This window comes from Coturnix japonica, chromosome Z (genome assembly GCF_001577835.2).
Source record: "Coturnix japonica isolate 7356 chromosome Z, Coturnix japonica 2.1, whole genome shotgun sequence".
Classification (NCBI taxonomy): Eukaryota; Metazoa; Chordata; class Aves; order Galliformes; family Phasianidae; genus Coturnix; species Coturnix japonica.
In genome coordinates, this window is record NC_029547.1 from 59,480,676 (window position 1) to 59,621,500 (window position 140,825).

Here is a 140,825-nt window from a genome sequence, read left to right on the forward strand (position 1 = left end):
CAATGCTCATATCCACAAATGTAAACACACTGCTTAACAGGGATCTTTACTAAAGAAGCAATACAGATAAAGTTACTCAATTCACAAAACTAAGCACTACGAACCTCACTGACATCCCAATCTTAACAACCTTTGTCGAAATAAAAAATAATCTGGCCTCACAACAACGCAGAGAAAAGAAAAATGTAATTACCACTTTTTTCTGCTTGGCAAGACAGAGTAAAACCGGATGGTTCTGTTGAATTAGAGAATGACAGGAGAGAACAGCCTACAAGATGAGACTTGTAACAACCTGAAATATCCCCCTTCTATCTACCAACTCAGTTGTTGTACATACATATATATATTTTAAAGAACAGCTCAGTAACATAAGTGTTCTCATTTACTTCCATAAGGAAAGGAAGAACACAACAGCCTCAAGTACATCCAGGGAAATGTCTTAGACTCAGACCTGCACTATAATAGACAGTGCAGTTTATTATGCATTTTATCTCTCACTGTTTTTTCTCAAGCACTCACACCTCCCTCAGACAGAAATGCATTTTTTTATTCAATTGCAAAACAAAAACAAAAACACAGCAAATGTTTTCCTTTTTTTAACCATTTTTTCACATTTGACTGGTATTTGGGATAATAATTCTGCTGTATTAAATGTCCTTCAAGGACGAGACCAGATGTCTTCATGTTTACAACACATTAGTTTGGCATAGCTTGTCAAAACAAAGTCAGTCTTGGAAAATGTGAATGTGAGTGCTTTCATGCAAGCGGCCTCCAGTGCCTCTGCTGGTCCAGGCATTTTGCAACCATGTGGTTTTAAATCAAGTACCGAGTGTCCAATCTGATCACAACATCCCAATGCACTCTTTACCTTGGAAGCTAACTTCTCTCATGCCCTTGACAGTCTCCTGTCTCACTGCCTGTTAGACCAATCATCTATAAAGCCTTCATGCCCATTTATGATGGCTCAGGTTCATTTTTCCTCCTTACTTCCTCCAAACAGGCTTTGCAGTGAGTCTGTGAGTACATAGAAGAGACAGGTAAAGAAAATTTCTTTAGCTTAGGAGGCAAAGAAACACTGAACAGTCTTTCTCAGTCATGTTTCAGTTTCTCCCTACATCCAAAATCTAAAAGTATAATCTGTTTCCTGGGCCTGAGAAAGTAGATTTTAACAGGAGGTTTTCAGTGTCTTGAGAGGTTGTAGTTGTAAATGTAGGGTTTTATTTCTTAGATTCAAATATTCAGATAGAGATTTGTCTTTCATACTAGTCATAAGGCTTGGGAACAGGTTTTTATTTTTGCTGATGTTGCTAGAAAGATACAGGTCACGAGGACTCAAAAAACCTTTGGTGTTTTCAAGGGACCATGTTTTACTTTGGGTGGAAGAAGCAATTGTTGACATCTACAATGCTAATATCTGAGATAAATTTGCAAGGATCAGTGGAATGGAGAGCTGTCACACAACTGAAATTAACAGACAACCTGTAATTTCACTGGTGCACTTCTATATACAGCAAGTGATTAAATGGATGTCACGAGCTCTGAAGTCTCTCCTACTTACACCACAGGCAGCAATCCCTGCTCCTAATGTGTTTTAAGTTATTTCTAAGATATCTCTTAAACTTTAATACATACTTCCAGATAGGGTTACAGAAACTACCAATACAGAAAGAATGAGTCCTGCTCTTGTGGCAGAACATTCTGTGCTGTTCAGGTCCAATAATTGTGCCTTGATTCACTGAAAGGCAAACAGTTGTTCAAGAGACCAAAACAGGATTTTGTTCTGCGTTAGACTTAGCTAATCTCGAAGTAAATTCTTAGTAAAGAGCTTTTTTGTTGGTTTGCTTTTCCCCTGAAGTTTTTAATTTTAAGCAAGAAAATCAAGATCTCTTGAGACAGTATTGTAGAGATGTCATCTGGTTGTCCGGGATGGTGAGCTCTTTAAAGCAGATTTTTAGAAATTGCTGATTTTGTGATGTAAGGTTTGCTCCTGTTACTCATTTGATCATCAATGTGGGTCTTGCTTGTTCACTGTTTCAGTTTTTACTGTATTAATGACTCTTGTAAGGCCACAGTTTAGAAGGCTGTGGTTCAGAAAACCACAGAAGATTCAGGAGCTCCACGTTAAGTGAATGCTACATGTGCTATCACAGCAAACGTTGCAGCAGACAAAGTGAGCTGGAGAAGCAAGTGTTACATGTTGAAAAAACAAATGCATAAAAGAAAGCCTGGTTCCAGAGAAAATGTAAAGAGAGCAGGGAACTGGAGAAAGGGGCTTGACAGAGTTGATTTTATGTGAGGACTCTGAGCAGCAGCAGCTTTACCTCAACACATCAGTCATCCTACTTTACCAGGTAGGGTCAGAAACTTAAGAGCACTTAAGAGTTTGTCCTCTCTGGGATAGTGAAAGCCCATCAGGAGGTACAGATGGAAGGCTCATGGGAACAATAAGTAGACTAACAGAAAGCTTGCATTCATTCCAGTACACCTCCTGGCCTTTCTCATCTCCATAGCTGTGTTTTTTCACTCTGACTTCACCTTAAAGTCCAGATAGTTTGCATCCCATGTTTCCTGCAAGCCATGGTCCAGCAAGAGGAAAACAAATCTATCCCCAGAGTCACTCCTCTGCTCTCTCTACAACCCAAAAGGAAGGGCAGCATTCCAGTAATTTGGCTGCCATGTCAGTTACCTCAGCCAAACACTGTGCCATGAATATGAATTAAACAAACTGATGTGGCTCTGTCAAACATATTACCACACTGAAATAAAAAACCTCTTTAAATTTTACTGTTCAAAATCAGAGAATTTTCAAGGCAGCCATATCCTGGAGAAAAACAATTCAGATGATATGCAAGACACACAAATGCACTACTTAAGTAACTTAGTGACTGTGCTGGTTTTACAATATTTACAGGTGTGCAAAGGACATCCCTGAGCCGTCTTTTAAAATGAAACAAGAATCTTTAGAATGGTTTCAGAATGACTTACTGGTGGCTGCTATGCAGCGGAAAGTTCACAAGAACAGAGTGCATGAGTTTATCCTGAAGTACTCTACTTAGTAGCCAAGAGACTACCCAGAACCTTTGTTCTATCATTTGTTCATGTCTGCTACTTCAGACATTCTTAAATGATTCACAGCACTTTCCAAATGCCTATCAGCTCAGTGATTTTATTCTCTCCTGCCATGGTGGGTAAAGGGTGAGACAAAGGAAGAAGAAACAATGGACTAACTGCAGAAGAACAATGTTGCGTGTTTGTATGCACACATACAAGACACATGACCATGTATGTCCCCCTTTGTTACGCAAACTAGTTCTGCCTGTAGAATCTTAGGATCAAGCCCAACTCACTGTTAAGCAAGAAGAAATTGTCAGAATGCTCACACCCAAGACAGTCAATATATTGAGCTGAGCAAGTTTGATAAATATTTTTTTAACTACATTTGGATATATAGATCAAACAATTCTTCGAATGTATATCTGCATGGAATGTATCTTTCATGTACAAAGAAATGAAATCATTTCCTAGAAATAACTAACAGGGCAACTGGAAATGAAACCTTAACTTTTTTTAAAAGGTGTTTTTTGTTTTATGGTTTTTTTTTTTTTTTTTGGTTTTTTTTTTTTTGAGAAGATTAAAAGTTTAAATAGAACTACTTTGCCCTGTAATTTCAAAAGTGACAAGCTGATTTCAATTTATCTTAGCAGGAATTGAAAGCTGTCATTATCTAGCAGCTATTTGCTGGCCCGAATGAAATGAACTGACTCAGTCAACTTGGCCCAAGCAGGCCTGTAGTCATGAAAATAGGAATAATTTTTACCATTAAACAGGGAACAAGGATAAGTGATCAGCACATGCTGTAATTTCATTACAGAATGCAGTCTTGGTCAACCACTATCCAACAAATGCATTTTAAAGTGTTTCCATTGAAAGACTTTTGGAACATTTTGTCTAGCGCTGATTCTCACATTTTTAAAGTTAAAATTTAAGCTAAAATTTTGTATCTTGCTGGATGACATCACAGGAAAACATTGCCACATACTTAATTCTACCAAAGAGTAAAACAAAATCTCTGAGATACAAATTCTCTCATACTTACAGCTGTTTTGTTTTATCCAGTGGTATTTACTAAGATGCATGAATGATTTATTTCTAAACAGAGTTTCTTCCCCTTTTCATTAGTCAGGCAGCAGGATCACCGTAGCCCATGCATATTAGGTGTCAGTCAAAGAGGAGCCCAGCACATGCACACAGTCATATACTGCATGCAGTTCTTTATATTGTGTATTTGTCTGACATCTCCAGTGATTAGCATTTGGCAGCAGAAAAAAACACCTGGTTATCAAACAGGCAATTAAAGTTAAACTTGCACAGAAAACTTCCTTGTTCCCCTATGATTAAAACAACCTTAAAAGTGCAACACAAGCAGAGTCACACATTTCTGTACGTAGCACCACTCTTATCAGTCAGATATCTGAAGTTACATAACAACTGAGACTGCGGTATAATAAAATGTAAGCAAATTTAAAGGAGTGTAAAGTCAGGCACCACTTGTTGTGTGCATGTATGTGTGGCAGCTGTGTTTCCATAGCTGCTTAAGTCTTTCCTTCAGTAGTCACCTGCTTTTTCAGGACATGTATAAGGACATAATACCAATCACCAGCAAATGAGAAAAAGACTGTTTTCTTAGTACTTGTCTAGTTCTTAATCTGTATTTTTCAGAGCACATATGTACAACATATAACTCAGCAGTTCCTGTAAGTTTAAGAAGTAACATATCCTTACCTATATAGTACCCAAAACACAGAAAATGCAATTGTGACGATTGCACATTCAGAAGGGAGTGCTAAAGGTAGTTACATTTAGGTCTAATTAAGCATTTTCCAGCTGCTGGAAAAGTTCTGCACCTTCATCATTACCTCCAGGACTGTCCTGACACTGCTTTCAGTGAGTTTGATTTGTATGGTTCTTAAGTGTGAAACCAAAATCACCAACTTGTCCTCATAGCATCAACAGAGGAAAATGCTAGCCAAGCTTAAGGAAACTGCCAGCGGAGCAGCCTGACAGGGGGAAATTATCATTACGCTCCACAGCAAAAACAGAGAAATTCAAGAATTACAAATCATAAGGAAAACACACAAGAGGTCCATTAATAGTCAGCAGTACCTGGGAGGTGATTGTCACTCTGTACTCAGTACTGCTGAGGCCACATCTCAAGTGTTCAGTTTTGGGCCTTTGCTACAAGTCATTGAGACCCTGGAGAAAGTCCAGAGAAGAGCAATGAAGCTGGTGAAAGGACTGGAAAACAAGTCTTATGGAGAGCAGCTAAGAAAACCGAGATTGCTTGGGGGAGACCTCATCACACTCCACAACTCCCTGACAGGTGGCTATAGTGAGGAAAGGGCTGTCCTCTTCTCCCAGGTGACAGTGATAGGACAACAGGTAATGCCCTCAAGTTGCAACCTTCACAAAAACAGTGGTAATCCATTGGAATGGGCTGCCACGGGAAGTGGTGCTGTCACCATCCCTGGAGGTGCTCCAGATATAAGTGTATATGGATTAGTAGACACGGTATGGGTGGTTTGGTAGCTGGACCAGATGACCTTCGAGGTTTTTTACAACTTTAATGATTCCCCCCGGCGCCATCTTCCCGGGTCTCCCCAGACCGCCATCTTCCTTCACGCAGCTGGGAGCAGGGTGCGGGGGGGGGGGGGGGGTCTCGCAATGTGTTGTGCAAATCTGCCATCTGCTGGTGTCTGCATGCTTCATGAAGCTGTCCTGACAGCAAATGAGCGGATCTGAAGCCATCCTGTAGCTTTGGGAAGGAAAACAAAACAAAACAAGCACAAAAAAAACCCGCAAAACAATCACATCTCCACCGCGTGTTGAAGCTCCTCTCTGCAATTCTGCATCTCCAGGTATGCTGGTGGTTTGTGGTGCAGACATTTGTCCATAGAACAAAAACTTCATCGGTAGCAAATAGTCTCATTTCAAGGAGTTGCATATTAATATTTACAGAACTAAATTCAGTGCCCGATCAAAGCAACATCACCTCTGATTGCAGCTGGTTTAAAATTAAACATTTTGTGACAATCAGTAACCTTTGTAACCAGCAGGTGGCAGTTACAGATGTACAGATGTTACAACTATCAGAGTAACTCCAGGTTCTGACTGTCTGACAGTTACAGCTTCCATTTGGTACTTGTGGCTGTTTCAGCTATCATTCTGCAAGAGGGGTGTGTGTGTGTGTGTGTAATGTTGCCAAGGAAACAAGAAAACAAACATAATCAGTCTTGGAAATCACAGAATAATAAAACTTTGGTTTTATACAATGATGTGGTTTGGAAGGGACATTAAAGATATACAACATTACATCTAGTTCCAACCCTCTGCCTTGTGGTCAGGATTGCCAACCTCTGAATCAGCAAATCACCTAATGGCTGCAAAAGTGGTAACTTTTCTGGCAGATATTTCTAGGTTTTCAATTTATTTATTTTTTTAGTTATTCTCTGGGAAGTCTGACTGGTGTCAGGTAACTTGTTCAGTGTCTCACACGTTTCTGAATGTGTTTTCCTTTGCTGTCATTCATTCTTTATTAAGCTTTGAACTAGTTTTCAAGGCACAATATTGCAAAGAAATTTATGCAGTATTTTGAAAACCAATTTAATTTATTTGACTTAGACAAATAATTTGCTTTCTTCATTCTTGAATATCTGACACATCTGCTAGTTTTTGTAGACACTTTATATTTTCTTAAAGTCAGTACTGAAGCTGGAAGATGAAAAGGCAGTGTAACTTGCCTTTCCTTTCTAGTCTTTTAATTCAAGATGCTAACAAATCTGTAAGAAGCTCTGTTCTCAAGAAATCTATGGGCACTCTATGAAAGGGAAAGCACTTTAACCACTAATACTTTAAGGTGTTCCAGCTTCCAATCTCACAGGCATCACAGCAACTACAGAAACAATACATTTTACAGTTTGCGTTTTTGATGCACCACAAAGGAATAACAGTTCTAAGCTAAAAGGCAGCAGATTTTGATTAGAAAATAGGTAGAAGTTATTTGTTTCATTGGTGTTTATATACTGGAACAGGTTGCCTGGAGGTGTTGTGGATGATGCGCCCCTGGTAATGTTTAAGGTCAAGGCCCACAGAACCGAGTTTGGAATCTGATTACTTTTTAAAACTCTCTTCTAATTCAAACTATTCCATCATTCTGTGATTTAAAGTAGTAAGGATTATCAAAGTAACCACACCAACCAAGGGTTTTTAAGATGGGATAAACTGCCCTTAACTGATACTGTCAGTTGCCCTTAATTGATATTGTCAGTTGTTTTGAAGAAACTTTTATTTTCTTCCAAAAAAAGATAACTGAGCCTCGCTGTTTTCTATCTTCAGGGAAGATAGTGACATCAGGTCCATGGTAAGCTCCTACAAAATGCAGGGAAGAGAGTTTTTTCTTGATTCAACACTGTACTGTCTCTTTTTAAAAATAAAGAAAAAGAACAACGTAAAACTCCCAAGATAATAGGGCGTCTTCAGGTAAGCAGGCAAATATGCTATATATTTATAGACTCTTTAACAAAAAAGACAAGATACTTACTAAGCACTGAAATCTGGCTTCTAAAAATGTGTGAAAGTTGGTAAGAGTGAACACTTGGAATAATGTTTATCATAGCCTAACTGGTATCAGAAACATTTGTATTAATAACAATAGCAGGGTACTAGAAGTTGCAAATTGTGTTCAGAATTTCAAGTATTTTACCCTACTTGTAGGAAAGAGGCTACAGGATCATACTGGATGCTGAATTTTAATGACAATTTGCTACCACTGTCTACCGACAAACATGCTTACAGCTGTAAGGAGAGCTATTTATTTTTATTGGTTGCCTGGCAACAACTATACTTTCACCTTTATAAAGCATTTTTCTAATCTCTGGGTTCTTATATAGTCAATTATTTGTAGCCTCGAAAACCAAAGTGAAGATTGATAAACTACACTGATACAGAGCAGGTATATGGCAGAGATGGAGCTGGTTCCTCATGTCTGCTGGCCTACAGTGTCTTGTTAGCACAACGCTACTTACATTTTTGAGCTAGATAAAATAAATGGAAGCAACTTGCCAAATGATTCAAAATCTGTTCACATATGTATAGTTATCTCCTTTAGGTTTTTGCTGGCAATGGTATCCTCAGCTAATTTTAGTTTAAATTACCCAAGTTAATGATGACAGCCAATTTACTGACAGGTCATTGCCCTCCTCTCTTTCTTTCTTTCAAGGAGTTCAGTCTGTCTACCATTAACAATTTCCCTTTGCTTCCACTTGGATATAAAATTTTTAGACCTATGCTTTTGAAGTGATATCTCTAGGGGCTGAAATAACTGGATCATTTAGTTGGAAAGGAAAAGTAAAGACCTGTAATATGAAGGTGCCTTAAATTAGTCTTCTAAGTGTATATGTGGGTTAAAAATAGATTGCTTTGTATAACCACTGAGTTGGCCTCTCATTTGTGGTAAATCAGGATCTCATTGATTGTGACCAGGCATCTAGAAGACCTAATTTAAGCAACTACATAAGTGAGGTTATGTTAAAAGTCAGCACGAGTGCTGTAAGCCTCCTTGGCATTATCTCAGGAGACATTCAGTAAAAGTGTACTGCCATTATAGAACTGTGGTTACAGAGAGGTTGAACTGACCTTAACACAGTTTCATTATCAAGCAAATCATCAGCCCCTCCAACAACTTAGCGCTGGGGTGCTCTTGTTATTCTCTAAGTAAAAGTTATAAGGCTGCTGCTTGTTCTTTTTTAATTGTTTGTTAAATTATTTGTTTAATTTTAGCTGTGGGACCTAGGGTTTTCTCTGCTTGTTTGTTTATTTTGACTGTAGGGCTACAGGAGCTTCAAAGCAAATGCTATAAACTCAGTGTCAGCGTGCCTCTCCTACTTATAGTACACTCAGTTTTTGAACCCCTATGTTTTTCACTAAGATTACTTTCCACTAAAGAGAAAATCAGTGCTGCTTTGTACTACCAGAATGCATTCCTTTCATTAGTCCTCATCTTCTGGAACTCATTTTCCTCTTTTCTGCAGAAAATAACTCTCAGAATGCATGTTGCTGAAAACCTTGTAAGCGAGTTAAAAAGAAAATCTGAACAGTGAAAAAGCAATGTATAAGTGAGATTAATAAGACTCCAGCTGAAAAGTGAGTTTCTTAAAAATATATGACTGTCCTACAAAAAGAATGCATAAGAGGTAGAAAAATTATGGTAATTTGAGAATTTATTATATGTACATTTTGCTACTAATACTCTATGAAATGTTTAATGAAGTGGAAATTGCTGAGAAGAAAATTAAGTTAACACTGGCAATTAATATTCACGGTGTTTTCCCCATAATTTGTCTTAGTAATAAAAGCCAACTGATAATAAAATAAAAGTAGTTAGAAAGTCTTCAAACAAGTATAATCAGTTTGACACAATTATACTTTGTGGGACAGCTTTGTCAAAGCTGAGTAGCATACGGAGGGGAAACAATTCTGAAGAAAATTGCTTGAAATATATCCTAGTGTGCTGAATTCCCAGTGCAGTCGAATGGAGCAAAAATTCAGCCTGTAGTTCTTCAGCTAACACTGACTCAAGACTTGTGAATCTAGAAGAGGATAAGAAAACATAGAAGTTAGTTACTTAATTTGGATTTATTTATCAATATGCTGCTCTGATACAAATTCATTCTTTATCTCTACTTCCACATTTTACACTTTGACCAACCTAAAATAAAACACTTGTTTCCAAGAATTCACCTTCTTGATGATACTTCTTTTGTATGGTACTAACCATCAGTGTTTTTACTTCTAACCAGTCAGACAAAATTCACCACTGAGGCAGAACTGTGAGCCTCCAGTAACAATATAGGAATGTCATATGTACAGAATTACATCTGATATTCTTCTCATACTAGAAAGGTGGAGTTAAATGAATGTGTTTTTATTGATGTAACTAAGTGCAAACTTTCAAATAATTACTGCAAAAACTTGAATAATATTTGTAAATATCCTGCATTACCAGAGATACCCACTGCAATACATTAACCATAGACAGTCATTTATCTTTAATTACAGATTTGATTTTTCATGGCAGACTAGGTAAAAACTTGTCTTGTTCTCTGGCTGTTATGTATACATGTCCCTGGGTATGAACTTAAGTCTTTCAGTCTAAAGCCAAATTCCTTAGTAAAAGCTCTTGATACAGACAGAGCCAGGGATTTGCAAACACAGGTGAAGAATCTATATTAGGCATGTGAGTAGAATTTTTTTTTATCCATATGAAAACATTATCTTCCTGACATTTATTAAAAGGTGTGTAAGTAAAGCTACTTGCTTGGATTCTGGCAGTTTTTCCTACAATCTGAGATTCCATTTAGTAAACAAGTGTTTTTACTCCTTGTAGATCTAAGACAAGCCAACAATTTCAGCATACTTAGAATGAAAAATGGATTCTGCTTACAATGTAGAAGACAGCAGTAGCCAACATCAGTTCCAGATCTCACAAGAGCCAGGGAAGATGTTCTATGGAACATCATGAGGTAAGTCCAGATATGCTCTTGTCACTCTGGTTCATTTCATGCATTCAATGAATAGTTGCTACTTATCTCATAATTCTTAGCAGTGCTTCCCCATTCCTCCATGTCAACTGAGGCTCATTTTTCCTTTAATATTGGTTTGTCCTTCTCAGTCAAATCAGACCAAACTGATATTTACTCTGTGTTAGAAGACACAGTTCTTCAGAGAGGAAAAGCGGACCCTGCACTTCTACCTGCTTCTGTGCTTGCCTGTCAAGTACCGTTCTGCATGAATTGTCATTGCCATGTACCTAGATCTCAAGAAATCTCAGGGCAAGTTGCAGTCTTCTACTGTGCCAGTAAGCAGTACTCAGGAAATTCATTTGTTTCAGCTAGTTTCATTTAGCAAACAGAAACTGCAGTCAGAAAAAAGAGAGAGCAGTTGGAGTATGTCTGCATGCTGCCAAGGTCACTTGTAGCCCAGAATTCCAGTGAAACACATTTGTTCAATGCAGAAGTACAAGTACTTCCTCACTGTGTGATGCCAGGCACATGCAAACTATTGTCCTTGCAGCACTAGTCATTGATCCTGCTTGCTGCTTTTTGCTTGCTTACCTGGATACTGCCTGCTTTGCCGCTTGTTCCATTAGCCATACATATTTTGGTTATTTAAATTCTATTAGGAAACATACAGCTAGTTCTATTGGTCATTCAAGCCGAGGCAACTTATGAAAATTTTATTTTGCTTTTTCTTCTTTGAAAAGTTTTGACATTTATACCCAAAAACATCACTTCTGCATACTCAGCAAAACTGTTTTAACATGGTTTCCATGCACAGTAACAAATACACACTACAACATGCTATCTCGTATAGTATGTGATCATCTTATGTAATATGACTTCTTTTTCAAACAAAAGTGCACACAGCAAGAAGTGTTGCTTCTTGGGAAAGTCAGAGTCTGTTCTACTGGCTTCACACTGTGAACAAAGAGGAATGGTATTCCATGCTTTTTCCATGAAGTGAAGAATTGATCTCAGATTGCTTTTCAGTAAGAAAATAATGCTATAGAAAATTCCGATTTTAAATACATTCTATTCATGATACAAACAGGTGTACCTCTATCATAAAAGCTCACTAATTCAAATAGATTTGTTTCTCTTTCACTGTTTTCTGAAGCAGAACAAGGTGTAAGTTGGTGTCAGAACTGAACTTATGAGCAGGACTTTTATTGAACTGCTGGTACATCAGAGGGAACGAAAATAACAACTGTTATTTAAAAGAATGAACCACTTGTGCTTAACCAAAACCACACAAGTAATCTTCTCTTCAAATTTACCCTAGCTACAGTTCCCCAGTGGAATTTCAATTTATATCTCTTACATAATCAGAGTGCATTTTCAGGGGAGAATTTGACCCTGAGGGAGGCAGGAGGGCTGGAGAGACTTGCTAATAGTCATGTGGTAAAAATAGTCTTTTCATAAGCCCCGCATGAAACATGGAGAATGCCTTGAAATATGCCCTAGCTAGTATCAGAAATAGTCGAGCCAGAGATGAAAAGCATCCTTCTGCTCAAATGTAAAGGGGAAAAATCTCTAAAATATTCTATAATAGTCCTCATGAGTCACACTCAATGTGCTAATGAGTTCATCCCAAACCACCATTAAAATGGCATACCTTCCTCATCAGTACAGAGACACACCAGTTCAGGTTTTTGTACAACCTTCCCACTTTAAACACAAAATTTTTAACATCAAGCTCATTTCAAGATCCATACTTTTCAGTCCTCACAGTCCAGATGTTTGCTTCCCAAAAGTAAAGTGAACAAGCCCTGGGAAGCTTTGCTTTCTGTAGGAGTTGGCAGAGAGCAATTTATTTCCTTTGATCTTGTGTCTCTGTGGCATATCTAGTTTTCCTAACCCTGCAACGAGTAGCCTGACTCTTTTACTCCCTTTTGTCATGAGGGAAGGACACTCCTTGTCTGTGGGGATTAATTTTATCAGCTAATCACAGAATCATAGAATTGTAGGTGCTGGAAGGGGACCTCCGGGGATTGTTGAGCCCAACCCCCTGCACAGCAGGCTCACTACAGCAGGGTGCACAGGTAGGTGTCCAGGCAGGTCTTGGATATCTCCAGAGAAGGAGAGTCCACAGCCTCCCTGGGCAGCCTGAGCCAGTGCTCTGTCACCATCACTGTGAATACATTCTTATGCACACTTTTGCAGAATTTCTTATGCTTCACTTTGTGTCCGTTTCCCCTTGTCCTTGGCTTCCACACCTTAGATATTTATAGCCGTCAATCAGATTCCCTCTGAGTCTTCTTTTCTCAAGGCTGAGCAGATACAGGTTGGTCAGCCTTTCCTCATGAGGGAGATGCTCCAGGCCCTTTATCATCTTTGTGGCCCTCCACTGGACTCTTTCCAGGAGAACCCTGTCATTTTTGTACTGGGGAGCCCAGAACTGGACACGGTACTCTAAGTGAGTCCTCACTAGGTTAGAGTAGAGGGGGAGGATCACCACCCTTGTCCTGCTGGCCACGTTCTAATGTGACAATTGGTAGCAGTCAGTTAATGTAATAGAGCTATAATTGTTAAAAAATTAAATGCTTGTATAACTTTAGTAAAAATCTCTAAATCCACTGCTAGTCTGAAGCAAATACTATCAGGTAGCAGCATGATTGGGAAGCAAAATAAATAAGGAATAGTATTGTTTATTTAAAAAATTATAAAAAACCCAGGAAATCTCAAAGTATGATAAGGCCTGGTTTTGAAGTTAATTCTACATAGAATTTTGTATGATAACTACCTATTTAAAATGTAATTAATTATTTTTTATTACTATTATTTATAGAGAGTAGGTCTTTTTGCTATAAGCCATTCTTGCTTTCAGAAAAAGTTCAGGAAAATATACCGAAGACTTGAGGGGGAAAGAAATGGCGATCATGAACAGTAGAAAGGCTTTGATAAAATATTTATGTTTTCCTCCTCTCTGAGTAGAATTTTACTCATTTTTTTCCTCAGAATATGTATTTTTTTTTTTTTTCAGTGGGATTACAGCTAAGATCTCCTTGATGGTAAGCCACAGGTGAAGAGTCCTCCACAAGGAAGAAAGGTGCAGAAGCTACATGTGATAGCAAGGCAGTCAGAATAGTGCCATTCCAGACTGGATCAATGGCCACAGTGCCAAAACAGAGAAAGCAGGACAGGTCTGGAGATGGTAAACAAGGTCAGGCAAGAGTGAAGCTTTCCAGGCAAGTTCACAGTGATGATAGAATTCTAAAGTTAAATCCATGTTTCAGGGTCAGGATTCATTGGAGAGTGTACCTGGTCAGGTATGGGCAGATGGGCAACGCTGCTCTGTAAGAAAACAGGCATGAAAGCCCAGCCTAAAAGCAGCATAAAAGAGGAAGGTGAAGAGCTTCTGCTAGGGCTTCTTAGACAGCTCTCCCTCACATCACTTTAAAGGAGGATGGCTGTACTATCGTTGTTGGCTCTAAGTCCAGGCAGCATAGCTTTCAGAGGGAGATATAAACCCAGGTTCTGATAGCATCTGTCAGGATTCTTAGTGTCTCCTTTATCACTCATCAAACACATGCTTACACAAAAAGGAGAGGAGATTATTCCAAAAAAGAGGTGGCATACCACAGGGAGACTCAGTGGGAATCAGGCTTCTGGCTGCTATTAGTGCCTTTGTGAATCTCCTACAAGATGACTGCTTTAAGAAATTTAGTAGTCAAGGAATTATATAATTTAAAAGGGGAATGAGGAAAGTGTAAGTGAGAAGACACAGCTCAAGTCCTATCTGACGTTTAACAGAGCAGAGCGAAGAATATATAATGGTAAAATCATGCTGACACCCTATGCTTAGGTTTCCTCTACTGGAAAGCAATAATGACAGCACTCTAGTGTGCGTTCTCTGAAGGAGAGAGATACCAAAAGACAGCAGGAAAAGCTAAATAGCCACTTGCCTAAAGCAGTAAAAAAGTAAGACCGTGGAAAATACAAATCCTCTTTACAATAATGATTTGGTATGCCTAAGCTTTTCATTGCAGTTTCTCCTCAGGTTCCTCAGTCTGGGCCTAGCATACCATTGGAAAAAGCAAAGATGTGTGCTGGGCATTTCAAAGTGAGGCTGAGTCCTCCATCAGATGATAGCTGCATGCAAAAGCATACCTTATGTTATCCCAACAGGTAAGACGTGTTGCATATTTAGCTTTAAAATTCAATTCAATTTTCTTTTTTGTTTCTTGCACCAGCTCTTCAACCATTGTGCCTTATGTCAAAGCTACAGTGCAAATATTAGATTGATCTCTGGGTGCTAAACGTGGCAGGAATAAAGTTGCTGGCACTCCAGTGTTTTCTGTCAGAAGGAAAGCACATCTGCCTTCAGCAAAGAAAGTAATGTACTCAAAGAAGCCAAGGATCTTGAATAGCATGGAAATCTTTTCAGGTTCAGCAGAGGTTGAAAATCCTCAGCATTTCCCAAAAAACAGTTCTGACAACTAGTTAGCAGCAAAACAGTCTGTGAAATGGCATGATGCCAAACTGGACATCTACCAAGTTTATTCCACTTTATGCACAGATTTGAAAAGTTCACTGAAATGATGCTCCCAGATATCCAGATAGACTGGAATATCAGGCAAATAATGTTTCCAACATCTTTCTAGAAGTGTGATATTTATTTTAATTACAGTATGAGAGTGGCCTTGTAGTCCTGGTATGCAAATCAGACTGTGTTAACTGTTCTCCATATTCTGAGCTGAAATTAGGGCAAGAGGTTGAACATTACAAAAGCTTTCTTACAAGGAAGACTGGTGAATCATTGTACTAGGCCACCAGTGAAGGGATAAAGATCATACTGAAGATTATTAAAAAGAAGTCAAGCAAACATCTGTCTAGTTTGACATATGCAAAAATAATCATGACTTCAGGGGATAGTTTGGGATTCCTGTTTCATTTTTTGTCTGATCCAAAATTATTATCCATAAGACCAAATTATTCTTCTCTAGCATAATGAAGATTCCTGTGTCTCTAACTTCTCAGCATCACCTAGGAATTCCTGATCTCATGAGTCCCTAGAAACACTGAGGCTATTGTAGCTTATAAGGGTGCCTTTTTGAAATGTCAATAAAAATGCAATACTAATGTGGATAAAAATATGGTCAGAAAATCATTCAAGAATTCCGTAAACAGAAATGAGTCATGCAGTGAAAAATCAGGAAGAGAGAAAAACCCAATTAAGTCAAAATGTGGATTTCATTCAAATGTCACTGCAACCTGTGGAGTGATCAGTGTATCTAAGGAACATTGTATGTAAGAACAGAAAAGTCCCTCCACTGCTATCACTCTCTGACACCAAGGTCCTCCCCAGCAGATCTTAACAATAGCTAAGTTACCTTGTTCTCTAGGACTACAAACATTTATAACATTTCTTCCTGTGTGGGAGTACTGAACGATGAGCAGCATTTGAGAACATCAGAGATGTTCTACGCAGTTTCTTCCCAGACAGAATTATTCTGTGCTGAACTTGGACCAATTCTTCCTAAGCCTCTCAGGAAGTCATCCCATCAAGCTGAAGTAGGATAGGATTCTCACATTCTCTGGCTTTTGGAATGCATTTCAAGCAAGTCTGGTGTTGACATTTTGCATTACAGTAGCAGAAACCCAGTGATTAATTCCAGCAAATCTCTTGATGCAGAAATCTCTTTTAAGTTATGTACTTAGGCTAAGAATTTCTGAAGGTTAACCTTGATCACTTAGAAAGGGAAGTTCCTGTTTGATGCTATGAGAACTACACGTTCTGTTTTTTCTTATCCAGTTTCAAAGTTTTCAATCAACAGAATTTCCAGCTAGAGAATCATTATTGCTTGCTAGATTTCTCATTGTGAGTATTCTGGTTGTGAAATTCCAGATGTCATCCCCCCTTCCTTCTACCTTCTTATTAGGAAAATGATAGATTCCTTTACACTATGAAAATCCTAAAAGTTTGCATACATTCCATGGCAGCTTGTGTACTAATCAGTTCTCTGAACAGACAGTAGTGCATATTCTTAAAGAGAAATACTTCACATTTGCAATATATCCCAGACAACACTTTTCACACAATTGGCACTTGATACTTCATGCTTTGATTTCTGATTTTTTTTAATACGTTTTTGAGATGATTTAAATAATTAATCTTAAGTGGTGCTGCAGATTAAATGCTGCTGCAGCCACAGAACAAGCCTTTCTGTGATTCTCTACACACTGGAATGGGCCTAAGGAATGTATTTATAAAAATGTAAATTTGTTAAGCAGCTTGAGAGTCCATTGAAGACTACCTGTCACCCTACTGATGATGTTATTTGCATTTTTCAGACTTGTGTGAAATTGTAAAGTGTGTAACATTTTAGACAGTAATCAGAAGAAGCTGTTTCCTAGCCATAATTTTCAACGCCCCTAATTACCTTTTCACAAAACTCATTTCTCTGATCTGTCATGCTTTCACACTGCCTTCCAGCTCTATTCCTTTGTGTAAACTATGTAACTGTTTGTTCATTCTGCAGCAATTGAGTTAAACTGTCATCAAAGATTAATCGTCTAACATTAAGTTTTCAGATCTTTGGGAACAAACATGTTATTACCTCTTTCTTATTTTCTGATTAGCATACATTTAGCCCACGGCCTTTTCCTTTGGAGTTCTCTCCCAGTATCTGGGGAGTGAGGGAAATCTAAAGATACTACATGGTGATGTGATGGTGTGCTTTATGCAAGGCTCGGGAACTTGCTTCCTGCACTCCAGCATTTCACCACACTGTAACTCATTGTCAGCCCAACATTCCCGATACTCAGTTCTTCTGAAGCTACTGACCTACTACAAAGATTATGACAGTTTTCAGTCTTTTAATCAAATCACCAAGAACTCTAGAGAAAATGGAATGTTATATCATGTGAATATCGCAATACATATCCAGTTCTTACTTGAATGCAAGTGATTTTTGCAGCCAGAATATATGAGAATAGACAAAGGGTGGGAGGAAAAAAACACTGACCCAGTTAGAACATTTGCAGCTGAACGAGGAAAAGAAATGATCAGTTGTATCCAGATCATGATTCGGATCCAACTGCCCAGTTTATCTCATAATTAGCAGAAAGTCTGGTGTGCCAGCACCACAGGGAGAGCGCACTAAAAGCCCCTGCTGGGGGACTCAACACATGTACTTTGTGTCAATATGGAACTCCAACTCTGTCCCAATACTCTCTGTATATGGGCTACATTAAGTAGAATGGCAAAGTGCTTTCTGCAGGCTAAATGTGCAAACAGTGGATGTGTAGTAACTTGCTACACACATGTCCAGATGTTTAAACCCAGCGATTTCTTGAGTCTCTGTCCTCTGCATCTCTCTATTGAAGGAGAGAGGTAGGGAGTCACTACTAATGCCTCATCAGACTCCCAGGTGAGAAGATAAAACAGGTTTCGTGCTGCACTGCTCGTGGGCAGGTAACACTGCAGATGCTCCATTTGTAGAACCTTTGGCATCTAGAGGAAGCTATACTTAAACCTCCCGTCCTCTCGTTGTTCTGCCATTACACCACTAGAGGGAGATCTCAGAGTGCTCTGATTACAGTTGTTTACCTATTTGCAGAAATGATTGTAGAAGCTTCTGTTTTGTGCAAGGAGGTGCTGGTCTGTTATGTCCCAGTGGAGAAAAAAAAAGAAATAATAATAATAATAAACTCCATTAAGAATGGCTGGTACTTGAGCTAAGAGAATACCACAGATAATCTTAGGTCCCTTCATATGCTGGGAACCCCAAGCCCTGAAGCACCAGGCAGACATCCAGCCCACACAGTGTGTCACACAGAACTTAGACGTTGCAGAGATCGTCCCCTTTCAGTCATTCACACTACTGCACGTTTTTATTACAAGGAAACAACTCCACTGATAAATTATAGTGTCAGAAAAGAAACTACTTGCCTGATGGCCCCTCTGTGCAGACAGCACAGAACAGCTCATGACTCCTCAATGTGCGGTGGATGAGAAGTGGCCTCAAGTTGTGCCAGGGTAAGTTAAGGCTGGATATCAGAAAGAACTTATTTACAGAAAGGGTTGTTAAGTACTGGAATAGGTTCCTCAAGGAGGTGGTCGAGTCACTATCCCTGGATGTGTTTAAAATCATTTGGATGTGGTGCTCAGGGACATGATTTAGCAGAGGGTTGTTAGTATGGTTAGGTTGTGGCTGGACTTGAAGATCTTTAATGTCTTTTCCAAACTGAGTGATTCTAGGATTCTATGATTGGCACTCCATCATTTTAAAGTTGGATATGGTGCTCAGTAGTGATTTTCAGAGAGTGTTTCATGTGGCAAATAAGTGTCATTCTACAAAAGTGGATCAAATTAGAAACAGAATGGTCTAAGCATCTCTATTTTAACATCAGATTGTTACCAAAATAGGAACTATCTAGAAAGCTTGAATTCCAGAATAAATAGGTATCTTCAAAGATGGGCTGTGGAAGTTTCATTAAAGGAGTTTTTTTGTTTGTTTGTTTGTTTGTTTGTTTTTCCAATATATGTCTGGAAATTAAAATTTCCTACAAAACTTCATATATTTAACAAGTTTTATTCAGCAATACTTTAACCACTGTTATTTTCTACAAATGCTGCATACGTATGCTTAAGTTAAAGTATTCTTAATTTTTACGAGCATTAATGAAAATGTATGACTTCAGCAAAATCAAAGGTGTTATCTCTCACAGAACTTTGAAATATAATAAACTTTGTTTTAAGCAGCAGAAATTACTTTTGTTTTTAGTTGCAGAAATCCTTGGAAGGGAGGGACTCGAAAAGCTTTGTTATTGCATGTGGTGAGCCAATCAAGTGGCAATAGGTGGAATAATCTATATTTTATTCATACTGTGTCTGAAATATAACTCATACTATAATGCAGTACTGAGAAATTGATACAAATTATATGCAGGTAATTTGCAAAGAGAAAAAAGAAACAAATGGGAAAATTATTTAGCTTCAGATGACCATCTCACTTTACTCAAACCTCTTTCTGACTTCCCTTGTACACACAGAGCTGTATAAAGACATGACTAATGTACTGCTTGGACACATTGTTAAGTCAGATATTCACCAGCCACTGACTTCCATCCATCTTTAATTCAGATTCCTGGACCAGCTTCTTGTACATGGCCACCTTTCAGGACTTCTGAACTTTGTGACAGGCAATTAGCTATAAAGGTAAGGTATTACTCTTGCAGGCCTTGAATCATGATAATAGTGTCCTGTGAATATTTGACAGCCCTATTAAATAAAATAGGATCAGTTTGTTAATCTGATGGCTGCGGTGGGATCTAGCAAAATGTAATCCTTAACTCTCCTGCCAGCAAATTCCTCATTAAGCACAAAATAACCTCAAACAAATCACTAAGAAAACCTCTCCCAATGCAAACAGATGTAGAGTTCTTCTAAGCAGGTAATTCTAGCCAAAAATTGCATTCTTATTTCTTCTCTCTTTCTACCACTTAGCCAAGTTGAAATAGTCTGTATTTCCGTATATTTAAACCTATGATTTGGGTGAAATGCTCACAAGAAAGTACAGGGAGATACATATTTTTTAATTGACCTACAACCGGTTTAAGACGAACAGGGCACATACTGCATCAAAACAACTTCTAATTCAATAGATTGTGAAGTCCAAACCTTTTGACTGAGATTCTTGGAGTCATTTTGGGTTGAGAGCCAGAATTCCAGACAAGTTACTCAGAAGAGCCAAATCACTACTGACATCCAGTGTTTACAATGACTTCAGAAAACAGAAAGTGCTAGAAACAACTTTTCAGTATGGCTAGGCAGAATTATTTTTCACCTGTGTAGCAGATTACAGATAGAAGTTGTCCTGCACTTCCAGGTTTGAGTAATTGGAGTCACGGGATCTAAAATAATTCAGATTGGAAGAAACACTGTCTTGACATGAAGTTTGTATACTTCTCCTCACCGAGGTCCAACTTCTCTCTGTGATTATTTCCACATTATCAATTTATCACCTGCCTGATACCATCTAAGGGCCAGATGCTATCCAAACTTAACGAGGCAGTGCAATAAAATCCACCCATTGCTCTTCAAGCTTTGAGCTAACAGGAACTCAAATGGCACCAGTCTGAAAGTAGGGCTGCCCCTAAGACAAGTACTGGTTTTTCAGAGTGGTTTGGCAGAGGTGTAGCAGGGTGTTTCTAACATGCACCGAGAAGTAGGGTCAGGTGGAAGAGGGAAGTGGGAGGCAGAACATCTGCAGCAGCTGGAGTTGTCAGGATCAGCTTGCCTAGCAACCCCCCTTCTTAGACAGGGGCATCTAATTCAGCAGCAACAGCAGTGTCAGAAGCAGCCTCATCATTTGATGAGCTGGATGCACATTAGTGAACATGAGAGCTACCAAAACACTTGCCTTCAAGCTCCAAAACCTCCTCCTCAATTTGTTGGTAGGTAAGCTATGTAGATCCTCTTACAGTAGATGGCTTATTGCAGGGAGATGGCTATTAATTTCAGGTAATTGTTGAATACTATGTTAGTAATGTAGAAAACCAAGAATAATAGCAGAATGCATTGTAAAAATCAATTATATAAATCTTACTCCTGGAATAATGGGATAAGTAACGGCATAAACAAGTAGATTATTAATCTCCAATAATATGTGCAGAAAAAAATAGATTATATGAATGGAACTTAATATCCTTTACTGATTGTGGATTAAGACCAAAGTGTGTCATCATAATACATTCTTTTCATCTACAGCCTACAATGTATATTCTATTACTTGATTAGTATAAATACACTTGTAGTGTATAACTTACATGTATATAGGTATATTATAAATTTTGCAACCACGCAAATTCAGTCTGTATACTATTATATTGCTGTATTCTACATGTAATAGGCATATGTAATCTTGTTTATAATTGCCTACTGTAACATTTATACAATTAATTATACTTTGCTATTAGAGCTTTAATGAAAAATAGTCACTGAAATAATTTAGGTGTAAAAGATTAAAAGAAATATGGCTAGGAGCAGGAGTAAGTCATTTCAAACACAAAGAAAAAAAGGCTTTAAATAGTATGTGTCTCTGCATATGGTCCTAGAACTGTCCATTTTTTGCAGAGGAAAACTTCTGGAAGTTGCAGTTAAGTCACCCAGTGGTGTTGTGACTAATTACTGGGTAGATCAAAATAATATACTGATGCCTAGGAAACAAACATTTTTGTCTCCAGAACTTGAAGAGACAAAATAAAATATGCCAGGTAATGTTTTTATCATTGCTTTAGATAGAAAGATCAACTGCAGATGGAAAGCATCCTACCATTGTTTCTATGCAGTGCTTTATGAGGTCTGTTTCTGGCAGGTGATAATAGTGGAGGGATGGCATGATTTAGACAACAAAGACTATGACTGTTGGCCCCTGGAAAAACCAGATGAATATAACATGATGGACTGTGGAGGTGAGTTCTAAAGCTGCTCAAGGAATATAATTTCTTGCTCAGGGAATGGCTGAGGACCTAAAATTGAAGTGCTCAGACTGACACCTAACTCATAACAAATGCTTCACATGGTGGGAGGCATCAGAGTCGGTGATGACATTCTTTCTTGAGAAAAAGGTGAAAGAAAAGAGACAAAAGATACTTCCGAACAATTATTTGCTCAGTATTTATTGATTCCAGATGAAAAAGTAATCGCAACAGCTGAACCCCTTCTCCTAAAATAAGAATTGAAAACATTTTATTTCTCATTAGAAAACTGAATGCAACATAATCCAAACAAATCAAGTAGTCTGCTCAGTATTGCTGCAAATTCTATTCCTGGAATTCTGTGGCATCATTTCAAGAGTGATTTAAACCCTCTAGCCAGTAAGTACAAACAATGTTTCTACATTTCGTGCTTTTCTCGCCTTGCTTAAAATTATGTTCCATGAGTACTTAAAATCTGAGATCTTTAACCACTTATTGCAGTTTGAAAACTGAATTTACATGATCACATAACAAAACAAAACAAAAAAGTTTGTTTGATCTCATGAATTGATTGAGATGGAATAACAAAGTGGAATACTTTTTATTTTAGAAAAGATTGGACTGAAGATAGTTCTTTCTTGATGGGGTTTTTAAAGATAAACAAGTATAGCTGAGAAATTGTAATACTGATAAAAATACTCCAGGAAATAAACTGCAGCGTGATGCTCTGAACTCCACGCTGTAGTTAAATATTTTGTGAAGAGTTTGGATTGAACAAAGAAATTGAAAGACTGTCTAGGTAACTGACAAGTAAATTGACAAGCTGTTAGAACTTACTATTGCTTTAGCATTGAAACTACTATTTATCAGAAAAAAAAAAAAGAAAGAAAGAAAAAAGAAAAAAAATAAAAAGAAAAAAAGGAAAAAAAAGTCTTGTTTGAAGCACATTCTTAGTACTAAATCACTGTGAACTTAGGACAAGGGAAACTAATATGAGTAGGCAGCTTCATTTATATAAACCCTTCGCAAACAGTTATAGAACAAACTCCAGTCTTTACCCTGCCTCTCTATGATTCTTTGGTGCACTGCTAAATGCAAAGCAATAGGCATGTGCTGTATTTCCATGAATTTAACTTGTAATGCAAGGTCTTCAAATCATTTAGATGTGGAAGTGTCTATCACTGAATAAGAGTTTTATTTGCTTTTCTGAGACCTTTAAAGAGAAGAATAAATACATTTTTCTGAAATTTATGCTGACCTTCTACCTTTGTTCTCTCACTTTTCCTGAAGCTTAGCTCTCATTGCTTTTAATGCAATTCACATTAGCATTGTATGTAAATCTTTGTTTTGTAGTTTCTCCCATAATGTTGGCTCCTATAATGGGTGTTTACTTTGTAAGGGAGAGGTTATATCTTTAGGTTAGTTTTCAATTCGCTTCTTCATATCTGAAAGGGATCTGTGTTTAAAGGGAAAAATAATGTATTATTTCACTAACAGTGCAGCTGTTTAATAGACTTGTAAAAACAACTCTGGAGTGATATGTATTTGTCTATAACTGAACAACAACTGAACAGCAGGCTCACCCATCCTCTGGGAAAAGGATTTTAAATTTCCTGACAAACTCAGGTCTATGTGTCTGCTTAATGTTAGTAATTTGACATCTCAGAAATTAAAACCTTCATCTAACAACAGAGGAGAAGAGTGGTGAAAGGAATGGAAAGATTTTGATAGTATTGTTTGAGAATAATCTCACTTCATTTATAGGTTTAGAGTTGGTGATAAGGTGTCGCTAGAGTGATGAAAATGAGTGGGATTTTCCTTTTAAGTGTATAGAAATTGAAGAAGACAAATGTCTGAGTAGCAGTACTCCCACTGTCCTCTGCTCTAGGCATCAAATGGTTTTACAAGAAGATAATACTTTCTTAAGTGTTTAATTAGCACACATAATTTATATCTTGTGAGTTTAGCAGTTGTGACTGTATTTCATGGATGCTAGAGTTGTCTGTGCTTCCAGGAGGTAGGGCTCAGTGAAAGCAGCCAAGAACTGCAAGCAATAATTATTACCTGATGTTTGAGGAAAAAAAGTGTATCACTCCATTATACTGAGAGTAAATTTACTATAGATAAGATGACCAGATTTTCTGTCCTATTTCTCCAATTGCTTGGAGAATTTGAATGTCAGAATTGTTATATATATGTGCATTTGCATTTACCTATGCAGCCATTAAGATAGATGAATATTTGGGGTTTGTAAAAAGCAGTAGGAAAAGTAGCTGAAAATCACACTTCTGTTTCACTACACTATGTTCCCTACTGCAGAAGAAACTTTATTTTTACAATTGTCAAGTATAACAGGCTTAAAATGTTATTGTTTCTAGGTCTGGAGATGGCATGGGTACAGAAGCCCCCAGAAATGGCAGTAAGTGGGGAATTCTTCAATGTGACCTATGCAGTCTTTGCTTCAGATGGCTTTTATCAGTATGCAGTACAAAATGGAATCCTTTCTCACAGGTATTACCTCCTGTCATATGTTTTCATGGTCATGAGTATGTAGAGATTCTGTACATACACACATGTTTTGTAACACAGTCAGAACAAGTGATCTTGTGCTCCTTAGTAATTTCTTGCATCTCTCTAGTTCTCTTCCAGCTGCACTTACACTGTCATTAGCCCCTCAGGAATGGCTTAAGCTATCATAATGACATACTCACTTGCATGCCAGTGACAATGCTTATTATCCTGCATCTGTACTGCTCTACAGAAGGAACTTACAACTGAAATTCTAGTGTGGCTCTCAAACTCACTGTAGTCTGAATCAGTTTTAATAATACATGTTCAAAGTGCACAACATAAATGACAGAGATTGAATTTCCAGAACTCACTAAAGAGATTATTTTGATTTCTATAGTGTTTAAATCTGTCCAAAAGCTTATATATCTCCTCACAAACTGTAGACAGTGTAGGTTAGGTACAGCTTTATTACCTGTATAACTTTATGTCAATAAAAGCCTAATATGTTGTGATCTTACATCTATGAACTGTACACAGCATACTCCAACCACATTAAAAAAAAGTTTGTGACAGAGACGGCAGTCATAGTTTCTCACTCTCTATGCCTTTTTTGACTACTAAAAGAGATGTTTATGGAAAAACCTCACATACGTCCTTTGTCAGTAGGATTGTTTCCTTTGCAAAGTTTAGATTGTAAACGTTTTTGTAGAGAGTGACTTAAATTAAGATTGAAAGATTACTTATAATTCATTCGCAATGTCAAAAAAGAAAAAGAAAAAGTTGATGTATTTCGATGACCTGTGTAATAGTTTTTCATCAATTTTTTTTTTTGAGATTTCTGGCTAGTGATATTTCCAAGAACTTGACCAAAAACATTTATCTTCACTTTGTGGAATTAGTCTGTTTTTCTGGTCTTTCTAAAGTGACCCATTCCCTTACATTAGTAAGAGATTTAGAAAATAGTTCTTTTTGAGTACTTACACATATCTTGCACAAAGAGACAGGCTGTAAATGTTAAAAAGAGAAGCATCTGTGCTGTGGTTTTACAGAGGCATCTAACTTGTACCTCATTAACCACGGACTATCTGGTTGCCTCTCAGAAACATGTGGATGATGCTCTGAAGAAGGTGCTCCGTGGGCATGGTGGGGATGGGCTGATGCTTGGACTTGGTGATCTTAGTGGTCTTTTCCAAACTTAACGATTCTGTGATTCTAAAAAAATATTTTATTTCAAAGCAAAATAAGTTTATTAGGGTGATAACCAACTTCAGAGTAGTAGTTGTTTTTCTGAAAGTGTAACTCAGCAAATGGACTGGAAAAAAGTGTGACACATTTCAAGAGAACTACATTCATCTTCCAGTGATAAACTGTCAAAAGCTCTACCTTATGTTTATTTCCATATAATACTGTCTTCTCTTTTAAGCTTACTCTCTACTGGACAGTTTTTCTCAGTACTTGTCAGGCTGTCCATGGAGTACTGTGTCCAGTTCTGGTCCCCATAATTCAAAAAAGCTGCAGACAGACTCTACAGTATCCAAAGAAGAGCCACAAAGATGATTAAAAGGTTGTAAAACCTGCCCTGTGAGGACAAGCTTTAAAACTTTTCAGCATGCATTTAGGTTTATGGAAGACCACATCACAGTACTCCAAGTGTGGCTACTGAAAGGATGGGGGATGCTTCACAAGCAGCCACATGTAGAAGGAACAGCGGGAGAAAAAAAGTTGCACTGGCAGAGGCTTCATCTTGATTCAAGAAAGACTTATTTTTACAAGAGAACAGTTAGTAACCAGAACACCAGAACAATCTCCATAGGTTGTTGTGGTGAAGTCATCACTGGAAGTCTTTAAGCTGTGACTGGACAGGGTGCTAAATAATCTCACAGAGGCTCCCTTTTCTCATGAGAGTTTGCATCTGATGATCTTTTGAAGTCCATCCACCCTGAGCCGTTCTATGATTCTGTGGCTATTTTGAAGAATGTTCGTATTGTCCCCTTTTTGATCTAAGCTTTCAGTTTCAGGAATTTTATCTGATACTGTTGTCCAGTGTGCTAGCTATCCGTGTCTGTTTGGATTGTGGAGAAAATATTAAAGTCAAATAGGAATCACGTGCAGAGATGAACATATACATCTGACAATACTAAGAATGGAAGTAGCCAGAGACACAGATGTTTGATAGTGGAAGTATAGTAATAGTAATTCTTCTGAGCCATATGGTTATGCAGTCACTGTGGAGACATCAGTAGAGGTTGGTAGCTGTTTAAGCTATACTGTCCGCCAGAATTCCCTATTAATTGACACAGATGGTGATCTAGTTGAAAGCACTCTTTGTTATAGGATTTCTTCAACCAGAAGTAGAACAAAAGAGAAAGAAATGATGTAACAATATTTCTACCACTGCATATGTTTATGCTAGTAATTTTTCTATGAAATGTTTTCTGTTCTTTTTACAATATTTGAGGAAGAAAGGATTAATATAAAATTATCACTATTATCACTCTTTCTCTGCTTCTTGGCCAGCAATGCTAGTGCTGCAAAGGAATTCTGTGAGGAGCATGAGTGCCCTGCCAGCTGGAAAGATGCAAATGGCGAGAACTGCTGTGTCCACCATGCCAATATTCACTCCTGTCCTTTGGCCTTCATGGTTAGTATGACAGTATGAGTTAATGTGTTCTGCTTCAGATCATGGATAAGACATTCATTGCAGAGATCATGTCTATGAGTTTTTTCTGATTACAATTAGATCAAATCAATAGATCACTGAAGTAGTTGTGGGGATGAAGGTCAATTTCAGAAAGTTTTGTACTGCATTTGAGGCTGCAAAGCAAATCCCTCTATTTTTGGACAAGGTAGTATTCAGAATTGCTCATTATGCTTAATGGAACCAGTTTCAACTCTTAAAAATTACTTGACTCATATTCACCCTTTCTGTACAGTCAGTAGAGAAAGAAAGAGTGAATTGTCATTTGCAGGTATCATTATCTCCCTTTACTTTTAGACAGCATTAGTGAGATATGCTCTTCAAACTGGCGTTGACTCATAAAAGATCCTTTCCTTTTTAAAGAAAATAAACTGCAATATCAAAAGTCAAGTTGCAATAAAACTCCTTTAGAAAAATCTAAGGTATGGGATACAATTCTTTTTCTTGTTCTTGTGCAGAAAAAACTGGGGGAAAAAAAAAAAAAAAAAGTACATTAGCTTCATAAAATTACTGCAGCTAAATATATGATCAGATCTTGGTTCATGTATTCAAACAGTAGCAAGATTTGTGAGGTATTTTAACTCAGTGTATAATTATTATTTGAGTTTTGTAATTTTAACAGATTAGGTTATTTCCTGAGAAGAGTATAAGTAGTTCTAAAAAGGTGAAAGATGGAGACCTAGGATTTTTATTGTCACTGTTAGTCACACAACCAATTTCTCCATATGATAAAGGGTAAAGGAGGAATATGTGGTCCGTGGATTCCTGATGATGGCCAGATATTTACTCACACTTTGTCAACAGCTGGAAAAATGAGCCAAAGAAACTGGACTGCCAAGGTAAAGTTCATTTTTTGAATACAACAAATGGTTTGCTATTCTCAGAACTTACTTCCTAGTAGGTAGTTACGGACCACATACATGTTCCCTGTCTCTCATTTACTTATGTTAGGATTATGTACACAAGTGGTACATATGGCTGAGTACAATCAATTCCCAGATGACTCTAATTGGAAGAACCAGTTTTTTATACTGCTACTTCCTATGCAGTTAGTAGAAAAAATGGGGATGGGAAGGAAGCACACAGCCTAATCTGTCTGTTTAAAGCCTACACTAAGAAAATACTGCATTACTGACTGGACTGTGTTACGAGTTAGCACAATCTTTGTGAGTTTTCTTCCAAGCAGAAATAATGGGAAGGCAAATGTGAGAGATGCATAGATGAAAGCCACGCCTAGCTGAAAGAAAACATACCAGTGAGAAGAATCAGAGCCTTTCCCAAAAAGCTTGTCTTTCTTGTTGCTGTTTATCTCAAAAGCCAAGCACTCTTTTCCTTCCTGGTACTGAAAAATGCACACCTTCTTTTTGAGAACACAAACTGGGTGATCCTTGTTAAAATTGCCTATTGTATGCAAGTGAAGTTTTGATCCTTGCAGTTTTGTTCACTTGTTTGGCAGGTAGTTTTGGTTCATGTGGGTGTGACTTCTCTCATTGCACACATCAGAGTTGGGAGAATGCAAGTTGCTTTGGAAGCGAAGACCACAGTCCTTCCTGCAGTAGGTATGATACAGAGTGAAGATGTGAGGGAACACTGACTGCAAGTCTCAGTGCTTTTAACATTCATGCATGGATACCAAGAGCAGCAGCTTTCCCTCTCTACCACTGAAGCCACTCTTGCCAAAGAGGTAAACTTAAAACAAAACCAACAGCTTCAGCTGAAAATACCTTGAAAACACTCTTCCAGTAATGACATGGTAAGGATCTGGACATTCTTCATCTGAAGGGATGCAAACTAGCCATAACATTGTCAGAAGGGTAGAAACCCAAACTGGTTCCATTGTTCAAATTAAAATACTGTTGCTTCCAAATGCTTCAGGCTCCTGTGCACATTAGTTTAGCTATATGCAGGAAAACAGAAATAGTAATAAAATTATATCAGCAAAATGAAACTAAAAAAGAAAGCCTTGTTTGACAAATTAAACACACAACTTGAAGAAAAATATTGGGTTAAGCAAACATCATAGTATTCTTGTTAGCTACACTTCTAAATGTCTGAGAATATATTTCTCAGTGTTATGAAAAAAGCAGAGCCAAAGCAATTCGAAAGTGGGTGGAAAGAATGGATTTTGTTTTGCTGAGTATTTTTTTTAAATGTATTACATAGTGACTGAATAATATCTTTAGCTTGTCTCAGGAGGCTGGAGTGCAGAACTGTATTAGTTTAGGCACAGAGGTAAAATTGAAACAGAACTCAAGACACGGGAGACAGAGTTTTGTCCTCGAGGGCTTTTGTTTTAAATCACATCTGATAATTTTCTTAAAACCCTGGAGAAAAATAAATCCTTGAAGCATAAACTGCAGGGTTTCACTCTGAAGAACCTGGGATCATATACTTCTAGAGATGCCAAGGGTTGGATTAAGTACAAAGAACACAAAAGACAATATCCACCCTGAGAAACTTATTGCCTCAGAAAAAAACAAAAAACAAAAAACAAACAAAACACAAGAAAACAAATAGATGGACAGTGAGTTACAACACCAGAAAAGCTGTAGACTCACATCATTAACAGTTTCATCTAATCAAGTAGAACCTGCATCAGTTTAAAGTATATAAAAAACAAACAAACAAACAAAAAACACCAATTATTTCAGGTTCTTGGGTGTTATCTCTGGATACTGCAGAATGTAGTCTTTCGGGTACTCAGGTTTCCCCACCCAAGAACACATGTTTAAATCTGAATTTAACAATGTTGATTAATGAAACTAACTTAAAATTACCTGTCATTTCTGTTTCTTATCAGTCTGTGGAGATGGCTCTTGCGAGGAGGAAGAAAGCTGCTCTATCTGTCCAGCAGATTGTGGAGAATGCCCTCTGTCTGCTTATGCTAGGATAGCAATTGCCTTACCCATATGTTTAATCTGTACTGGCTTCATTATGACAGTCATTGTAAGTATTCTTTCTTTCATTACTCTTGCCTCTGTTATTTCATTATTTTGAATGGAGTGTTCTCCTAGTAGAGGGTAAGTTTTCTTCTGCATCCTGAAACTGTGTGGTAGAAAAGAAAGCATTAATGGCTTCTCTAGATGGGAAGGCTGGTTGTGATTGGAAATATCATCCCCTGAGGCTTAAGACCGAAAGGGAATTTAACAGAAGGATATGTAATGGTGGAATAAGAACACCTCATTATTAAGTCTTTCACAACATGAGATAGGGGTTGCCAGTGAAGTCAGAGTGCTTTTGACTCAATAAAATTCTATTATGAAATTAACTGCTCCAAAACCCTGTGGAGGTGAGAGGTATGCATAAATTCTAAAACAAATTAGATAAATTCATAAAGGGATTAGATCCACCAGAGTTCATTAAGTCTGAATATCTGAATACATCTTATTATAGAATATATTCAACTTGGGATATTTTAAGATTATTGATCACTGGACATCCAAAGGAAAAATTGGCAGATATTTCTTTTTTTTCTGTTGATCTTGTGCGTATGTGTATCTGTGTGTGCTCTTATTCTTAATGTAGCAGAAGTGCTTAATGTAGCTTATTTTCTTAATGTAGCAGAAATAATTTAGTGATTATCTGTGTTAATGATTATTATAAAAGACTGGTGAAGGAAAAGCAGAAGGATAATGTGAGAGGAACATAGTGTGTCGATATTTTGGAAGAAATTTATGACTGATACAGATCTCACTCTAAGTTGCCCCATTTATTTCAAGAACTTTCTGAGAAAAACAATCTATAGTTTGTTTTGTAAAAGTATGATTGAGCAAAGGCAAATTAACCTGAAGTGACCACTAGTCTTGTGCATTCATTTGATTGTAAATACCTCTGTATAGAGATTACAGCAAATTATTACAAGTTATTTACACTATTACTTTTAGCACTGTCGCTTCACACCTGGTGAAGTGGATTCATATTCCTCATTTATGCACATCTTAAAAACATTATGTGCAGTTGTAGGGTCATTATGTTGACTATGTTATTAGTAGATAATTTCTTCAGGGTTTAGCCTATAGATCATGTACATCAATACCTTATTTCATCCATTCTTTTCATACTGCGTTTGCGCTGAGCACCTGAAGTAACTGAGTGTGTTGAAAAGGCATGGAAGAATGTCAATGGCCCACACAGTAAGTTACTGTGAATGGTCTCAATCACAACTTGATTTTTTTTTCTCTGTTCTCATCTCTTTATGTGGCCTTGCAAGTTTGGAACTGAAATATTTTTGAAAACTAAGCCTTAATCTCCTTGCATTTCTGTTTCTTATCTGAGCATTTATAGTCCACACAAAGGCTGTGGCAATGTGCTTACGGTAACTTTCTTGTAAAACAGTATGCTCTGATAGAAATGTGTAATTCAACAGATGACAAGTTCAGACATTTTTAAACAACCGACATTTTACAAAAAGAAAATGGAGTTTCTGGACCTTGAATAGGCTTAACTAAAGTAAAGGTTTATTTATGTAAAGAAACTTACCTATTACTATGGGTTTGGGGTTTTTTGTTTGGTTGGTTTTTTTGTTTTTCTCTTTCTTTGTTTTTGGTAGATTTTAGGGATTTGGGGGGGTAAGGGAGGAGTATTTTAAAATTTATTTTGCTCTATACTTATTCCTGCTAAATTCTGCAATAGCATCTTCTTTTCTTTATTATTTAGATGATGAGCAAACAAGTTGGGAAAGATCCTTTTATCCAATTCAGTAATTAATATTTTGTAGGGAGAACCATCTCAGAATCTAATATCTTCTTAATCATTCAAGCTGAAGAGAGGGTTCCTCTGATCTCAGTGTCTGCAGCAAAACTAGTGGTCACTTCTAGTTAATATATCTTTGGTCATTTCTTTACAAAATAAAATGCAGATACCTTTTTTCAGAAATCCTTTGAAATAAATGGGACAACATAATTTTTGATTCAGCAACCTCTACATCAGGCATAAATTTCTTCTAAAACACTGAAACAGTTTCTACTTCTATGTTTTCTAAATATCCTAAGACAGCTATTTATGAGAGCATGTGTCTTCTTTAAACAATAGCCACAAGATCTATAACTGATATTCTTTATTCTGAAGTACTGGACTTGTTTGTAAATCTGGTTATAATTTTGGCACAACATGCAGTGCTCCTTTTCTTGGGGCTAGAGAGCAACAGGTCACACAATTAGGCAGCATAGGTGGGACATTTCCATATTATGAGGTGATGCAAACAACTGTTTGGATGTCCAGGCTGAGGTCTAATTATATTGTGTTAAAATTACTGACAATAATGGAAAGAGTTCATAGCCAATGCATGATATTATGTGTCAATAGATCCTAGAATATAGAATATACAGTTCCAAAGATCTTTGTTAGATTCTGTTTTCTTCTAGTTCTGTTCCTTCTAATGAAGCTGATATGACATAGACTGGATACTTAAACATCAGAAATTTTGGGGATACTTAAACATTTTCATATTGGAAAAAATAAAAAATAAAAAAAACTCTGGATTAGTTCCTTCAAAGTTGGGAGAGTTAATTTCAAGAATGAATTTGATTTATTTTTGTAGTGGTTTCAGTATCAGAAACAAAAGATGCTGTGGGATGAAAGCTGGATTATAGAGTTCACCAGCATCAAACAAGGTTAGTAATATTTCATTTTGTTACTGTTACCACTTTCATTAATAATTTTATGAAATAATCTCAATCATAAGTACATCTTGTTTTCAGGGTCTTGCAAAAGATGAGCTGGCTTGGGAAATATATATCTGGAGTTTCTTCCTTGTATTCTCTGTGAGCTCATTGTTGACATTCTAATTTATTGAAACCTTAATTATTAAAGTTATTTAAATAGTTTCCTTCTATTTAAGGAAATTTTTCAGTTCAAAATGACAGATCTATCCCCAGATAAGCAGATAACTTCTAGACCTGGAAAAAATAAATTATATTTGCTTCAGTGGATATGTGGTTCTGTATAATTGGCCTCGCTTACTTACCCTGGCTTTACACAAATAAAATGAAAGATATAATGAGATCTTAATTTGTCTCAGTGTATGCTGTCTTTGGCAGTTTTGCTCCAAAAATTAATCCATTGTGACCTGACTTCTCTTTCATTTTACCTTCAGGATATAGAATGTGATTTTAATTGGCTGTAACTAAATATGTTAAGAATAAAATCAGATGTTATTAAGTCCTAAACAGTGCTGCACTCGATTCACTTTCCTGTCCAGTGCTTTAGCACTCAGCAGCAAAAAAAACCATCCAGACCCCCAGAAAAGGCACATTTGTAGAAACTGACTGAAGTTGATAAGCCTGTGCTGATATGAACTCTCTGATTTTCTATTTCCTCAAGGAATTGCTAGAAAGATCTGTTTTAGCTATGTCATGTCATTGTGTTTCTAGTAGTGCAAAGATGTTCTTGTGCTAATGTTCTGGTGATACTTTCATCTTTGGACATGAATGTTAATTACTGTGTAGTTAGCTTTAGTATGATATCCTTGTTGCAGTAAAGGACAAAGACCAGCATAGAAATTAATTTGAGTACATAATGCAAACCTTGTCAGTTTTGCCAGTGCACAGAGTAACTGGCCAAACCTGGTGGAGATGGTGAAACAATAAGTAATTCATTAACAATCTTATTTGAAATTCATTCTGTAACCTAAAGCTGATCAATATATATTAAAAAACATACATTGGCATCACTTTTTTCCCCTTGTAACTTTATTATTGCTCTTCTTTGACTTTCCTCTGATGTCAGAGTCACGTCCCACATCTCTGTACTCTGCAGTCTTCTAGGAGCTCCAAACAGACTTGTTAAAATATGACCCAGAGCTTGCTCTGCTTCCCTGAGTTCTGTCTTCTGCATTTCACTAGCAGCAAGGACCTACCATCCTGGAATCAGGAAGACTTGCACTGAATCCTGAGGTTTAGTGGGAAAGATCTGTGGCAACGTATCACCTCTTGGCTTGTTTTTATGCAGCATTCACACCCTAAAAAAAAAATAGCTCTCTGTCTTACATGTTAACAAGAGCAATCCAGCATGTAAAGATTTGAAATTTCTTAAATTTGCCTGCCTCCGGAGTACATACCTTTGTAATAATATGCATTTACAGGTGCTAATTTCTAATCCCACATTCCCATTTAGATCACATGCTCTGGACAGCAACAGGAAGCAGTATGAGTGCTCCGCCAGCACCAAGTGAATCCAATGCCAGCTGTATCACTGTTATGAGCTCCTGCACTGCAGCTGCTAATGTGTCCAAGAAACAGCACTTCACCCTTACTGGGAGATAGTAAGTCAATATAGTACTAATTTTCTTCAGTATCTGCTATCCTTTAGTTTCACTCTGCTTTATGTTTCTTGCAGCTCTGCTGTTAATAGGTAGTCCAAAAGCTTGAAATTCTCTTGTTACACCCAATCTATTAAGTTAGCAGCATCATTTGACTTCTGTACCTCTTACTGGCTGTAGAATCTGAATGAAACATGATGTGTCCTGTTTTGATTATCATTTCTCCTCTCTTTGGGACATCCTGCAAGGTTGACTGTATAATGTGACCTGGATCTGTTAACCTAGTGATCAAATACATCCCCACTTGATTCTTTCATGGAAAATTGTTTTGCTGTCTGTCAAATTCAGCTGCTTCACCACTGAGTATGCTTCCATAGAAGCAAAAGGATGTTAAATAGCAGTGGTAACTACTGTAACAGTAGACAGAGAAATAATGAATAGATACTGCTGTTTCACTACCTCTGATATTCCCATTGCTGCTACACAATCATCAAGCTGCCTAAACTTACTGTAACAATCTCATATTTCAAATGGCATACACACAACAAGAATGTTTGACTCTTAGTACTAACGCTTGCCTTATAATAGAAGCAGGATCTTGTCAAATACTCATGTTCAGCTTCACACCTAAATATGGACATGCTCAATCTTTATGCTTCGTCTCTAAAGACATGAAGCTGCTCACAGCAGAAAACATCTGTTGATTTTCCTATCCTTATGAAATTATACAGTTGGCCCAATATTCTCTGAACAGCATTTAATTCTGTTTCAGTGATGGTAGAACAGTGGCCATAAAAAAAATAATGAAGAAGGCATTCACCCTATCCAAATCCATACGTAAGGAAGTAAAGCAAGTAAGGTAAGAAGTGAAGCCTGAGAAGTGCATGCAGTTCTATGTGTGCATTGGTTCTTTAAAGGTTATAACCTGTCCAAACATTACAGTACACTTGTATTCTTCTTTTCTTCAAACTTTGATTTGACACAAGATGAAAATCTTTTTACAGCTGTTTTACTTTTCACTTTTTGAGACAAGACTTCTAGTTTTCCATTTACTGTATGTGGGGTAAAGAAGGTCGTTGTATTGCTAATGAGTGGTAAAGCTCAACCATAACTTGAGCCAGAAGTAAATACCCACAAGCCTTTACATGTAACCAGTCTTAGTTGCAAACTATTGTGTTGTGAGGGTATAAAAGGCTGTAAGCACCTACAATAAAGGTCTTCTGTTCTGCACTAGCAAAGGAGTCTGCACCTCTTTTCCCACACCCGCAAGGGAGCTTGATGCCCTCTTGCAACAACTGTACAGAAAGTAGGAAGGAGATTCATGAAAATTATTCATGTGCTGTGATTTCTGCTAATTTTTACAGGGAACTTGACCATCCAAATCTCTGCAAATTCATTGGTGGTTGTATAGAAATACCAAATGTTGCCATAGTGACTGAGTACTGCCCCAAAGGCAGCCTTCATGATGTTCTGCTCAATGAAGAAATCCCTTTGAACTGGGGATTCAGGTAAAAACAAGACAAAACAAGACAAAAACACCTAAAAGATACAAAACTCTGCTGAGAGATGCTATGTGCTGTTTGGGACAAAATAATAATTACAGATAGGTAGTTGGAATGAGGCTTATATTGTGATCTGGAGATAATGAAGAAGACAGTGAATTCAAGTATCCAGCCTGGATTTTTGATCAATCATACATTGAGCACAGGTTACACTAAACTGATGACTTTTCAGCCCACCTTTGTTTATACTGCTACTGTTTTCAAACCCTTATTTCTATGTGATTTCATCTATTTCTCAAATATCTTGGGCATCTGCATTTAATTAAAGTCACAACGATTAAATGATTAACATATCTACACATGCTTTGTTATTTTTACTGATACAGAAAATGAGCTAATGGTCCCAATCCACAGAGGCACTTCTATTATTTTTGAGACTAATCTTCTTGGCATGCTCTTTCTGCTTCTGCCTGTTGTTTTCACTCAACAAAGAAAAAGAGTGTATGGAAGGAAAATGTTTCTCTTCTAAAATTTGAAAAGCACTTCAAATAATACAACCATACCAGGGAGTTTTAAAGGATCTGAACTGTCTTAATAGAAGCTAATGGCCCCAACAACTGAATGAAAGTTAAGAATCTCTATCAACCCACCTTATGTGTTTTGGAAAAATGAGTTTGTGGAATGACAGATTTCAAAGCTATTCCAATCACTAGAGCCTTTCTGTTAGCTCCAGAAGGTTTCAAGCCCACTTTTGAGTGAAGATCTGGTTTAGTGGATGTGCTAGCTTATTGATTTTTGTCTTTCAGGTTTTCTTTTGCTACTGATATTGCCCAAGGAATGGCCTATCTTCACCACCACAAAATGTACCATGGACGGTTGAAGTCTAATAACTGTGTAATAGATGACCGATGGGTTTGTAAAATTGCAGGTAAAGAGAAGATAAATGAAAATTCAAAACTCTCAAGGTAGTCTACCAGTATGTGTAGATTTCACACTACAGGAAGACTGAATGCGGGGAGATGACCACCACTACAGAGCCTAGATTATTCTGCAACTGCCAAAGGAATAGAATTTTTTTTCATCTCTCCTCAGACTAGTTATTTCACCCTGTAATCTGCAGGCATCTTAAAAACAACTGCAACAGGTTTATCTTTTAAAGATAAAGATAAGGCCTCTACAAAGTGCTATGGCTGCTTCTCTACCAGCCTTAGTATCCTGTTTGCAAGCATATGCTTTGCTAAGAGCCTTTTCTGAGGAAAAACACACAAAAAAAACCTGAAATGACTACATCAGCTACATCACATTTGCACAACACCTCTGCTTTAAATGAGGTCCCCATGAAATAACTGAGAATTTAAATGGGGAACACTGCAGGGACTTTGCATAATCTTGGTTTATGTGGTTTTCATAATCCCTAGATGCTCAAAGGTAATGAATGTGGGACCTAATTTGAAAACTTTAGTGAGACCCAATATGGAGAATGAAATATAAGGACTTCTTAATTAGAGATCATTCCATAAAAAAGGAAAAAAAAAACACACAGGGATTTACCTCCTGCCACCCCATACACTCATCAGCAGCGTGCTGTTTATATCTAACAAAACAGACATCTGTTGTTTTTTTCCTCCAGTTCCTAGTCAGATACTGAGAGCCTCTTCTGTGTTAAGCTGAAAGTATAGCTGTAAAGATGTTTTACATTTATCTGCCTTTGTTCTCATGCTAGTGGTGTGCATGTAAAGCCCACCCTGATTTTATAGTAGCTGTAGTTTGTCCAACTTGTAATTGCTCTAACAATCTGTCAGAGATGAGGATCAGTGAGTAAGTTGAAATCTTCATTTGCATATTAATTCTTGCACTGAAGTGAACATACTGTCTCTGAATACAGTTATATGAAATAATGGAATAATTCCACTTAGAAGGGGCCATTTAGTTCAACTGGCCCTCTCAAAAGACTGTTATGCAATCTCACCCAAGTATTTATTCTCCAGATTCTAAATTTCCAATATTTTTACAAGAGATAAGACTACCAGGCACACATCACTTTTGGACAGAGATTTGTATTTCAAAGAGAGAAAACTAATTTTTTTAGACATGTTTTGTCTCTATTTACTAATAATACATGTGTTTCAGAGAAATACAGATTGAACGGTTTGTTTTCTGTTTTCTTCCATGGTAGATTATGGCTTGCAGTTGTACAGAAAAGAAGATTCTGCTGAAGGGTACCAGCAGCACTTGATACAGATTTACACAGCTCCTGAAATCCATTCCCTTTCGGAATCTGAACCCAATTCCATGACAGATGTATACAGGTAATTTCCTATCTCTTTGACTTAATAATTACATCTCGAGTCAAGTATCCTTTCTTCACTTTTTAGTCTCAGAGTATCATTGTCATCCCATGGATATTCTTGAACACATTTTTAAAAAAAATCAATTATGGCAGTAACTTAGAGTTAATAGCATCGGTTCTCCAGGATAGGATATTTATGCATCCCACAGTTCTGTAATTATTGTCAACACATTATTTTGACAGTGATAATATTCAGTTTGCAGGTAACAATTAGAGCTAGGAAGACAGTGAATAATAATAAGCACTAGTGAATTGCTCTGTCCCCTTCCTCCTGAAAGCTGTTATGGGAGATCATTGCAAGCATTTATTTGGTTATCAAGATTTGCACTGTCAGTGACGGACAGCTGGCAACAATAACTTGATAGCCAAAGAAAGCCACCAAGAAGTGATTTCCTATAAAGGAGATCCAATTAATTTTCAAGTAAGGGGGATTACTATTGAATTTTTAGAGAATAACATTCTAATAACAAAATCGTCAAACTGAGTTGAAAAATACTATATCAATATTTGTTGACTTTCCCACCAATCTTCTATATTAAGTAGGAAATAACTGCTCTTAGTGTATCCTAGTTTGTAATAATGATGCTTCCTCTGTGCTTATTTCCAGTAATCAGTTAGTTAAAAGTAGTTGACAGGGAAATTTGCAGGATGGTAAAGCAATCTCTCTTTTTCTCTCTCTCTCTCTTTTTTTTTTTCTTTCCTTTTTCTCAGAACAGCAGAAGACTCCTGCTTTCTGAGGAATTTAGTAGCTATCAGAGCATAAAGTACTGGAATTTAAATGGAGCTTGAAATGATGATTGTTGAGCAGATGAGGGCATTGTCATTAGCACTACTTGTTGAAAATATTTATGAAAGGGTAGATCTTCTTTTACCAAAAGCTCTGAGTTTTACTCTGGGCTGTACTGGGCTGTGATATACACTGTCTCAATTGAGCTTTATTGTGCTTTCATTGAAAATTTAGCTGCAGAAACAGAAAAATGTTTAAATCTCCTTTTTTTTTTTTTTTTTTTTTTTTTTCAGTTGGGATATATTAAAGTATGAAGGCAAGTCTGAAGCTTTAGTAAATCACAAGATTTACTGGTTTCATTCACATTATTCCCTTGTACGCTTATAAAATACCTGTACCTGCCAAACAAGTCGTTATTTTTAAACCATTCTATGAGGTCAGATTATGGAAATAAGAATTTGAGGTCTCTGTAGTATTTTTATCTATGGGCACAAATAGATCTTTTTAATTTGCTTCAGAATAGCTCATCTAAAAGCATCTTGTCATCATGTTGATGTCTTTGGCTATTGTAAATCTGTCCTGTCTCAATCTTGACATCGTGAGTATAGACTGGCTTTAATGTGCTTTAAGTAAGCAGTAATCTGGAGTTATGTTATACATTGCACTTTATAATTGCTCCACATTCAAAATGCATTCTCTTTTCCAGAAATGTTATTTCTTTAGTGCCTGCTTGCTTTACACGTTGCCCTTATTCAGGCCAGATGCCAATATTTGTCTTTGCAGACAACCTGGCCTCCTAAAGCCATTTCTTGCCAAAAATTCCCGTCAAAATAGTGCTAACAGATGATTTTCTTATATTGTAAATGACTACACAATGCAGTTATGACAGATTTATCGAATGCTTGCTGAATTTATTTTGCTGTCAGTTCCTGTGTCTGCAAGATCCAGGTTTCCCTTTGTTGTTCTGCAGATAATCCTTGCTTGATACAAAAGAAAGAAACAGTAAGAGCTGAAATGTCCAGTCATGGAAGAAAGATGGAGAAAAAGAGACGTGTCCTGTAGTATTACCCAGCTTTTCTCTGTAAGAGAGTTAGTTCATTTTAAGAGAGTTACTTTGCATTTTAGCAAAGTTTGTGTTCATTCATCTGAACATGTATAAGCTTTCCTGATACCTATGAGGGCTCACTGGCCAGCAAGCAGTGGACTTGAACTGAAATCCTCAATTTTCAAAATTCCTGAGTAAAAAAAATACACTAATTTTCTTGAAGATCTGGCCCAAGTAAAGAAAGAGTAGAGACTACAGGAGTGGGACTTATAATTTTGTGTGCTTTTGCAGATGAATCATTTGCTTTTAAAGTTCTCCAGGGAATGTGTTGGTCAGATGGGAAAGCTAAAATGGAAATGAGAACGGGAACATGAAAGCACCTCTTAATTGAGCTGAAGAGGCTGTTTCCCATTAGAGTTTCTCCTAGACTGACTTCTCTTGATTTGTAACGGTTATGTGAATCTGACTTGCCACTTTACTATAACTTTTCCTGTGCAGTGCTGCTAAAGCTGAATAAAATCAATTCTGCTTTCTAATTACTCGCCTTGAAAATCTGAGCTTTCCTCTCCCTAGGAATGCTAATCCTTTCTGCAACCCAATCACCACAAAATTAGCATTAAATTTTCAACAGATTAGTTTCTACATTATTTAGTATTGTTTATGTACATTATTCTCTTTGCCAGTGATATCCCATCAGCAGTTCAAAAGACTGGTTGCCATGTCCCAATGTGTGGCCAGAGTGCCATACTAAGCAGGGCAATCATTACCAGTACAACATATTGTAAAACAGGCTTACTTATAAGAAAAATATGCTATCAAGAGATACCTGAAGTGAATATTACACAGGTCGAATATTTACAGAAGCAACTGTCAGTACTGCAGGAGCTGTTGGCTTCTCAGAGATCACACTTTTGAAAGTTGTTTCTTGTGAGTTCAATAAAGAGACTGAATATGAAGTTCTTAACACTTTTGTTCCTTTCTTCACCCTTGATGAATGTATTTAACCTTGGTTCATCTAAGGAGAATGATGATGATGATGATGGAGATATCATTCAGAAAGAAGCAGCAAAAATGCTTACTGTGTAAGACCTACTCTGGATACTATGTCTTATCATTAACTTTATGGAGATTTTCCAGAACAGTCACCTATAATGAAAAAAAGACTACTCATCTCTATTATGATTTTGGTTAATCTGTACCTACCCTTTTGATTACAGCACAGACCTGTTTTGCATGATTAATTGATTGGTATCATGTAATCCTTGCACATATTCCCTATGGATTCCGTTAAATTCCAGATGAAATTGCTTTGCTTTCTATCAGACTCAGATGTTTGATCTCTGAGGCTGATCTGTGAGTAGATTGACGCTAAGTGATCAGTCTATAAAAACACAGAGAAGTAACAGATAACAGAAAAGTTGTTAGCCTTCCATATGGGCCATTGCTTTCTTTCTAGAAATGAGTAGAATGAGAAATCCTGGAAAGCTGCAATCACTGACTCCATTAACTATTGCTCTAATAAGATATGTTTTTTTTTACCCCACAGTTATGCCATCATTTTACTAGAAATTGCCACAAGAAGTGACCCTATGCCAGTAAGTGAAGATGAATTTTGAAGTTTGTTTGGTAATTTTGATTCTGTTTTGGTTGGAGATGTATTGCAAACTCTGAATAATTGTACTCTTACTTTAAAGGAGGCGGGGAGCAACACACATTTTCCTCCTTACTTTCTGGGTGCAAATTCAGTTCCAATGGAAAGTGCAACTACAGCTTCATAAACATTTCTGCCTCCTCTCCAGGTCTTTTTAAAGCTTTAAAGAAGAGTGTATGAAGAAAATATCTGTAGCTTTAAAACTGCTTTTGTGCTAGCTCTTTGACATTTAATGAGAGGGTGTATGCATACCCTAGCATCTTTCTTTTGCTGCAGTAGTTTCTCCTCCTTCCTTATGTTCCCAGTCCTGTCAGTGGAGACTTGCACTAGTAAGAATATGATAGAAGGGCAACTGAACTTCTTACTGTAAGAAAAATATCTTTGCATGGCCAGTGCTAAATGGCAAACACAAGAATTGCTCCTTGAAATTGAAATGAGATGTTCTGAATATACAATTATATGCGTATTGAAATAATTTACTTAGCACTAATTCTAACAACTAAAACCTGAAGCCAACATTCTTGTACTTCTTACAGTTCATGATAATAGACTAATGTGGGCCTGGTGGTTTCTCAAAAGTCAGCAGATATCTTGCCAGATACTCATTTCAAAATTTGTTTACCTAGTATAAACACTGGGATTAAAGCCATACAGCAATGAAAAGCACTATTAAAAAGGCCACTCAAATTAGACTGAATTGTATATACATATATATATATATAATGTAAAAAAAGTTTTAAAAAAAGTTAAAAAAAAGTAAAAAAAAGGGAAGCTGTCATAAAAATAGTGATTGTCATAGTAAGGTATTTTTCATAAGCTGTCTAAAAAAACATGCCACTTTTTCAACACTGTTATTCCCTTTTTCTCTAGAAAGATGATTTGCCTTCATCAGAATGTTCCTGGTGTCTACCTTTAACAGAATTAATTTCAGGAAAGGCAGAGGATTCCTGTCCATGTCCCACAGATTACATAGAGGTGAGATACAATACTGCATACAAAAATTCTTTATTGAAATAAATCTAAGGAATATAACAGAAGTTTCATGGCAGTATTACTGACGGATGTCAGGAAATGAGAAATCAAGATGCACATCTCAAACAAGGAACAACGAAATTGATTTCACATCTTTAGTAGAAGAGCAGTCATCCTCCCAAATAGAAATTTGAGTTGCCCCCTCAAATTGTCAGTGTAATAAAATCTGTTTTAAAATTCAGTCATTGATTTTTGTGCATTTTCACTTTATTGTAAAGTGTTGAGTTTCATAAGTGTTAGTAATATGTGTTTAGCTTAAAAACAAAATGCTTTCAAGTTACTGAAGTATATGTCTCAGGCAAAGCATGAGTTCAATTTGATTCTCATGCAAAAGTTTGACTTGTTCAGTAGCCTCAAAGAAGAAGCTGCACACTCTGCCTATTCAGTTAAATTAGAATGAGGTTTTTTGGCATCCTTATTTCAGCTTAAGAGCTAAATAATTCACCTTTACTGACTTGTAGCAACCTAGATGTGACAAGATTATCATAAGCAGTACTGCATTTCAGTGGGCAGTTAACATTATTGAGACACATTTGAGTTTTTAAGTATTTGTGAATTTTGTGAATGGTCATTTGATTCAGCAACATAACAATATCTTAAAGCACAAGATAAGACTGTAAGCAGAGTTTGGTAGGAGGATTGTGAGCATCTACTTGATATTCCTCAGCTAAATTTCCATGAACTAACACCTTTCTTTTAATTACACAGCACTGATCTGTATAAGACCAAAGGTCTTGGTGTAGCCCTTCATTTTTCACCAATGCAGATAAGGCTTCACCTTAACAGTGAGCACCAAGAAAACAACGGTATTAATTAGAAACATTACATGTGCCTGGAATGACAAAAGGCTGTTTGTGTCTCTCATTCTCTTTCTGTACCACAGCTAATCAGAAAGTGCAGAAAAAATAATCCAGTCCAAAGGCCTACATTTGAACAAATCAAGAAGACGTTAAACAAGATGAATCCTAATAACGTTAACCCTGTTGACACGATGATGACTCTGGTAATTTTAGATTTTCAATCCAATCTAGATTTATCTGCTTGCAATAGCATCTACCTCTATACATTCAGGTGTTTGTGGGTGTTTATTTTATATTTTGCTTTGTTTTATTTTATTTTATTTTGTTTTACTTTGTTTTGTTTTATTTGCTGTTTAATCTTTTGTGTTGAATGGGAATGCTCTCAGTCAATTACTCACTTCTGACAGATTAACTGTAACTTGAGCTACAAAAACAAAGCTGCAGTTCTCCTTAAGACCTGTTTTCCTTCTCATCCTCTTTCTGTCAGTTGTTCTCAACATTCTCAACTGCTTTACAGCTGAACACTTTGTTTTTTTCAGTCAAGTACTGCTGTTGTTTTTTCTTCCCCTCCCCTATGGCTAGGTGGTGATTTTACAGTGCTGGAGATATAGAAACCCTGCATGACACAAATCTGTTTACACACACATTTTGAGCAGTGTGTCTTAAGCCCATAAGCAGAAAGAAGAGAGTTCTGCCTTCACATCTTGTTCCCTCCTAGAGAGCAAGGGCACAAAAAACACAGCACAGCAGGAAAGCTTACGAAACAGCAATATGAGTTTTTGACAAAAAAAAAAAAAAAAAAAAACAACAACAACAACAAACAAACTGAAAACAAAAACAAACAAACAAACAAAAATTTAAAAAAACAAAAACCAGCCAACCAACCAACCAACCAAACAAAAAATTTACATATCTCTTCAGTCTTGGTAATTTTAAAACAGTGGAAACTTGGTCTCTGTTTTGGATTTGGACCCTGCTGTTCATATAGGCCTTGAAAACACCAAGACTTACTTCTCTCTTTGTAGCTGTAAGTAACAAACTAAAACACAGAATCATGAATTTACCTCAGGAGAAAGCTGGCCTCTGCATTCTGCAAGAAAAGCAGCAAGCTGTCTCAAACCTAGGGCTTTGCTCATCTGAATATTTTCAAAGCATAGTAATTCAAATGCTTAGATCCTGTCCAACTATGAACCTGTTTCAATAAGAGGATTATTTTGTTCAATTTCCATGCTATTTAGATGGAGAAATACAGCAAACACCTGGAGATGCTGGTTTCTGAGAGAACCCAGGACTTAATGCTTGAAAAACAGAAGACTGATCGTCTGTTGTATAGTAAGTTATGTAGGAAAAAGAGCTGGATAGTCTCAAAATAATTTGATGTTAACTGTCTAATTACCAACAGAAAAAATCTGTAATAAGTTTAATTGTCAGTGAATTGATAGATATGTTCCTTGCGAAGTTTAAAAGACTACTACTCCATTAAAAGCTACTTTTTACATCCCCTTCCTAGAAGTCAGTGCACTAATCTCATAGCTTTGACTGGATACTCTATAGTGCTCTGGTTTGTTTTGACCTTGTTTGGCTGTCTTTCTATATAGTTATAGATACCGGGGAATTGCTTTTGGACTGAGGTTACTTTTGCTAGCAGCATGTCTTCTGGAATTCCTCAAGTAGAAGAATGATGAAATAGTCATAACTCTTAGGAGAAAAAAAGGAAGAGTCTGTGAAAGTACAAGATGGCAGACATGAGAATGATAAAGAAACAGTAAACCAACTCAGGAGGAAAACACTAACAAAAAGTTGTCAAGATGAGTTAGTAATCCCAAGTCACCCTATTAGAATTTGGTGTTTCTTGGAATGTATAGGTACTGGTTTCTCATAGCTAAAAAATATGAGTCATCTGAAAAATCTGAACTTGCTACCAGTGAGATTTACTGTGAATTCTCACATTATCTGCAGAACAGATTTTGATGCTTAAGACTGCTTTCACCTTCACAATGTTTCACCTGTACAGACATTGCTCTTATAACATTAAACAAACATATCATTATTACTGTGTTCTTTTACCTATGTCAAAGTATTAAAAATGCTTTACCTTCTGTAACAGGTATGTTGCCAAAGCAAGTAGCAGACGATCTCAGACAGGGAAAACGTGCACAAGCTCAAAGTTACTTAAGTGCCACCATCTTTTTCAGGTAAATAAAAGTGAATAGGAATAGAGCTGATTCTTTCTCTAGTCGCATCTAGGCTCCTACCACAGATGCAGCTTCTATCTGAGCAAGAAATTTATATCTAAACTACCACTGCTGGTATCAGGTGGCAACACCTGACAGCAAATAATTGTCAGTTTTTCAATAGAATTATTTAAATGAAAAATAAGACTACTACAGATCTCTAATACACAGCAGCACATCACTGTATGTGTTACACACACTCATATCCATTTCACAGGACAAGCCTAAATACAGGTTCCAGCATTTAACTACGTAAAGAAAACATATCCATCTTTAGAGTCAACATGTCTTCACAGTTTTTGACACACAGTGTCATTACGTGTGCTTGAAGAATCATGTAAATTAAATCTTCTCTTTAAAAAAAAAGATAGCTACTATGTGGTTTTTTTTCATTTTTACGTAAACTAGAGACTAGTTAGACTGACAGATTAAAGACTAGTTGTGGGAAAAAAAAAAGCCAACAAAAAACCAATGGTTTATTCCATTAGTAAGCAGGAAAGCTATAGGTTAGTCGGTCCCTTGGCAAATTGGAGGGGTGTTTTTTTACTTTAAACATTTTAAGATATTACTTTTCTGTAAGATCACCAGCCAAAGACAAAGTGAAAAAGTGAAGTTCGAGCTAATTGTTATTGTATGTCTAGAATTACCAGAATTATTGAATGTCATAGAATTACTGCTATGGTTAAGACAGTATATATGTTCTTTTTGTTGTGTTTTAACAGTGACATTGTTGGCTTCACTCAGCTATCCAGCAGCAGCACACCTTACCAAGTGGTAGATCTCTTGAACAAGCTTTATACTACTTTTGATGAAATCATAGATAACTATGATGTCTATAAGGTGGAGACCATAGGAGATGCCTGTAAGTTCCCTGAACTGTGCAAAATGCTGGGACATCAAGATAAAGACTGATGACAAGGAAGGGCGGGTGAAGGAGATTTAGAAAGCTTATTACCACCAGGAAGACACACAGAACAAATAGGAAAGAATTCCTAGCACAGCCCCAGCAAACTTTTGGAGCATCTCTGTGCATGCATTTCATCATTTCTACAGTTGCTGAATGTTGTGGAGAGGGCATTAGGGTGTAGCAAATAACTCCTGTTCTTTATTTGGTTCCCATTACTTGCAAGGTCTGAATTTAAATCTTGGAAACTGACTAATTACAGTTAGCAATTTTTGTTTCACAGGAACCAAACTGAAAAAAAATTACTTTCTGCATGGGAACTTAAATGGCATTTCCTAAGCTGTACTATCTCTGTGCCTTTTTTTTGTTTGTTTGTTTGTTTTACTTTTCCCCCAAAGACTCTGACAGCCTTCTTTCCCTTTACACTCTACATGGGCTTGTCTGCCTCTGCTTTTGAATTTTTAGGGAAAGACTGTATTTGCCATCATGGAAATCTGATAGCAGCTAACTACTGTTAAAGCTGATTTCCATCCAAAACCCAGCAGAATCTAGCAGAAGCTTGGGGTGAGACAAACAGGAATTCTTTAGATAGTGGGGAACTCAAAAACAGAACAAACAAACAAACAAAATATTTTTTTTTTCTTTTTTTTTTTTTTCTGTGGTATGTTGTCTGCTTTGTAGAGCATGGAATTCATGAAGAAATGCATCCGAGAGGTCCCAAAAACACCTGTCTCCAACACAGTGGGAGCCACTGCTAGTAGACATAAGAGAGAGCTTTGTGGGAATCCCACTATCAGTCCCATTTCAAAGATCCTCAAGAGAGGGAGCAGAGAGGGAGGAAAAGTAGGAAAACTAAGAATGAAATCCCGCATTTTTTCAGTGGATGACTGTATCTGCTTAGTAGACACGGTTGTGCCTCAGTATACAAAGGAATAGGACTTCTTTTGTATTATGTTGGCACTTGGATAAGTGTGTGTACAGTGTCACAAGTTAATATAGTTGCATTGTTGTGTTAAGATATGGTAGTGTCTGGAGTACCCAAAGAGAATGGGATCCTTCACGCTGGTGAGATTGCAAGCATGGCTTTAGACCTTGTGAATGTCTGCAAGACTTTTAGGATCCCACACAAGCCCAACACCCTCCTAAAGATAAGAGCTGGAATACATTCAGGTATGTTGGGAGAGCTATACAATAACTCCTTTCTGTTTTGTCAGATGTTTTCCTAGATGTGTTTCCAATAAAAATGAAGTAAATTTCCCAACATGGGATGAAGCACCTCACAGGGGTCATCTCAACAGAATAGATAATTGGGTTCACTGGGTACATAGATGGCTCCAATGCGCTCCTTCTCAGTTCTCCTCTTAAAACAGTGTTGCATTCTGAGTCTTCAGTCTAGCCTTCATTCAGACTCTCATCTCCCTGATCTAAGCTGATAAGTGACTGCAGCTCCTTCCTGATAAAAAGAGTTGGATATGTGCTATGCAATCCAGTGTCTGCAAGTTGAGCAGCTTATATTGTCTCAGCAAGAGATCAGATTTTACATAAATCCCCTGGGGCTTACATGAAGAAACCAAAACTAATATTTGATGGACACAGATATTTTCTGCCTTCAGCAAGATCAGGTTATTTCCTACTCCCAGTTTTCCAAGTGACATGAGGGTGTTGTGTGTGTAGCTCCTACTGGGAGGATTCCTCTCTCTTTATCCCTCAAAATATTATTTTGTGGTGCTGAAATACAGTTTCTGCAGGTGCTTTAATTCATTCACTGTACCTTTATCTCATCCTCACTTCCTCCACCATTCTCTTTTGAGGCCTTTTTGCACATTCTTCATGGTGTCTGGAAGCCATCTGTAAACCTGTTGTATAACCCTTATGAGGCAGTACTGACACTTAGTCCTTATTTATCGATAAATAAGGTAATGCAAGAAACAGCTGGGAGGTTATATGGTTAAATATATGATTTATAAACACTAAATATCTTTTTTCTTCATTTTTTTTAAACAGGGGCTGTTGTAGCTGGGGTTGTTGGGACCAAAATGCCAAGATATTGTTTATTTGGAGATACTGTGAACACAGCTTCCAGGATGGAATCTACCAGTGAAGGTAATGAGGAGCAAGTCCCTAAATGAGTACTGAACAAATGTTACACTGTGTAACTCTGAGTTCTGTCCTCTTGAAATTACTGAAATTTCTGTGAGAAAGCTGATGATACCTGGATCCATAGCCCATGGGGGAATTTGCTATTGCTATTCTCTAAAACCTTTGTAACAACATCCCCTCAGTTCCTCAAATCTTAAAGTGGCATATTCATGGCTTTGAAGTTCTCTACAATAGAGAACACTATGCAAGAAACAGACTTTAGAGAAGATCAGAAAAATGTACGTGGGTATGTTCACTGTTTTGATTCTTATCTGGAACCCAGCTGAATTTATAGAAAAAAATACTTTATGTATTTTTTTTTTTTTTTTTTTTTTACTAGTAACTTTCTTCTGATGGAAAACACAGGAGATAGGAAGGTGCTGTGTGTTACAGAATGTTACATCTCAGCAAAGAGATGCGAACAAAATCTCTGTAGAATAAACTATAGAGATAACTTTGATTTCACTTCTTCCCAGGGGATATCAGAGCTCCATGTTTAGTTAACAAACTTTATATTTAGCCAGTATGAGTATCTAAATCTCAGCTTCTGAAATATTTTAGCTTGAACTACTGAAAATGAAAAATAAATAAATAAATTTAAAAAATGAGGGAATTATTCAATACCAGGCATCCTTGATAGCTTGTTTTTGTTTCTTTCATTCATGCAATGAGGCCAAGTAGTTTTATTGCTCATGCTGCAGTGCTTTCTAAAAAGACTTGAATTAGGCAGAATCCAAGGTGTTTTTAAGTTTCAGGATAAGAAATGATCCACTAAAAACAGTGCAGGAAGACAGAGGAGTGGCCCTGCTGAATGGCTTTGGTTTAGCCTAGGTATTTGAGAAATCCATCAGAATACATTCCTTCTCACCTTTACAAACATTTTTCCAAAACAAATGTTATCCTGAGTAGAACACACATAACTTTTTCCCCTCCTGTCATTCTTCTAAGCAGCTTCTCTCCTACTCCTCTTTTCAGGTTCTCTGTATGTTCTGGCATCATTGGAATGGTTATAAAAGTGATGATTTCAAAATCTGCTTCCATCATTCTTGACATTTTATCTTTCAGTCTGTCTACTTACTAATCTTCCCCATGGCTCATAATCAGATAAAAATTAAATACAGAGTCAGAGATTCTTATCTTTTACAAGTTTCTTTCATCCCCCTCTTTCTCTGGTCACATCTGGGGATCTCAAACTATGTTACCATGTTATAACATCCAGATGATCATTGTAAAATAGACAAGCTAATAAATGTTACTAGCAATGTAAATTATAATTTCTGTCAGAGGGAATTTGAGTGCTAAGTGATTTGTTCCAAACAAGGGTGAGCTATAAAAGTATTAACTATCTGCTGGAAAGAATATTTTAGGTCTATGTACCTGGATATATTGAAACACATATTACTAATCTAAATGGAGTATCTTGAGTCTTTCAGCAAAAAACATTTAAGAAAACAGCGAACAACAAACAGGAAAGAAAAAAACAAGTGGAATTATGGTAATTCCCTTCCTCCTGTTTTTACTTACAGGCTTGGAAGCAGAGCAAGGATGAAAGTACTTTGCTTTAAACACTTTGTGTAAAGAAGACACTGGCTTTTTATAAACCATGAGGTAGAACTATGCATTCATGGTTTTCTTTACTAGACAAAAGGGCTGCTTGCCTGTAATTTCAGCCAGGAAGAGTAGAAAAATAATATTAGATGCAGGATGTGAGGAGTAGAGTTTGCTGACAGCCACTTATTTGCCCTGGGATACCCTCACAAAGAGGCTAGGGCATTGCAGCATGTGTTTGTGAACATTTCAAGTAACAATGGAATGACTGCAAAAACATGGAAAAAAAAATAAGGGAATGTTCATTGATGAGTCTTGAAGTCTTTGGTTCACAGAAGGTATAATTCTGTCCTGAATGGTTAAATCATCAAAATAATACAATTGTCTCTTTTTCCAGCTCTTAAAATACAGTGCAGTTCAAATGCATACCAGCTGTTGGAGCAGATTGGAGACTATGTGTTAATATGTCGTGGGAATTTACAAGTCAAGGTGTGTACACAACATTTACACTCAGCTTTTCAGAGAGGAGAGTGCAAAAGTACTCTGGAGTTCTGGAATTTTAACCCATGCAGTCCTCTGTTAAGCTCCATGGATTAGCCTCTTTCCTGCTCCTTAAAAAAGGCACCTCAGGCAAGCCAGGATAAGTCTGGTAATTCAGAGAGTGATGGGCTAAGCCCAACTTGGAAGTACTACTTGACAAGCATTCTGACAGAACTTCTTGAAATAAAAGAATTCACTGAGGAACATCATAAATAACATTTCTATAATGCAATTAGTGTTTTTCTAGTGTATACTATATATACTATACTAGTATATATTTATTATATTATGATTCTGTGATCCCATGATTCTATTTCTGAATGCAGCTTTGGAGGGAACTTCAAAGAATTCTTTTAATCCATGCTGCTGCCACTAGCACACTATTTTTTAAGGCAAGATTTTGCATCTCAATCTTCTTATATATAAAATGTGTGACAGACACATCTGTCTCCTTTGGGGACCTAATTTGAGATGTAATTAAAAGATGATTATACAAATGATGAGTAGTATTACAGCCTTACAATTCATTTTCTTCCTTAGGGGAAAGGAGACATGATAACTTACTGGCTTGAAGGTAAGCAAGCGTTTGCCACTCAGAAGACAGTCCCCAGCCCAGCTGTGACTCTTCAAGATCCCAACAGAGCTCCACTTAGTTCGATACCAGGTGTCCTTCAGAGTGATCCTGTCTCAAGTCCTGCTTACTAGCCACACGCTGACTCCAATATCCAATCTGCTCTGAGTCTGTTAGTTGATTCTTCTGATTCAGGAAGTAAGAAAATAGAGTGCTCTTTTTGCCTTGTGGATGTTTCTGTTGCCACTGTTCCACTAATGACAAGAAAAGTACAAAAAAAAAAAAAAAAGCAAAAACCCATCTTCAGATGTGCAGTGGAATTGCCAGGTCACAGCCTGAACCACTAAGTGAGCACCTGAGCATCCAGAATGGGGGAGCCCTGATCCATCCTTCATTTCTCTCCCCCCTCTGCTGCTCCTGAGTTGATCTGCCAAGAATAGGGGATATCCAGCTGCCATTCCTAATGGCCACCAATCCACTGCCTTCTTGCAACCTCCGCTGAATTATTTCAGGTGCCAGGTATTCTGGAGTCCCACAGAATGTCCAAGTTCTTCCTTTTACTCTTTTTGTAACGCCAGAGTCTGTGGCCTGGATGCATCCTTGCTGATTACTTAAAAGATTTTCAGGCTTTATATCCCTGTAGTTGATGTCTAACAAATGGAGGAACTCAAATGGTAGCACTGTCTGAGCTGCATAAAATTGTGCACGTGGTTCACTGAACCTTCCGATTCTTCTTAGCTGTGAGAATGTTTCACCAGCAGGAACATACTCCATCACCATGTATAAATTAGAACTGACCCTAAATGAACACTCCAGTTTTACAAGGATGGGGAAATTCACTGCCTGTGATGTTCTTTCATTCAGTGTGTGTTCTGTTTGCTTCAGTTTGACAGCCTTCTGTTTGTCCAGCATTTTCATGGCATAATACTGCTCTGTGGCTTTATGCTATTATTTTATTAATGTGTTTTAAGCTTTTAGAAAAGCCATACCTAAGGTATGTTTTTTTATCAAATATAAACATGAAAGCATGTTCTTTGTGTCTGTTGGTTAGTAACACTGCAGTTTTAATTCAGTTTTCATCTGCGTTGCATTGCTTTTAGAATTAAAAGCTTAAAAATTAATGTGTTCATAGTCTAATGTTTTCTGAATATAAACAAATGCTAAGTCGTCATGAGCTCTGTTGAACTGACAACTGTAATTACAGATCTTTGGGTAGTATTCAAATTCTGCTAAATATAATGCAGGGATTCTTGCTGACTTCAAGAGGTTTAGAGTCTGTATGGTTACCTGCAATAGAGGTGCAGCTTGAGGAGAGCCTAACTGTGTTTTCTCAACCTCTTGATTCTCTCCTTGAAAAAAAGCACTTCCAGAATGAGTACTATGGAATCTGTGGCATCTCTCCTGATACTTCAAATAGCAGTCCCCATTAATGGCAGTTTATTCACTGACTGAGATTGACTGTTCATCTTCCAGAATACAGAAGCAGTGACAGTTATAGATGCAAACTGAAGTGTCCTCACTCAGTTGGCAAGTCTTTAAGATTTATTTCAGGCATTTTGAAAGCGATTGTCAGTGGATGAGTACTAGGAAAAGTTTCTCTTCAGAAGGAGTGTTTAGGCATTGAAAGGGATTTCCCAGGGAGGAAATTCATCATCCCTGTAGGTGTACAAGAGACATGTAGATGTGACACTGAGGAACATGGTTTAGAGGGCATGGTGGGGATAGGTGATGGTTGGACTTGATGTTCTTAGAGGTTTTTCCCAACCTTAATGATACTATGATTCTATGATTTATTGACTACAGCCATGTTTCAGAGACACCTACCAATAGTTACAGAGACGTGAATGCTAAACAGCTACGCAGATTTTTAACAGACATCAGATAAAGCGACAATCATTAGATGTTGTACTACACATCTTGTTCAGCAAAGGTGGCTGCAGCATTAAGGCTGGGAGGTGTGCCTTTCTTTTACTTCCTGGGGGTGACATAGCTACACAGGCTGATTTTTTTGTGTTGTTGTAGGCAAATATACGTGCATGTAAATCTAAGAATATATATATAACTATACAGATTAAGGAAGACTATAAATATCAAATATGTCTGGTTTTAAATATATTTGTATAAAGAGAGATTAGTGCAACTCAGGATCCAGTATAATGTCACAGTGTTTCTGACAACTGTATTAGAAGTGTCTCAAGTTTGAACACTGCAGACATCTCAGTTTTTGATTGCACTGAGAGAACAAAGAATGGTTGCCAACATAAACTTCAAATACAGGGACAGGTGGTCCTTATAACGTCTGCAAATTTAAATGCTCCCATTCTCTTGCTCTAAATTATTGTCGTCGTTGTCTGGGGCTGTACCTGTGACTAAGGCTACTGCAAGCTCAGATCTCCAGATAGTTCTGCTACAGCTACTGGTATTTAGGAATAAAGCAAGGTCTTGCAGCTACTCTAGGAGCTGCTGCCTAAAGACCTGGCAGCCTTGGCAGTATGGAAAATTCTGCCTAGTGATTGCCATCGGGTCAGTGTAAAGTCTGAAAACCATATAAAGCTCTTCTGTAAGATACTTTAGATTTGCAAAGATTGACATCCCAGACATGTACTCTGTTGGCTAGTCTAGCAGGTATTCTTTTCTGAAAGGGGATTTTATATACAGATAAATATGTGACTGTTCCTCCTTCCATGGGAGATTATGTACTTGTTAGAAAATGTGACAGCTGTGGTAATAGCATTTAAGATCTGAAGGTGATGCATGATTTCTGGATCCTTTCAGTTTTTCATTGAGTCTTTCAGTGTATATAGTGGTGGAAAATAATACAGTGAATACTGTGTTCATTATGTGCTGACTTTACGGAAAGATTACATGTTTCACTATTTACAGTTAATGTGATCATTCACTGCAGCTCCAGCTACATGAAGGTGAAGACACGAGCAGGTCATTTGAATAAATCACATAACGCAAAGACTGACTTATGAAAGTCTTTAATTAGATTGATGAACCATCACTCCATTGTTCTAGTTTGAATTCTGAGGAATAGGTTGAATAACCACAATATTTTAAAAAGTCCCAACAAGTCTTTAAAAAAATGGTCAATGTATTTCCAGGTGTAAAACTTCCTAGATTCTTTTTCAAACCATTAGCAGTGGACGGACACTGTTTTGCCACTAAAAAGTTAGACTTTATCCCCAGCAAATATCTTTTATTCAGCTTGTTATTGATATTTACATATATCTCCAGTTCCACGCTCCTTTTTGAGTAAACAGAAAAGCTGTCTGCTTCTTTCTACAGCTATGAAGTGAAATCAGAATCATCTATTTGTTTAAAGAAAATGCAATCAGGCATTCTCTGCAAGCAGTATGAGTGAATGCTGGGCCTGACTATGGAGTCAGAGGATGTCTGGTGTCTCGGTTATGTCTGAGATTGGCACATGGTTCCCCAGGACATAGAGCAGGCAGGCACCTCTCTCCCACACCATCCAGATCCCCAGCTGTTATGAGTATCCCTTCTGCCCGAATTGAACTCAATAGTAAGTCTTTGTATTTTAAAAGCTATCTTTCTGGAGATTTCTTTTTAGACCAGTATTTTTATAATATTGTATTGTATTGTATTTTTACAAGGCTATTCAAGATTATCCTTGTTCTTCAACTGGCTAACATACCTGCTTTTCAGATAATAACTACTCTGTTCTCCTAATTCCTGTCTCAGTTTTCCTCTACCTTGTTCCAGGCAGCACAAAACACCGGATTATACATTACTACACATTCTAACATAGAATGCAAAGGTAAACTTTTGCAACTCAGTGTTCTCTTGAAGGAAAATGGGGGGAAATTCCATTTCTTACCAATTTAAAATCTGCTGAAATGCATTTTCTAATGTACAGATCCAACTAACCAGTTCAAAATGTGTGTTTTGTACAGTTTGTTGGTGCAGAAACCCGAGATGAATGAAACATTCAGAAGAGCGCAGATGAATTTGCATGATGCTATTTAATGTCCCATAACATGTTAACCCCAGTCCTCTGATTTAGGACGGAAAAAGGCTGTCCCATCTGTACTTGTACCTCTTCTTTTGCACTGACCCAGGTTTCATACACATACGCCTCCTTTTTAGGAACTGACTTCTAGTGCTGGATTTTCACACAGCACTAAGATTGACCTTGAAACTCCACATTAAATTTTTACTTTTTACACCTTTGGGAATTTTGCCTTGAATTTCAATGGCATTAGAACAGAGAAAACAAAAAAGAAAAAAAGATAAAGAAAGAAAGAAAGGTACTGTAGTGTCATTTGTTGCACAAATGTAATGATTATCACTGCATTCCATAGTAAAATAGTGATGTGTAAGTAAAGGTTTTGATGAAATCTACCTGGCAGCAGACCCCCACTACATACGTGTTTTTTTCTTTTTTCCCCTGTAACTCCTGTGTTCTGCCTCCAGGCAGGACATTGCTCCTGGTCCCTACTTGTGGAGTCCCTTCAGGCTAAGCTACCAAAGCAAAGTCACACACACAGTACACTAAACATACTGCTTACGTGACCAGAATATAACTCAGTCATACAGTGCTGTCTACAAAGCCTTTTTAGTCTTTTTCATTTTCATGAATAGCTACAGTATCTCTTTTTTTTTTTTGTGTGTTCTTGCCTTCCTAGCACAAGTTATAGAGTCAGATTTTCAAAGTATTTTCAAAGTATTTTTCACTGCCTAAGCAAAGAAACTGCATGTTGAAATAATATTGTATGTACTGCATCTACTAGAACTGAGAAGGGTTCCGAGATTTTCCCAAGGGTCTGGAGAATTGCTCAGTGCAAAGAAGGGGGGAAATCTGAGTTCACTGTTAGTGATGGAGCCTGGATTTCACAGGGGCTATGATGAAACACAGTCTTCAGACATACAAACTCTCTGTAGCCTGATGGAAGAACTCTGTCCTTATGGAACAATAATAGTTTTCCTTTGAAAGATTCTCTTATTTTAAAGGACATAAGGAGTTTTAAGCTTTTAGGATGGCAGCGATAGGGTTGAGGCCAAAGATTTATGTGATGTGTCTGAAGGACAGAGTGGGTCTTTGAGTAGATCTCATATGAATTTTTACTGCTGTGTTTTTGTGTTCTGTTGCTTGCTCTTCAAAACAAGTTTTTACTTATTTACTTATTTTAAATCTCTATAGATATATGCACCTATGTGTGATGGGATGTTTTTAAGCAATAGAAATAAACCTTTCTGCAGGCATCTGACAAAGGGATTGTCAGGAAAGATCCTTGGAGCTGTTCTGAACAGAAAGAAATACATGATTTAAAAGCCAGTGGTGGCTGGACCTTCATGCTTGGTCAAGAAATGCAGAATTTGGAATTCCTCCACTGAGAGGGCAGAAAGGTGGTGTTCAGTGATGAAAGTCTGCTAGAAAGCATTGAAAATGAGTTCTAGGTCTGGTGTCTCTGTTGTTTCTAAACACAAGAGATCACAGAGCCCTCAGCACCAGACAAGGAACAAACCCACCTACAGTATCCCATCAGGGATCACGTGTTCAGATTGACTGCAGATCACAAACAGGCTCCGCAGGGCTGCTCTGCAGCTAAAGCCCCATACTGTGTGCTATGACTGTGCCAAGTTGACCTTAGTCAACTTAAGTTCCTCAACGTGTTTAAATGCTATTGGTACCGGCAGTTGATGCAGAAACCTTCCAAGACTAAGAAAATCCCTCCTTGTCAGAAATGCATATGGTTCTACTGGCAATATGTTGAGATTCCAGCTTCCCAGGACAGCTTATGTTCTTCATGTGAATAGATTAGATCCTAAAGGCTCATGAAAGCCAGGATAGACATGGCTGACAGCAACCCATTGCTAAGCCATCTCTATAGCTCTTTTGGTTTGAATGGTAAATAACAGAAATGCAAAGTCTCAATCCTGGGCTGCAAGAGCTCACAATGAAGTTGGATGCCTTTCACATCAGATGCGCGACATGGAGTCAACTTGTGCCACTCTGGTCAAGAGCAGGAACCGCTCCCTCCAGTCTGTATCAGGAGAACTGCTGGAATGGTGTCACAACTCATCATTACTCTGCTCATCACAATGGGATAACTGCTCATTGGAACTGAGCCTGCAGCAAGTTTGGATTGGATGGAGAGAAGCATCTGCCTGTGGAGGAGAACCACATTTCTGCAAAACAGAGATCATGAATGCAATACAGATCCCAAGAGATGCTCACCTGCCATTCATTTGGATCTATTCCAGCAGAACCAGCTATTGCTGACTGCCTGAGAGAGACAAAGCATGCTGATTAAACTCTGGATTTTCTGTGCAAGGCTTTGCAATGGCCAGTTTGTATGGCTATAAAAATGCTAGCTATGACAACAGAAATCTAAGCAAAGCACGACAAAATTCTTCTGAATACAACCGAGCTGTGTCATACTGTTGAATATTGGTGAACTCCACTGCAGAAATATTACACATCCTAGTCTAGAAATGATTTTTATATATCTTAGGAACCCCCTCTGAGTGTCCACATCAATATGCCCTACCACCCTTAACATAGCACCAAGGAGTGTGTGGACAATGACTTCAGCAAAAGCAGGGTTTCGCCTCACAGACAAGACCTGCTTTATTCAAGAATGGCACTGAGAACATTAACCCAGAGAGAAAATAAAGTAGGGGTAAAAAGAAGCTGTTATCTCCAGGCCGTGGCTTGGAATCACCCAAAATTGCGGTATCCCAAAGCCATAGTCAGACTCAGGACAAGGAGCAGCTTCCTCTGGAAAGCAATGTAATTAGTGGTGCCTGTTCCAAGATCAGGCCATATGAGTTCCAGCAGCCGTCAGAAGAGACCACATGAGCTGAATGAAAATAAAGCCTCAGTAATTCTCTGGCCTGACCAGGCTATCTGCATAAAAAGCCTGAGGCTGCTGTCATGCTGTCTTTGATCAAATAAGCAGTGGATTTTTTCCTGGCAAAATAATAGTGGATGAAAAAAAGCTCACTTCATTTAAAATAATAAAAATTATAAAAAAAAAAAACACTTCATTTTTAAAAATGGCCAAATTCATATTTTTTAGATCGCCAGACTCTCAAATGTCCATTTCATCCCCTGCTCAGCCAGCAGAAGGGAATAGGAAAAAAAAATCATAGAGAAAGCGATGTGAGAAGCAATACAGGCACTTATAAAAACCCTGTCATGGATTGTGATGGACTGGCTGGGACATACTGCCTAGAGTCACATTGTGCTGCAAAAGCTCAGTTAACCTGATGAAGGAAAGATACTGCCTGGAAATATCATGTTTTAAATGTACATTTTTATGCTTCTTCCTATACTGTGGGAAAATTTCACTGCCATTAAACTTTGTCATAATAAAAATACTCTCTAGGTTTAAGTTAGGCATGGAATAAAGCACATGCCTTAGATCTGCATATCTCAAGTCATGTATTTACCATTCCATTTGTCACTGGAGTTTGCCGCCTCGCCTTCTTAAAACCCCTTATAACTTTTGACAGGGAACATCTAATCCTAGACAAAATGGAAAAACTTGACCTCTTCCTATATATATTTGCAGAACTGTACAAATCTAGGTTTCCCAGCAGGCTGGCGCTGCGCTGCCTTATGCAAGGCAGAAGATCGCTCACAGCCTGGGCAGGGGCAGCACTCAGGACCCACATCCTGCTCTCCCTAGGTAGTCTGACCTCAGGGATGCAAGGCACCCATGGGCACATGCTGAGACCCTCACCTGTGTCCCTTGGGAACAGAGTGCTATGCAGAACTCTGCTCCTCACCAGGCACCTCGGCAGCAGTTCAGCTGTTGACTCCAGGAGGTTATGAAATCAGATTTCCCAGTGCCATCAAAGAGCTGCTTCTGTACACTGCAGAATAAGGTCCCATGGTGGCTGAGCCTGCGGGAGAGCTGTCTGACAGTGGCAGAGTGCTTTATGTGGACATGAGAGCTGAGTGGTTCAGGTAGAGGTCTGCTCCTGTGAAATTTCTTTGCTTGGTGGATGACACTGGGATCGCAAGGCATTGATTTATTCCCTCAGTACTGTAACCATCCATGAAGAGGCTTTATTTGACTCGGACCAGCCAGCATCATTTCTTAATTTCTCCTAATAGTATCAAGATGTCCCACCATCACCTGTCTTTAGCATGAACATCTCTTTTGGCCTGACAGAAAGAAACCCTTCCCACACACAGACCTCTTCAGAGGCTGTTAGTCTGTGACAACCAGACATACATTTCCAAACAAGTACATGAGGGGATGCATAAAGTTGCCCTCCACTTTCCAAACTCTCCCATGGTCAGCAAAGCTGACCAACACCTTCTCTGAGTGGGAAATTCCTCGCCACTTTCTACACGGTGTCTCAGGGTGTGACAAGAGAAAGGCTGCTTTTCGTCCTTCCTACATGGGTAATTCAATTTCTTTTTTTAATTATTTTTCTTTTTTTTTTTTTTTTCATTTCAAAATTGCTGAAATGAGAGCATTGTAAGGACTGCCATCACAGAGGAACTTTTTGCAGTAGTTATGATGAATTATAGGAGCCAGGACAATGAGAGCTGCTTGCAAACGAATCCATGCTTTAGTAACCCTTACACTAGAGGCTCAGCCCTTGGAGTAGCTGTTCAGCATACATATCACACAGTATCACATCTCTGTGGTATCTACATGGCTGCTAGAATTTCATACACGAAACATGCAATCTTCTGTGGGAGAAAGCAGGCAGGATTTGCATTTCTGTGTGTAAGCCACAGGTTTTGAATGGTTAATTCCATTACCCTGTATTTCTTGTGCTATACATCCGTATGAAGTGAACAAAACCAGGTCTTCAGATCCCTCCACCCCTGTATGAACTGTGATCATTCATCAGCCATGGCAAGGTAGAAAAGGCACAAAAAAATGACATTTTCTGAAGAGTCAAATGCAGCTCTGAGCAAAACCCACGTAAGTCTATTCCCTACAAGTTACTGAAGTATATTTTTAAGATCTTGACTCCACTGACATCTGCTCCTATTCCATGCAAGAACTGTGCCATGATCACATTGCAATCCCCTTGTCAAGTATGCCTACAAAACCCAGAAGTGTTAGAAACGTTCGAGTGAACTCATTATCAGTAAGCAATGGAGCTAAAACCTGCACCTTACATGCAATGGATAGTGCATTATCCTTCCTAAAGCTCCCCTGAGCCTACGTAGCTCCTGAAGAGTTTCAGAAGAGCCCACAGAGTTAGCACATCAGTTTCTTGAAACAAGAAGGTAAAATTCTGCCAGGAAGAAGAGGCAAACTGCTTCCATACTGCCCAACATCAGTAGGGCATGCTGACATCTCTCCATCCCTCCCCACACAAAGCAACACCATTGCTAAGACTTCTTTAGGCCCCTTTCCTTTCTACAGACAGCTCCAGAATCCTCGCTCAGCTCCTGATCCCCGCTGACCTCCTGCTCTGCATCTGTGGGTCTGTGTACAACAAGCAGCATGAAATCAAAAGGAAGGGAAGGGCAGAAAGGAAAACTGAAATGGATTGGGTTCCTTTTTTTTTTCTTTTTTTTTTTCCAAAATGAAAAATTGAATTCTTTAACCTTTAAACATGCTCGTTTACTTACAGAAAGTATTTCAGGCACAAAAGGTTTTGAGTATCAGTCACATACCAGGTTAAATTGTAATAGTATCAGGATTGTCCCATGCAGTGCAGTCAGCTATATTATCCCCTATCAAGAAGTTGTAGTTTTTGTATAAATACATACATATGTATAAAGTATGCACTGTTCACACTATGGTCTCCTGGTCCGAGGCGACTCCAGTTGGGTTTATGTAACAACAGTATTTGTCGTAAGGGCTGTTCTCCTTGTAAGAGCAGACAATGATACTGTCTTTGGGAGCAACAAAAATGTTGTCTTCAACATCTGGGCAAGCAGCACTGTCCCTGCTGGGAGAAGAGCTCTTCTTCTCTAAGGCACTGTACACGGAGCCATCTCCCACAAACACGTTCCCCGGCATCTCCGGGTAGCAGGTCTCCAGGTACCTCAGCATCTCCTCCTGGTCCACCTTTCTGATGAGGCTCTTGCACTCTCCAGTGGTGGTGGTGGTGGTGGTGGTGCAGATGGACACCGAGTCCTCACCCTGCAGGACTCTCCGGTCCTTCTGGTACACCTTCTTGGCCAGCTCATCGCAGCTTCCCTTGCCAGACTCCAGGTCTGAAGGAGTTCTCAGCAGCTCTATCACATCCCGGTCCCTGATCTCCTTACAGCACGGACACTTGTTCTTGGGCCACTTGGTGCAGCCATCAGTCTTTCTGGTGAGGGCGATGGCAGCGATGCCTGGCAAGCAGATGGCCGGCCCGATGGCCAGCAGTGGGATGTCCCCTAGGGTCTCCCCCTTGATGCCGGACACAGTGAACATGAAGCCAAACACCAGGAAGACGCTGACCAGAGCCACCACCAGCCCCGTCCGGGGGTTGATGTCGTCGGGTCTCATAGTACGCGCCATCCCGACGGTGTGCGCTGACCTTCCCCTTCGCCGCTGCGGACCCTCCCCAGCCGTGGGTGAAGCTTCCCGGCGGTGAAGCACCGACGGCCGGCGCCGCTCGGTTTCCCCTCGGCTTCCGCGGAGGACGGCGGTGCCGGGAGCTGCTCCCTGCTCTGCTCTGCTCTGCTCTCCTCTGCCTGCCTCCTGCCGCCCCTGAGCCGCTCTGCGCCGCGCTCCGCCGGCCACTCGGCTATGGCAAGGAGTAGCCCCCCCTCCCCAGCCGGCAGCACCGCCGCTCCCTCCCACGCGTAACGGCGGGCACGCGTGGGCCCGGCCCCGCAGCCTGTGCGAGGAGCGGGGGGGGCTCAGGGCTTGAGAAAACGAGGGGAGAGAAGGAGGAGGACCCTGCCTGGCTGCAAGGGACACCTGCTCTTCCTCCTCCTCCTGTTTCTCCTCCTTCTCCTCCTCGCAGCCGTGAGTACATGCACCGCCCACGGGGGCCGCCGCCGGGTCGGGGGGCTGGCTTTAGAAAGGTTCGGTTTGGGGGTGATGAGGGCTCTGCTGGCAGCTGCCGGGATGGGGCTGCAGAGCCCCGTCGGACCGCTCCCCCGACGGGCAGCGCCGACCCGGGGCACTTTGGTTTCGTGGGGCTGGGACTTTCTCCACCGGACGGGGCAGCGCCGACCCGGGGAGCTCAGCCTTGGGAGATGCTGCAGTGCCGCCGGAGCGTGCCCTGAGCCAAAGCCTCTCCGTTGGTCAACCCTTCCCCTTTACCCTCCCGGCTGTCGGGATGTGCCCTGATTTCCCATGGTGCTTGCGCTGAGTTGGCTTTGCTGGGACTGTGCGGTGTTGAGGTGCCCATGGGCGGTGGTAGCTCACAGCATCGGACTGAATGCAGGAGGGGATCTGAAATGAGTGGGAATGTGACAGGAGGGAGGAGCCTCATGAGCAGGATGCTTCAGGACTGACTGCCAGAGGCACCGGGGTAATGCTTTCACCTGGAGCAGAGGTGCTGGGAGATAAGAAAGTCGCAGTCTGAGACTGAGAAGGGACACTATGAACTCTTAAGTTGACACAATAACATGACTCAACTTTGTCAACTTACTGTTGAGACCAGGAATATGGAAAGCTCAGAGAAGCCATTAAAGTCATTAACAACATAAGTCCTCATCTTCCAGCCATATAAATGTCTGACTTTTATTCACTATTCCTACCGTATACAAAGAACAAAGTGGCCCTGTATCCTACATTTTCACACCACCCACGGGTGTCCCCTCCTTAAAGGTCATGATTTCTGCCTCACTGGCCTCTTGTGCTAGCTGTCAGGTGATAGCCTTCCATGCCTTAATTTGAAAGGAGGGAGCAGGAAGGAGGCGTCTTGGGGACAGCTGTTTGAACTGGTGGTGGTGATCCCATTTTGAGATGGAAATTTTGCAAGGGACCATGATCATAATTTGAACAAAGCTGCCCTGTAAAACTCACTTAGAGCCCTGGACTGTGCTTGGAAGGGCTCAGAGAGGAGCAATTCGGTCTCTTAGAAGCAAATTAAAATCTTCCAGCTGGGTTTCAGCACACGTTAACTTCTTCTGTTACTGAGCAGGATTTAGCAGGGTGAGCAATGATCAGAACTTCTTGGCTTGCACTTTCTGGAGTGAGAATCTGCTGCTTGTTTCCATCTGCTGTTATTTAGATACATAGCATTTATGTCCTCACATTAGAATGAATAATGCCTTTCCTACCCCTCTACTAAACTTGGATAAAGGGAAAGATTAACCAGATATTGAGCTACAAAGTGATGAAGGCCCAGCAGTATTGTATTGGTAACACCATGGGATGCACTGTTCTTTGCTCCCCGACCTTTCCTCACCTCCCCCTGCACATTTGCACAGTCCTTAGGAGTTCTTGTTGCTTTGAAAATTGGTTGTGTGCAGAAAAAGAAACCATGCTTTTTAGCAATAGCCATCATCAGGGTGCATGAGGGGGAAGGAAACTGCCTTAGAAGATGACACAGAAATGTAAATGTCATTAGTGGCATCAGCAGAGGGGAAAATATACTGTAAGTACTGCAGTACATGTCAGAAGATCTAACAGGAATAAAAATGGTTCTTCGGATTTAAGTGACAGGGTTACTGAGATGGAAGAGAGAACATTGACTTTGGAACAGGAAGATGTTAGCAGGCAGGAAAATACTTGCAGAAGCTGTCAGGACAAAGGTGGAACTGAGCGCTTCCAATTTGTCCTTTTGTGAATGGTTTCCAGAATGAACAGCGTGAAGATTGTGTGCTTCCTGGGGAAGGTGGAAATGATAAACCAGCCACCGTGCTCCAGGAGAACAAGAGACAGTTGTCAAAGTTGTCTTTCTGAACCAGAAATCAAGAGGTCACCAAGTGTCCGCCTACACAGGTGAGCAGCAGTGGTAAAGGCTGAATTTTTTCTCCTGCTCAAAACTACAGAAAGAAAAAGCTGACTTTTGTGAGGTGAAGCACATTACCTATGGGCTCTTTGTACAAAAGGTCTGGATCAGATATCTAGTGACTGAAAATTCCACATATTGTTTCAGATTAATTGAACAGATGATGGTGGTGATTAATTGTCTTCCTATGCCAGCATTCATTCAAAGTAAAACTGAAGTTGATGTTAGGGAAATTAGGGTTCTTACCCTATGATCTGGTTTTTCAGCTTTTTTAGGATGGGTCAAATTGGGATAATCTCTATGGAAGAGAGAAATGTGTAATCTGGTGAACACACATCACTCACCAGGGCAAGCAGAGTGCAAGTACTGGGCATGAGGCACCATGTTTGTACTTGAAGTCTCAACAAAGTTGTTAAACAGGGAGCTGATGTGTTCCAAGGATGCTAATTTCAGACTGCTCAGCATGCATTTCCCCATTTACTTCAATAGACTCAAAATCCTTTTCCTGTTCTACATAATAATTTAGCTTATCTGCCAATCAGATAATGTACTTCTCATTCTCTTGCTGTTTGCTATTCAAAGTAATGGTCAACATTAGGTAAATATCTGAACATTATGTATATGAAAAGCCTCTATAGAGGTCTCACCTCCCCCAGCAACTCACAGCCATGGTGTGGAAGCTGGAAAACTGCAAATTATAGATGATCAGAGGGCTGAAGCACCTCTCCTATGAGGAGTGTTTGAGGGAACTTGGCTTGTTTAGATTGGAGAAGAGAAGGCTCCGTGGATACCTCTTTGCGGCCTTTCATTTCTTGAAGGGAGCATATGAACAGGATAGAGAACATCTGTTTATGAAGGTGGATCGCAATAGGACAGGAGGGAATGGTTTTAAACTGAGACAGGGGAGGTCCAGGTTGGTTATTGGGATTATGTTTTTTACTCAGAGGGTGGTGACGCACTGGAACAGGTTGCTTAAGGAGGCTGTGGATGCCCCATCCTTGGAGGCATTCAAGGCCAGGCTGGATGTGGCTCTTGGCAGCCGGGTCTGGTGGTTGGCGACCCTGTACACAGCAGGAGGATTGAAACTAGATGATAATTATGGTCCTTTTCAACCCACACCATTCTATGATTCTATGAAAATCAAGAGCTAATTCAAAGTTCACTTGCTACTGTAGCTTTAGTCATATTAAATGTATTATTGGTTAGCCTGAAATGTACAATCTCCTTTTTTACCTTCTGCTGTGCTGTGAGCCTTGATTCAGTCCTTCATGCTGATGTAGGTGAAACTCATTCTTCTGAATGCTTGAGCCCTCAGACTGTGGTGACCTCGACTTCTCTAACATCCCAGACATACCACACTGAGAGTCCAGAAGAGTAATTAGCAACATCACAGGTAAAATGAACCTTCCAAGTTCTACAGCTCTGCTAAAACTTGACACAACTTGATACCACTTCTGAGTATGGGGTCATGTAAGTCCTAGCTGTAACTTGGACATGAAACATATGATTTGCTTTGCTGACAAGTTCAGTGAGGGCTGGGATGCTCAAGTTTCAAGCTTCTGCATTGATGCTGTTGTGCATACATTTGAGCCACTCCATTAGCTTGAGTATGCTACTGTCATTCAGCTGAGATCAGTGGCACTTCAGGCCCTTTCAATCTGTTATCCATAGTAAGTACTCAGTGCTGGAGGTGGATGCTGAATGCCATGTGCACCTCTGAGCCTTCTTGAGTGTTGTATTTTCTCAGCCTTATCAGCAAAATACTTGCTAATTTTTCTTTGTCGTACAAAAGTGTGTTGAGGTCCTTATGTCCATTAATTTATAGCTTGCTTTTTCTTAATTGGTGAGTTGCATGGCTTCCCATACCAACATACCCTTATTGTATTGCTTAGGGGACCTCTAGCAGGACCTCTCAACTCTTTCATGCCTCCTGTCCTATTTCAAAGCTGCAGGTAGTTCTCTCTGTTACAGAATCACAGAATGGCTTAGGTTGAAGGACCTTAAAGCCCACCCAGCTCCAGCCCCCAGTTATGGACAGGGTTGCTCCTGACCAGGTCAGGCTGCCTAGGGCCCCATCCTGCCTGGCCTTGAGCACCTCTAGGAATGGGGCATCCATAGCTTCTCTGTCTTCGTGTCCACTGTTACAAAGAGCTCAACTGAGTAAGGATTTACAGAACCTAGCTGTTCACTAATGCTTCTGGGTCACAGTGTTTGCAGACAGTCGTTTGTGCTTGATTGCTTATTGATGTCCATTTGACTGTAGGTCAGATGTGGTAGGGCTGCTGGTGAGAGGGTCCTATCAGGAAGCAAGTGGCAAAAAAGACATGTAGCAGATGCTTGAAGGGCTTGTGCTTTTACACCAGGACTCCAAAATCCTGCTCTTGTGTCACACATCCATCAAGAGGAAACCTCAGGAACTTCAGTGGGGCTGCTCTGGCACAAATATGGGCTGTTGTATGACTCACAGTGTCAGGCGGTACATTTTCACCATAGGAGCAAAACCCTGCCATCATAATTCAATGGAAATTATGCTTAGCTGTATAATTACGCCTGGTATGCTTTTTCCTTTTAACATATTTCTGATTAAATACACTTTATTTCTTCTGTCAAAAACTTCTCAGACAAAAGATGCAATAATCTTGCATAGTCAACGACAAGTACTTCATGTTACACATAATGGCGAATAATAGGTATCCTGCTTTGTCCCAGAGAATATGGCAAACTCAGTCTGTACTTCTTCAGAAGGGTCTCTAATTGAAATCTCTCATCTTTGGAGAGGGAGGGAAAATAGCTCATGTCGGGTTGTTTTGACCTAACTCTATAAAAGAAGCTAATGATTTCAGAAGTGCTGAAACACTTTAAAACAGTTTTGAGCATAATCATGTACAACTGATCACATATTGGAGCTCTCAGGATGACTAATTCTTGATTGGGAGCTTGCTGGTACCCTTCCTGTCTGCTTAGGGAATGTTAGCAGTAAACTAAGGGACAATAACAGAAGAGTACCAGCAGTTACTGTTACTTGCAGGCGAAATCTTTCTCGTAACAGTCCAGCTTACATCCTCTCTGTCTGCTTTGTACCACATTTCCATCTTTGCTAAGAAGTCCTGAAAATTCCAGTTTACCTCTAGTAAATTTGCAGATGACACAAAACTGGGGGACACTCCAGTACAACAGAAACATAGAGTCATTGGAGACAGACCAGTGTAGGGACATGAAGATGGTGAAGGGTCTGTAACACCCCTCCTGTGAGGAAAGTCTGGAACACGAGAAAGAAGGGGCCCCAGGAGGATCTCATCAACATCTATAGATGCCTGAAGGGAGGCTACAAAGGAGATGAAGCCAGACTTATTTCAGTGGTGCCCAGTGCCAGGGAAAGAGGCAAAAGGCATAAACTAGAACACAAGAGGCTTCCATTCTACCATCAGGAACTGTGATAAAGTTCAGAGAAATTGTGGAGCCTCCTCTTTGGAGATCTCCAAAAGACTCCTAGATATGGTACTGGGCATCCTGCTTTGAGTGTCCCTGCTGGAACAGGGTTTGAGCCAGCTGGACCCAAAGGTCTCTGCCAACCTTATCCATGTTGGGATTCTGTAACATCAGAGAAGATGATGGGTGAGAGTGAGAGTGAGCATGAGTTAGGCTGGCTGCTGTGTGTAGGGGCAGTAGATGGAGAAGGGAAAGGAGTATTTTCTTGGAGAATGGGGATGTAAGCAGATCTCTTTGGACTCTGTGGGGTGCACTGGAAGCTCTCTGCAGGGGGAGGAGTGCAATGAGACATGAATAGGGCAGCTGTGTCCCTAAATAACATGAAATCTATGTTTTCAGGAGGCAGCTTGCGTGATCCTCATCACACTCGTCTCTGCTTGTTCTGCTGGGAAGGAAAATCTCTGAACCTTAGCACAGCTCTTGTCTGCTGTGGTTTGTCTGCAGACTAAAACTGGCTTGTGAAGGGCCCATCACTAACTCAGTGGTGGCTAGCTGTACGCTGGACTGGCCTTAGTCCTATACCAACTAATGGGGCAGGAGCGGGTCACCTGCTGCAGGACACACTCTGCCTATCCCTAAAGCTGCACCTGCAGTATCCATTAACCAAACCTGTGCAGGTGTGAGGTGATGGTGGCTGTGAGCCACCCCCCAGCACTGTTCAGTGTTGGGGAACGGGTTTTAGAAGCAGAGCCATTTGTGCACAGTGCTGGGTGTGCAGCTGTGCAAAAGCTTTAGAAATGAAGTACAATGAATATTTACTTGGTGATGTGAAGCCACAGTAGGTGAGGGATGGGGGTGGAGAAGGCCTTTGTTACACACCTTTTATTGTAGTATACAATTTTTTTTTTAAATTTTTTTATTTTTTATTTAAGAGCATTCAGCGGAGGAGGCAGTGTTAAAGTTTACACTGTGTTAAGGCTGAGGCGATTGCAAGGCTCAGAGCTGGTAAAAACCTTGCATGCTAGTATCGAAGGATATCAAATGGCTGCTGATTACAAGCGTGGGTGTAAATACAAGGCAAACGCACTCCCTTTCTGCAGAACAGACCAGTCTCTCCTAAGGCATGGAAAAGGATGCTGTACAAACAGCTACATATGTTGCAGAGGAGGAGTGGAACAGGGGAAGGTCCCCATCCCGCTCAGGGAGCGAGGACTTGGTGCAATAGAAGAACAGATTCCCGCACAGGAGCTGATGTCCCGCTGCACAGGCTGCTGCAGCTGCTGTGAAATACCTGCCTAGAAAGACTCCCTGGCCTGGGACCCCCATCCCACCCCTCCATGGAGAGTGGATGGAGGCCAGTGCAGGATACTTTGTGTGGTCTCGGAGAAGGAGCAGCCAGCCACCGGTGTGCATTGAGAAGCACCTTCTGCCTTGATGGGAAGCTGCAATGTGGCAGGATGAGTAATTAATTAGCCTCATGCTGCCACGGGCATTTCCAGTCCCGGCTGACAACAGACTAATTAAGAACCTCCCTGTGGTGTCTATTTTAGATAACCATTTACTTTGGTACAAATTAACAAAGGCTTCTCTAATGGTTTGTTTCACAGGCGATGCATTAGATTAATTTATGGGACAAATAGAGGGAACCTGAACAGACATTTCAAGTTCCCAGCCACCAAAAGCCCAGACAGTTTTGCTGAATACTGCTCTAATTTTATCAAGGCAAAACACTTGCTCCCTTCTAATTCTGTGTGTCATGCCATTTGTTCTCAGACATTACCTTCGCCTCCAGAGACTCCGCAAGCTGAAGGTGACCTTGTAAGTGCTGGTGGTGCTTGGGGACAGGCTGATGGCTCGGCTGCCCTCATGTACAGTGGCTCCGACCAACCTGGGGTGATGGAGGACCCTGGTATCAGGCCTGGATGGGTACTGAAGGCTGAGAACCAAACTTTGTGCTGTCCCTGCAAGTCCTCTACTCAGAACCACCTGCCCAAAGGTGTCCATATCACCTTTCTTCATTGACGACAGCAAGCATTTTCATGCTTTTCTACCTACACTCCACTCTCACTTATATTAACTCATAGGATGTGAAGACGCTAGTGGGATTTTTAGCTGATGTGTCTCAGAATCTATTGTGTCTACTTGTTCTTTTGCTTTCCCCCAGCATATCCACACCAGCAGTAACAGGAGCACTGATCTGTGTCATGGCAATAGTGTGCGTGGTAGAGAGACTGCCAAGCCCAGCATGTCTGCAGAAGTGGGGTGGCAAAGAGCTGTTCCCAAGCTCTCAGCCTCTGATGAAGCAGGGCTTCTATACCTTTCTCTAACAATAAGCTCGATCTAAGTGGCTGGCAGTGTGTTGGTGCAAACTGCACTGCCATCCTCTTCTAGCTGATCCCCTGAGGACTTGTGTGGCCTCCTGAAGTCCCTCACTGTGCTTCAGTAGCCCTGGAGAGTTCCTGCCTCAGATGAGTGCAGTTTGCCTGCACTGCAGATTTGTGCTCTGGGGCAGTCATTGCCTCTGCTGGGGATGGTTTTCAGGAAACCATCAGCTCTTTTGGACTTCTGTTTAGTTGCTCGTTTGCAATTTTAAATAGCAGTTTTCAGGAACATTGGCTGAATTCTAGGGATTCTGCACACAGGGTCCCTGGGACATAGGCTCATGTGCCCTGTGTGCCTTGGTGTGCAAGTGAATGGGATGTATAAACACTCCATAATGCTCAGTCTCTTTGAAGCTGGTCCCACACCCATTGCTTATGTCCCAGAACAGATCATACTGAGAGCCTAAATCTAGTGAAGACCATGCACTGGAGACCATGGCCATATTTCTGTGGTCATGTTTTTGGTAGTGCAGTACATCCCTGCCCTGAGTTCCTCCCCTTCTGCCCCCAGAAGCCAGCAGCTGCTGCTCTGTACCACAGCTTGTTGCAGGATCACTTCCTGCAGTGGATGGGGGCAAGCACAATTCCTCCCCTTTGAATGACGCCTGCTCTCACTCACAGTGCAGCATGTGTTAGAGGTGTTGCTATGGCCCTTTCTCTCATTGTAATATATTTAGCCTTAGGTCTGGAAGAAAGCTCACAGCAGGCAGAGCTGGTCTAAGGTTACCTCTGAGATTGCTGCTCTGCGTTTCTGGTCTGTGCAGCCACTGATGCTGCAGGACCCTGCTCTGAACTTCCACTCCTTTTTATTTCTTCTATCAGACGTTTTACAGGAAGGAACATTGAGATTATTTCCTCACCTTCCCCCAACATTTATATTTATGGAATATGTCTCCAATACAGTTAGGAAAAGGGAATTAAATTCCGTGTTTGCTACTGTGCCAGCAGAGCAAATGTTTTGCTGGTGGTAACTGTTTCTCCATTGCGCCAGCACTGAGTTTGTTCTAGCGTTCCAGAAACGCCTCCAAACACTTCACTTTGTGTTCAGAGTGTTCCAGGAGTATCCCTTGTGTGAAACCAAGCTTAGGGGAGGAAGCACTGAACCCATAGAGGAGTAAAGCTTTCAGGTGGGAAGAGCTGTTCCTGCCTTCAGCCTCAGTCCATCACCCTCCCTGGCATCTAAGCCACTCTCTTTTTTTTTTTTTTTTGCCTATTGCCTTCTCATTTCCTCTGGCTGGGATCCCTGTTTCTACTGAAATGCTTGGAGGGCAGGCGACTCCCTGACTGACTGCTGATGAAACGAGATCAGCTTTTGGTGCTGCTGAGTTGTGTAACAGCTGCCCACTGTCACTGCTGAGCCAATTTTGGGACAGTGTCATCAGCTTTGTCAATCCATATGTCCCGGGGAGATGTTTACGGGATCAAAGCTTAAGCGCACATTAACTGGATCAAATTCGTAAATGCACATCCGAGATCTGAAATGAAGAATGGCACCCGGCTCTCAGTGGCCAAACAAAACTGTGCCTCGCTGATTTGGGGTGAACATTTCTGTGTGTTGCAGCTATCCAGACAGATTGTCCCTCTTTCCCTCCAGTTCTTACATGAATGTATGTGAATAAGCAAGAAAATGTTTAGTATTCTTTTTGTAGATTTTGCCTCTTGTTTTATTTTATTTTTAATTAAGCTTGCAGTTGTCGAGTCCTGCTCTATGATGGTGAAAAACATCTCATAAAAGACCACTGCGAGTAATTCCAGGATTTTAGTTTCATAGTGCAAGTGCAAAAAGGCCTGGTGGAAACTTGCAGAGGTAGGTTGTAGCTTTCTAATAATAAAAATGTCTTATTCACTGTGGATGTGGGACGCTGTGTACCGGCGGATGGCCTGTTATTACCTGAACAGCAGAGCCTCCTCCCATGAGGCCATGCCCTGCATTCGAACCTCTGCAGTTGGATTTGTTTCTAAGCAAGTCCTCGAGTCCCTTGTGCTGGTGGGTCAGCAGTGCACAGACAGTGCTGGACCCTGGGTAGCTTCAGCCAGTGATCTGATGCCATGCAGCTGACAGGCAGGATTTGGAGCTTGGATGGCTCCTTGTTTGCATGGGCTTGCATGGGCAGCTGGGTAGCTGAAACACCATGTGCCTCCAATACCTCATCTGTAAAGACCCTGCTGTGGAAAAGCAGGTGTCAGGACTGAGTTTGGGCATATTTCTCTGGATAATCACAAAAAGCAGGATCAGTTTAACTCACTAAATTTCACTGTTTTATTCTAGCTACATTACTGTGCAGTATTCATCTTTCATAGTTCAGTAGTGACTTGGACTTTTCATTCTAATAGTGGCTTAACTTTATCAATTAGCTTAGTATTTCTTTAACTGGCTTAATTTAAATAAGAAATCAACATGTCTGGTGTGAAATTTGCAGAGTGATTGAGATGTGGGCCTGCTCAGAGGCCACAGTCCAACAGTAGCTCTAGGCCACTTGTCAGCATCCTCAGATGCAGAGCATCTGCAACTTGACAGCTACCTTCAGGGCAGCCAAAGCAATTAAAGAAATATTAATGGTTTTTTTTGTTGTTGTTGTGTTTATTTTATTTTATTTTATTCTATTTTATTTTATTTTATTTTATTTTGTTTTGTTTTATTTTATTTTATTTTATTTTATTTTATTTTATTTTATTTTATTTTATTTTATTTTATTTTATTTTATTTTATTTTATTTTATTTTANTATTTTATTTTATTTTATTTTATTTTATTTTATTTTATTTTATTTTATTTTATTTTATTTTATTTTATTTTATTTTATTTTATTTTATTTTAACTAGCTGTCTCATGCTGTAACAAAACTAAGAACAATACCTTGGCTGGAAATACTACATTTCTCAATTGATGTAAGCAGCTCTGCTAAGGTCAGTTGGTGTCATTTGATGTATATTCTTTATTCTCCAGACTCTTCCATGAGATTAACCCGTTGAAATTTTCTTGTCTTTGAAAATTGAAGCTAGCTTTGGTTGGTTGGTTGCATTTTTGCAGTAGTACATGGGTTATAACAAGAAGTATCAACCCAATATTCTTGCTGCTTTTGGTCTGCAGATTTCTTTATGGAAACTGCCATAGTTATTATTTTTTTCCCCAAGAATAAGCTGTTTGTTTCAGGCTGGACAAATTCCAGCTCAAATAATTGCACTCTGCCCCAAAGGTCCAATTAATTCAGGCATTCACAGCATACAGTGGTTACACATGGATGGTGAACAGCTGCCCTTCGCCTCATGCAAATCTCAGCAAAGCATTTGGCACTTCCCTTGTACTGTCAGACCTCAGCAAGCCCCAGTGGCTGTTGCCCAAATGGCTGCAGCAGGTTTAAATGGCTATGGCAGGCCCAAATGGCTGTAGTAGGCCCAAAATGGCTTTGGTGCCTGAAGCAAGGTACTTGTACCACAGTCCTTGTCCTGCTGGCTGCCCTGCTCATTGGGGAAGTGGAATAAGGTCCTGGGGGCTGGTGGCCTTTTGCCCTGGGCTCACACAACATGTGTTGTTCAGCGTGCGTGAAAGGACAGTGCTACTGAAATAATTAGCTATGTGCCCTCCTTGTGTTTCTGGCCTGAGCTGCTCTCCATCGGCAGGGAGGAGGGCATCTGTGAGGGCTCATCTCCCTCCATGCAGGCTCCCAGGGATGCTCAGAGCCCAGATGTGGGTCAGCAGGTCCTTTGCCCTCTGCCAGACGGGACAGACACTGTGCTTGTCTTTCTTCTGAGACAGCATTTTGGGGGTATCAATTGCTGTTTGCAGGATGAGCTCCTGCTACTGTAGTCAACAGGGATGCATCTCCCTGGGTCTCCTTTCCTCTTCCTCACCGTGTCTTCTATGCAGCCTTGTTTTTCCCCATCTGCCCATCCTTTTCTCCATCCTTTGCTGTTCCTGCCTGACCCAGATCCACATGTCTTTGGCAGGCTACCATTCACCTGCAGCACTACAGAAGGCTGATGCCTCATTCAAAAGATGCCATTTCCTATTTTTACCTTCTCTAAATGACAGCAACTGCAGACCACACTGCAGAGGCCTGGCCTGCAGCTCTGCAGCATGCTTGCCCACCAGCTCTGCATAGGGTTTTCACGGACACTGCTGTAGGCATCCCCTGTGCTTCAGGTTATGCCTGACCCGATTGTGGCCCCATTAAAAAAATCTAACCATACTTCATCTAAAAATGGTATATGTAAACTTGTACTTGAATGGAAAGGAGAATGACAGTATATGCAAAATACATATTTTGAATTCTCTTCTCCCCTTGCCCCCATCTACTTTTCTCCTGCTTGCAGTTGTAGTGCAAGGAGTGAGGTCACCTGCCTCATGACACCATGCCTTTGCTGTTTGCAGCATGAGTGCACATGTGCTCCCTTCACAGCACACTGTTTCTCTTGCTCATGCAGTTTTGTTTAAGTAAGGCTCCAATAGTAGTTTGAATCATAAGAAGTTCTCCATTTTTGTCACTCTCAATCTAGGTTATTTCTTCTTTATTTAACGGCTGGATAAGCAAATATTTACTGCATTTCTTCTATGGGCTTGCTTTTCTGCTTAATGATAGTGATATCCTTGTACGTAGTGCTTTAGCACATGAAGTTGGGATGGTGGTGGTGGTGGTTGTATGTTTTATCTTGAAGGCTGATGTTAAACCTTCACAGCCCTGGTGCTGGCAATGAATCTAATCATACACACACTGCAGGCACCAAAGGATGGCACTTCCAGAGAGCTATGAAGGCATTTGCAAACTGCATCATTGTCAATGCCAGAAATTAGTTTGCCTGTCTTAAGAGGCAAATAAAAAAGGTTTAACTCTCAGGGATCCAACTGGACAACAAATTTTCAGAAGTACATAAATTCTGTATTTAAAATTTGGAATGAAGTAAACCTCCAACTTTGAAACTTTCCTAAGTCCTCAGTTTTCATTCTGGAAGGCCTTCCTCAATGTCTGAAACACAAAGTATGTGGACTGTACTGATGCGACCAAGTTTTCCACTTGGGTGTTCAAACTCTGAAGTGAAGGAAAATAAGGAATAAAAACAGATTTGAACATTTAATGTATTGTCCAGTAAAAAGTGCTTATATAACCTGAAAGTATGCAATCGATGCAGCTCATGCATTTCAGCATCCACCTGACTCTTGAGAATTTGAGCTCCCAAAATTGGACCACTCAATACTGGCTGCTTAAATGTCAGAAGCATAGTTCCTATAATGAAAGAAATAAAAAATGGGGTCAGAGCTGCCTAAGTACGTGTACGAAAGAAGCTCTTTCACCAACATCTGAGCTCCCCCAGCAGATGCACACACAGCTGTGCTGGCACTGGAGAAGCCCCCTGTGAGGAAGCATCTCCCTGCATTTGTAACCACAGAGGTGCAACCCAGCCCCATGGTCCACAGGATGGATTTAAAATTCATACTCCCTTCACCTGCAGGGAGCAGGAGCTTAATGGGTTGTTGGAAGGGAAAATGGCAAAGTGCCCTTAGGTAGGAGTCCTGCTGTCTTTGTCTTCAAAAGCGTGTAGTTTAATGCCTTCCCCTTCTTGCTTTGTCCTCCTTGTCTTCCTGCTTTTATGTATGACTGCTGCTACCACTGCAACTTGTGCCTGCTCAGTACAACTCCTTCTGTTCTCTGGTTTCTGTCTTGAGCAGAGGAGCCCCAAAAGCACAGCACATCATAGCCACAGGCCAATATTGTATGGTGGTGCAGCATTGCAATAACAGCCTTGGTTTCTCACTTCACTTAACAGCTTCTGTTTCTGACCTGTTTGACTCTGGGTTTCCAGGGTCGGTGAGCTCATTGCTTGCTTTACTTGGTGCCTCTCTGCTCGGTGGTTTCCGCTTGACCTTTCCAGCTTCTCTTGCTGCTTTGCCATCAGCCAGCCAAGGGGCAGGTGCTGAACAGGAGCAGGCTGTGTATGTGGGAAGTTCAGCTGGTGTGTTTGCATCCCTGCAGTAGCATGAGGTATGGCGAGAGGATGGGAAGCTTGCTGGTTAAAGGGTCTTGGAGATCCCCAAGAACTTACATCAGGGAGCCTGTGCAAGGGAGTATTATTCCACATCCAGAGATAAAAGGCTGCACATACAGTTGTGCTAGAAGGTATTTGTTTGTGACTTCCCTTCCAGTTGTTAGCCAGAGAAATCCTCAGGGCCATCATGTGATTTTGCAAAAAATCCTTTATTTCTGAAAGTGGCTGCATGCCGTATACATCTTGTCTTTTTGATTATGACGCTGGTTTAGATTCTGTGTGTCCTTTCATCTCCAGGAGACAGAATGTGTAGTTTTCCTCAGAGAATAATAACCTCTAAATTTGAAGGTTAATTCTAGTTTTAAAATGCTGTAAATTTGATTCTTTTTCCTTGTTTTTCTTCCTTTTCTCTTAATTATTTTTTTTTCTCAGCTAGCTTAATGGAGCAGTTATGGAAGTTGAGCTTTACAAGTCTGACTCAATTCATGTTCACATACTGGTGTGCAATGCTACCATCTGACAGCTGCCTGCAGCTCACATCAAAATGAGATGGTGGTTCATGTCCAGTGCTCGAGGCTTATGAGAAATCAAAGAAAACTAAAAAAAAACTAATTTCACCATTGAGACCTTATGGGCACCCTTCACTGAGTGCCAAGAAGAAGGATGGGAGATGAATAAATGATGCTCTCTAACAGGGAGATGTCCTTATATCTGTGAGTAAAATCACTTCCCTTCTTAGGTCAGAATGTGTCTTATGTTCCACGATGTGTTTCAGCAACTGGGCACTGTCAGATTTGTGGCTTAATACTGTGCTCTTATAAGTCCACTTATGTTGTCTTCAGAGCTTGTCTGTAATCAGAATATTGCTGATTTTATTCCTTGATTTGAAGTTTCTAAAAAGCTGGTCGCTCTAGGAGATAAGAAAGTTAGAAAGAAAAGGCTTGAATGGGCAATCCAGGAAAAATAATCAGCAATGACAGAGCTCCAGGAAACAGGAACTCCCCTGGGAAAATGCCTTTTCAATCACATGCATCTTTTCTCAGGCAGAGATTCAGTTCTGTCTGCTGCAAAAATACCAACCTGCTCGTTCCTTCTTTAATGCATAGAGGTATTAGGGGGTTTCAGAGGCAAACAAACTCAAGAGTTTGCCACAGTGTGGATCTGCTCTGGGTGAAGAAAAAGCTGAGCAGAAAAACCCACCTCACGTGGAATTTGCCCATCTCCTCACTGCTATGTCCTCACAAGTTTTATTTAGAGATACACAGTTCGCATGCCAGCTGTCCCCTGTGAGTGGTGAGTGGCAAATGGAACTCACCCCAGATAAGCAGTCCTGATATTTCCTTCTTCTGCTAGATCTGTCCTCACATAAGAGGATCAAAACATGGCATGCCTTGTGCCTGGGGGATACAGAAGGATCTGGGAGTGGATCTGTAGCTACTGTAGGGAAGGCAGTGTGAGGGGTAAAAAGGTTGAAGGCTGGGATGTACCATTTTGTCCAACTTACAGTTTTGCTGTGGCACCAGCAGGCTCTGGCAAAAGGGAATAAAAAAGGAGTTGATATTTATCCTGACTGTTCCCCCTGGAGGTGGTGGTGTTAATTAGTAGCACAAGCTGTGCGTGATTCTTTCTTGTACCCCAGGTCGTACAGCCTTAAAAAGTCTTGCTCTCTGCTGGCTTGTAGATCTTCGTCTTTCATTTTATCTCCTGTTGGAGAAGGAGCTGTTGCTCGTAGAGCCTCCAGGGAGCATTGCTTCAGTCTCAAGAAAAATGTGGTCACTTGACTGGAGTGGAAGTGAGGCCACAAAGCTATGCCTCTGTTATTACAGTAAGAACACTGGGTCAGCATTTCGGTCTTTGGTATGGGCTCTGTGCTGTGCACACAGAGAGAATCAGAGAACCAGCCCCACTATCAGAGCAAGAGCGGATGTTTATTTGGCACACATAATGCATTTGGGGCCCAGAGAGAGGTGAAGTAATGAAATTATTACTTCCTCTTGAAACATCTAAAAGGAGTCCCTATCAACCTGGTGGTACGTATTGTCTGTAGCTTTACAACATGCAGTGAGCTGTGGCAGATTGTTGTGATCCTGTTAAGGCCAGATGCCTTCTGCTGGACTTCACTGGATTCTTCTGAAATGAATTTCCATGTGAAAGCATGCCAAGACATTGGAAAGCATGGAGAGCACACCACGTGATTTCTGCTTCTTTAGATGACTCCTGCAGAGCTAATCCTTGATCTGTCTGAGATTACCACCTGTGAAATGAGTAAATATTTTCCTTCCTGTCAGCATTGCAGGTTCTTTGATAGTTGAGTGCAGTGGTAGATCGGTTTCATCCATGATCTCATATGGCTTGCTAATTCATCACTGCAACAACTAAAGGCAATAACAACACTGTGAATTTATAACCAGCCTCAGGGAGTCTTTCACCTTTCAGCATGCAAGCCACTGCAAAACTATACTAATTGACTAATTCATGCTAGGCAGATGCTTTTCCTGCATGAGACTAAAAAGGTCCCACACCGGAAAGTAATCCAAACTCTCTTGAAATGGATGAAACTCTTTCTAATGATGCTAGAGATGCCAGGTGGAACTGAAAGAGCTGGTCAGTTCACAGAACTCCTTGGCTAAATGCCCTCTTGCTACGCCATCTCTAGAGTCCTATGTCTGTATTCACATCTCTGGCAAGACTTTGAACCTGGTTGTCTTGGGTATCAGCCAGACCCAAGGGATATAATAATACCTCTGAAATGGGTAGTTCTTCTGTGTTGAACTGGTGCTAGCTTTGTTCTTTGAAACACCTTAGTCTTGTCTCCCCAGGAAAGCCTGGATTTCTAGGATGTGGGAAGCACATGTGAGCCTAGACTAGGCTGCTTACTGAAAACTCTGAGGAGAGGCAGATGGTGAAGTCTTCTTTGCACTGAGCCTGCTCTAGTGCCCAGCATTCAGAGCTGGTCTCTGCAGCATCTCACTCCATAGCTGGAGAGCAATTTGGGGTAAACTATTCATTAAGAATTTCTTGGGGAGCAAATCTTCTCTACACTTCTTTAATGAGTGCCACAAACATCAGTGCTTTGCCTGAGCATACGTGATGCAAAGCATCCTGTGCTTCAGATCCCTGAATGATTTAATGTAAGCCATGACCAGTTCAGTTTGCAGGGACTAGACAATGCCAAATGCTGCTTTTCTTTTATGTGTGTTTCAGCTTTGGTTGTTTTATAAAATATGCCTGTGTAGGTACTTAAACATGTTGGAATATGCTGGACTTGACTAGTGATAAAACAAAAACGCTCCCTTGATTATTTGTTACTGTTCTCATTACAAGGTAATTCATGAGTTTGTATTTCAACAATGAAACGCACCTCATTATTTTGCAGTATTTAGATGGATTTTTTGCTGGTTGCCTTTTTTCAAGCTCAGTAGGAGGGTATGAAGTGCATTGACTGCTGTGTAACTCTTCAGGTGAAACAAGTAAAGAAGATGGAAGTCTTGAACAAGTCAAGAAGTGGAGCTTGAAGCTGCTGATTTTACCCCATGTGCAGAGTGTTATTCTCAAAAGCTAAAGGTACCTCAGCAAGTAGTTTTACATCCATGGAAAGAACAAATTAAGGTTTTTGATGCTGACATTAAGGAAAGTGATACATCAATTTCCCAGATTACCAGGGGAAAAAAAAATAGTGGAAGAATTGCAAGGTGGCATAAGGCAAGAAATGTAGAAAAGTCGGCAGTACATATCATATACTTTTCATGTACAAAGTGGCATACAGAGTGGAGGCACTATATATATCCACATAAACCTCCACAGGTATAGAGATACCTTTCTTTTTTAATCCTCTAATGCTTTTCTGATAATGAGAGGTTATCAGAGGTTTTGTGTAAGTTTTTCCTAGAAATGAACTTCACTCTCCCCAATCAGATGAAAGGAGGATGTGAACTCCTCCAAGTTCTCATTATTGACTTCTAAGGAAATTGTTAGACACAAACAAAAAAAGCTTTTGTACTCTCATGCCATGTATAGTTGAACTTCTGTGTCACTCACATCCTCTTCACACATTCTGTTTAATAAATGCCATTGTTTAGGGTTGTTTTAGTTAAATTAGGTCACACATCTTGTAAGTCCTGGAAAGATGAGCAGCAAATGCATGAGGTGCTGAGAAGGTGTCCACTATTTATTTCTGTCTGTGCAGTTGTCCCATCTCAGTGGCATCTCTCTGCCTTGTGTTCCTGCTGAAAAATAATTTGGATCACTTTTTTGTTATTGTTGGCAAAACTGTTGTCTCAGAAAACATAAACACTTCTGCACAGAACCTGGAGTGCACTGAGCATGGAGAAATCTGTGATCTTTGTCACAGAACAGCCCTCTTGCCTTACAGTTTCTATACTTGCAATGATGGGCAGTTTCAAGGAGTAACAGTAGAGATGACCTCCCATACACAGTGGTTAAATGCTGTTTCCACTGTCCTAAGCTCTAGTGTTTAAACTGAAATTACAGATAGATTTTCAAGTTAGCATTGTACTGGCACAGCAGGATCCCATTATAGCTGTCTGTAGTCTCCTGCAGGCACCGATGCAATTATGATTCATGTCCAGTGCACATTTTGAAGGTGGTCCTCAGAACTTAAGAGAAAAATTAGTAGTTTGTTGGTCTTCTTTCTACAAGCCATCATCATCATAGGGTCATCATCTTCATAGAATCAAAGGTTGGAAAGGACCTACAAGATCATCTAGTCCAACCATCCTCCCTTTACCATGCCTCAGAAAACCACTAAACCATATCTCCTAGCTCCTTATCCAGATGCCTCTTGAACACTGCCAGTGATAGTGACTCCACCACCTCCCTGGGCAGACCATTCCAGTGCCTGATCACTCTCTGAGAGACACCATGGCTGACACTTGGATGAAATGAAGACACCTGATCTAATAAAAATTAGATGACCCAGGATGTGGTGATAAATCTGACTAATTTAGGCTAGATACCTAAATCGTGGGTGGATCATATTAAGAGGCATGAATGCTGTCTTTGTTCTAATTTGCTGACCAAATCAGCTTAGTACCTCAGTAATTCAGCTTACCCACACGTGTGGAAGGAGAAAGAGATCTTTAAAGACTTAAAGATTTGTAAAGATGGGGTATAAAATAGGTGGTGTCTCAGTGACTTTCATCTGTTGTCTAAGTTCTACTTATTGCTTGAATGCTTCTTGCAAGACTTGTCTGCCTAGACTTCAAATCTCGGACTGTACTGCAGTTTAAAGGAACACTGTGTGGACTTAGCAAAAACCCTACTTCAACTTGAGTAAAAATTTCAATTGGTGTCAACATGTGCTTAAACTTACAAAGGAAGCAAAGCAAGGAAATTTTCTCTTTTAGTTCTTTTCAAAGGAGTAACTTTTTGTGTGCTGACCTGTTTGTGTCAGTAAATGGACCTGAACTTCATCTGCTGGAGGTGGCCTCCGTTTCTGGAGTGCAGGTGGTTCCAGAAGTCTCTGCTGGGATACTTTATCCCCTGGCAGAGACATGGAGACATGCCTGATTTAATGCTGGCAGCTCACTACATTCATATGCATATCATCAGTCTTATTGTTTCTTCATTCTAGCCTTTCACACACCACCAGGAAGGGAAAGAATCATTTATTTCAGTAAAAAATGTGATTGTGGAAATTTAAATTATCAGCAGGCTGCAGGCATGGCTTGCTCTTCCCTAAAATTAATTGCAGCTCACTTTTATTTAGCACATGGTATTGTCCATTTAATTTAGCACTGGAGTTTTAGAAAGATTTCTGGAGCATCATTTACGGTTTCATTATCCACCTTCCACAGCAAAAAACAGCCATAAGTGAGCAAACATTTAACTCAACAGCAGCAATCAGAGAACATGCCTATTAAGCAGCGATAGAGGAATCCCACTAAGCCATTTCAGAAATTGCTTCTCAAACTTGAAGTGCGCATTCTTCAAATGAGCATTGGTACTCTTTTCCTGGAAAGAGCCATTTAGTATTTATCATCAACATTAATGGGCCTGTGAGAGTCATGCTGGCCAATGACAAGACTGCACTTTGACTGAAGTAGTTTTGAGATGCAATTATGTACCCTTCTTCCTGCTGGATAAAGTCTTCCTAATTTCAGTTTACCTGAAAATAAAAGACATTACAAAACATTCAACTCACTTATTCGTAGATTAACTGTGGGTGGATCTTGTGCAGACAATACAATCAGGAGTCTTCACCCAAGTCTGATGAGATCCATGCTAAGAAATGTAAGTTTTCTGACTTTTTTTACTGTCTGTACAAAAGAAGAGTCAGTTATCTAAGATAGAACTGCTTCATGAAGCATATGAAGTTATATATTTGTACATAGACTTTGTGCTAATACATATTAATTTGCTCTTCTTAGCTGGAAAAGTAACTTTTTTTTCCTGAATTCTCAACAATACGCTAATGTTTGTTGTGAAACCTCTCTTTTTATTGAAGCCCCAAATTTCCTGTGCAGCTGTCTTTTCATTTTTTCCTCCACTGGAAGGCAGAATTAATGTGCTATTCAGAAAGGAAGAATCTCTGTGATGAAAGAGGCAGATCCATCAGTGTGAGTGGCACAGCCCCTTGTGCTGAGGAGAGAAAGAGGACTCCTCTCTGGTTTGGTTTGTTTTGGGCAGAGCTGACACCTGCATTACTGGACACCACATCTCTTGGTTCTTTACTGAGGTGGAACGCTGTAAGTCACAGTGAATGAAATCTGCAGGATTACAGCCCTCTGTGTCCCACAGCAAAGCATATGAGTTGAATGGACTACCTTTTCATTTGGCACGTCACTCCTGACAGCTGTCACCAATAGCACAAAAATGGAAACCAGGGCTGAAATGTTCATATTGCTCAGTGTATTTCTGTGTCCATGACGTACCCAAGCAGCTCTGCTGTCTGGAAAAGAGCTCAGCATTTACTAAGGTGGAGCTTGTTGGTTTGACCTCATTAACAGTGATGGAATTATTTGCCCCATTTAAGGGCATATAGGCCATTTGTATAGGTCTGGGCTTTAATCTGCTAAAGGAGGCCTCTCTTCCCATTCTTCCCTCTTTTCTTGCACTACAGATTTCACCTCCTAGCATTAGGCATGCTCTGCCTGTTACAAAATGTGTTGTCCAGTCACAGTTACAGCTGGAAAATGATAGTACAGAAGACTCTGTTATCATGTGCCTGAGAGACTCCAGAAATATGGAGGTACAGCTGGACCACTGCAGCTGTTGCAAAAAGATAAGTATGGTTATCAAACTGCCTAGATAGCCTAGTATTTAAATAGTATGGGCTTTTTTTTCTTCTTCTTTTTTTTTTTTTTCTTGGCCTGTGTTTGAGTTATTGAGTTATGCTCTGCTGGCATTGAGCTCGTGCTTTATGATAAAAAATAGTATATATTTAGTCTTAACTGCAGTTCACCATTTCTTAAATATTTTAGTAATTTTTGGTTATTTTGCTACTTGTATCAGCATAAGTATGGAGTCAATTTGGAAAAGAGGACTAGGAAAAAGAAATCTCAACCAAAAAAAATCAGAATGTTAAGTGAAAACATATTGTCATATTGTTTGCTAATTACTAACAGCCAAAGATCTTAAGACTAAAGTCACACCAGAGGATGAAGTAAACACTGTCCCTTTTCTGCTGGCAATATTCTGCTCTCAGCTGCTCTTACCATTTCAAAATAATCCTCATCTGAGTGGAAGAGAATACCTTCTGCTGCACCTCAGCATGCATGCTGTCCTCATGTTCTTCCATGCAATGCATGTCACAGAGGAGGAAGCTCAAGGAGCTCACTGCATATGTTCTGCCATCTTGACAAGTTCAGAAAATGCCTTCAGAGCAGTCCTGTATGGTCACAAATCTGTACTCGGTTAAAAGATTGTTGTGACATTATTATTAGAAATTGCTGCAGCAACAGCTTGCCAAATGAACCGTTAAAAGCAAACCAGATTCACTGAACCACAATAAAATTCATTAAAGCTTGCTTTGGGCAACATATGGTCTTTGAAGGTCTTTATCTTTTTAACCATTCATTTCTTCCAGTGTCTGTGGCAAAGCCTTCCACTTCTCTTTTTATTTGAATGTAAATATTAACTTCTAATAATACACATTCCTTTTAGTGTCATAATCGTTTGGTGGAGCGTCACTATTAAATCAGTCCACAGATATACATAAATGCGAATTAGGTGGCAGGAAAAAAAAGGCCTCTAAAGTAAATGATATGTTCTTTCTGCTTGGGGAAATCAGCATAAAACTTTTTGCTTGTCGCTCTTCAGGCTGAAGTTTCATAGATGTGAGGCCATTTTTACTTCAGATGACAAAAGGTCTAAACCCAATCCTTGTAAGCAGAGGACTCATAATTTTCAAACCACTGTGCAAAATGCAGGCAGTAGCTTGCCTGTGCTTTGAAGCATGTGCCAACACTGCCGTCTAGCTTCTGCAGAGGATTTTGTATGCTATTGCTTCATTTTATCTGATCACATTTATGTGCTTTGCAGCTTTATCAAGCCCACTAGCAGTGGCCAGAGCAGCGTAACACTGGTTTATGCTCAGATCTATGTGTTTCTTTCCAACGTGATATATTAAATTGCACACAGCGTGGGATGAGTGATGGCAGATGACTGCAGCAAACAAGGAAAGAAACCTGTAGTAGCAGTGCAGTAAGAAACAACCCTTCTTGCATTTGAAATAAAGAACTGGAGCTCTTCGGTCCAAATTGTATGTGATTTTTGGCAGCATCACCACTCAGACAAGCCAGTCCTATGTCTGTTCTGTGTTTTTAATCAGGAAGCTTTGGTAACGTCTCCCTGCACACACCACCATGTTCTTTTCTGGTGTCTTCCACTGTGCTATGCCTCTCTCCTACTCTTTTTCTGCTCCCATGCCATACATCATTTTTTGTCTTTCACCACAAAACCTGCAGTACTGTATTTAGGACTATATACACTTTATGGGCAGTCAATACCAGAATTAAAAATAATTAAAAAAATTGGTAGGCATCCTTTTACCAAGCTATGAGTGTGTGTGTATTTACCAAAATCTGTATTTATACTGCTTTTAGGATACAGGTAATCTTGCATGAAAAACAGACAGGACAATAAAAGTATACAATTATTTAGCAAACGGTGCTGTTAAACTGTGGTTTGAACTTGAGTAATTCCTCCATTTTCAAACAGTCTGTAATGGAGGAATTAAGCAATTATGTTCCTGCTTCCTTGCTGTTGTAATTTGGGAGAAATAGTTGATCACTGGTAGATTAAGGTGATTTAAGGCAGAACTCAGCCCACTGTTTCCTGCTTGGCTGATTATTTTATTTCCATTTTTTGACTCTTTTTTAACTGTCTTCATTAAATAACTCGGCTACAACATTAGCTATGCTTACATACTCTCATCAGCCTTGTAATTAACACGTATCCATGGGTACTAACATGAGGCATGGATGTATTTGAAAGGGAATCCTTTGTATCTGCAGAAGCAGCTGTTAGTGTGACTGCATTCCTGGATGAATCAATTAATCATTTCATTAACTTAAAGTGCCTCTTAGCCATGCTAATCAAAAGCATCAAAATCACAATCTTCCCAAACAATTCCCTGAGACCTAAGCAAACAAACAAAACACTTCATGACTAACAAACAAGCTTTGCTGTCATAAATAGGCAATACTTTATTTAAAAAATAAATTAAGATCTGAAGGGGATTTCATCAGCATTATGAATATGTTCCCTTAGGGATGAAAGGCATAAGAACAGCCATCTCAGGTGATAGCATCCAAATGGTTAATACTGCCTAAACGTAGTTTTTGCTTGCTGTACCACTTTGGACAGGAAATGTTTTCTGCTTTTTATTGCATCTTTGTGGGTAAGGAGGGCTGACTGCTCCCACCTGGATGCTAAGTCTGGGCCCTTCCTGCAGCACCTTGGATACAAGCGTAAGGGGTTTGCATGTGCTCCTTTAGAGAGAGGATTTCAGCTTATAGAGAAATCAGTCACCAAAAGTGCACAGGAAATGAATTTTTACCACCACTAATGATGATACTGTGAGATCATACTGTCTTATATCAGGAGTCCAGCTACCTACTAAAGGTCTTCTTAAATCACTTACCAAGAGCCTAATCCTGGACAATGACCCTTATGGCTTGGCCTCATGACAGTGCATAACTTCTGGGCAGAAGATTCAAAGTGAAGATTTCCTCCAATGTGGCAAACTGAGCTGAATCTAAATCACAGGTTTCTGAGAGGTCTGTCCTCTTGAAGAGGGGGTTTCACCGCAGGTAAGGGAACTGCCGGGACTCAGAAGCCTTGATGTGGAGTGCTTCTCCATCTGGTGGCTGCTCACTGGTGAAACAGCTCTGGGTAGTGGATGCTCGGCTAGTCAGCCTCTGTCTGCATTGCCACAGCACAGCTGAACCTGTAACTGTTTTCACATATTTGTGGGGATGTTAAAAAAAACCACACACACAAACACAAGAAAAAAAATAAAAATAAAAACAAAAATAATAACTGATCTTGTCACTGCAGTGCCTGACAAGGAACTCTCAGTCCACAGCCTCCAGCTCCCATTTGACTGCTCTGCTGCCAGAGAACCACACACCTCCACATGGGGCCTGAAGGCCAGGTATAGTGTCACACCTCCTACTCTGCTGCCAGTGGAGATGCTAAGGGACCCAATGGCTTGGGAAGCAAAGCCTGAAGAGATTCACAGGACTTGGTGAGATGAGTGCAGAGTTTGGGAGAGAAATCAGGCTTCTGCTCTACCCATTCATGCAGAAAAACACCTGGCCTTGTGAGTCCCTCCTTATTGTACTTGAGCTTTTCACAATACAAATTTTAGATGCTGTGACAATAAATTGATTACATTTAAAATGAACAGATTTATTTATGGTTGCTTGAACAATAATGAACAATATTAAGAAATAATGCAACAAGTCTCTTGCATCTGTCCCAATTCTCTGTGTCCAGCCTCTACTGTTCTCTCTTGGACAACGTGGACAGCAATGAAAATGATAGCTAAATACTTTGGATTGTTATTCTCTTTGCTGTGCTACCTCCCCCATCGAGAGCAGCTTCAGCTACCCATTTGGTGACACTAGAGTCACAGAACTCCAACTGGTTCCCAGCTTACCTAAGAAATGACATACACATTGCATTTAGGAAGTAGACCAGATGGGAACCATCTGCATCGGTGTCACTCCTGTTGTGCTGTCAAGAGAAGGAGATAAAGTGTCCTGGTGGCAGTAATGGATGTGGTAAATGATTTCAGCCTTAGCACCTAGGACAGGATCAGTGTGTGTGTCTCAGGTGCAGTAACTGGCACAACCAGTATGAGTAAAGCAAAAGCAACTGCCAGCACCAGGACTGCTGATCACAGCATATATCTGGTATTGGCAAGCCAAAGTGCTTCAGCATTACTGTCAAACCCCATGAGGAAATATATCTGCAGAGGAATGTAATTTGATAGCAAACTTTCAGCTTGGCTGGCTGTTGATAACTCTACCCTGCAAATGACCAAGGAAACAGATGGGTAGAGAGGCCTGTGTGGGTGTGAGGGGAGGAATGGAGTATCTGAAGGATGACAGCAGAAGCACACCTGCCTTTGGGATGACTCGAGGGTAGTGAGTATGAAACCAATGAACACGAGCTCTGACAAAAAGGACTTGCAGGTACTGGTACATGGCAAGCTGGATATGAGCCAGCAGTGTGCTCCTGCAACCCAGAAAGCCATCTGTACCCTGGGCTGCATCAAAATCAGCACAGCCAGCAAGTCGAGGAAGGTGATTCTGCTCCTTTATTCTGCACTGGTGAGACCTCACCTGGAGTACTGCATCCAGATGCGGAGGAGAGACGTGGATCTGTTGGGAGTGCAACTAGAGGAGGGACACAGAAACGACCCAAGGAGTGGAACACCTCTCCTATGAGGACAGGGTGAGAGCTGGGGCTACACACAGACGCTGTAGCAGACTGCAGCCTCGAACACGATGTAACAAACAATCAATGAGCGGATTAAAGCTTCCGTGTCCTTGTTTCTTACAGCAGCTGAACCTTTATTCGCGGTGTTGGCCAAGCAGCTCCTCCCATTCTCCGAAGCTCCCTCGGTGTCCGCCCATCCCGCCGTGCTATGGCAGCCGAGGCACCGATAGTTCGCTCTGCAGCTGCCGTCGCGCCGCCTCCCGCGCCCCGTACAGCACGTAGCCCCAGGAAAGCAACACCAAAGCGGCCAGCACCTACGAAACCAACAGTCAGCACCAGCCTCAAGCTGCCTACCCCAGAGCTGCCTATCCCAGACCCTCGCCCCCCACCCCACGCACCAGGCGGTAAAGCGGGCGCGGATCCCGCCGCTCCTGAGGCAACATGGCGGGCAGCCGGCCGGAAGTCCACTACCCGCTGCTTCCGCACGGCACTACGGTATCATCAGGTAGAGCGGAAGTGACGTATAAAACCATCGACCGGTGTTGTGACGTCATATGGCGCCGCCCCGCTGCCGGGGGGTGGGGGGGGGACAGTTCCCTTGGCAACGCCACTTCCGCCGGCGATGTCGGAGGCTCCGCTTGGCGTGGCGAAGGCCGCGCGGCAACGCCGCCATCCCGCGGGGGACGAGCGGCGGGACGGGGCCAACAACGTGTGCAGCCGGTCACGGCACGGGCTGAAGGCACCATCGGGCCGGACTCGAGCTCGGAGCGAGGGCTCGGCAGAGGTGAGCAACCGCGGTTGTCGGCCCAGCGGAAGGAACGGGGTGGGCCTGGGTGGAGGAGCGTGTCCGTGTGGTCTGTGGGCACCGCGATCAGGGGGTGCTGTGGGGACTTGGGGAATCAAACTATAGCCCGACAGATAGAGAGCAGGTGTGGTTAATGCGCATATGGGGCATCGCTCCTCCTAACTTGCACAGCGTAGGACAAAAGCTTGGTACAGATATAGGCAGAGTTAATACATAATTAATAATTTTCCCGGAACCACAGAATCACAGAATTATCAAGGTTGGAAAAGACCTAGAAGATCATCTAGTCCAACCATTACCAATATTTCCCGGCTAAATTCGTATACTTATTCATTATTTTTCCCAAAAAATCTCTTAGCATACGGTCCCTCCCTCTTGCGCATGCGTCATGAGCAGTTGGGGGTCTCCTGGTGGTTGGTAGATGAAGGCTCATCGTCTTCCTGGTGAAGGCTTGTAGTCTATCACGCTATAAACTTCTAACCCTGTAGGGGAGAAGCCCTTGAGCCAGTTCTAACTTGCTTTGTCCATTGGTCACTTACACACTAAATGTTCTCAGAACACTTCCCTTTATGTCCTCCACCCCCCCTCCCCCCACTGTCCTAATCCCAGCTTGTTGCCATCCCCGTTCTTACAGCAGCCTCCATATATTTGCTTCTGTAAACTGTTTTTACCCTTCATTTCTGTGAACCATCTTTTACTCTTCAGGAAGCAGCGCAGGCATTTGTCTGCAGTACTGGTCCCCCACATAGCTTCAGACTAGGTGGATTAATGCTCAGTACTGCCGACAGCCTGGGGGAACAAAGGGGCTGTGGGTCTAAGGGTGGGTGCAGGGGTGACACCTGGCTGCAATATCATCCAAGCAAGAACACTTCTGTGCATTCCTGGACCACTCTTCTGGTCCAGCAATACGTACAGGGTGCACTCAGCGCTGCTGGACCAGCTAAATGCAAAGTGTTTTCAAAAGATAATTAACTTCTCCCATATTTCATATCTTAAGTGCTGGTTTCTTTTGGTAGTGTGCTTTGGAGGATTCTGTGTGAATCCTAATCTTACTGATTGTGCCAAAGTGGTGAGTAGGGGGAAGACACCAGCATTTATAGGCTCCATTTAAAGATGGCTGCACTGGAAAGCCTGATTTTTTTAAAGTGAAGAGAAGCAAGCAAAGCAGTTAAGTTGTACTGCTTCTCTGTTTCGTGTTCTCTCACAACTAATGCTGGCGTTTTTAACCTTATAGCTGACCGTTGCATGTTTCTGTGTATAGACTTAAACGCTTCTTTCTCTCAGGAAGAGTAATGATCTTTTTGTCTCTTTCTTTTGCAGAACACAACTAATGCAGCCAAGGAGTTTCCAGAAGACAGCAGCTTTTTGCCAAAAGCTAGCAACAGCAAGCTGCACCAGACCATGCCAACAGATGCCTCTCCTGACTCTAAGTGCCCCATTTGCTTGGACAGATTTGACAACGTTGCCTATCTAGATCGTTGCTTGCACAGATTCTGCTTCCGTTGTGTTCAGGAGTGGTCAAAAAACAAAGCAGAATGCCCACTCTGCAAACAGCCTTTCTTTTCTATTTTCCATACAGTTCGTGCTGAAGATGATTTTAAGGAATACATACTCAGACCTTCAGAAAATGGTTCTTTTGCCAGCCCTGATGGCCGGAGATTTCGTTACCGTACCACCTTAACGAGGGAACGCCGCACCTCCTCTTACCATAGAGGCAGTTCCTCTTCTCGAAGGACGCTGTCCCCTCCAGATAATGGGATTTTGTTTGAAGGGTTGTCCAGCCAACCTGTGCGGCAGAGAGATGGAGAGATTCAGCAGATGATAAGGAGGCTGGCCTCACGTAGGCAGGCTAGTGCAGAGGGCAGATCTCTGCGGCAGATCCAAGAGGAGGACATGATAAACTTCCGCAGAGCCCTGTACCGCACTGGTGTGCGTGTTCGTAGCATTCAGGATGGTGGCCGCTATCGAGACATTTCCGCAGAGTTTTTCCGCCACAACCCTGCTTGCCTACACAGGTTGGTTCCCTGGCTGAAGCGAGAGCTTACAGTCTTGTTTGGTGCCCATGGTTCTTTAGTTAATATTGTACAACACATCATCATGAGTAACGTGACCAGGTATGATCTGGAAAGCCAGGCTTTTGCTGATGATTTAAAGCCATTTCTACTGAATCGGACTGAACACTTCCTACATGAATTCATCAGTTTTGCCCGATGTCCTTTTAACTTAGAGGCATACGATCAGCATGCCAATTATGACTGTCCTGCGCCATCGTATGATGAAGGAAGCCGCTCAGACTCATCAATTATTACAATCTCTCCAGATGAGGCAGATCTTCAAGGGCCAGAACACAGTTCATCCGTGTCTGGGGTTGGTCAGGCCCCTTGGGACGATGAAACTCCAGGGCCTTCATATTCCATTTCAGAAGAGGTTCGTGCCACTGCAGCTTCTCCTCTGGAGATGTCAGAAAGTTCTGATGAGGATTCTGCTAGGAAAAGAACCACACTGCATCCTCAGTTACAGGCTGGTGTTGACTCCAATGAGAGTGACTCTTCATCAGACAACTGTGTTATTGTTGGGTATGTTAAACCATTAGCTGAGAGGACACCAGAACTGACTGAGCTGTCCTCTGACTCTGAGGAGTCCATCAGGGAGGAGAAGAGGGAAGATGTGAAGAAAGAGCAGTCAGTCCAGGGTCGCAGCTGGAGTGACAGTGAACCAAGCAGGGCTTCATCACCTCGCTCCCCTCTGTACAAGGAGAATGTGAGTAGCTGTAGGAGTTCCTTATCCTCTGCAGTTGAGAAAACAGAGTCAAAAGCTGATGAGAAGAACAAAGATAAAGTAAAAGAACTTTCTCCACACAACTCAGTCTGGAGCCCATTTCCAGAGACAGACGCCATTTCTTCTCCCTATAGAAAGAATAAAAGTAAAGTAAAAAATTTATCTCCTCTGGGCTCAATCAGGAGCCTGTCTCCAGAGACAGATACCATTTGCTCTCCTTATAGTAAGAATAAAGGTAAAGTAAAAGACCTGTCTCCACTGGACTCAGTCAGGAGCCTGTCTCCAGAAACAGACACTGTTTGTTCTCCATACAGCCACCGACAGTCCAGAAAGAGAAAGACCAGGAGTCCTCAGGCTTATTCACAGAGCAGTCGTGACAGTCATGGCCATCGGTCTAGGAGGGAGCATGCTAGTAAAGGCCAGTCTAAAAAGAGACGATCAAGAAGCAGAGATGGCAGCGAACATAGGAGCAAGAAAAGCAGGAGGAGGTCAAGAACTTGTGACACGGGCCTCTCCCTAAAAAGCCAGAGGGGCTCCCTTAGTCGTGAGAGCACTACATCCAGAGAGGTAAGCAGATCACGATCACGTAGCAAAGGCCATGGCAAAAGGAGGTCAAGGAGCAGAGACAGTGATTATTATTACAGAAGAGACAATTACCAAAGTAGATACCAATGGGGTTATGCTTTTTATAGTCGAAAGACTGTCGGAGATGGCTCCTCCTGCAGGAAGAGAACTCAGTCTAAGGCTCACTATTCAAGGCAATCTGCTAGTCCAGAATTCAGGATACAGTCTTTTACTGAGAGAACAGACCCACATAGCCAGAGGGGATTGCATGAGAGACATTACTACTATTATGAACGATGCAGATCAAGGAGTCGATCAAGCACCAGGTCAAGGACCCCTTCTGGAGGAACAGACAGATTGAAAAGTGAAAAGCCTGGTGGAAAGAGAAAATACAAAACTCGACATTTGGAGAATGCAGTGAAGGAGAGCACTAGTCTGGAGAGAGAAAAGGACCCCAAGAAAGCTTTCTCGAAGTTCCATGACTGCTGCAAAAATGAAGACAGCCTTTCAGACAATCGAGCAAGTAGTGAGACAAAACATAAGAAAAAGAAGAAAAAGATGAGAAGTCCAAGTGTGGAGATAGTCTACGAAGGCAAAGTGACAGACACAATGAAACATGCTAAAAAGAAAAAGAAAAAACATAAGAAGAAGCATCGAAAACATCACATGAGTAACTCGCCACATTCTTCTCCAGTGGTTATTACAATTGATAGCGATAGTAGCAAGGAGCCAGAAAGTACTGAATGTGATAGCAGTGTTACTTGGACTGGCACAACTCACTTGAATGAGAGGGAATGTGAGTCTCCATCTTCTTTCCTGGGGATTACAGGATGTGAAGATGTTTACCAAGTGAGTAAGGAAACTAGAGGAGTAGTGAAAGAATTTAGCATTCCTGACAGAGGAAGGGACTTAGATGCTGACATTAGAAATGCTGGAGCTGAGCTTGTGGAAGCAACAGAAAGAGGTGATCAAAGTCTTGACTTAGCTGATACAGCAAGTGGTAACATGGAAACTGTAGGTAGTGACAGTCAAGAAGCACAAGCAGCGCCTTCCAGTCAACTGTCTTCCCCCAGGACTTCCTTACTAGGGCATCCAGAGAGACCACCACTGATACTAAGACTGCCAAAGAGACTTGTCAACAGATCGAGTTGGTTGGAGTCCCTTGAAAAAAACATGTAGTGTATTTTAAGCTGAACAATCCTTAAAATTGTGAAATTGATTCTAATTTTTTTTTTTCTCCTGTAAGAACAAATCACCGGGTGTTTTTCTGTGTGTGTGTGTGTGTGTGTGTGTGTGTTAAAAAGTTTAAAGAAATGTTTAAACCCATTGAATGTTTATGCACTTTTATGTCAAGTAAGTATAGGTGTATAGGAGCTCGATGATCTTTAGGGTCCCTTTGGAAGTTAGAATTTTGTAAATCCATCTTGTATGTAAAATACATCCACGGAGTACTTCAAAGCTGTGTTTTAACAACAACAAAAAAAAAACATAAACCAAAAGACAGTGAATACAATTTATGGGGATCACTCTTGTTACAGCGGAAAGTTGCTTAGTTCATAAAAAATGATTCAGCCTAAACTGTACCATCGTTTTGATCTGTGTGGTTTAAGGTGATCTCTGTGGAAAAGCAGTTAAGCTATTTCTACATACGTACTGAACAGCACTTCCAGTAACATGAGTTATGTAAATATCTTAATAAAGCAATAAGAATTTTTATTTAAAAAAAATGAATGTAAATCCATTTGTGCTCAGGGGGGTATTCCAGGCTGGAAGATTATCAGGTTCCAACTCCTGCTGAAAGCAGGAACACTTTTGATCAGGTTCTTCAGGATCTGTCTAGTTTTTAATGTTCAACAACTTATGTGCTACCTCTTCTAATCTCAGACTACTCCCCTGGGTTTTTCTTTTTTCTCTGCATGTCCTTCTCATGTTTCTTACTCTTCTGTGTCTGCTACCTCACATCCTGTTACTGTGCAACACTGGCAGCTCCTCCTGAGCTCACTGCTTTCAGCTGGTCCCCGGCTTGCCCTCCTGGATGTCATGCTGTTTGTGTGTACAAGGCATGGGGCCGAGCAGGGCCAGGGTCCCTGGGTCTGGGCACAGCACACCTTCTCTGTGCCAATCCCAGAAGCTGCCTTCTTATGTAGTAGATATGGTTGTGTCTGCCCTACAGAAGTCCATACATCCACTCTCACATCCCACCCTTGCCAGAAAAGGTAGAAAATAGATGGAAAAGCTCCTAGGTGGAGATGGACACAGGGAGATCACATGTGATTACTGTCATGACCAAACTGAGCTCAGGGCAGATAAATTTAATTTACTTTCAGTTAAAATTAAAGTAGGAACCTGTGAAACAAAAAAAGTAAATTCACTTTTTCCTCCTGCTCTCTTTCCAGGCACAGCTTCATTCTTGATGCTTCTGGTTCTTCCTGAGCAGCACAAGTGGTGGTGGAGGGTGGTTGCAGTCAGTCTGTAATGATTTTTGTCTCTGTTGTTGCTTCTTTCTCGCTTTGTGTCTCTTCTCCTGCATGGATCCTTCCCACAGAGCACAGTGCTTCAGGAATAGTCACAGAACCACAGAACCGTAGAGGCTGGAAGGGACCTCTGGAGATCTAATCCAACCTCCTGCTAAAGCAGGTTTCCTACAGTGGGTTCCATAGGAAAGCATCCAGGTGGGCTTTGAATATCTCAAGAGAAGGAAACCACAGGTCCTCTGTGCAGCCTGTTCCAGTGTTCTGTTGCCTTCCACGTAAATAAGGTTTTCCTCATTTGAGATGGAAATTAAAATGTTTCAGATGGTGCCCATTGCCCCTTGCTCTATCACTAGGCATCACTGAGAAGAGCCTTGGCCCATCCTCTTGGCTCCCACCCATTTGGTATTTATAAGCACTGATAAGATCTCCCCCTTCGCTCTTTTCCAGGCTGAATAGTTCCTGGTCTCAGCCTTTCCTCACAAGGTTGTTGTTGCTGTCCTCTAACCATCTTCATGACCTTCTGCTGGACCCTCTAGAAGCTCCCTGTCAGAACTGGACATGATATTCCATATGTTGCCTCCCCAGGGCAGAATGGATGGGGAGGATCACCTCCCTCACCTTGCTGGCCATTCTCTTAATGCATCCCAGGACACCTCTGGCTGCCTTGGCCATAAGGGCACACTGCTGACTCATGGCCATCCTGTTGTCCAGCAGGCCTCCTAAATCCCCAGAGCACCATTCCAGCAGGATATTCCCTAACTTGCACTGTAGCGTGCGATTATTCCTCCCCAGGTGTAGTACTCTACACTTGCCCTTGCTGAACCTCATAAGTTTCCACTTGTCCCCACTCTCCAGCCTACCCAGGACTTGCTGAATGGCAGCACAGCCCTCTGGTGTGTCGGCTTGGCATCATTAGAAAACATATTGAAGGTGCATTCTATTATTTCATCCAGGTCATTGATGAAGACATTGAACAACCTGGACCCATTACTGACTGGAGAACACTGCTGAGACACAGGCCTTCAGCTAGATTCTATGATACTAATCACAACACACCAAGCTCTGCCACTTAGCCAGCTCTCCGTCCACCTCCCTGTCTACTCGTCTATCCAATGCTTCCACAGCTTATTTACAAGAATGTCATGGGAGACAATGTAGAAAGCCTTGCAACTTGGCTTGGCAGATATGGATTGCCTATGCCAGATGATAGCTGTTTTGCATTGCAGTAAGGGGTTGCCTTCCTGGAGAATATTTACTTACAGTTGGCCATATACAACATGAGACTGCAAGGATTTGATTTCAGGGAACATCACTGCCTCAAGGTATGCTGCCAGTATATCCTGAGCTTTTTTTTATATTATTTTATCCCATTTGGTACCTAAGCATGTTACTAAAAAGAAAACAGTAATAATAAAGACAAAGGGCTGGAGAACCTTTCCTACTATTGTGATTTAACCATCAGGCATTTAGGTACCACACAGCCATTATCCCATTGGGACAAGAGACAGAATTATGGGGAAAATACCAACTACATTCTGCTCAGACACTACTTCCAAATGGGTAAGAATTCTGGGGCAAACTGACCCAAAAGAGGGCACAGGGGGGTGGAAAGTATTTTCATCTCATCTGGATGCCACATCTAATTGTGTCACTGGGGATACTTTGGTTTGCCACAACATCAGTGTGGGTGTCAGGTTTTTCTGCTTCACCACGTGCAGAAAATTAAAGGAGAAACAAGCCTGATTGCTGGCAACACCAACATGAAACCTTCTGATAAACCAGAATCCTTCTTACATATGTGAACATGTTGCAATGAATTCAGAGGAATCTCGTGAGCAATTGGTGCTCTGAAGTCCACTGATACATACAGTTTTGTGCTTCCATATAAGTGCTGCTGATTCAGTGGTATCAGGCAAGTAGGTGCCAGACAGAATGAATGATAGAGATGACAAATACTGAAGTGATTTGTTCTGTGTGGACAGCTGTCTTTGATGGTCCATGAAGATTTCCATGAGGTTGTTTCAATTTCTATTTCATTCTGGACTTACATTACTCCTTGCTTGACTCTACTGTTACTGTTTAACTGGACTGATGGGAAACAATCACAAGAGGTTACAAATTTTAGGGGAAATGCTCCCAAATGTCTTTTACCAGGTTGTAAATAAATATATGAAAATATCTGATATTTTATCTAAAGTTAACATTTAGTTCCCAGAAGCCTCTGTCTAGACTCATCATCAAGATACATGATTTCATACAACCAAACAGGAGCTTCTAACATGAAAGAAAGATCTCACTTTGTTATTTTATTTTATTTTATTTTATTTTATTTTATTTTATTTTATTTTATTTTATTTTATTTTATTTTATTTTATTTTATTTTATTTTTCACTTCCCATTTGCTAACAGGAGCAAAAATCTGATCTCTGAAAGTCCACTACAATTAGACTCTATGAGGATATTTATCCACGGATCATTATTTGATAGCTGAGATATCTAGCCTTCATATTCTCCAGCCTTTATGCAAAGTAAGCGATGCGGTCATACAGACACATTTCCTATAAAAACATTTGAGAGCCCTCTAAATAGTTCTCGAACAAAGACTGCTAAAATATTCATTATGATGACTGTACAATTTCCTTCAACTCCCTGTAAAGGAGAAGTCTTGTGTTAGAACATGGAATCCTGAATAGGTAAAGCATAATGTTACATACAGATCTGTGTATAAACTCAGATGTTGCATGTAGCACATCTGCAGTGTTCACTTTGGCAACCAAGGGCTTTTAAAACACTGCTTTTAAAATGACAGTGGTTTGTTTAAAGATACATTGCTCAGCTTGGGAAAGAAGTTCTGCCGTGGCAAGGAGCAAGTGAAAAATCCTCCAGACTAAGTTTATATGCTGACTGCAAAACTTCAGGATGACTAAACATTTGTGTCTTAAAAGTGTTTAAAATGCTGGATCATATCACGTAGTCGTGGAAGATGATTTTCTCTGCTGCAACTCTTTGCAATCATGCATGACTGACTTTGGTGGAAGAATTATTATGGTGAGTGTTTTCCTTCCCTCCAAGCCTTGCAGCTTTGTAAGCTGCCTCCTGGAGCTAATTATTTGACGTCTGGCTTAGGGGCAGCCATGTCCAATGTGCTGTGCTGTAACCAGAACTGAAACTGGTGTCCTAATACTCAATATGAGAAGACTTGCAGAAAAAAATAATGATATTACTTTTGTCTTGCACGTAAGTACAGAGGGATGATGTTGTTGCCTTGCTGACGTTGAGTCTTATGTTTTCATTCAGGCTCAGAGACAATTCTGGATTTGCAAAAGGAAAAGAAATTATCTGATCTGTTTCATTGCTTCTGTTCCTGACACAGTCAGAGGAGCTGGGCAATTTCCCAAATAAAAGTTGATTTGGACGTATTTTGCTTGTTGCAGGAAGCGACAGTTTGTCAAAAACTGAGGCTGTATACAAGAAGCACATTCTTGGAGACTTTCCACGTTATATATATATACGCAGTCAGCAGACAGAAAAGAAGTGGCTCTAAGGGCCACTTGTGAGTGGTGTGACAGGAAACAGATGAGGGAATCAAACACCAGTTCCTGTTTGCTCTTTTTTATTCTTTTTCTTTTTTTCTCTTTGATCCAATTGTTAAGCACAGATACAAAAACTACCTTGATATATTACACAGCAGCTTTTTTTTTTTTCCTAAGGGTACATACCTCTGTCCTTCCTCCCTCCAGATTTAATACTGCCACTGGATCTTCCTTTGGAACAAGGACACCCCAGACATTTTCCTCTCTTAGCCTGCAGTCCAGGCACATGGAAACAGGCCCTACAGCCCGTCAGGTGCCTCATTTGTTCATGTGACAGCAGCCTGAGCTGAGGTCCATTCTTCTGTTGTAACTGATAGCCTAAATGGCTTGAAGTTATGCCATAGCTTGCCTGTGACTGTTGTCCCTTTGGTACTGCAGTGAAATAAGGAAATGAAGCTGGGCAGGAGCTGGAGTTTCACATCAAATGTATTGCTCTTCCAAATCTGAGTGAGACATCAACTTTCTAACTGGGTGGTAGAACTTCAAAGTGCTAAAAACCTCTGCTCTAACTAAAACATGTAGTTGCATTTTATGTTTGTATATTATGCTTTGGTTTTATTTTTTCCTTTGCTTGACTCCTAAGCTATTTTTCTTTTTGCTTGTTTGTTTCAATTAAACATACCCTCCCTCAAAATGAGCTGCACTTGCACTGTGTAACTTTGCCCACCACAACTGCAGCCATTCCAGTACATCATCCAAGTACCACATATTGCCAGTTAGAACAACACACAGTGAAAGATGCCTGGAGTATGGTTTCAAACATCTTGGTAAAGATCATTTATACAGCTGGAGTGGCGAGGGTGTTTCTCCTATAACACAATTGTATGAAATAACTTCTATGTCAGCAGATCCTCCCAGTGTCTGTAAAGTAGCGCTAATTCTAAGCTTTTCTCCTTGCTGATATTCACTGTATAGACATTACTTTGACGATGGTGTTTTTCATCCTGAAATCCTCATGGCAGAACGTAACGTCCTCTGTATCTCATGGATCAGGATAGATGAGCTGCATCAAACACTACTTGACACCCATTAATTCTTACTAGTTTCTCTTTCAGGAATTCACGGTCTACTTTATCTCAAGGTTTTTTAACTGTTGTGGTTTTGATGAGGTCTTTTTTTTTTTCTGATTTAACCCTGTTTTTTTACAGCTGTAGGAGCAGGGAAGAGAGAGTAGCATGTTTTTGGATTTCCTGATCAGACTCCAGACTGGGGTGTCTTTTGCCATCAAAACATTCAGATGCCCTGTGGGAGATGGAGAGGCCTCATTGAATGTCAACTCGCTGATAATGAGGCTCTGGAAAGGAGACAGAAGGTCTGAATAAACAGGGGTGTTTTGTACCTAGGCATATGAAAAACCCTCTGCTTGTTGTGGAACTTGCTTGCTTTCTAGCCCATGGACTGTTAGTGGAAATGTATGTTTCCACAGTTGTGGCCACTTACAGCAACAGATTTAAAAGACTGTTTTTTTTAACATCCCACTGCGCTCTGGCTCTGATGATGCACCACATTTTGCATTTTCAGTTCCCTCCATTAACAATGGGGAACCCTGTCATCAATTGGACTGTGTTACCTCAGGGCATAAAGAACAACCTGACCATTTGTCAACAATTTGTTGCTGGTGTTTTATCTCCTGTATGCCAAACCCCCTCTTCAGATTACTGGAAGGAGATCCGGACTTATCATCACCACCACATTTGACACCAGCAGCAATGGAGCTGAATGCTGCCATCCAGATGACCCAGCCAACGTTGTGGGACTGTTGGGTTCAGTTAAAATGGATTATTGTTTGTATTTTAACTATGGTGGAAAGAATCAATCATTAGTTCAGTGTGTTAATTCTAGTTTAGCTGCTTATAGAAATCACTCTGCTTGGTGTAATTAAGCCTGGGAGTGTGGATACAGAATGTGTTAAAAATAGGGTTAGTTTTTGCTTTTCTCTGTGTTTTAGTTTGCATTCCTTGCTTATTACAGTGTGTTCAGAAGTGATACAAGATTCTTTAAATCATGCTTTTTTCATTAGTAAAGAAGGGGGAGATGTGGGAGATGGAGAGGTCAGCTCAGCCTCATTGAATTCAACTCACTGATAATGAGACTCTGAAAAGGAGACAGAAGGTCTGAATAAACAGGGGTGTTTTGTACCTAAGCATAAGATAACCCTCTGCTTGTTATGGAACTTGCTTGCTTTCTAGCCCATGGACTGTTAGTGGAAATATACTGAATGTGCATATTAGAACATAAAGTCTTGCTTAGAAGAATAAGCCAGGATACACAAGATAATGGGAATACACAAGATGATGGGGATACACAAGATGATATGGATACAGGAGATGGTGCAGATACACATCATGACCATCATTATCATAGCAGTAAAGAAATCTTCCTGGCACGAGAACCCTGTGATGTGTTACGTACTCATGACAGTGCCCCATCTCAGGTTCCAGAAGGACGAATGCATCTTTGTTCACAGGCAACCTGTTAAGTCAGGAAAAGTAGCATTACAGAAAGTCAATGCATGTGTTATGTGTGCAAATGCCTAATGAACATAAGCCAGCAAACTGATAATGGAATTCCTGTTCCTAACAGAAGACAGTCCCTTTCAGGCTGATCCTGATGAGGCAGCAAGACAACTTCCTGTTTATTGAGAAGAAGTAACAAACTTCTGACTTGAAAATCACTGTAATCACCATGAGAACACAGCCTTTAAGGCTGCTGTACATATCAGTACATTTGGAACATCACAAGGCACAGCAATGCATCACATAATACAAATCCAAATGCTTCTAGGCTGCATGTTGGGTACAGTAGCTCTTGAATCAGGCGATGGGTCAGCCAATCCATTAGACTAGAAGCATTGACTTCAAAGCAAGCAGGAGAAAACGGTCTATCCCCAGTTGGTGTGATGTGGAAAATGTGTGACCACACACATTGTGGAAAACACAAGAAAATGGAGGGCCTGTTATTTATTTTACCACGATGTATTTTTGCAGTTCTCCCACCTTTGAGAGATGTCATGTGCCAACCTGAAACATCTCACATGTTCTGTTATCGCTTATCCATATTTGAGCACACACTGAAGGTTTTGGAAAGAAGAAATCCACAAGAAAGTGCAGTCTGTGAAAAATAGAATTATCTTGTGGAAAGGTGTGCAGTTTTTTACCAAAAACACAGGAAAATAGATTTTAACATAATTCCGTTCTTATGTAAAAACATTTAATAGATGTCAAAATAAATGTTTTATTTTGATTCAGTTTATATAATACATAAATATGTTGCATGCATATATCTATATTTAGTAAGGTACGGTATTATATGCTTAGTATTCCACATTTAAAGTTTTGTATGAGAATATTCTCTTTTGAGAACAAAATGTTCTGATGGTGCTGGGAAGTGCTTAGAAGCTTACAAAATGAGTATTATTGGCTTGTAATTTCATGGTAGAGGAGTGAATCTTACGACTTCTGGCTTCCAAATAAGGCAGTGTTTTTCATCTAACTGCTAGAAATCTCTTCAGAGATTGTATTTAATAGTTTTCATCACTTAAGTGTGTGTGTGAAAAGATGACAAATGCACAGTGTTTCTCAGGAGATGGCAGTGTTGAGTTGGGAAGTTTACAGGGGAAGAGCTACTGAGACACAAAAATCTTTGAAAATAGAAGATAGGGTTTTGATAAAGCAGCATGTGGATGCCATGGAGTAATGGAGAATGCTCCAGCTGTACTTCACCCTTTTGTGGCCGCAGTGGCATGTATTTCTTTTTAACTAAGATCATAGACTGCGGTCCTTTCATAAAGGGAGACAGAATTGGCTACTGGGTCTGATTACGGTCACCTGAGATAATTTTTAACTTACATGTGTTTGTGTACAGATTTTTCAGACAAATACATATTATTATATCCATACAGTTGCAGTGCTTCCAAGTTAGCTCCTACGAAATGCTGACATCTGAATCTGTTGTGGACTGAACATTAAGATCCACAAACTGTTTGCCTAAGAAAAAATACCACAGGCAAAAAAGACATCTCAAATGATAAAAAGAGGGGGGAAAAGTCATTACAAATGCAGTATCAAATGTGTATGAGAACATTAAGGCTTTATTATGAATACAAATTATTTTTTATTTTGCATAGTCTTGCTCTGGGTCTTATTCTAATCAACACTGAAAACAGCGACAAAAACACAACGAAAGCAGTTGCAGGGAATTGCCCTATATGAATGTTTTCCAACATGACAGAAAACAGTGTCTGATAGAATACCATGTTTTCCTCTGTTCCTAACTGTGAAACATAACCATGTCCCCATCATCATTACAAAAGTCCTGCAACTCTGTTCATCTCTAATTTAATCTAATATTGGCAAGAAAGCACCTGGGGAGTAGGGAAGCTGAAACTTGGAACCTTGAGCAAGAAAGAGCTGATTTTGTCCATCTTTAGTCTGAAGCTGTGGCAGCTTGGACCATGCATGTCTCTCTACAAGTGTGCGTGCACATACAAAAACTAAATGTTTTCATTTTTTCCATCAGTATTCCCCAACAATGCATACTCCTGCATTCATACATATGAATGTTACTATACAGTGACAACACAAAACATAGCTGTTTCCTGAAGATGTTGGTAGAGAGTGGGTCTCCATGTGGTGGAAAGCTGCATTCTGCAGACACAAACAGTGCCAGCTTATATGGACTTATATGAACAGGTATCTCTGGGGTAGCCTGTAAATCAAGCTGGCTACAAAGGGTGACAGATTTACTAAAGGTAACACAGAGCTTTCCTATGGATTTGTATGAGTGAAGAGCTCACCTGGGCAGATCCTTACTCAAGTAAGAATTGCCCCACACACACATGGGAGGGAAGGCCACAATGAGGTCTCCCCAGAGCCTTCTCTTCTCCAATCTAAACAAGCCCTGTTCCCTCAACTTTTCCTCATAGCAGAGGTGCTCCTGCCCTCTGAAGTTAGTGCATCTGAAGAAGTTCCCTGCATTGTTTGCTGAAATGACATTTGTTATTTTGCTGTTTGTTTTTTGTTTTCTTCTTTTTCCTGATCCTCATAATGACCAGATCCTCATTTACTGTTTTTCTTGAGCACAGTAACTGCTTTTTCCATCACTGACATTTTATGGCTTTCCTGCACTTTGAAAATTTATTTCATCTCCGCTTTCTAAGACTTAGGCTCTACTTCTGCTGAAATCACTGAGAGTTGTAGTGCTTTGCAAATAAAATGTTAAGCCAACTTATGATGTCTTGAAGCTAACTGATGCACATTGCATTACTGAAGTATTACTCTGGCAGGTACAAGTAAGGTACAAGTTGTGTCCCTGCTGTTTCTTGGTATACTGTAGTGTTTACCTTCCACTGAACAATAGTGACTGTTGAATGCCTTTATGTTTTCAAAAATAGTTTGTTGAAACATGGAAAGCTGAAAAGATTTTTTTTTGCTGAAGTGAAAGCTTGTGTTATAGATGTCAGATGTTTCTTTTGACTCATTGTAATGTCAAGTTGACTTTGCTCTTTAGATGACTGAAAAAGATGGATTTCCATAAACACACAGCTTTTGATTCATTGGAGTAAGCTGTTCAGATCTTTGATTATTATTAGGGTTGGCTGTTTTGTTTTGTTTTTTGTTTTTTTAAGTTCCCCTGCATAACTCATAAGCATGTATGCATATTCTTTCCTTATCTCAACATTTTGGTCTGATTTTGAACCTTCAGATGTTGCTGAAGGCACACAAAGCAAGAAATCACAGTACAATGGGCTTGAAGCTAACAAAGCAAACTCTATGTTGTGGTTTAACCCAAAAGGCAGCTGATCACAACTGGTTGCTTATTCCCCCTGTTGGCGAAAGAGGGATGGTGAAAAACGTTGGGAAAAGTTTAAAAAATACATATTAAAACAAAAAACAAAAACAAAACATATACTTAAGTAATCATTAAGGTTGGAAAAGACCTCTAAGATCACTAAGTCCAACTGTCAATCCATCACCACCATGCCCATTAAACTGAGTTGCTCAGTGCCACATCTACCCTTTTCTTGAACACCTCCAGGGACAGTGACTCCACCATGTCTCTGGCAACCTGTGCCAATATGTCACCACTCTTTCTCAGAATGAATTTTAATACCCATCTTGAACCTCCTTTGGCACGACCTGTCACAAACAGAAAGGAGATGCACAGAAAGTCTGTCTGAGGTTTTATTTGGAAATACGCTACTTTGAACTCTAATTCTGGACAACTGTTAGCAGAACTTTAAAGGTAGAAATGAAAGATTATAGGAGTAATTCTGATTATATCTCTTTTGATTCTTCTAATTGTGGAAATAAAGCACACCTCCAATGTGATACTTTAGATGCTATTAGCACTGTCTAATAAGCAGGTGGTGGCTTTTCTTCTTCTGAGTTGTTGATGAAGAATCTAAGTTACAAACCAAAAGCAATAATGATGAAATAGATGATATAGCTAATTGTGTTGCATTTCACATTTGCACAAGCATAAACAAGAACAGAAGTTGTTCCACCTCTCACATCAGGTAGTAATGCTGCTTTGTGTGCATTACACTGCAAACACCAGAAAAAGCAATATGAAAAAGGTTCAATAGTTTCTGCTCACTTGGCTTTTGGGAAGCTGAAGGCTGACTTCAGGATGTGACTCAGATTCTTACTAGAAGGAGAATGAAACTACTTCAAAGCACCATTCTACTCTGAAAAATAAATCGGATGTGTTGTCTCAAGAACATTATATTTACCATCTCTTCATTGTCTCTTGGACCGTTAAAGCATTTTGTTATAACTGGCTCTGAGAAGCTCTTGAAACTTGAAAGTGAAGGTTTGCCCTTTACGTTTCTCCAGAATTAAGGATTCTAAGATCATAACTTTTCCAGCTAGTTTGTTGAGATCCAGGCAGAAAAAGATCTAACTCATTCTCCTAACTGTGTTCAGGAACACATGAGAAAGGAATGAAAGTGTTCTGTTCACATAACCCTGCAAAGAACTCTCTGAATATAAACAGAATGTAGAACTGGCAGTACATTAATAAGTACTTTTAATATTGGAATTTATATAGTGCAGTGAATTTAAAAAAAAAAAATGAAAAAAAAAGAAGGAAATTGGTGGATTCGCTGATCTTATTTGACTCAGTTTATAATGATAACCATTTCTCTCCCTCAGACTGTAGGAATTCCAGCTTTTGAGGGACTCCCAAGATTTTTCCATGCTCTGCTTTCCTCTATTTTGAGATGTTGAAAAGAAATGAAAAGATATTGGAAGAGAATTGATTTCAGCACTCTTGATTTTTCTAATTGTAAAAATGAAGTACATCTCACCTCCAGTGTGGTGCTTTAGATGTTGCTTGCAGTACCTCATGTGTACACCTTTAATTATTGCCTGCAAGTTGTAGAGATCCACCAGGATTTGTGAAAACTTTATGAGGTTCAGTAGAAACACAGAGCAAAAAGATAATCCTGCCTCTGGAAGTTATTACTCTCTCTGAGCAATGCTGCATGTATAGCAAGGTTTATAAAAACAAAAACCAGCAAAAAAACACATACAGCTAAAATTCATGGAATATTTCACCAGTTCTCTCTAGTTACTATATGAGAAGTATTTCCATTTTTTCCAACAGTTCTACTATCAAACTAGGACACTCTGAAACAGACAAGGAATAAATAAACAAACAAATAAATATTTGCATAGAAGTGCAACAAACCCATATTTTTATGTCTGCCAAGATTTGCCTGGTTTCACATCAAGATGATGTGAAACTACAATTTTTTCACTGCATCACTCTTCAGAAACAGCTTCTCAGAGGAATACATTAGAAAAAGAGGAATAAAAGCTTATTAAAGTGTATGTTCTCTACCAAGGTTCTCTAAAGTTTTGTTTTGACAGACTTTCTGTATTGTTTTCATCTCTTCAGAGTATTGCAGTATAAGACCTCTCAGCCGGAGCCTTTATCTGTTAAAGCTTAATGTCTTGAATTGGGTACCTGGCCAAGAAATCCTCTTGAATTTTAATCACAGTGGTAGCTAACGCAGTGGTTCTCATTCTCTCTTTGACTTTCAACAAGTAATATTACTGCAGTATTACCTAAATACATACTGTCTTTTTTCTTTTTTTTTTTGCCTTCTTGGAAGTGCAGTTTTGTATTGCTCTCACTCATAATGATACTTAAGCAACTCACAAAGCGCTCTGAGTCTGCAAAGTGCTCCACAGACCTTAAATAATGCTTATTAAATGTTAAAACACCAACAATAGGGCAGGCAAAGAAGCAGCATAGTCTCATTGAAGGTGCAGGGGAATGGTGGGCTAATCTGGAGCCTAATTCTGATGGTAATTGCCTACACCCAGCTCTCACTGACTTCCCAAATGCTTGTCATAAGATTTTGACTAAAATGTCATGATAATGGTGTGGTTCCCATCACCTTCTTTACTGGTGCACCAGGCTCAGTAATCTCCCCATTTACATCCTGACCACAAAACAGAACTTCTGCTTGGACAGTGCTCCAGAGATCACACAGATTATGTGTTTTCTGGGATAAAATATCCCATCTAAAGAATATTTGTTTCAGTGAGTAGAATGACTGACATGTGAACCTGAACATCAGATTATAAGAAACGCTTTCATTGTAGGCCTTTTTCTTCACCCCGTCTCTATTACCATGGCCTTACCACTGGGCGAATTACTTGCTTTACCTGTGTCCCAGTTATTCTAGTAGTATAGTAAGGATATTCACACTTATCAACATACTTAAAAGTCCCTGGGCAAATTTGCAATCTAACAGAGCCAATTTTCATTAGTGTTTATCAGCAGTGACAAAACTTTGCAGGCAAAAATATTTCTCCAGGTACAAGATATACTCCACTGTGAGACTCCCTGCAATCACAGACAGAATTACATTGACCTGATGGTCCTTGACACACAATTGTTTTCACGCCAGCAGTACAACACAGACAGACCTAAAAGACCAAACACGTCCCCAGGATAACTACCAAGCTTTAGACCAGGAATCACATACACCTCCAAACTGACGTACCTCTGCTCAGTATGTACAGATTTGCCCTAATGACATAAATAACATCTGGAGACTAAAGCCCATATATACATTGACAGCGAGTGACAATCTCCACACAATTTCTCCATAAGCCTTAAAACTGAAGGGCAAACATTAGAGGAAAAAAAGCATTTGGCAATGCAAACAAGCAAACCCTACAGCATCCAATTTCCTCTTACTGCAGTAGAAACACAGACATAAACTATACTAGTTTTCTTTCAGCCCACAGTTTCAGTGACAGACGTTTCATACTGCCCTCTGAAGGAGAGAAAGAATAAATGTTTTGTAGCTTGAAATACTTTTCAGTACTTCTTGTGCTTCAGAGTGTAACCCACAGCAGGGTCACACCTGCACTGGCATGCTGTCAATAGCAGACAGCCAGGCATGGCCCACTGTGCAGAAGGCCTGTTCGGATTTGGTAGCATGTAGCACACCCCTGCAGTGCCTGAGCTGGACTCCTCTTTCTTTGGATGTAAGGAGATGTGCAGTTACAAAATGCAATGATCCTGGTGAAGCTCTTATTATAAGACAAAGTCTTTTTGCTACTGGCTGTTTTAAAATTCACTTTTTCTTCTCTGTCTTTGAAATTCAGTTGATTTGTGAGCACAGGATTTCTTCCAGGAAGTGTTGATAGGCTCCTGTGAGAACTCTGATCTGCAGAAGAAGGTGCTTGAGATTTTTTGATCAGTCACTTTGTTTTCTGGTTTGGATCCTGAATTTATCAGCTTTATATGTTGTTTGATTTTGGGCTGTGATTTACTATTTCTCTCCTTTTATATTCAGATATCCTGTGCTATTTAGCAGAAGCTGAATTCTGTCTCTTTTAGGATGGTTGGGTGGAGGCGGCGGGTTGCTCTTTATTGTCAGAGACTTTGTGACTTCAGTATTAAACATAATGAATTCTACCTGCACTATAAAGCAGCCTTGCTTTTCTTTGAGGTAAATGCGTAGAGGAGTGGGTGATGAAAGACTACACTCATGGAGTAGCCATGGTTACGACCAAAGTGCTCTGGCTACTTGGTAGACCCAGCTCACCCTCTGTTTAAAAATGATGTGGCATAGTTATTCTGCACCCTAAGGTAATAATCTGTGGATGACTGACAAAGGTTGCATCACAGCACCACACTGGCACTCAAAAAATGTGCACAAATGCATATGTACATATGCTCAAATGGTATATTGCCCCTGCTTTCCACACCTGATATGACCTGATACACCTGAATGAGGATACCACTTGCTGGCTGCTCTTCTCCCCCATCCCCCCAGGGACACACAAATACTCCACAAGGCTCTGCTTGTGCTCTCTGGTACAAACCTGAAGCAGATTTCAGGTGGTCTGAAAGTCTCCAAGTGTTGCAGATCCTTGAGAATATGTCAGAGGATCTCAAGAGAACTGGTACAGGAGAAAGCTGCTTCAGAATGGCTGCCTGAAGGCAGGAAAGCAGCAAGGGAGAAAACATACTTGGTTTTATTGGTGAAATTTATTTATCCTGCATGGACACATTTAGCTTAGTACCAATTTCTCTTGATTAGAAGATGGAAAAGGCAATTATAAGAAGCATCAGTATCAAAACCTATTTTATTATATTGCAATTCTTATATCAAATTCAGAAAGGGCATCTTTCAATGACACTGAATGCATTAACAACATACTAACAGACTATTAACTACATTTGTCTTATTCTTTAAAGCTCTCACCTTAAGAAAAGTTGCTTACCTGCAACTTGTTATAACTGAAGCAGTTCTTCATCAGACCTCCAAGATGTTCCAGGACATTAATCTTCTACTGCTAGGAGTGAAGAATCCAAATGAACCAGAACTTTGAATTTGTCATACACTCTGGTAAACATGATAAGGAAATGATAAAGAATGGATATTTAGCTCTTATTGGAGAAACTCCTCACACTCTCTCACTCTATAAAAAGAAGATGAAATGCACGTAGGTAGCTTTGAAAATAATGCCGTCTATTTACTTCCATGGAAGCTACAATGAGGAGTATAATGACACTATTTGATAGAGCAAATTCTCAGCTACAAGACTTACTGTTCAATATAGTTATCACTATTAGCTATGCATTTTCACCAGTGATGAACAAGAGCCTGCAAGCAGAGTGGCGCAGCGGAAGCGTGCTGGGCCCATAACCCAGAGGTCGATGGATCGAAACCATCCTCTACTTGGCTTGCATTTGATGCTTGGACTAGATCTTAGTGGTCTTTTCCAGCCTTTATGATTCCATGCTGCCTGAACAACAATCTCTATGACTATCCAGAATGTGTCTTGTCTTGACTGCCACTGTTGCCACAGTACTTCAGATGTGGTCCCAGCAGAGCAAAATAGAGGTGAAGGGTCACCTTTGTCAACCTGCTGGCCATACTCTTTTTAATACACCCCAAGATACAGGTGGCCTTCTTGGCCACAGGAACACCTGGCCAGCTTATGGCCAACCCGTTGTCCACAGAAACACCCAGGTCCTTCTCTGCCTCTGCAGCAGGTCATCCCCTAGCCTGTATTGATGCATGTGTTTATTCCTCTCCGGGAGCAGGACTCTACACTTGCTCATGTTAAACCTCATCTGATTCCTCCCTCTCCAACTCTGATCTGTCCAGGTCTTGTTGAATGGCAACACAGTCTTCCAGTGTGCCTGCCTTTCCTCCCAGCTTTATATAATCAAAAAACTTGCCAAACGTTTCCTGGATCTACTTTCTTACTCTTTTTGATGACTGGTGTACACTGTCTATCCTCCAGTCTTAAGGCACATTTCCCATTTGCCAGGAACTTTCAGAGATGACTGAGAGCAGTTCAGCAGTCACCTCTGCCAGTTCTCAACATGCATAGTGTCATCCTACTTAGGTCCATGGATTTGTGTGCATTGATTTTGGCAAGATGCTCTCTGACTGAATCCTCCTTGACCAATGAATACTCCAAGTATTTTAAGAGGTCAATGCTGTCTCTCCTGAAGTTCAGGTAAATAGTCCTACTCACTGCTTTTCTTCTTCCATGTAAGATATTGAATGCCACCATCTCCTGATCACTGCATCCCAAGCTGCTCCCAGCTTACATGCCCAACTAGCCCATTCTTGTTAGTAGGAACAAGGTCGAATACCACATCCGTCCTCATCAGCTCTTCCAGCACCTATATGAGATAGTTATCATCAGTGCATTGTAGACACCACATGGTGAACTTCAACCCTTGGTGTGAACATTCAACCTCTACTACTATACCACCAATATCTGTTTCTGACATTGAAGGCCAATATCATAATAATGTAGGAGGCATTACTTTTGGAGCAGCCCTCACAGATTATTTTGCTTTCCTCACTGACGGAAATGTGTATTTTATATGAGAAAATAGTAACAGCAATGTTACTTGTCATTTGCAATGAATATCCTGCTTATGTCATTTGCAATGAATATCCTGACCCCCCAACCATCTCCTGGCACAGCTCCTGTGAGAGCTGTAGCTGCCATGAGGCCTCCCCTCAGCTTCTCTTCTCTGGGCTGAGCAAACCCAAGGGTTTGCTGCTCCTCACTCTTCTTGTCCTCCAGATCCTTCTTCATCTTCATAGCCCACCTTTGGACTTGGTTTTATGCCTTTCAAGCTGTCTCTACAGAAATAGAGTGTGAGTGTCTCAATGCACAAATAAACACAGAAGACCAGTTCTTATCCTTTGATCAACAACAGCTGCATATTCACATTTCCTTGAGGCACAAAGCTAGTTCATTAACCCACTGCACTGAGAAAACCTGGCAGTGAGTGACACCTGTGTTAGTGATTTTTCGTGCAGAACCTGTGATTCCAAAGCAAGAAGCAACTCCGTGTCCTTGGAGCTGGAACTAGACTAAGTGTCATTGTAGTTTAAGCAACAGTGATCAAAAGTAGCTGTCACAATCGACAGGATTCAGTTCCAACACTTTGTACTAATCTAAAGTAAGTAAAGAACATTATGTTCAAAGAAATGATTTTTGTATAAGACTTGACTTTTAAGTCTTACGAATTTATGTGCAGAAAATATTCTTTTGATCTGAGTTCAGTGGCTTTCCCATGTATCTAAAAAGAGTTAGCAGAAAAGGTAGTAAATTAAATGGAAATATAAAATAAATATAGCTGTAGATCGCTGTTTCTTCATGGTTTTGCCGTCTCAAAAAAGAATCAAGAAATTGTTATCTTAGAGAATGTGACAGATTATTATGGCAAAGAGAAATGGGGAAAGAAGCTTATACTCAGGGCTGTGTTTCACATAGTGATGAACTCTTGTGACTGAAAACAGTTTGGGCAGTGGCTCCTTTGGTTCACATCACAGAATCACAGAATCACAGAATTACCCGGGTTGGAAGGGACCTCAAGGATCATGTAGTTCCAACCCCCCTGCCTGGCAGGGCCACCAAACATACACATTTACTAGATCAGGTTGCCCAGGGCCCCGTCCAACCTGGTCTTGAACACCTCCAAGGACGGGGCATCCACAACCTCCCTGGGCAGCCTGTTCCAGGGCCTAACCACTCTCCTAGTAAAGAACTTTCCCCTAACATCCAACCTAAATCTTCCCTCCTTCAACTTAAAACCATTTCCCCTAGTCCTGCTATTATACATGACACATGACACTTACAGACCACTAGTGTCAAAAGCAACTGCTTTTATAGTTCATCACTTTTAAACTTCTCTGAGTTAATGGCCCTTTCTGTTGTGTGATGATATGTTTTTAAGCCTATACTGGGGCTAAAGAGGTGATATGAGAGTTTTTGCTACCTACTCTGTGATGCTGAAGAACCTAGGTTCTTTGTGTTCTAGAACAAATACAGCATGATGGGAAGTATGCACTGCACAGTTAGAACATTCAGAATGAATTACAGGTTAAATTTTTGTACTACAAAATCATTGAGCAGTAGTATTTGCACTGTTGGTAATTACTAGTGTGTGCTCAAGAGCAGATCTTGGTGCTGGATTTAAACACAGTGGGTTTTGTAGTGTAACAAGTAAGAATGAATGTCGAGGTCTTTGAGCTCAGTTTTTGGTTAGAAGACATTTCTGTAATGTTTTGTTTGTAAACCATGGATGAAAATGTTTATCAGGGTAGAGAATCAAGAAGGAAAAGGCAATAGTTTGGCTTCTCTTCGTTTCTTTGTCTTCTGTAGCTGTGATTCCACACCTTTCAGAGCCACTTCTTCATTTCCATCCTGCCTTGTTACATTAACCTAAGTAAGCACATGCTATTTTAAACTGTATAATGCCTCCAGGATTTTCTCTGATTTATTGACTTTCCTCTGGGGTTTCAAATTAGCAGGGGATATACAAATCACAAGAAGTGTTTGCTCAGGTACTAATTTTGAGCTCACATGGGTACAGATGTATGTGTAAAAAAATAAAACTTCTGGAAAATATTTAGAGAAGAATGGCACATGAAATTTTATACTGAATGAGATGGAAGAGTTTGTTGGCAATAGCCATACTATGCAGTATGTTCTGTAGATAAGACAAGCACCAGAAATACTGCCATGCCCAGTCATTCAGCAGGGAGGAGAGTAGCGTTTTCCAAATGGGCTACTTTTCATTCAACCTGCTTTCCATTTCTCACATGACAGCTCCAGCTCTCTGCTTGTTCTGCAGTTGTTCCCATCCAACCACAATGCTTTCTGAGCTCCATTGTTTCAGCAGCTTCCCTTCCTACATAATATACTAAAGCTTTGTCTCAAAGAAGATTAGGAAAGCTGTCAGAAAAGGTGAGATTTGTTTACAAAGAGAACAAGAAGTAAATGGATGAGGTGGAGGCAAAAGGAAGAGTGGTGTCTAAAGGTTAATGTAAAATGGAACAAAACTCATAGGAATTGTTTCAAGGAAAAAGATCGCAGGCATCTGAAATGTAAGAGAACCTACATCAAAGAAAGACTATTTAATGACCAGGTCATGAAATCATGAAAAAAATATTAATATTTTTATTCTAGAATAAGAACTGAACTGGTTCTCAAACCATTACCCTTATCCTATTCAGTAACACAAAATGTTAAAATCTTCATCTCCAACTTTCATTGTGTGGAGACCAGCATTAAGAATACCACATATATTCTTTCCAAGTGTTTGCTCATACTGTATTGATACAAAGGCGCCTACATACATAGAAAGATGTCTGAAGTCACACTGAAGCATGTCTTTTATGCTCCCACTGAACTGATGGGTTGTCTTTGTACTTATCATCATTTCAGTATTTATGATGATTCATGTGTTGCAAAGAGATGTACCTAGGCTTAATCATAGGGGTGAACAGCTAGTGCCAAATAACTTTGCTGAGCCCAAAAGAATTATTAAGTTTCTGTTTTGATAACTGCACCTAGGAAAACACTAGTGCAGAAACAGGGCACAAAATCTGTGACCACTTGAAGTTCCGTTTTCAGTTTTCCAGCAAGCAAGAAGGTAATTAGATTTTCTTTATGTTTTTATGATGTATAATAGCATTAGCAATGTCTGGGTTGGGTGTTTCCTGACAGTTAATGGGTTGGGTGAGGAGCCCTTGGGTGTATTTTAGAACTTTTACTCTTCCAGCCAGTCATTAGCTGCCAGGAAATGTTTGACTCAGGGATCATTATTGCTTAAATATTGCCTCTAAAAGCTTCTTATTGCTATCAATTTATTTTGCTTTTCTGCTGTATTAGCAGGCCTAAGTAGTAATACCATTAACTATAATAACAAATCAGGTAAATAATAAAAGCTTTGCAGCCCGGGAATTGACCAAGACAAATTACTTTATTTTCTACGTATTTCTAGTTTGGAGTTGGATACTGACACTGTAATAAATCCAAAAACAGGAAGAAATATAATGTGAATAGAAGAAGGAAAAGGGGGAAGGGAGAAAGAAAAACAGTCAGGGTGGTGAAGATAGCAGGAATGTAAAGCAGAAATTTTAACCGAGGAACAGTGCAAAAGAACTGATGTAGCATGCCAAATAAGTGCAGATATTTCATCACCAACAGCCTCCTTCTGTGTTTTTGTTTTAATGTGTAAACAACAGATTGTGGCTTGAGGCCACAGTACAAATATTAAGCAGGATACTCTCTCTCTGACTTTGTCAGAAGTTTCCTGAAAGGAAAGATCTCACTTAAAATTCCCAAAAGCAAAGGAAAATGAAATATTATCTCAGTAGGAACCAAAGCTTTGTCTCTTTTTCACCTGGAGAGACTGTAGATTCACTTTCCACTTGCCTCTATTCATTAGCATGCTCTCTTCATAAGTCGCCAAGCAGCATGGTCTTTCATACTTAGTAGTTCAGCTTTTCAAAGTAGGTCAACAGGAAAGTGAGTGTGAACACATAAGAATTTCTTTGTGGGAAGAAATTGTAGGGAACAAGGTGTGTTAGTTTATAATTGATGTGGTGAGAAAGTGTAAGTTTAAAGAATACAGTAATTATTAAATCTAAGAATCTGTAAAACATGGCTGTGAAGCATTGCAGTAGCTGGTGGTGCTGTCAGTGTGCTATCACAGAAAGGACAATGCTCCTTTTAGGAGATTCCTAAACTCATGTTGAGTTGTCCCACATCTCTGAAGGAAATATGGTCTTGTTCAATAGTCTAGACATGGCTAGACTTTTATGTCAGCAAGATATTGTCCAAACATGCTCTTTCTGGCAAGGTATTAATTTACAGATAGCTATGGGAACCTAGGCAGTGACACAAAATTCTGCCCTTTCTGCAAAGCTTGCATGTTTTCTGACTATTTAAACAACCACAGAAAGGCATTACAACTTGAAAACTGTGTAGTACACCATACATACTCCTCACACAGCAATCAGGCTGCTGTTAAATTTCTAGTCTGTCTTGTGAATTATATTGACATTAGTTTTTCACTTCATTTTTAGCTTAAATAAGGCATTTGTGAAAGAGGCAGTGTGCAGCAGTGAGGCTTCCCACTGACCTGTGTTCCAGCAAAGCCTTCCTGTGGGCACTCAGGTCAAACAACATTTCAGTACACCTTGGGGAAATATATTTCTAAAGCATTCACAGAGTAGTTTTACAGTTTTGCTTAAATTAAACCTATTGTGTATATTAAAAGCATAGTATCAAGTCTAATTTATCTTGATACTATGATTTAAAATAACAACAACATGATCAGAGAAAAGTGCTATTTATTTAATCATCAATGAACTTATTCTATAGATGACGAAGAATATGCTAATTAAACCATAATTATTTGATATTATCATGGTATCTTAGGTCAGACTAGAACTATTAACTTCACCCTGTCCATTAATCTGCAATGATAATTAAATGTCATAATAAATTTTTTACCTTCAATGAAGTCAAATTTCTAAAGGTATGTGATGCAGTCAGGATCATAAATGTGTTTGAAATTTAGGTTGAAAGTTGTTGTTTCAGAGACAAACTGATATAATGAGATGAACGGTACTTCCAAATAGACTTATCCTAGAATTATTTTCAATTTTCATTAATTCAGATTATGAGGTTTCTTCACTAAGAGGGTGGTCAGGCACTGAAACAGCCTCCCCAGGGAAGCAGTCATGGCACTGAGCTTGCAGAATTTCAAGAAGCATCTGGACAGTGCTCTCAGACATATGGTCTGACTTTTGGGTGGTCCTGTGTGGAGCCAGGAGTTGGACTTGATGATCCTTATGGGTCCCTTCCTTCTCAGATATTTTCTGATTCTATATTTTTTCAATATTATAAGGAATAGAATCTTCCGTGCAGTAAAAGTAAGCTGCCCACAACTGAGATTCCTATTCTGTACAGCAAAATAAAAGTAGGAAGCCACCTATCACCTGCACAGTTATGAATTATTTGAGTTCTGGCATTTGGAGAATACATATTTAATCCTAACTGTGGTAGATAGGCTCTTCAGAAGTGAAAACAGATGTATTAAACTCTCATAGCTGGAGTTTACTTGTCTCAAAGACAGCCAGAGCAACTCCTACCTGAACTGGTTTTGTACATAGAGACATTATTTGCTCAACAGTTAATTGACCCAGTTTTCTGAGAAGATTAGGAAAAAAATAATAATAATAAAAAATGTTCCCAGAGAGTATTCTTGAACCCATGAATATTGTTACTCGATTCAGTTGGAAGAACACTGAAGTTGTGAAATCTTGCATTTAGAAAATGAGAAATGGCCAGAATAGTGCTTTCTCCAGTATGAGACACTACCACATCACTGGGCAACCTCTTCCAGTACCTCACCTTCCTCACTGTAAAGGATTTTTTCCTTATATCTAACTTAGATCTACCCTCTTTGAGCTTGAAACCATTTCCCCTTGTTCTGCCACCACAGACCTTGCTCAAGAGTCTGTTCCCTTCTTTCCTGTAGCCCCACCTTAAATACTGAAAGGCTGTTCTCAGGTCACCTCACAGCCTTCTCTTCTCCAGGCTGAACAGCCCCAGCTCTCTCAGCCTGTCCTCATAGTACAGATATTCCATTCCTTAGATAATTTTCATGGTCCTCCTCTGGATGCACTCCATCAGGTCTATGCCTGCTGGTGTGTCAGTTTTATATCCTAGTTTTATATCATCAGTAAACTTGCCAAGGGTGGACTCTATCCCTCCGTCTATGTCAATGATGAATGTGCTGAACAAGACCAGACCCTGTAGTGACCCCTTTGGAACACTGCTAGTTAAAGGCCTCCAATCACATTCTGCCATTGATAACAACCCTCTGAGTTCTGTCAGTCAGCCACTTCACCACCCACTTATCTGTCCCATTCTAAGTTTCCTAACATTAATGATGTAGCAGATGGTGTCAAATGCCTTGCTGAATTCAAAGTACACAACATCCTCTGTTCTCTCTCCATCTACTCAGCCAGTGATGACATCATAGAAGGCTACCAGGTTGGTCAAGCATGATTTCCCCTTGGTGAATCCATGTTGACTACTCCTGATAACCTTCTTCTCTTCCAATTGCTTGGAGATGGTGTCCAGAACAAGCTGTTCCATCACCTTTCCAAGGATGGAGTTGAGGCAAACCTGCAGTTTCCTAGAAGACTGGAAGCTCAGGTTCATTAAAATTAATTGTTATTAATTTTGTTATTATATGTTTATTTGTAAACTACAGAAAACAGTTTTTCTCTGGATTGTTTTTGAATGCTTCCAAGACACAGATCAATTACTTCTAATATATTCATTGTTTTCATCTTGAATTTCTTTTATAATCATTTTTTCTTCATTGCTTTTTGGTTTTGCACTTGTCATCACACACTATCTATGTTTGCTGGTTGTATGGAAAAACAATCATTCTTTCTGCTTGTATCTCTTTTAATTCAGATCTGGAAAGGAAGGAAAATAATCTAATCAGTGTCCTTAAAACTCAGGAGCCCATGGCTTTCAGTGCCAGCGCTCTAAGCAGTAGATGGGTTGTTACAAAGACACTTGAATTCTGCAGTCTTAAATGCTGACTTGGGGTATAAGTGATGTGCAGATACAGACAGCATGTGGCTCAGTGGCAGAAACCTGATAAACTGATGTATTTGCGTGCCCTGCAAGCCCAAGCAAGGGCTGCTTGCCAGGGTTTGTGCAGAGAATGCGGAGCAGCTCACTGACTTCTCTGACCATTTGGGTTTGTCTTTTAATCTCCATTTATGCATCCACTGAAATAAAGTTTGTGCTGCACAAATTTAACTGCTGCTTCTTTTTCGTCCTATCTGTCCTAAAACATTTTACATTATGGCCTGCTTTTTGCAAAGTTAAGATAGGATGCGATGCATGAGTGGAGATTTGTTGGATCAGTTCTGAGTACACACATTGAAAAACTATGGTATGTACCATAAGGACAATGTGGAAAAGAAACAGAATGAAGACTGAAAGAAAAAAGATGGGAAAACTGTAGATATAATTCTTTTTAATGGACAGGCTGGGTGCAACAAAGACATCCTTCCCACTCAAAAGTTATGGGCTAGTAGTTTTCTCTAAACACCCAGATGAAAATAAGTCCCTACCTATAAATGGTAAAATGAGATCGTAGTGTACATGGCTATCCAGGACAATCTGTCTATGGAGAAGTGAAATTCATTGAGCAATATAACTGTATACCTCAAGATATGAATATTATGAGCATGATCTATAAAAATAATTACAACAGCAATGGATCTGCGTGGAGGAAAGAAAAAAATCTTGCAGAATTCTAACACATTATTGAATTCCAAAGGATCTGAAAAGCCAGGAGGTAGCAATAAATTCAGAAATGTCTTGCCTTTATTACTGCTAAGATAATTTGTAGCTCTCAAGATGCAAACTGTTAAATAAAAAGGGTCAGTAAATACTGATTATTATTAATATCCTAGGCTTATAAAGGATCACAGAAGTCAAAGAAATTAATTGAATACTCTCTTGGTACTCAGGAAGTGATTTAACTTACCCCAACAGCCTCATAATATACAACTGGTTTTGTCTTGTCAGAATTTCTCTCTTGCTGTGAAGTTCATTCATCTTCTGACTGTGAAGTACAAACAGGGTACCAAGATAATCTGTTTGATAGTGGCCAAGGAGGAGAATGTGCCAACACAAAGGGACTCAAAATGTGTTATTTTCTTTACAGAAATGGGACTGAGGTAGCAAAGGACAGGACCGCAAGAGCTCTTCTTCCTATGTGCTAGCTAGGCTTTTCTTTATCACTTGATAAGGTACATGAGGAGGAGCTTTAAGGACACTGGAGGCAGTGTACAACTCTTTCTTCACAGCACTTCTATCTCAGTCCATGTTGCAATTCAAATACCTACAGCAGTGCTCTCCCAGGAGCAACCCAGAGGAACCAATGCTACTTAAATTGTTATTAATCATATTTCTGGAAGTCATGCTGCTTATTTCTCAGTATCCTTTCTTCCATACATAAACTTGGAAGAAAGATCCTGAGGTGTCTCGTTTCTGTGAGAACAGTGGTTTTCAGGGAACAGTGGAAGAGTGCTCCCCTTTCTTTCTTCAGAGCATAAGGACAGAACGAAATGCTCTGTTTCTTATGAGGAAAAAACAATACAAGATTCTGGAATAATGTAAGTCTGTACCTGGAAATCTTGGTATCAAATGTAAAGTCTCACTCATGCTGCAAACAAATAAAGAACTGACCAAGACTTGTTTTCATCTTTCAGCTGCACAAAACAGAGCTCCAAGGCAGCCACAATATGAGCAGCTTTACACTGTCTGAATATCACGATTCTTTTGCACCAATAGGCTTTGCACTGATGACTGGTGAATTCAGACATGATTAATAACAGCCAGAAAATCAATGCATAAAGATATATGAAAAATAACTTTTCAAGTTAGTTCAAATGCTGGAAATTATTGCAGACTGGTTATTTGAATACTTTTAAAGCAAACCAAGTAACCTTTTAAAATTCAGAAGTTTTTATTATAAATCCTGGAAGGTTTGATTCTGCTACCTTTTAAATAAGCAGAAGTTATCCCTTTGGTTTATGTAGGTGCTAAGTCACTCTTCAGCCAAGGAATACTGTATCTACAAGAACAAAGGGATTATTTATCCATTTTGAAAAGTTCCAAGAAATTTTGTCTTGATACAGAAACACATAACACAGCAGTCCATACTCAGAGAGCCACGGAATAATTTGCTGAATATCAAATCCACATCCGTGCCAGAAGCAGGGTCACCTGGAGCATGTTGCTGTAGAATATGGCCAGTTGAGCTTTAAGTATCTCCAAGAATAAAGACTACACAACTTTTCTGGTTAATTTGTTCCTACATTTGAGAACTCACATTGGAAATGTTTCCTCATTTCGTGCCCTTTTTCTGGGCACCAATGGGAAGTCGGGCTTTGTCTTCATTATTTGCTTCCATCAGATATTTATACACACAGCTAAAATATCCCTGAGCCTTCTCTTCTTCAGTCTGAGCAATACTAGTTCTCTCAGCCTCTTCTCATAGGAGATGAGCTCCAGATATTTAATCATTTTTGTAGTCCTTAGCTTGGCTGCCTCTAATAGGGAGAGCTTCACATCTCCCTTGTACTGGGGAGCCCAGAACTGGACAGAGTAGCCCAGGTATGGTCATACCAGAGCTAAACTGACTTTGTGCCACTGATCATAATCCTCTAAGCTCAGCTGTTCAATTTCTTGCTTCTTTTCCTGCTTGTTCTTCCTGATAATAGGTGTGATATTTGCTTTCTCCTAGTCCTCAGTAACCTCCTTGATCACCACGATCATTTAGAAGTAAGAGTTGACTCAAACTGCACTTGTGCATGCACTCTGCCATGCCCTATGAATTTATATTTGCCCAGTTTGCTTAAATATTACTGAAGCTGATCCCCTCTGCTGAGCCTACATCCTTCTTTTTGGCTAGCTCCCTCCTCCCAGGATACTAAACTCTATCATCTCCTGGACTGCATATAACTTTGCAGTGGCTCAAGTCACCTCTGAATATGAAGCTCTGTGCACATGAGTCTTCTTCCATTTCTTGGAAAAAGGCCTCATCAACTTCTTCCTGACTACATGGTCTGTTGTCATAGTATGGTTCCTCCACAACGTTGCAGATTATGATATTCCCCCTAAGCCCAGTCGATGAAGTCTCAGTGGTTAGTGATTACCTCCTAGGGATAGGGATAGGGATAGGGGAAGCTTAATGCCTTGAGCTGTGCTGTTTTGTCGCCTGTTTTAGGCAGGAGCCACTGTTCAGAATCTTGGGCTTGAATACTTAACTTCTGGATCTGAAAAAAGAATGACAATTTGTATTCCAAGTGGTTACCAAAGTTTGTCTTTAAACAACTTCAACCAGTGGGATACTGACCTGTTTATTTATTTGCCTGCTTTTGTAGGCTTTTCAGATGATGTTGTTAACAGGTGAGACTCATCGGTTTTATGCTTCAAGCCCTGGAAAGAGCACTGTGTTGAAAACAAGTCTTCAGTATTATGTAATTAATCATTTGGCTTTTATTAAACTATTTACATTAATCTGAGTTTGCATCTTTTCAAAAAGCAGAAGAGCAAAGTTCATAGTTTGACAGAGACACAGAGAAGGTTGGACGTGTCTCACTTAAGAAATCCCTGTCCACTGCAGATACTACTGTATACCTAATCCTACCTACTAGATTCGTGTTATTATGTAGAGTTTTGTCCAACCTGGAAAATATTTAATGGTAATGACTAAATTACATATGGGGGGGGGGGGGGGGGCGAGGGGGAGGGGCAAGGTGAAGGAGCAGTTCTCAGAAATGTTACCAGCACCACAAGTGAATTGTTATTAATCTTTTAGCAGAGTTTAAGGCAGGACTTAAGAAAGCATGGGAAATATAATAAGACTGAAAACATGTTACTTGGGCTATCTAAAATTTAGTGAATGAGTTAATTAGTACTTTGAAAGCCTCATGCAGCATACTCAGTAGTGGCTAACATTTGAATGCCAGACATCTTTGCACGTCGGCTTTTGAAGCCCTGAGAGATTTTGCCATTTGTTCCGAATAGGTCTGTCTTCAGGAGATAAGTCTCTCAGGTAATTTGAAGCACAGCCACAAAATGAAGTCCGTTTGATGGTCTGAGACTAGAAAATGTCTCTTACCCAATTAATTAATGCTGTTCTTTTAAAATTCCTGTTCATGTTCTGTTTTATATGTCATTCCCTCAGATGTCTGAACCCCTACATGCTTATTCCGGGATTTTTTTCAGTGGTTCTGAAGAAGTGCCTCTGATGTAAGTAGCTGTGCTTTTTACCATGAGCTGGACAATTGTCCCCATCTCTTTTTGCATAAGCCTGCATAGTGGCACACTCCCACCTGATCATTTCACATGGTCTCTGCTGCAGGGTTTAAGCCGCATTGACCTTTTTTTTACTGCAATATATTACACCCACCAGGCTAAGGATTATTTAACATCAGAAGCAAGCAGAGGATAGAGACAAAGGAGCTAAGCTCTCATTCTCTGTAGTGTTGCCTGCTTCATTTTCCTTTAATATTGCAATTGAAGTTACATGCTCTGAAGATTTCCTTTAACATTTATACCTTTTTTTTCTCCCCATTGAATATGTGGCTGCTAGTGCTGAGTGCAAAAGTGATTTCTAGCTACAAAGCCCCTGCATTATTTAAGCTTTCATCTCTATTATGTAGTTACTTTATTAATACCTTCTTTAAAATCATGACCTTAATTCACTGTTTAAAGGGACAAAGGCAAATGTCTCAGTCAGTGACACGTTTCTCATTTTAAAGAGAGATAAACCTCCTGCTCAGCCTGGAATTATGGAAGATGGAAATGTAGGAAGCATTTCTCAGTATGCGTATTCTGTGAAACCCGCTCCAAGGCAGCAAATGCCACTTCTGAGCCCACTGCCGTCATCAGCCATTTTACAGATAAGTAATGTTCTTGTGTGCATGGCAGACATCTTGCAGAGAAATAGTATCGCTCATGTGTGGCAGCCAGCAGGAGACATTGTTGAACAGTACCCATCCTTTATTAGCGCTGCTTTAATGAGCAGGAAAAAGACACTGTTTTATTTTGAGCACTCTGTAGGTACCGGAAAATTGTATTGCTCTTACAGGAACGATATTAAAGATTTTACTTTTCTTGCTTACATACCGCAGTGCTGTGAGGTGGTCTAAAGGCCATAACATTAAACTGTCACACATCTAGAGAAATCACGATATTTATCCTTCAGTCCATGTGAGTTTTGTGTTGAAATATGTGTGAAAGTGATTCACAAATACCTCAAACAAGGCTTAAGCCTTCATTTTCTTACTCCCAGCTCCTCCACTCCCTTCCCTTTCTTCCCACTTAACTCTCATCTTACTGGTGATCTTAACATACTCACTGAGATGGGATGCTGGAATCAGAAAGATAAAACGTGTTTTTCTAAAAGCTATGCATTCTTAAAGAAAAAAAGAAATGCAAAGGAAGAAAATGAAATAAGGGCTTGCTAATGCAATACTTTAAGTAACTTTCACAACTGATGGTGATCTGTAGTACCACTGGAATTATATCATTTTCAGACACTGTAAAACTATAGTGCACTGCTAAATCCAATATCAGAAACTAAAACAGTGTGTTGGGTGCACTGCTAAAAGCTTGGTGTTCTTTGTAACACAGGGTACTGGTGCTGCTCTTTGTGAAACTGAGAGAAAAAAGGAGAGATTAATATTGAAAATAGATACCAAATAGCCAGAGTTGTCAGACATGATTTGCCAGACTTTTGATCAGAATAATATTATTTTCTATGACATTTTTATTTATTTATTTTTTTTAAATCAGTAACTGAGATCCACAGTACTTTTGTTTGCAGTAAGAATCATAGGGGTTATTAACCCTATCAGTACTTCACCACAGCATTCCTTCCTGTCCACTTCTTAGACAACATTTCTGGGAGGCTTTTGTAAAGCCAGTCCATGCTTTGCTCTTGTGAATATAATGTGTTTGTCTCCTCGGTGTTGCTTCATATTTTGCATAGGTGGCCACCCTGTACCTCCAGCCTGACAGCGTTGGGACGCATGAAATTCTACCACACAAGCAAAAGCAATGCTTCGTCCTGTGACATCCAGACCCTGCCTTGCATCATTTCTCCTCTATGTAATTTTCTCTTGTGCCATGCCATATCCTTGTTAATAACAGAAGGAATGCTATGTTAGTTTAACTTCACAGTTTTTGCCCAAGATTTAATACGTGGTATAAATCAGAGAACTTGAGGTCTCAGAGCTGTTGCCCTTGACTCACTCTTCACTCTTGAAGAAAGTAATAGCTTCCCTCCCTTCTCCTCCCCATAGGATTTTTTTCTACATTTTCTTATATATTCCAGCTGATAATTATTTTCCTCACTGCATTTTACTTCCTTCTCTGTAAGACAGAATTTTATGCCTTATCTCTTTTTTGTTGATAGATTTTCTTCTCTGTCCTTGATTAGCAAATAACACCATTAAAGATTCAGAAACACTGTGACATCAGAATGACTTCTTTTTCATTCCCTTCTCTTTTCCATTTCTACTCCTATTTCTATTTCCATTTCCACTTCCAATTCATCCTTCTTTCCTTCTGAGACTTCATCCCTTCTGAGTCTGTTTAAGTACCTTTAATGAGATGGATTTGTTGTATTCTGGCCTGTGTGGCAAAGCCAGTTCTCCGCCTGTTGGCCTCATAGGAGCTCTGCATAGGCCACTGTCCCTGAGAAAGAGTTGTGTTGGCAGAGGGTACTCAGAAAGGTGACAGTCCACTACTTCTCATTAGAGTTTTGCACAGATTTCTTGTTCTGTGAGCAAAGAGGAATCAACTCCCGTCACGGCCTTGTGTTACGTCTGGTCCCCAGCAGAAATTTCCAGTTATTACTATTTATGCCAGCTTCTATTTATGTGTCTTCATCTGCATACTATTTTTGAAAATTACTGGCAGTACCTTTTAGGATAACCCAGTTGTTTATTCCATTTCAACTTGTAAATGGCAACACTGAAATATGACTGAGTTGCATGTATTCTAACCTGGCTGTTACAACTGGTCATTTTTGAGCAGTCATGCATTTTTCATAACTTTAGATGTGTCAGCAGTAAAAAAAGTAAAATAAAATAAAATAGAATGTCCATAGGCCTTTCTGCTGCTCAATATGGGCGAATGATTCCTTAAATGATCATGATCATTTTCAGTAATCCTTATGTCATCATTTTGCTCAATGATCTGCTAAAACTTTTAAGATTAATGAAAGGAGCCACGATGCAAGTTGTACAAAATTGTATGCAATGCATGAAATAAGCAGTAGGGAAAATATATTTTAACATGAAGTTTTCAGTTACCACATGTCATTATGTTAAATGGAAACACACAGCTTTAAGAAAACTATGAAATAGCATAGAATTTTAAATCAGCAGTCTCCTGTTAATTGTATCTTAATAGGCAGAAACTGACTTCAGATATATCTGCCCAAAAGTTCAGGTGAAGAGAACTTTGTATTCTAGTTGCTATCCAGCCAGCCTTCCTGTCAAAACATTGTACTCTGGGAGAAAACTGCTAATTCTTGTACAATTTTTACCTTACATTTCATCCCTACTGATACTCTAGTAGCAAGAAAATCATTAGACAGGCTAACAGAAGTGGAAATAGAGCTTTAAAAACTCAGAGGTAGCAGGATAAGTTAATAAGGACAAAATGTGTAACTGGCATTTCAGGAAGTGATCAAATATGCTTTGTCTCTTGTCAAATGAAAAATACCATTTAACAAGCTGCACTGTTTATACATGAAAAGAAATATATATAGAGAGAGAATGTGGATAGTATCACTGAAATGAGTTTATAGTTAATTAACAAATCATCTATACCAAGGTTTTCAATGCTTGTATTTACTTCAGCTCAGAATGTGCCCGCAAATCCACATACTGTCTTGTCTGAAGTAAGAATTCATGATGTAAATGATGCAACAACAAATCACATATTTGAAAGCCATCGGATTCTGACTGGGTTTTCAAATGGATTGTAATCTTTTCTTCCTAGAGTTGCTACACCTTCTTGCAATTTTCTGGCATCTTCCAGCCAAGGGAACATTAATACAAGTGCTTCTCTAACTGCAAGACTTGTTGATGTACCACAGAGGACAGATGTTGCTATAGCTATATGTACCATGTTAAAGAAGAAAATTCACTATGCCATGCAAGAACTTTTAATACTCTTTTAAATAACATCTGAGAAACATAGATGGCACAAATAGATCTGATAATTTCCTTATCATATAATCAATTATACTTAAGAGCCAGAAAAGAAAGGTAATCCCTGATTACACTTAGGAAGCAACATAGTTCAAGGATGCCCACAGTGAAAAAGTGGTGTTTAGTGTTGTTTTTCCATGGACCATGAGGCTACAGTCAGCTTTGCATAGAATAGTTCAGCTACATGCTTGTGGACATGGAAGAAAAGGGGTTGCTAATCATCAAGAAGACTGAAGGTTGTTGTCATACTGGTTAGATGAAAACAGTTTTAAAATCAGTTTCTTAAATTTGTTGTGTCAGGGCATGTGAAGATAGCCTGCTTCCTTCTATTAAGAATAATAGAACAGGAGGATTTCACCTTCATATTTTATCCTGAGAGCTTCAAGTTCCTTTCGGTACTTCATTGACACATGATGTATTTTAGAGGGCAAGACTGATTTAACGTTCAGGAGTGGGAACGTTGAAACTTCTGCCCTGGCGGATTTTAGGAGCTTTGCATCACTCTGCAAAACTACAAAGAAACAAAACAAAAAGCAAAACAAAAAATCCAAACTAACCAAACCAAAAAAACCACAACCGATAGCAGAAACCTTCAGAAATACAGAAAAATGAAATTACCAAGGAATAATCAAGCTGAAAACAATTCTTTTATATAAAAACATCCCCAAATACAATAATTTCTGGGGAAATACTCTCATCAGGCTGCCTATGTTCTCACAGCTCAGTACATTGCCCCATGGAGGAAGCTGCTCCTATGATTTTCCTGTGAGCTGTTGTATTGTATTCCTCCTCTGAAGCCTGTAATAGCTGTTCTGCAGATCCTGCAGTGCTGTGCCTGGAAAACACATTTTCTTCCGTTGCTGCAATTTAATCTCAATAATATTGTTTGCAGCCTCAGTGAATGTACACTTTATCTTCCTCTTGAACAGATGATTTGGAGAGCTCCAAGTGTGTATTTTCATCTGCTGCAATGTTTGAATAAAGTTTTACAAGGGCAGACTGACTTTCAGGATACTGCAAGTCAGTGAGTTTCCATCTTCATTTATTTGCTCCCTGCCAGTCCATGCCTCTTCATTATGCTCAGGTCACCATTTTTATCCCCTGTTTTAGAACTGAAATTCCTTGTAATCAGAGGATGCTGAACAAATTCATCTGTCATATAACTTCACTGTAGTCAGAGCACTTGCATGTGGGATAAACTTGGCCCAGACTTGTCATAATGTCTGTGAATTACTGCTTTAAATTTCTTCATTTTCATGGCTCTTGACTGCTTTGCTTGGTACTCAGATTCAAGTAGTGGTCAGATTTATTGGGATTCTTCTGAGGGAGATTAAAATGAACTTGACACAGCATGGTTTACATCCTACTACATGATTCTCCTTACTCAGATCCATTGTATACCTTCATATGGACAGCCAAATATGAATGGGAGGTAGGACCTGAAGATGATCCAAATGCATTCACACTTACTAATGAGGAGAGATTCACTGGAGAACCAAACTGAGAGCATAATGTTAGTACCTTTTTGCAGCAAATCATGATTGCACAAAGGTAGTTTCTTTTAAATAATACAAAAATAAAGGTGCAATTTTGATCGATGCTTGGTGAAACTCTGTTCTCCTATATAACGGACTATTCTATACAGTAACATGAATATAGTTTTGAACTGTGCTTCCCTGTTGACATCACTAGAAATTCCAGATTTGGTAATGTTTCTTTTTTGTACCTGATCCAAAATGCATAATTGACATCTTTTCTACTGACAAGGAAATCCGTGCAGTGGACAATTAATCAGTGATATCTGTCCCTGGCTTTGCAGTGTGGCAATGTCTACCTGTTGGAAAAGACACAAAATTTCTATCCCTTTGTGATACGTTTACATTCTACAGGGCCTTGCAGGATATCTTTCCATTGTGTTATTAGGAGATTTTGGCATAGGACATTGCAACTGAATAGCTTTTGTGCATTTTTTTCCCCATATGTGTTACTTTTTCACAAGGTATCAGCACTATTGCCTGCATGACATATAGAACGTTATGTTGTCCTTCCAGAAATTGTTAAGCAACCTGTTGCTATGAGGGACTGGGCTACAGAACACAGCTAGGCCTACATGACAAGGCTTGAGCAAGAATTGGGAACCCAGTAACTGTAGGGGAACTGTGGGTCACAATCATTGTAGTATTGACTCTACAACTTTGGAAATTAAGGTGAAGCACAGCCTTCTCAAGGGAATGGCTTACAAGGAGGTAAATAAAAAACCCCACCCTGGACAGGCTGTAAACTCCATTATACCTGCTTTGGGGAACTGGGGGATGGAATTGGGGTCAACGGTAAGGGTGGAAATATTTTGTTGGTTGGTTGTTATAGTGTGTGCCTACCTGTTAGGAAATCCACTGCTGCAAAGATGTAAAATACATGGTGGTTCATAGCAAATGCCACCTGAGCTTGGATCCTTGAACACAAGCATTCCTCATGCCTGGATCTGTCATACCAGTCTGCAAGATGAATGTTCCTGCTAGGACATGAGATTTTTTCTCTTCATTCCAGCTGATGCTTCTGAAGCAATACCATAACAGTTATGTGTACGACCCAAGGGGAAGATTTAATCACTTTCCGGTCAACATGTGTGAACCCTCGGTAGGTACTGAATGATGTGTATTTAAACATGACAATATGCAGGGCCAATCAAACTGAAAATGACTGGGTGGTATATTTGATGAAAAGAGATCAAGTTCATCAGGGAGTTCCTCTAACTGCCTTACACTTGGACAAGTATTAGGAAAATTCATACATTGAACCAACTGCATAATGAAAATACGAGAGCTGAACATCAAAAGAGAGCTGAATATCTAAGGGAACTGATCAAATTGAATTAAAAATTGCATTTAGTGCCCTCTGGTATACCTAGAATGACCAGATGGAGATTTGTACAAAATGCCTCGGTGGGTCATCATGGGCTGTCTCCATGAGTAAACTGCAGTTGGGCTGAAGAGAGAAATGGAACTGGTTTTATTGCTTTCCTGAGCAACCTGCTGTAGGGTCTTTGTCAGGGGGTTGGACTCTATGAAGGGGTTCCTTCTAATCCCCACGATCCTGTGAGTTTGTGATAGCACACATCCCAGGGACAACTGCACTGGAGAGCTGTCTTCAAGCTGAAAAGCTCTCCAGAACTTGACAAAGTTATTCGGTGGACAAGAAGTGAAAATTTCACAGTGGAAATGTTTTAGTGGGAAAGAATGCATCCTGTCCCTTATTCACACATAGAAAAAACAGTGACCTCAATGGACAAATAACATCCCAGTAAAAAATTCAATCATTTCATTAAAAAAAAAAAAAAAAATAAATAGGAGAAAACACAATAAATATTCAGTTTCAGTATACAGAAAACATATTACTGCAGAAGGTCTGTCCCTGAAAATTAGGTCAGCTTTGTAGTTTACCTTTTTATGTAGTGAAGCACAGGAACTTCATAATTTTCAATGAATTATTAACATACTTCATATTCATGCAAAAGAGCTTCATTATATTTTAATAAGTTTTGTTTAGTTAACAGAAGCAGAAATCTCCTTTCACAGGAGGCTTTTCCTTTCATGTCTTTCATGTCTTCTTAGGAGTGACCAAGGTCTCCCTTGGTTTTGAAGCGTCTGCTCAAAGAACAGAAATAATGCATCTTGTGTGTACGAGTATGCGTATGTATTGGTGGTTATGTATATGTTTCTCTAATTGTAAATGAGAATAAGTGGTGAACATAGGTCTGTGTGAAACAATAGAATTTTGGGGAAGAGAATTAGTTTTATAACTCAGGGGCCTCTAAAACAGCAGGCCATGATTCATCTTGCCTGCAAATGTAAAGAAGGATCATGTAACTGTGATTTAAAAAACAGTTTTCTCCACTCAGTTAAGCATAAAGAAAAACATTAAACCTATGTGCTGAAGAGACATAGTGAGCCTTCACTACCTACAATTAGAAGATGCTTTAAAAGACCTTGCTGCTGAGAATGCAGTTTTCTGTATGATGGAAATTTCTATTTAAACTTCCATTTTACCCTGACAAAATTGAAGAGTATTTAATGATCATCTCAAAGCAGCAGTGCAGGCGCAGTGTCCAGAAAGTTTTGTTCCATGCGTGTTCCTAGGGGAGTGAAGGGGAATAACAGTTGACAGCTCAGTGGGAAAGCTAGAAACCTTTCTACGATGATATCATAAACTCCCTGGGGTTTATGGTAGCTGTAGACTACTAAAGCTTTAGGCTATTGACTTGATTAGAACTAGTTGTCTATGAGTTTGCATCTTTTAAAACCAAATATAAATGTCTGGATTTACAGAAGAACTCAACAGCTTTCAGTTCCCAGAAAAGCATTTAAGACATATTATTAAAGCACTGTCACAAAAATTCATCCAAAAGGAGTCAGTGTGTGCTCATAAAAGGTCATTTAAAAGTGAAGCTGTGCTCTTATGTAGATAAAAATGGGAAATAATTAGGCAAAATCTCAGTAAAATAAAGTGCTCTCCCTGTCATTTGGCGCTGCCCCTGGTAAGTTTCTGCTGGTCAGGTAATGTATGACAGTTTGATAAATTATCGTGCCTTTCTGTCTCAAGTGCTGTGATTTACTTTCTCAATAGGAGGCCGGTGCGTACCTTTAACAAGCTGATACCAGAGCTCCTTGCTGTGTTGCCGGTTAGTACCTGTCCCAGCAACAGCAACAGAAGCCAGGAAGGATGTCTTTCACATGGAAGACACTCAACTGGTGCTCAGCACAGAATGGACTGAGAGATTTAATCCTCATTTAATGCAGCACTGTTTTATCTCTATCAGGCAAACACATGGGCACGAAGCACATTCTACATATGTTACACTGTCTAAGGTTTCTCCTATTAAAAATATGAATAATTAATTAAATTGAGATCCCTGCTTCACACAACTGACTGTGCTGTTATACCTATACAAGAAATCTCACTGGTACTACATTAAAAATGAGAGCAGGAAAGATTCTACTGCAGGAATATGTCATTACCGCTCTCATCCCCTTCATTATGTATTTACTGTAGGTTTACTTCATTCTCATCATTTTCCCTCTTCCTCTGCTGCAGCCTACCTGCCTCATGAGTGCACTGCACACCCAGAGGTGTGCCTGCCACTGCTCTTCAGCAGCTGAGTTCAGCAGCTCTGCACCATTCAACCACTGAATCATCTGACCCAGCTTTTTAACTGCTCATTCATTGAGCCCTGTGAAAGCCACTTCAGTAGTTACCATTTCAGTAAAATTAAAAGGGAAGGCTTTTCATGCACCTGATTATGTGTTTCAGATGGAGAGGAAATACAGAAGTGTTCCACATTCCCATATGATGCATCATCCCTATATATACTTGTGTGGAAAGCAACATGAATGCTGTCTCATCCTCTGAGCATGCAGCTGCAGCATTCAGTAGCATTTCACAGGTGGTTGAGGCTTTTTTCAGGTCTTAGATCCTCCTGGGGGTGTCAAACCTTCCGATTTAGGTTCCCTTTTTTCTTTTTTTCCTTTTTCTTTTTTAATTTTTTAGACTGAAGATAGAATCTGAAAGGACATGAAAACACCCTTTGAAATACTGTGAGCATGGCAGCTGTGCTTTGGAGCTTGTAGAGAGGAGTGAAAAACTGCAAATTACAGAAGGAATATTTTTGTGGTACCAAAAATCTTCCAGATTTGACTTATTTCCCTTAGTGACAAAAATGCCCCCACATGTCCTGAAACATTTTTCCTTTGTGTGGACACAAGATATGGAGAGAACAAGGAAGAAGAAAAGAAATACCTGAGAAAAGCCAGGTATTTATACAAACTTCTGGTCGATCACCCAGAGAGCAGCCCTGTGGAAAAGGTCTTGCTGGTCCTGGTGAACAAGAAGCTGTACATGCAGCCCAGAAGGCCAAATGTGTTCTGGGCTGCATTAAAAAAGGGGTTGCCAGCAGGGAAAGGGAGGTGATTGTCCCCTTCTACTCAGCTCTTGTGAGAGCCATCTCACAAGATGAGTCCATCGGGAGTACTGCATCCAGGCCTGGGGCAACCAGCATAAGAAAGACACAGAGCTCCTAGAATGTGTCCAGAGGAGGGCCACTAAGATTATCAGAGGGCTGGAACATCTCTCCTATGAGGAAAGGTTGAGGAAAGTGGGCTCTTTTAGCTTGGAAAAAGCTCTGGGGAGACCTCATTGTGCCTTCCAGTACTTGAAGGGACCATATTAACAGGATGGGGAATGGCTATTTACAAAGGTGATCAGTGATAGGACAATGGGGAATGGCTTTAAACTGAGACAAGGAAGGTTTAGGTTAGATATTAGGAGGAAGTTTTTCACTCAGAGGGTGGTGGTGCTCTGGAGCATGTTGCCCAAGGAGCTTGTGGATGCCCCATCCCTGGAGGCATTCAAGGCCAGGCTGGATGTGGCTCTGGGCAGCCTGGTCTGGTGGCTGGTGACTCTGCACATAGCAGGGGAGTCTGAAACCAGATGATCCTTGTGGTCCTTTTCAACCCAGGCCATTGTATGATTCTGTGAAATGAAAACCAACATTCTTATATTTAAAGAATATATGTAAAGGTATCCTGAGTTAGACCAGTGCTCTGCATCTAACACCATCCCTGGCAGGAGCTGTCAGATCTTGTCAAGTAAAGAGCTTTCTTTGTTGTCTTGAAGTGAGTTATCAACACAAATGACATACAGCTCAGGTGAAGAAACTGTCACTGTTCTGACATACCTGTGTCTGAAAGCCCAAATAGATGCGTTGTTTTATAGACTGCATTGTAATGTCACATTGAAGCTTAGACTAGACATAAGAAAGAACGTAGAGTGGTCAGGCATTGGAATGGCTGCCCAGGGACGTGGTGGAGTCACTGTCCCTGGCAGTGTTCAAAAAGCATCTAGATGAGGAGCTACAATATATGGTTTAGTGGTTTGCTGTAGCTATGGTAATGGGAGAACGGTTGGACTAGATGATCTTGTAGGTCCTTTCCAACCTTGTGATTCTATGATTCTATGGAATTCTGTGTTGAATTATTATCTGGTTCTTTCAGTTTTTTCTTATTGCCCAGTGTATTAGCATAAGAATGGTAAAAGGAATTTATGTGTTTTTCATGGTAGTGGTCAGCATTTGTAAGACACTATTAACAAGGCAGTACATAATATGAAGTAATACTTCACCTATACCAAGCAACAATCCATAATGTTAGCTGTTAAGAGACTAATGCTTGTATTTGGAACACTCAGTTGCAGTTGAGTCTGGACTAGATCTAAACGAGTGGGCTCACAATAGATAGATAAAATTATAAGCACAATGATACCATGCTGTTTAACTTGTATTGAAATGCATTTTTAATTAACACAATATTTTGCAAATGGTGAGGAAGGAGGGGAAACTGTAAGTGTAACTCAGGGTGTCTTTCTGAAGATTTGCTGCAGTGAGAAGCACATATGGGAAAATACTTAACCTTACTGAAAAAACAAAGGTAATTTCACTATTAATACTGGAAAACTGCAACTTTTCTTCTATCCATCTATGACTGACTGCATTTTTGAAAACAAAGCTTTATTTTGGAGGTATGTATTGAGCTATACTTGTTGCTGACAGATTGCTTGGAGACCAGGTTACTTCAAAGCTTTTTGATCCTCCAACAGTGGAACATCAGCAGACAGTCAGAATTAGGCTTTAAGCCTGGCCCAAGATTATAGTGCATAGCACAGACTCCAAATAATGACAGACAGTACAATTTTGAATAAAGATGAGAACCTTATGTAACATTTCTGAAGTGCACACACACTGATAGACGTTGATTTTAGTCAAAATGTTGCTACGCCTCAGCAGGAATAGAAGCAGTGGTGAGCAAGTGAGTGACAGCCCTTTGTGACAACAGCACCCGTGGATTGTTGTACCAGAGCAAACATGGCAATGCCTGCTGTAATAACAAACCACAGTGACATCATTTTTCCAAAGTCAAAATCCCCTGGAGGTGCTGGATGCCCACATCCTACAGCATGTTTTCATTATCCTGTGCTTTTGCAGTGCAGCTGCTCAATGTCTGATCATTTCACTTGCATCTCATTTCCATTTCAGGGCTCTACTCTGCTTTCATATTGTTCAACACAATGGAAAGGACTACCATTAAAGTCAGCATGTACACAGATTTGTAAATGAGAAGCAAGTTCAAGATCACCTCTTCTGTCCCACATGCATGCTCACTCAACAAAATTACATCTTCTCTCACAGATACATAATCATTTCAGGGGGTGTTTGTTGTATTAGGTCCCTACCATTTACATACTCTTTTTGATGCACCCTTCAGCTTTTTTTCTATACGCTATTTACTGTCATTAGAAAACATAATAATATAATCACACTATAGTAAAGCAATTAAAGCAGTGACTAACTTCTATAATTAGGAATATTCATAGTTCATAAATTGTATCTTTACAGTACTAGCACTCAAATTCTGTGCATAATCTAACAAATGGTTGACCTACCAGGCCAGTAATTCTCTCCTCTACAGAAGAGTTGCTCTACAGTAATTGCAGTTGCTCTGCAGTAATATCTATCACTCTATCAGTCTATAGATCTCAACAGTGTATAGTTCTCAATCAGTGACTACACAGTATCTGGCAATACTTGCTCATATTCTCATTGACTTACATTTCAACCAGTCAACATAAAGACCATACAGTTAAAGGCTAGAAAACTATCACCTGGGTTCTCTGGAATGATCAGTGTTAAATTAAGCCTCCTAGTATCACCATAACTTGGTGAAAATATCCTTTTGTCACACGTGATGTCTATAAATTGTTTCTTAGTTGTTACCCTTCTTTCTTGTAACATTGCTTTTGATATTGAAAAATGTCTTCATTCAAAGCACAGATTTTTCTTCTTTACAAAGGTTGCTAATATTTAAAACAAAAAAGGAATAGGGGACTTGTGAAAGAGTTGTAGAATCATGGAGTAACCCTAGGTGGAAGGGACCTATGTGGGTCACTGAGTTAAAACAGTCAGAACCCATCACAATGTGGCTGAATCATCAGCTTAGCATGAAAAAAATCACTAAAAATATTCCACATTGAGAGCTGACAGAAGACACAAAGCACTTAAAAAACCTTGGATATAAGAAGTGTCACAGTCACTTTCGTTGTCAGGCTTTGAAGATAACTGGCCATCAGTCAGAAGATGACTAAAGATGGAGTGTTTGCATCTGGTAATGCAACAGAACTTCCTCAGCACTCCTTCCCTCCTCCCCCAGCTGTGCAGGGTGATGTGGAGCTGCTGCCTCTGTGGCTGCTCGCCGTGCTTATCACATGCAAGCAGTTAAACACTTCCCAGCACAGAGGAGTCTCCTTTGCTGAAATCTGCCTCCTGCATGGTGATGCAGAGGGGGAGGGAGGGCTGGGATGAGGCAGCCTCACACCTTCACCATTTCATGCCTGATCAGTTGCATCCCACTGTGCTGGAAAATGTGTTATGCCAAACTAATTTTGTTCTGAGAAAACATTTCAGGGGCAGCTACCATACCTGTGATATTTCAAATATGAATTTGGAATTCATGGCTTATCAGTAGGAACACATTGACTTTCGTAGCAGTTGTCTGGTGAATTTGGGTACAGCAGCACAAATGTTTACTTACACCATGTTCAGAGATGATAAACTGCAGCTGCTAACAGTTTGCTAATTAAATCTTAGTTAAGCTTTGTCCTTCCTGCCTTTGTGCAAACCTTTAGCATTTAAGAATACAGTTTGCATGCATTGCTCAAAACAGGCAGTGAAGGAAGTGCTGTTTTGGTAATAAGATGAGGAGGTGCTCTCTCCACACTCAGGGTTTATCTGCCACAGAGGTGCTGATTCCTGGGATTCATCACTGCTGCTTATTCAGGCGCTCAGAGGTTTGTGCTGCATATTAATTTCTGTCCAACACGGGAATTCAATTTGTGCCGTACATTTCATTTCTTTACAGATTTAGATTTATTTCATGTTCTCTGCTTTTAATTAACTCTCTGGCACAGCTGCTGGACAGGATATAAAAACTCATTGCTCTCCCCGCGCTGAGTGTACACCACCAATCATTTGCCACTTAGATGGTGGTGCAGGAGCAATCAGTTTCTATGGCAACCCGGGCCCCAGTGATTGATTCCTTGCCAATGTGGCATCACCACGCAGAGCAAGGCTTGTGATTTTTGTATGCATGTAACATCCATCTAATTAAAATGGGATTAGAGATTCATCCCTGTATGTGTTCAACAACTGCACTGCAATCCATTTATGTAAATGTCAACTCTATTCAGTGCTGTCATCGGGGTGTTGATGAAGAAACAGTTGCTTTGCTTCAGTATCTTGCAGTGGGTGGGGGGAATAGAAAGAGTAAAATGTACACAGTCTTTTTTTGGCTATCAGAAAGAAAGAAAGAAAAACAAATGAAAAAAAACAGCCATTCACCAATGCTCAAAAGTTATGAAAATAGTAACCTGTTTCCAAGTCTGAATTAGAACCATGGGGAGCAAAGATGGAAGTGCTCTTCTGGCTGCACTGACGTGCTGATGGCTAACCCAGGAAAATGTGTTGAGCCTGCCCAGGAAATTCATTAATTAATTTAGCATACATGAATTATTTATTTGCCAAAAGCTTTTAATTCCTATGATTGATTTTTGTTCAGTCACACCTCCTGAGAGCAGAGTAATCCTGGTGCTCTCGTAATTTTACTTCAGTAGAGCATCCCTCAAGCCTTACAATGGTTACTTGAAAATCTGTGAAGCTTTTACAGGTTAGATGAGATGACAGATCTATAGCACACAAGGAGGCCCCAGATGAAAGGAGAAACTCAGGGATTTTTTGGAGGGCTAAATAAGGAAGCCTGGTCCTTCAGGGAATTGATAGATTTAAAAGAAAAAAAACAGAAATGAAAGGATGCTTGGTGACTGATCTGTTAAAGTGTTTTCTTAATACATCACTATTTTTTCTATATATCATCAACAAAATAATCTGTTAACATGACAAGTGGCCATTTGCAGTACCTAATGGTCTTGTGTCTGTATGCATTTCATTTTGCAGTCTACTTCTGTACTGTAAAACATAGGGCCATTGTATGTATAAATTATAGGTAAAATTAATAACCCATTTGATTTTATCTAAAACCACATTGACACTGGTCATGTGAGTTTCTTGTTGGCTTTTTTTTTTTTTTTTAAGAATGCTATTTTCTCTCACAAGAGAAGAAAATTAAATCTATTGTGAGCAACAGCACACAGCTGACAGAAATGAATCACACGTGTATGTTGTGCTTTGTTGTGCTCTCACAGTACAGTCCTCCTCCACGATCAAATCCAGCCCTGGCTGAATGTCAGGTAATAGAGATGAATGAGAAAATTTTGTGGGGCAACAGTAAGTTTGGAACATAGTTTGGAAACACAGGGATGAAGACCATCTGAATACAAACGCATTGGGTGCTTCTGAAAGATATCTCCCTACAGTTTATTGTAAATTCATCCTTTCTAAGTTCATACCTTGCACAGCAACCCAAGGGTCTCCACCCTGCCCTCTTTCAGTCTTTGGGTCCCTCTAGCACAGGCAGCTCCACTGGTTGAACCCTGTATCTCTTACCCACAGAGAAAAAGAGCATTTGCCATTCCTTAGGCCCCTACTTTCCATTGACCCAACATTGGCTGACAAGATTTGCTAGCTTGCCTCCCTCCCTTTGCTCGATATCACAGAATCCTAGAATCATGGAACTGTTTCAACTGGAAGGGACCCTTAAACACCACCTAGTCCAACTGCCCATCAGTGAACAGGGATATCTACAGCTGTATCAGGTACTCAGAGCCTGGTCCAGTCTGACCTTGAAAACGTTTCCAGGGAGGAGGCATCCACCACCCCTCTGGGTGACCTGTGCCATTACCTCACCTCTTGTATTGTAAAATACCTCTTCCTTATGTCTATTTTAAACCTCCTCTCTTCAAGTCTGAAGCATTTCCCTCCTCCCACCACAACAGACTGTGCTCAAAGAATCTTTCAGCTTTTTTTATCTAACCCCCTTTATCAGAAAGACTCCAGATACTGCTTTTACTAGCAGCAGCTAAATCTATCTCTATATTGGTCCCCATATATGCCAACTGCATGCTCTTGGTGTTCCTGCAGAAACAGAACTAATTATTGTAGCAAAATGTAAAGGATTGCCTTGGTTGGGAAAACAATGTGGCTGAAAAAAAAATAATCTTCGGAAATTGTTCAAATTATTTGCTGAAAAATTGTTTAGACTTAAAAATAGCAGACATACTAGAGGAAATTAAGTTCAAACAGAGAAGTAGTCATGTAAAATAAGAGCAATAGAGCTCAGTATTTAAAATGAAAATACTGCGATGAAAATAAATAGAGAATGGAGACACAATCCCCTTGTTTACAGCCAAACCCTTCATATTCAATCAGTCATAAATCCTCCAGCTTTGTTCCCCGCTTCCTCTCCCAGCCAAGCACTCTCACTTTCTTTCATCCATGATGAGCAGCCAAATAAGCTGACCTGGCCAAGGTACCCATCAAACACTTCCTCATGTCAACATCTGCTGTTCAGAGCAGCCTTCAAGGACAAGTGAATGGACTTCTTTATGTGCTGTGGAGAAACTGCTGGAAGTGTTGGTTAGTCTCTGTCCTTATTCTGTTCGTGTTGCTGATGAATCTGCAGTACTCTCCATCTAATACCAGCATCAAATATCATTAGTACTTTTTTACTTCAAAAAGTGGATAACTATCCACTCCAAAGACACATGAGATCACTCAACTCATTTCACTTTAGCAGCATAGAGGTCTGGTTCCTACCTACATTCACATGAGGCTATCTTTCATCTTTGTTCTATACTGCATTCTTATACTTAAGAAACGTTTATATGTTGTACTAAAGAATGTGGCTTAGTGGGGAGATATTTGTGGTAGGTGGAAAGTTGGACTTATTAAAATTATTGAATATTGAAAGCAATTCATTTTTAGTTTGTTTGTTTGTTTGTTTGTTTGTTTGTTTTTCCAGAGCTGAGTTTTTGCAAATCGTGTCTGAAATATTAATACATAGCTGGATGCCCACTTTGTAGAATTTCATGGTTAGTATAAAAGACCAGACTAACACACACCTGAAATGGTTCCTGAAACATCTATTTATCCCTCATGTTATTTTTTTATATCTCTTTACTGTGGAGCTGTTAGTGATTGTAAGCAACAGAGAGCTGGAGTGGAGGTCTAAAATGGGCAGAGAGGAGAAAATTAGTAATTAACATCCAGCCACACGTCCTGCCTCAAGGAACCTCCTTGATAACATGGCACCATGCTTTCCATTTCTGATGCCTGATAAAGGTCAGATGTTTCTAGCCATAGCTGTGATATTAAAGCCTTCTGATCTATTTGCACAGCAAAATAGATTGTCCTTCCGATGTTATTTTCTGCTTCCAGAGTCTGCAAGCATATCTTGGCAGAAGAACAGCCCCACCAGCCCTGCTTACCATCCTTTCTGATCCCAGCTGCTGTGTGCAGTGTTTTCAGAGCTGAATGGAAGTCATCTGGGGCAGACAGGTTCCCAGTTTTTGAGATAACAGAATAGGGCAAATGGAGCATATTGTAACTCTGTCCAACCCAGGTCCCTCATAGTAAAGTGGAAAAGTGCCTTATTACTGCATGAGCTGCTACAGCCTCTGGGTTTGCTCAGCCCAGGGCAGAGGAACTGAGGCAGCTGCAGCTCTGCTCTGTGCGACAATGACAGAGGGAATGGCATGGAGATGTGTTAGGGGAGGGCTGGAGGGGGTCAGGGAAAGGCTGTGCCCAGAGGGTGGTGGGCATGGCACAGCTCCCCAGGGCAGTGGGCACGGAGTTCAGGAGTGTTTGGGCACCACTCACACACACAGGGTTTGGGTTTGTGTGATTGTGTGTGGAGATGGGGGTTCTTCCTCCTGTTGTATCTCACTGTTTCAGACTGGCCATGCCCAGGCACAGAGGCCAGCAGGGGGTTGTGCAATGGTTCACTCATAGAAAGAGGCCTGTCGGTCTCCTTACACAGCCACAAATAAGGCTTTTTCCTCCTATAAAGCTGCTTTCCTTCCTATAAAGCTGCAGAAAGGGGTGAGGTGTCTTTCATAAATATTTCGAGGACCCTTTTTCTTATATCACAGAAAAGAGGGGAAAAAAAAGTAAAAAAAAAAAAAAAAAGACCATAAATGAAGCCACTCTGTTTTGTCCTTTCTTTGCCAGTTCCTTGCAGTGATGTCAATGAGTTTCTTCTGTCTAGAGAATAAATGTCCTTCACTCACAGAACCTTCAGAAACTCATGAATAAACACAGCAGATTTGGCCCCTTTCTTTCAAATGTGTCCCCTGGCATTCATTTGCAGGAGTACATTTCTAGGATAAAATATTTCCCCCTGTGCAGACCAACCTACCCAGTCATTTCAAGTAAAAACGAAGATTGTACAAAATGTAAGCATGTGATGGCTCTCATCTCTTTTGCCATTATGTGGGTGATAGAAATAATTACCTCTAGACGTATCATTGCACTGTGCACAGTTGGCACACAGGAGATTGCCAGGTGTTGGATGTGATAGGAAATGTGCAGTCTGATTATATGTGCTAGAATCCAAGTGCTGCAAAATATCTCTTTTAAATGAGATGAGGAGCTAGAATTTGAAGATACCACTTAATTTTTCATCTGCAGGCAAGAAACACCAGTGTTTCAAGAAGAATTTGTTAATCACATGGGACTAGGGATTGTATGTGGTAATAAAAGGACAGAAAAACACTTCCTAGCAGGCAGCAATAACTGTTCCAGTCTAAGTATTTTTTTTTTTCCTTTGCTAGTTTAATTTCCCCTGCCCTGCTGCCTGCTCCAATTTATTTAAGTTGAAAGTG

General features: G+C 40.0%; 3 protein-coding genes, 1 long non-coding RNA gene, 1 other non-coding gene and 1 pseudogene across 10 annotated transcripts; 3 read left to right on the forward strand and 3 right to left on the reverse strand.

The window, feature by feature from the left end:
* Positions 1-5,714: 5,714 nt before the first annotated feature.
* On the forward strand, positions 5,715-51,836 carry LOC107306595 (atrial natriuretic peptide receptor 1-like). 2 transcript variants are annotated; one of them, XM_032441377.1, is made up of 28 exons: positions 5,715-5,915; positions 7,393-7,536; positions 9,087-9,198; positions 10,442-10,577; positions 13,597-14,741; positions 19,611-19,776; positions 21,935-22,031; positions 24,416-24,548; positions 27,066-27,189; positions 27,981-28,085; positions 28,703-28,805; positions 30,047-30,192; positions 32,786-32,858; positions 34,360-34,507; positions 35,277-35,363; positions 35,869-36,012; positions 36,813-36,934; positions 38,183-38,315; positions 41,675-41,723; positions 42,650-42,754; positions 43,695-43,814; positions 44,850-44,943; positions 45,719-45,806; positions 46,568-46,707; positions 47,767-47,919; positions 48,754-48,852; positions 50,834-50,925; positions 51,517-51,836. In XM_032441377.1, exons 7-28 carry the CDS (start codon positions 22,016-22,018, stop codon positions 51,679-51,681), a joined length of 2,439 nt encoding a protein of 812 aa, XP_032297268.1. In that variant the 5' UTR covers positions 5,715-5,915; positions 7,393-7,536; positions 9,087-9,198; positions 10,442-10,577; positions 13,597-14,741; positions 19,611-19,776; positions 21,935-22,015; the 3' UTR covers positions 51,682-51,836. The 2 variants fall into 2 exon arrangements, with proteins under 2 accessions (XP_032297268.1, XP_015705380.1); XM_015849894.2 differs by having other exon boundaries at positions 19,702-19,776.
* Positions 51,739-52,501, reverse strand: LOC107306597 (annotated as a pseudogene).
* Positions 52,502-54,515: 2,014 nt separating this feature from the next.
* TMEM215 (transmembrane protein 215) lies at positions 54,516-62,997 on the reverse strand. Its single transcript, XM_032441378.1, has one exon. The coding sequence runs from the start codon at positions 62,005-62,007 to the stop codon at positions 61,288-61,290; it is 720 nt and encodes a 239-aa protein (XP_032297269.1). The 5' UTR covers positions 62,008-62,997; the 3' UTR covers positions 54,516-61,287.
* A 13,383-nt stretch (positions 62,998-76,380) lies between these two features.
* Positions 76,381-88,624, reverse strand: LOC107306590. 5 transcript variants are annotated; one of them, XR_001552189.2, is made up of 6 exons: positions 88,499-88,624; positions 87,316-88,414; positions 86,296-86,607; positions 83,867-84,055; positions 82,354-82,468; positions 76,381-80,416 (listed from the first exon to the last, which is right to left on the reverse strand). It is a non-coding gene; the product is annotated as an uncharacterized LOC107306590 (long non-coding RNA). The 5 variants fall into 5 exon arrangements; XR_004305570.1 differs by having other exon boundaries at positions 76,381-80,413; positions 82,354-84,055; XR_004305569.1 differs by having other exon boundaries at positions 82,354-84,055.
* Positions 88,625-88,670: 46 nt separating this feature from the next.
* On the forward strand, positions 88,671-93,811 carry TOPORS (TOP1 binding arginine/serine rich protein). Its single transcript, XM_015849874.2, has 2 exons — positions 88,671-88,884; positions 90,226-93,811. Exons 1-2 carry the CDS (start codon positions 88,723-88,725, stop codon positions 93,424-93,426), a joined length of 3,363 nt encoding a protein of 1,120 aa, XP_015705360.1. The 5' UTR covers positions 88,671-88,722; the 3' UTR covers positions 93,427-93,811.
* A 15,645-nt stretch (positions 93,812-109,456) lies between these two features.
* TRNAM-CAU lies at positions 109,457-109,528 on the forward strand. The gene has a single exon. It is a non-coding gene; the product is annotated as a tRNA-Met (tRNA).
* The last annotated feature ends 31,297 nt before the right edge of the window (positions 109,529-140,825 follow it).

Bases quoted from the DNA above. Each gene is read 5' to 3' on its own strand.
- TMEM215 (XM_032441378.1), bottom strand. From the start codon at position 62,007: ATGGCGCGTACTATGAGACCCGACGACATCAACCCCCGGACGGGGCTG.
- TOPORS (XM_015849874.2), top strand. From the start codon at position 88,723: ATGTCGGAGGCTCCGCTTGGCGTGGCGAAGGCCGCGCGGCAACGCCGC. The intron at 88,885-90,225 runs GTGAGCAACCGC...TTTCTTTTGCAG, and splicing joins GGAGCGAGGGCTCGGCAGAG to AACACAACTAATGCAGCCAA.
- LOC107306595 (XM_015849894.2), top strand. The intron at 36,935-38,182 runs GTAAAGAGAAGA...CTTCCATGGTAG, and splicing joins ATGGGTTTGTAAAATTGCAG to ATTATGGCTTGCAGTTGTAC. The intron at 47,920-48,753 runs GTATGTTGGGAG...TTTTTTAAACAG, and splicing joins AAGAGCTGGAATACATTCAG to GGGCTGTTGTAGCTGGGGTT.